This window comes from Misgurnus anguillicaudatus, chromosome 22 (genome assembly GCF_027580225.2).
Source record: "Misgurnus anguillicaudatus chromosome 22, ASM2758022v2, whole genome shotgun sequence".
NCBI classification, from domain to species: domain Eukaryota; kingdom Metazoa; phylum Chordata; class Actinopteri; order Cypriniformes; family Cobitidae; genus Misgurnus; species Misgurnus anguillicaudatus.
Window position 1 is genome coordinate 15,507,746 of NC_073358.2, and position 144,179 is coordinate 15,651,924.

The 144,179-nt window shown below is 36.9% G+C and overlaps 4 protein-coding genes and 4 long non-coding RNA genes across 13 annotated transcripts; 4 read left to right on the plus strand and 4 right to left on the minus strand.

Annotated features, from left to right (window-relative positions):
* The first annotated feature begins 7,459 nt into the window (after positions 1-7,459).
* LOC129415447 (uncharacterized) lies at positions 7,460-87,021 on the plus strand. 3 transcript variants are annotated; one of them, XM_073860582.1, is made up of 13 exons: positions 7,463-7,771; positions 66,002-66,050; positions 66,173-66,247; positions 66,586-66,618; positions 66,750-66,847; positions 66,948-67,419; positions 67,539-67,570; positions 67,686-67,836; positions 84,426-84,572; positions 85,033-85,225; positions 85,350-85,482; positions 85,861-85,968; positions 86,398-87,021. In XM_073860582.1, exons 7-13 carry the CDS (start codon positions 67,568-67,570, stop codon positions 86,839-86,841), a joined length of 1,179 nt encoding a protein of 392 aa, XP_073716683.1. In that variant the 5' UTR covers positions 7,463-7,771; positions 66,002-66,050; positions 66,173-66,247; positions 66,586-66,618; positions 66,750-66,847; positions 66,948-67,419; positions 67,539-67,567; the 3' UTR covers positions 86,842-87,021. The 3 variants fall into 3 exon arrangements, with proteins under 3 accessions (XP_073716681.1, XP_073716683.1, XP_073716682.1); XM_073860580.1 differs by lacking the exon at positions 67,539-67,570 and having other exon boundaries at positions 7,460-7,771; XM_073860581.1 differs by having other exon boundaries at positions 66,948-67,570.
* LOC129440726 (uncharacterized) lies at positions 8,633-24,344 on the minus strand. Its single transcript, XR_012365279.1, has 4 exons — positions 24,221-24,344; positions 24,086-24,121; positions 22,018-22,062; positions 8,633-8,776 (listed from the first exon to the last, which is right to left on the minus strand). It is a non-coding gene; the product is annotated as an uncharacterized lncRNA (long non-coding RNA).
* LOC129440717 (uncharacterized) lies at positions 24,464-36,192 on the plus strand. 3 transcript variants are annotated; one of them, XM_073860586.1, is made up of 17 exons: positions 24,464-24,581; positions 24,700-24,747; positions 27,633-27,719; positions 27,802-27,942; positions 30,096-30,217; positions 30,304-30,440; positions 30,516-30,609; positions 30,691-30,861; positions 30,953-31,080; positions 31,160-32,389; positions 32,601-32,621; positions 32,851-32,917; positions 33,136-33,205; positions 33,490-33,559; positions 34,428-34,590; positions 35,085-35,281; positions 35,455-36,192. In XM_073860586.1, the coding sequence occupies exons 3-9, from the start codon at positions 27,710-27,712 to the stop codon at positions 31,037-31,039; spliced, it is 762 nt and encodes a 253-aa protein (XP_073716687.1). In that variant the 5' UTR covers positions 24,464-24,581; positions 24,700-24,747; positions 27,633-27,709; the 3' UTR covers positions 31,040-31,080; positions 31,160-32,389; positions 32,601-32,621; positions 32,851-32,917; positions 33,136-33,205; positions 33,490-33,559; positions 34,428-34,590; positions 35,085-35,281; positions 35,455-36,192. The 3 variants fall into 3 exon arrangements, with proteins under 3 accessions (XP_073716687.1, XP_073716686.1, XP_073716684.1); XM_073860585.1 differs by lacking the exons at positions 24,464-24,581; positions 24,700-24,747; positions 35,455-36,192 and adding an exon at positions 24,785-25,583 and having other exon boundaries at positions 35,085-35,137; XM_073860583.1 differs by lacking the exons at positions 24,464-24,581; positions 24,700-24,747; positions 35,455-36,192 and adding an exon at positions 26,110-26,381 and having other exon boundaries at positions 35,085-35,137.
* On the minus strand, positions 87,017-88,698 carry LOC129415450 (uncharacterized). Of its 2 annotated transcripts, none has more exons than XM_073860588.1 (5): positions 88,553-88,698; positions 87,855-87,920; positions 87,721-87,767; positions 87,491-87,639; positions 87,017-87,248 (listed from the first exon to the last, which is right to left on the minus strand). In XM_073860588.1, the coding sequence occupies exons 1-5, from the start codon at positions 88,631-88,633 to the stop codon at positions 87,115-87,117; spliced, it is 477 nt and encodes a 158-aa protein (XP_073716689.1). In that variant the 5' UTR covers positions 88,634-88,698; the 3' UTR covers positions 87,017-87,114. The 2 variants fall into 2 exon arrangements, with proteins under 2 accessions (XP_073716689.1, XP_073716688.1); XM_073860587.1 differs by having other exon boundaries at positions 87,017-87,404.
* A 788-nt stretch (positions 88,699-89,486) lies between these two features.
* LOC141358820 (uncharacterized) lies at positions 89,487-90,623 on the minus strand. Its single transcript, XR_012365278.1, has 3 exons — positions 90,498-90,623; positions 90,151-90,202; positions 89,487-90,004 (listed from the first exon to the last, which is right to left on the minus strand). It is a non-coding gene; the product is annotated as an uncharacterized lncRNA (long non-coding RNA).
* Positions 90,624-90,847: 224 nt separating this feature from the next.
* On the minus strand, positions 90,848-99,610 carry LOC141349247 (uncharacterized). Its single transcript, XR_012365272.1, has 5 exons — positions 94,947-99,610; positions 94,742-94,758; positions 91,286-91,370; positions 91,051-91,141; positions 90,848-90,946 (listed from the first exon to the last, which is right to left on the minus strand). It is a non-coding gene; the product is annotated as an uncharacterized lncRNA (long non-coding RNA).
* A 10,699-nt stretch (positions 99,611-110,309) lies between these two features.
* On the plus strand, positions 110,310-116,048 carry nr2f1a (nuclear receptor subfamily 2, group F, member 1a). The gene is made up of 3 exons (XM_055200205.2): positions 110,310-112,013; positions 112,751-113,278; positions 115,608-116,048. Exons 1-3 carry the CDS (start codon positions 111,581-111,583, stop codon positions 115,880-115,882), a joined length of 1,236 nt encoding a protein of 411 aa, XP_055056180.1. The 5' UTR covers positions 110,310-111,580; the 3' UTR covers positions 115,883-116,048.
* On the plus strand, positions 113,293-115,598 carry LOC129440731 (uncharacterized). The gene is made up of 3 exons (XR_008643242.2): positions 113,293-113,948; positions 114,221-114,304; positions 114,399-115,598. It is a non-coding gene; the product is annotated as an uncharacterized lncRNA (long non-coding RNA).
* Positions 116,049-144,179: the final 28,131 nt, after the last annotated feature.

Here is a 144,179-nt window from a genome sequence, read left to right on the forward strand (position 1 = left end):
GCCCTATGCTGAAGAGGACATGCCCTTGAAATGGTTGTTTCAACAAGACAATGACCCAAAACACACTAGTAAACGGGCAAAGTCTTGGTTCCAAACCAACAAAATTAATGTTATGTAGTGGCCAGCCCAATCTCCAGACCTTAATCCAACTGAGAACTTGTGGGGTGATATCAAAAATGCTGTTTCTGAAGCAAAACCAAGAAATGTGAATGAATTGTGGAATGTTGTTAAAGAATCATGGAGTGGAATAACAGCTGAGAGGTGCCACAAGTTGGTTGACTCCATGCCACACAGATGTCAAGCAGTTTTAAAAAACTGTGGTCATACAACTAAATATTATTTTAGTGATTCACAGGATTGCTAAATCCCAGAAAAAAAAAATGTTTGTACAAAATAGTTTTGAGTTTGTACAGTCAAAGGTAGACACTGCTATTTTTTGAACACACCCCTTTCAACTAATTGCCCAATTGCACAGCCTTAAGAGCGTGCATATCATGAATGCTGGGTCTTGTTTGTTTTCTGAGAATCTACTGAACCTACTGGTAACTTGTTTGCCACGTAGCAATAAAAAATATACTAAAAACCTTGATTATTCTGGTTAGTCACATTGTACTGCTATTATTTTGAACAATACTGTATGTAACGTTACTAGTATGTAAGCGCAACCTCACAAGCACAATATAAATATAAAAAGTTATTGAAAAGGACTTATCTGCCGCAGTTTAGATTCTGATGTGTTGTATACGTTAATTTAGTCACGTCGACTTTAAAGTTTTGTTTATACTTTACGTATTTTTACGTATTTTACATTTTACATTGTCATTTATGTGTATCATCTTTAGCACCCAGAATCTTTTGTGGCTCAAACATATATATGTTCGGCTGCTATTTTTACATATTAATGTTTTTAAAACATTTCCCCACATGTAATGACGAGGAATGAAGCTGTCCAATCATAGCAGTGGGCGTTTACGTGTAGGTCTTCAATGCGGCCCGCCCCTTCAGACGAACCATTTCTCCAGACAGCCACTAATCCATGTTACAAAATAGCGTATTAATTATTGCTTTTGATGTTTTTGAATGTAAAAAGTAGACATCAGACAACAGTATAAAACAATAAAATCGACAAATTCACAGCCCCTTTAAAAGAACAATCCCAGCAAACATTGGTCCGATGGCAACGTGTCCCTGGCCAAAAAAGTTGCGGTATGACGGCATAAATCTGTGAAAATATGTTACACAGAACATTTCATAAAAATGCATTCAGATATGGTTGTACATGTCTATAGTTCTGTGGGGTTGTATGTATAATTGTTACTTTGACTTTTAGCTACATGTACTTCAATATATATACATTATACACTGTTGTGAATCGGCTGTAAAAGGACGTCACTAGGTGACGTCTTTTACACGTGCATTTATAGTCAACCATGACCCACTATAAAAAAGCATAAACCCTCTATGTAGTAATTGGGTCATTCTATGAAAATGGTGGCTTTTTGAACAGACAACTTTTTAAAAATGTAATTCTTTTTTTTATACCAAAACTTATAGTCAGATAATAGTTAAACTCTTTGCATTATAAATCAACTTAAATGACAGCTTAATGTATTTTTATATTTTTACTACATTACATTACATTACATTAAAAAATGCTTGTGCTGCTTTTTTGCCGCTAATGTTACCTATATTTTAGATGACAATTCAGGCTTCCCAGAATGTATTTTGACAATTTAATTTGCATACATAATCAAAGACAGAAAAAGTTAATGTAATATTAAGAAATTGTCTTGATTAGTAATAATTTACTTTAAACCGGCATGCGTTAAGTTCTATTGTGTGACCTTTTTCTATTTCTACCATTGTGTTTTTTGTTGTAACATTAGACATAATTAAGGTTTAGTGATCAAAATTGAATGATGATATCCTAAAAATGCTTACTTATGAAAGCAGCAACAGTAACACCAGTGATAATAATACCAGTGGCAAATCTGCAGACACAATGGCATATCTAAGATTGCGGCCACAGTAGCTCAAACCACACTTTTTAAATTGTAAATGAATCACTTAATCATGCAATTTGAAATTATATTAATAAAATTTCCTTTCCCCCTACTAGTAACTGTAGAACACCAGTGATACATCTTAAGTCCTTGCATGAAATTATCAAATTATTTATCAAATTGCTAAAAGATGAGGAGAGACTGCACACTCACCATGTGCTTTTCAAAACAGCCATGCCTACAATGAATGTTTGACCCAGGAAGAAGTTGGCAAGGATGTGGATTTTTTTTAAAGTGGTGGTTTTTATCAATTGTAACACCAGTGACATGAAATTGAGGGACAGGTATTCCCTGTAAATTATTTATAATATTTAGTTGATATTTTAGTTTTTTAAGTAGTACACTAAATAACTGTACTACTTCCCTTGGTATTATGACATTTAAAGGGGGAGAATAATATATATTTTAACTCAAAATATGTCACTAAACCACGACTCCTGACCCGAGGGACAAGCCAATTTCATGGTACTGACCGTGTTCTACAATATATATAAAAAATGGTTTGCAATATAACTGTCTTACATATGTTTTATTAATAATAAAACACTTCATAACACTTCAATTAAAACAAAAAAACATATATTTTGTGTCATTATCTGAAACTTTTAAGTGTTTTTCCTGGTGGTTGGGGCCGGGACAGGAAAGCCACCATTTTCATAGAATGACCCCATTGTGAAATATGCAAATGCTGTGCTTACACCTTACTGCAATAATTAATTTAAGTGCACAAAGTAGTTTTTAAGAGGTTGTGAATAGACGTCTCACTGACAGCTTTTACATGTCTAGACTAGACTAGTAGGAAAAAAACATAATTATCTTAATGAAATACACGATTTGTATACAAAGTAAATATATTATCTTTACCTTGTTTAATTAAATTATAATCACAAAGTGTCCAATGTGATTGCAAAGCCACAATTTTAATCATTATTTCAATTGTTTTATTATTGAATGTATGCATATTAATGTAAAGCAGATATATATTCGGTCACCATCTAGGTCTGAGTTGGATGTAATTTCAAAAACTGTGCTGCAAGATTATATTAACAAAAATAATAATAAATCTTGGGATATTACAAAATCGTCCGATATGATAGATTATTTCGCGACATCACGTGTTCTCCAGGAAGTTCCATGACATGCAACCACGAGGAGAGGGGGAAGTTTTGTCTATATATTATATAAAACCTACTGTTGGGTAAGTACATTTTGTATTATTTGATTAACGTGCTTAAGTTTTACTTGTTTGACATGACGGAACCGAAATAAACGTTGCCAGATTGTCCACACTGAGTATGGCTAAAATTAGCTAATTTAGTAGTCTTAAAGTTACTTTTGAACTTATACATGGTATACTTTTGAGAGTTTCTTTCAGAAAGTAAATTATCTGAAAGAGAAAAGTTATTTGGCATGATGGAATTGTAATGATTTGATTGATTGCCTAAACATTGCACATGTAAAATGTTAAATACTGTTCTGTATTAAAAGCTCACCATAAGTGTTTGATTAACTTCCATTGCTTTTGTTTTTTACAAAGGAAAAGCAGAACCTAATCCAAATAAAAATAAACAAGCTGTTAAAAGGACTGTGTCCTACACAGATCCTCCTCCAAAATATAACCATTCAAAATCCAAGCCAGGTAAATGCCATGGCGTGAAAATACACTTAAACAAATGGGAGATTGGCATAATTTTTAAAATTTTCTAGAGGTTTGATCCACACAATCCTTCCCAGCAGAAGCGACCAATGGCACATCCATAGTTTGAACAATTACAGCTCCCTCTCCACAAATGCCTTAAGCATGTTTACAAGACAGACTCTAGTCTTATGATGACGATCAAGGGTCTGAATGACATAGTCAGTCTCACTAAGTTTTTGCTATATGGTGTATTGTCCAGAAAATTGAGCATGTAAAGCAGCACAGGCAAAAGTGCAAGAACAGAATCACCAACATGAAAATTACTTCTAATGCTATTTTTGATCAAACTGCCGTTGCATGTTCGACTGGGCAACAGACAAATAAGCTTTTGCCACATCACATGCATTATGGAGTCTCACTCTAAAATAACTAACGTAATCTAGGAGAGACTCACAAGACTGCTTTTTCTCCAGCAAATGTTCATACAACAGCTTTAACAGACCCCGTATACAGTGTGACTAAACACTAGTTCAGCTAAACCCCAAAGACACCTTCCGACCTGTCTTTACCTGTCTGTAAGCAGTATGCATGGACTATAGTTTTAAGAGTTTGATGGAACCTTTCCAAAGCACCTCACAACTCAGGATGATAAGGACTAGACATTTGGTGTTCAATTCCTAATTCCTTTAAAACTTGTGCAAAAATTAGTACCTTGGTCACTCTGTATTTCCCATGGCAGTCCGAATAGTAATAATTTAACCAAGTCTTTAATCACTGTCTGTGCTTTTAGCGAACGCAAAGGTATGGCCTCAGGGAACCTAGTTGCTGCACACATAACTGTCAACACACTGATGTCCCCACTTAGATTTGGGCAGCGGGCCCACACAATCAACAATAAGTTGCTCAAAAGGTTCTCCTTAAACCCAAATGGGAAATAGAGGAGCAACAGCTACCTTTTGATTAGGTTTCCCGACATGCTGACACACCTCACAGGACCGACGAAATTTAGCCATGGGCGATGGAAGGCCAGGCCAGCGGAAAGTTTTTGTCATACCAAGATGCCCGCCATTGGGTTTTCATGTGCTAATTTCAAAACTGGGACCGATAACTAGCAGGCAGGTATCGAAGTAAAACAGTGCCACTGGATTTTGAATTCTAATTCTTAGCACTGAATTTTTTTACATCAAATTTTTAACACTGAATTCTATTTTGCATCTAAATCAGACTTTGAATTTTAAAAGCCATCGAATTTCTAGCACTGTTTTTTTGCCTATGCCTTTTTTCAATGTTTTAAAAAAATTCAGTGTAAAAAAAAATTCAATGTCTAAAAAAATTCAATGAAAAAAAATTCAATGTGTTTTAAAAGATTCAGTGTAAAAACATTCAATGTTTCAAAAGATTTGGTGTAAAAAATTCAATGTCTCAAAAAATTCAGTACAAAATAATTCAACGTCTCAAAAAATTCAGTGTAAAAATATTCAGAGACAGAGTCAACATCCGGGGAAGCAAGGAGAAGCAATCGATCCCTGTATCAAATCATTCAACATCCAGCCAATCATTTACGCTCCATTGGTCATGTGACACCGAAACGGGAAGTCGGTGAAGTTTAGGCAAAGGGTTTATTTGCATTACATACGAACACATTTTTCACATCTGGCAGATCGTGGGCCCGTTTCAATAAGGAGGTTTAAGCAACTCTGAGTTTAAACTTGAACTCTGAGTTGATTTACTCTGAGATAGTAAACTCTGAGTTTTCGGTTACAGAAAAGCTGATCTGAGTTAGTTCAATCGACTCTGAGTAGGTTGACTCTGAGTTAAGCTCGTGCACAGCCACAATGAAAAGCCATCATCAATGGAGCTCAGATATTACGATTTACCATGGCAACAGCACGTGACAAAGAGGTCTTAATCATTTTTACTACTAAACCTGAAAGTGTTACTGCAAGTGTACAGCAACTACGAGCATATATGAAGAGTTTGGTTCCAAAACGCAATAAATCCATTTTGACAAATTTCGGTAAAAACGTGTTTTCTATACCAAGAAAGTGACAAGATAAAAAAACAGTATTTTCTGTTACAAACTTTCACATAGCATCTTTAGGTTATAAAAACATAAAAAATTCAAATCCATAACTTGATTTTCAAAGATTTATTATAAAAACGAATTCTTTTTTCCACAAAATGCAATAAATCCATGACAGTTTTTTATTTCAAAATGCTATAAATCTATTAAATCAATGTATAAATGTGCATTCATCTTTACCATTTTATATTTATTTAGTTGACTAGTGGTATACAATGATTAAAAAATAAACATTAATGGCATTAACCAAAACACTTACTTTGTTATATTAAGAACACAATGTTTTAGCATGAGAAGCTTGATGCTGTCTGGGAGAACAAGCAACCGAGTGCCTCTCGCGGAAATTATTAGCTGTTGATGGATTACGATTCTTTCCCGTCACAGAAAACCATAACAGGTTTGGCAATGATATTAAAGTATTATTTTGTTTTGTTTGTTGATCACGAAGTACAAAGTAGATGAGGAAAACTAGGACTCCGTGTACTCAGTGCGCCGCCATGTTTGTTTACATTGCGTGAATGGTCCGCTGTAATATCAGAAATGGATTTATTGCATTCTGTACAAAAGGAGCAGTGGCGTTTGTCGCATTTTGGGAAAAAAGGGAGAAAAGATGACAGAATATCACGGCGGGTATTGGATTTTGCGTAAAATTAATTATTTACTTTTAACTACTGACCTGATATAATACTGATTTTGGCAGTAACTCATTTTTTTCAAAAATGGCGTTTATTGCGTTTTGGAACCAAACTCTTCATATTTTAAAGAAAAGAGTTGTTTTTGTAAATTGCTACTCTAGTAAATGCGTACATTTAATTTTTCATCACAGTTAAAATATCCGAAGTAAATAAACTGAGGACTGTACGTTATTATATTCATTTACATGCACATGCAATCCCATGGACAAAAATATGACAGCAGCTCAGCTAAAATAAAATTAAGCATAATACTTTGTCATATAAGGCTACGAACTTTACAAATGTTTGTCATGAATAAAACAAAAATTTACCCAGCCGGGATTCGAACTCCGATCTCCGATGGTACGTCTGGCCCAACTATTACACACAGCACTAACCACTAGACCAGCGATAATGACAAGTGGATATGTAAGAAATGTCAAGGCAACTGTATAAATGTAAGAGCACAACAAAGACTGATATTAGTCATATAATGATATTTATATATCTAAAATGACTGCAAAAAATAATAATTTCACTCACATAAATGTAAGCGGATATGACAAAAAAACACTCGGGGTCACATAAATTTAACTTTCTACAAATGAATGGAACATCATCATCTACAAGATTCTCTATAAAAGTACATGACATTTTAGTCACTAAGACGATCTATGCACCTAAGTATATCATATTAGCTTTACAAGTCATTTCAATTTACTGTTTTAATTTTTTTTAGTTGAAAGTTTAGTGTAATATATAAAAATATAAAGTCGTAAGTTAAAATGGTTTGCACTGGCAATATAATTATAACTTAAAGACAGCTAAACATTTTTTTACAGTGTACATGACAAAAATGTGCACAATGAATGAATGTACTAAAGCAACTAACAAGATTAAACACCGCTACTCCTTTAAAAATGGGGAGGAGACCACAAGAAACTCAGAGTTTACAGGATAAAACCTGCTCCCGACCAGGTTAGGTTCAGAGAGTATGTTACTCTGGAAACAGACTCTGAGTATAAGTTACCTCTCCTTCTGAAACAGGCTTGACTTACCCCGCTATCTCAGGTTTAACCTACCTCCCTTTTTGAAACGGAAAACTCAGAGTTTCCCTTATTTCAGGGTTAACAAACTCAGAGTTTGCACTTAACCACCTTTCTGAAACAGGCCCCAGGTATCAGACGAAACGGCCTCAGGCAGAAAGGCTTCAGATGATTTTCCGCGTAACCCCGTCCCTTAGCGTGACGTCACTTCCGTAAACTTCTGGCCAGCACTTATTACAGCACACGGAGACTGCTAAAGATGTAAGGTAAGGCTTCTTTGATATCGTTTTTTTTTTACTGTTATATTGATCGTTACAGTCCATTAAATGTGGAAGACATTGCCTCAACTATTAGCAAATTTAATTGTTACGTTTAAGCCGTTAGATTGTTAACTTAACACCACCTTGCAAACCATCATCTAACGTTAGCGTGCACGCTGGTGAGCAATTGTTATTAAAACATGATTGGAGTTTGTCTTAAAAGTTAAAAATGTTGTATTGCTTAAAATGTTAATGATGCGTCATTGCATTCTATATATGAACTTCTTGATAAACTTTTTACAAAAAAAATGATATCGTAGTACACGTCAAAAACGCATACATAAATACATACATACATCCCACTGAGCAAAAGTATGTCCAAAAGACGTCTTTTCAACGTCTTGTCGGACGTTGAAAAGACGTCCCCATCAGGGTGCAGAATGAAAGGTTTTCCGACGTCTTTTTCTGACGTCTTTTGGGCGTCCAATAAAGACGTTGAAAAGACGTCCCCATCAGGGTGCAGAATGAAAGGTTTTCCGACGTCTTTTTCTGACGTCTTTTGGACGTCCATAGGACGTCTTTTTAAGGTCCAAATTTAGTTGAAATGTGGTCATTGTGGACATATTTTAAACATCTTATAACGTCAACTGCAGACTCATTTTAGACATCATTTAGCTAAAAAAAGACTCACACTTTGCACTCCATTAAACGTATTTATTCAAAACTTATTTTGTATAAATGTGGTTGTGTGTGTGTGTGTGTTTGTGTGTGTACAAATGCATAAAAGCTAAATACAACAAATAAAAACAATACAATTATAACATTTAAAAACAATATAAATAAACAATATATATACTTTAAAAAAAATTAAAAAGTGCATCTATTCAAAAAGTAATGTTAAAAAAAATGTTTATTGTGTACCCCTCCCTTTCTTGATGGTGCACGTTTAAGACGGTCTTAAGCATGTTTTCTTATCAGCTGCTAAGTTGCATCTTTACTCCATTACTACACCTGTAAAAATGGAAAGACAAAAATATAAATATGCAAAAGCAGCCTGTAGTCATACACCAAGTACACATACATGTTATAAGAAAACAGCAAGGTTTAAATCCTGTACAACCTTACTTCATAGCTTTTGCCGCACTGTACCAACTGTCCTCTAGGTGTAAATTTTCACCTCATGATTTATCATCTGTTAACAATTTCCCTGTATTTTTACAGTACTGGCAGCACGTCTATTTCTTGTTTATTTTTAGTGTATTTTACTGTAATACCTATATTGACAGATTAATTTTTTATTTATTACAGTAATTAAAAATAATATTACATACTATATAGCTAATTTAGATATAAATCTATAGTTATTAATATTATAAAAATACTATTCTTGACATGACATTATGAATTATGGTGAATTACGTCAGAGGATTACGTCAGAGTGAGAGTCAGAGTGAGCGTCGTGCATCAGAGCTCCGTCGAGTTTATCATCCAAATCCTATTTTCTGACTACCTTGTTCCTATTTATATAATATAACATATTAGTTTATCTCAAGAATACTTTACCGTGACGACTATTGAGCAGTACTACCACGTGAAACGATTTATCACTGCTAAACACCCAGTGTTAGCATATAGCCCGCTAGCATCAACAAACAGCCGATCTAATGGCGGACTCATCCACTGTATGCTATTCAGACCTGTCCTCACCTGAGCGGGAAGCTGTGGAGCAGTTGATACCCGGTTATCGCAGATCCTACGCGAAGTACAGCGCCCAGTTCACCCAGGCTCCAGACATCCACAAGCGACCGAGAAGTGCAAAAAGCGAACACCCTACGCGGTGCAGCTTCACGGACTGCGCTCGAGGGAACGGAGACGCCATCGCCCAGAATGAAAGCGATCGGGAAGCCGTGGAGGAGCCGCTGCCCGGCCGTCGCAGATTCAGCTTGCCTCACATCACACTGGCTACAGACGTCCGCAGGCGATCGGGGCGTGCTGCGAGTGAGCTTCCCTCGCGATGTAGCTTCACGGACCGCGTCCAGGTGACCGAAGACGCCATCACCCAACATGAAAGCGGTAAGACTCCGCTTGTTATTGTAACCTGCATTACTTGCCACATGTACAGTTTAGCTTCTTCCATCAGCACAGAGGGGTTTACTTGTGCTAAGTGTATTGAAGTAGTAAGGCTGACGGAGAAGATTGCAGAACTAGAAGCGCGCATCCAAACGCTAGTTGATGACAGCAATACCGCTAATGCTACAAACTCTAATACCGCTAATGCTACAAACGCTAATACCGCTAATGCTACAAACGCTAATACCGCTAATGCTACAAACGCTAATACCGCTAATGCTACAAACGCTAATACCGCTAATGCTACAAACACTGTTTCGGGTGCGCCTAGTGTTAAACGTAATACACATAGCTCGGTTCCATCATCTGAGTCAAGGGGGCCGACTAACTGGGTGACTGTCACCCCACCTTCAGACAGACAACGACAACCAGTAGCAGAGCGACGCGATCTCATTCAATTCAAAGGAAACCATGCGACTTACGGCGAACCAACCGACACAGACCCTTTGCGACCGGATGGGCGTGTACAACGACGCGAGAAAGTTAAGAAAACTTTTACTTTATGCAAATGTCGAGCGACTTTCGGGAGCGACTACCAATGAGAACGCAGCAGTGGAGTTCACGTCATCCTTCTCTCGTCAGTTATTGGCGTGGATGGTACTCATTTGTTTATGACAAGCAGATTTAGAAACACCTCATTGAAAGAGTCAAGCGACACACAGCGATAACGTCGCTGGCTGTCTGAACGAGGGGTCAGGCGGCAAAGTCGTTTCCGGTGCCCACCCAAGACCCCCCTGATAATTTCAAACAGGTTCGATATTCTAAGCAACACACCGACTGAGACGTCTGTTAAAAGTGCCTTGGTCATTGGAGATTCGATACTTAGGAACGCAAACATTGAGGCACCAGCCACCATAGTCGATTGTATACCGGGAGCCAGGTCTTCAGACATTAGATCAAAACTTAAAGTGCTGGCTAATGCTAAGCTTAAGTTTTCTAAAATTGTTATTCACGCCGGCACGAATGACATCAGACTCCGCCAGTCGGAGATCACCAAAGATAATATTAAAGAGATATGTGAAATTGCTAAAACAATGTCAGACAATGTAATATGCTCTGGTCCCCGCCCCGCCTACCGGGAGGATGAAACTTACAGTAGATTATTGTCTCTTCACGACTGGATGTCAAAATGGTGCCCTCAGCATAACGTAGGGTTTATAGACAATTGGAAGCATTTTCGGGGGAGACCTGACCTGCTAAAGAGAGATGGCCTCCATCCATCTCAGGAAGGAAGGGCGATTCTCTCTATAAATCTGACCAATAGTCTTACTTCGAATACAGTCTGACTATCCAGGGTACAAGTCAGGCAACAGACGGATCGGCTTAACCGTCCATCTGTTAGCTGCCGTGATATGTCAAGATCACTTATAGCCCAGCACTTCGAGTCAATCTTACCAGAATATCAACACATTTCAACTGTATCTGTTCCCCGAACAAATAAATACAGAGCACCGCTTGCCACATCTGGTACAAATCTGATTAATATAAAATTAGACAACAATACTTTAACAGATGAACCTCGAATATTAAAATTCGGCCTTCTTAACATTAGATCGCTTACCAATAAAGAACCTATTGTCAATGAAATAGTTACAGACCAAAACTTAGATGCACTCTGTTTAACAGAAACCTGGCTTAAAGCAGACGACTACATTAGTTTAAACGAATCCACCCCACAAGACTATTATTATAAACACGAACCTCGATTAAAGGGGAGAGGGGGTGGTGTAGCTACAATATACAAATTTTTTTTTAAAGTAAACCAAAAATCTGAAGTAAAATTTAAATCATTCGAACTAATGTTGTTAAATATGGAAATAACCGATCGTAACCACAAACAGCTCTCTTTTGCCTTAGCTACAATATATAGACCTCCGGGCCACCATGCAGATTTCCTTAAAGAAATAGCAGATTTCCTGTCTGAGCTTGTAGTAACTGTAGATAAAGCTCTTATCGTTGGTGATTTTAATATTCATGTGGATAACCCAAAAGATGCACTAGGACGTGCATTTATGGATGTTCTAAATTCTCTCAATATTAGACAAAACGTGACAGGGCCAACGCATACTCGTAAGCACACATTAGACTTAATTCTGTCACTCGGGCTCAATATTAATGACATCAAAATATCACCTCAGAGTGATGCAGTTTCTGACTATTACCTTGTGTCATACACTGTACCTCTAGATAGGATCACTCAATCCACAACATGCTACAGATTAGCCAGAACAATAATTTCCAGCACTAAAGATAGATTTATTAGCACTCTTCCAGACCTGTCCCAAATTAAACATGTAGCAGATAACTCTGATGATCTAGATATTGTAATAGAAAACCTAAACAATGTCTGTTCTAACACATTGGATGCCGTTGCTCCCATTCGAAAAAAGAGAATCAAAGAAAAACCGTCAGCTCCATGGTATGATCATCACACCGCAGCACTCAAAAAGGCAACTAGGAAAATGGAAAGAAATTATAGAAGCACAAAGTTAGAGGTATGGCGTGCAGCATGGAAAGAGAGTGTTAAACAATACAGACAGGCTATTAAAACCGCCAGATCTACCTATCTTAGCAGGCTTATAAATGAGAATCATAATAACCCTCGTTTCCTCTTCAGCACGGTTGCAAAACTGACTAGAAATAAAGAACAAACAGAAACCAATAGTAAACTTCAACACAATAGTAACGACTTCATGAACTTCTTTTCTAACAAAATTACGTCTATAAGGGAAAACATCGTAGCTACCCAGGCAGCCACCACTCAACCCGTTAGTTCACTTAACACTAGACTACCATACGAACATCTTGATTCATTTAAACCTACTACAATAGATGAGCTCTCTAGACTAGTTACATCATCCAAATCATCATCCTGTATATTAGACCCCGTTCCCACAAAACTGCTTAAAAAGGTATTCCCTGTAGTGTCAACCCCGGTTCTAAATATCTTTAACTCATCGCTAGAAATAGGATATGTTCCAACAGCTTTCAAACTAGCAGTTATTAAACCGCTGATTAAAAAACCGCAGCTTGATCAGGGAGAGCTTAATAACTTTAGACCAATCTCAAATCTACCTTTTCTTTCGAAAATATTAGAAAAGGTAGTGGCAAGCCAGTTACGCACATTCTTGACAAATAATAGTACATATGAAAAGTTCCAATCAGGATTCAGGCCCCACCATAGCACAGAGACAGCGTTGCTTAGAGTTACAAATGACCTCCTATTAACATTCGATCGTGGTGAAATCTCAATTCTTATATTATTAGACCTTAGTGCAGCCTTTGACACAATAGATCATACAATCTTACTCAATAGACTAGAAAACTATGTTGGTATCAGTGGTCAGGCGCTAGCCTGGTTTAGGTCGTATCTAACCAATCGCTATCACTTTGTTTATGTAAACGAGGAAGAGTCATATCACTCCCTGGTTAAATACGGTGTACCGCAGGGATCGGTTTTAGGTCCTATCCTGTTCTCGTTATACATGTTACCTCTAGGAGACATTATCAGGAAACATAACATAAGTTTTCACTGCTATGCGGATGATACCCAGCTTTACATCTCCTCACATCCCAGCGAAACACACACGTTTTCTAAGCTAACAGACTGCCTTAGCGATGTTAGTGACTGGATGGCACATAACTTTCTTAAGCTGAACTCCAATCAGACAGAGATACTTATTATTGAACCGAATCGCTACAAACATAATATGTCAGATTACAAGTTGCACATAGATGGCTGCACTGTGGTGCCATCTTCCACGGTTAGGAATTTAGGTGTGATGTTCGACAGCAACTTATCCTTCGATAGTCATATCGCCAACGTCTGCCGCACAGCATTCTTCCATCTTAGAAATATCTCGAAAATACGCCATATACTGTCTACATCTGACGCAGAGAAGCTTATCCATGCTTTTATGACCTCTAGAATAGACTATTGTAACTCGCTACTCGGGGGATGCCATGCAAATCAAGTAAACAAGCTTCAGCTAGTTCAAAACGCTTCCGCAAGGGTACTTACTCGATCTAAAAAATATGACCACATAAGCCCAATTCTGGCATCTCTACACTGGCTACCAGTTAAATATCGCATACAATTTAAAATATCACTAATCACCTACAAAGCTTTAAATGGCCTAGCACCCTCATATCTTAGAGAATTACTATCAGAATACAATCCATCACGCACACTACGGTCGCAAAATTCTGGTCTCTTGATTATCCCTAGACTATCAAAAGTGTCTAAAAGTGGAAGGTCATTTTCCTACTTAGCCCCTAAGCTCTGGAATGATTTACCAACCGATGTCCGAGAATCAGACACAGTCGATAATTTTAAATCTAGACTTAAAACTTTTCTCTTCAACAAAGCATTCGCATAATTTGTCTAGTAAAAGTACTTAAGTTCTGAACTGATATGGCTGGTGTAAAAATGAAAATTAATGTCAAAATTAAGACTCAGGGTCTGACAAAAACTCTCAATGCTTTGAAACATTTTTAATTCTTCTGACTCTAAGAAATGTTAATTATAACAATCATATTAATAATAACAAAAAAGAGCAGGAATCACCAATAAACTATATATACATAAAAATTTATTATATTAATTATTTTCTGATGATTTTATCATTGCATACAAAAGCAGAACTATTTAGTTAATCATGTTGCACATCAATGGATGAACTATCATATGTAGAGATGCTCCGATCAATTGTCCAACAATGGCATTTAATGACTCGAGTTTTGAGCGTTTAAACGTTCATTTTCCTCACAGCTGCTCTTGTCTGCGTTCAGCCGCCGCACGCACACACACCAGCCTGTCATCAGTGCACGTGAACAGAGCGATCTCTCTCACGTCTTAAAGCTACAGTATCATAATTCATCTCTCAATACAATCACTCTCTGCTCTTGACTAAGGAACTATTATACTTCATACGAATGTGTGTATATTTAATACATACAGTAAAGACTGTGAAGTGTTTTATTTTCAGTACTCTTAGGAGACAAACGTTTTTAAAGAGATATTAAATATTTAAAGAGTGCTAATTTATTTGATTCTCTATTAAAACAATAATATACCCAATTACTAACAAAGGCAACATCTGTGGCAGGGCCGGAGTGGGACTCATTTTCAGCCCTGGAGTTTCATGGCTTAGACCGGCCCACTTTAGTTCACGACTGACTATTAAAATAATATCTTTAAACCCTCAGTAGTATAAGTCTGCAGTAGTGCACTGTTCTCTGCAGCCTTGCAATTCACTGTATTTTTCAAATATATAATTTCATATTCCGTGCAAATGCAGTAAACAATTATAATTTTTGCCATAATCATGCAGCCCTATCATAAGACCATAATATTACTAAAGTAAACTTATTCAACAGGGTCCCCGCGGGTCCTTAAAAAGTCTTAAAACGTCTTAAATAAAATTTTCGATTTTTAAGGTCTTAAAATGTCTTAAAATCTGGAATTTCCACTAAGAAGGTCTTAAATTTCATGTCAGACTCTTCATCCAGTGTTTCCCATACATTGTTATATTTCATAGATTTTCTATATGTATTTGTAGTATTATAATTGTAATATTTTAGTATTAAAACGGCTTAATTCATTGTTTCGAGCGCTCAGCGGCGCCTCTCTCATGATGTGCGCGTGCTTCTCTCTCTCTCATGCTGCGTCGTGTAGCACCTCACACATGGCACGTGGGGGAAGGAATTAAAATTTGGCAGTGTTTATTCTCTCATTTTTTATATATATACGCGATCTACAATAATACTTTTACTTTTAAAAGCGCTTATAACACAACAAGACGAGAAGAGCAACGGTAAAGGTCTGCACTGCATGAGACACACAGGTAATTAGCCAAAATCACCTCGTAATGTTATATCAGCTCTTAAATGTAAATATATGGTGATATTGTCAGAAGCGTTTAGCTATAAATCAGGATTTAAGCAGTAAGTAACGTAGTTGGATTAAACACGAGGGTCATGTCCTTGACCGTGAGACACTAGCATTTCAGTCAGTTCAGACACTCACAGGCCACACCTTGTATTTATCACGCTGAGAAGTAAGAGATAAATTGTCCTGCTATATTCAATAAATGGACGAGGCGCATGGCAGTTCTGTCGAGTTTAGCTGCTTCCTTCGAGCGCCACAAAACCGACACGCAGATGACATCAGGGTACCGCGAGAAATCTTGCGAAGGAGGCTGATTTCAAATCGCTCTCGCGTTACTCTGATGTCATCCACTTGTTTTTTTTGCAGCGCCTAATGAAGTCGTGCACACAATGCATCCTATCAGGCAATCAAACATAAAACGAGAAGTTAGGTGTGTTCGACTTCATGCGGCGCTGCGCAGACCGATCGGTGGCTGACTTGAAGCAGTGCATTCCGGTTAGTTTTTTTGTCCGACTTCAGCTGGCGCTGCATGCACGTGATTGTGTCATATGGTTTTTAAGTACCGCGAGAGCGGTTCGAGATCAGCCGCCTGAGTAAGCCAGCGCAGTTCGCGAAGAGGAGCTGCACGGGCTGTAATGACGACACAGCTGTTTCACGATTGGTCGGATTCACCACATGACAACAATCACGTGCATTTCGTGTTTATTTTCACGCCCTCAGTTCCACAAATGCTCACAAATCTGTATTTTTATAACAGTTAAAGCTATTTTCATGTAGTCGCGATGTTATATTGTGTCATCTTCATCAAAATAAAATGGATAAAAAACGTAGACCCCACTACATTGGTATTTAAATAATATATGCTTATGTTGAACTCTTTATTCTTGTAAAACACTGCTGTAAGCCTCTTCAGTTCCACTCATGCTCATACACGGACATTCAAAACAGTATAATTCACTTTTTATGTAGTTTACATCTTACAAATCATGTTTAATGTGATTAAGCAAGCAAACGGCACGTGATCAGCCATGCCTGACGTAAATGCAGCAAGCTACGGGAACCACAGCGCGTCCGACTTCACAGCCGTTTCTCAATGTCAAGGATACTTCCTTGGCAGGACTAGTCCTTACAAGTCACTTCCTTCAAATGCGAGGCGAGGCTCCTTTTAAGCATTCGGAGAACACGTTAAATGGAACAGGCTAACAAGTGCACGTCATTACGTCATTGCGGGGTTGAGAGGTGTGCTTTCGGTGCTGCGCGCATAGGATTGTGGGTGATTTCAGCGCGTGAAGAGAGCGAAGGATACAAATTTGCATCCTTTCCTGTATATGGGATATTTCTCGAACGAAGGACTCAGTCCTTGGCTGGGATTTCGGGGATCCTCGACGTTGGAGCAGTCCTTCGGCGGACGTCGATGACGTGGCATCCTCGGGGTTCTGGCTTCCGAGGATCCTTCCTTGACATTGGGAAACGGCTCACGTCTCCGTTTTCAGCTCCTCCCCACCTGCACGCGGCTAATCTCGCCGATCGGTTACATCCAGCCACAGCCGATGTCGAACACACCTGTTGTTTCTGGTGATGTTATCCCGCTGCTAGCACGTTCATTACTAACATGGATTTAACGGAGTGGAAGTTGGATGAGCAAGATCCGATGAATGCGGTAGATATAACCCACTTTTTAAGCATTTTGATTTTACGATTCCTGGACGAAATCCTTGCCTTTGATCAAAGACAATGAAAGCTAATATTGGGGAATAAAGCCAAATTCGTGCTAAATTATTATTGATTCAGTCAAAAACTCCAACAGCTTTGCAACCAGAAGCTTTAGTTACCTGAAATTAAGAAAAGTACTAGAGGCTTCCTGAAATATATAAAATGTAATAGAGATGCATTTCATTATTATTGCCCTTTCATCATTAAATGTTCTGCAATACTGTATGTATACAGTAAGCTCAAGTTAAAAGAGTACAATTCTATAATCCACTTAAAGTGCTCTATTTTCAATGTTGTACTTAATATAGCCTACATTTTTTTGTTCTTTAGTACATTAATATGAAATATGATAAAATGACATTTAAAAATGTATTTAGGTACCACTTGAAATAATTTTGAACCCATCTTTGTATGAAAGATGAGTACACGTTAACTTCAAATGGTACATTTTTGTAATACGAGATATGTTAAATGCATTTCAGTTCATATTAATGTAATCTCAAAATAACACTGATAACGACACTTAGATGTTTTTAAGATTATCTTAAGTACTAAAGTAGAAACTTTTTATTATGTACAAAACTATTTTGTGAAAATAGGGCACTTTAAAGGGACGGTTCAACCAAAAATAACAATACTGTCATAATTTTCTCACTCTCACATTTTTACAAACTTATAAATTTTTTTTGTTCTAAAAAACACAAAGGAAGATATTTTTAGGAATGTTTGTAATCAAACCTTTAATGAGCCCCATTCACTTCCATAGTAGGATAAAGTATAATATGAAATTCAATGGGGCCCATTAACGGTTTGTTTACTAAACATTAGGTAAAATTAAACAGCTAGCAAAAACTTGAGAATTGGGTGGGGCCGAGGGGTCACAAATACCCCTCTCCTGAAATCTCACTCCAAACTTTTGGTAAAACTTGAGAGCCCTAATATCCATGTCCGACAACAAAACAGATTATATGTAAAAATATAATTAAGTTGTGTTAAAATACAATATAACTCAATTAACCTACTTAAGTCTGTGTCATTAATGTTAATCAAACAACATAAGACAAAGAGAAAATCCTTTTCTGTAGCTCTAAAAACCCCTTTATTTTATTCTGATCTGAACCATGAGTTTTGTCATCCGTCACACCCCTATTTTGTAATGTTCTGGGCTGTCCTCCATGTCTTTTTTAAAATGCTAAGAGGGGCCAGAATTTATAAATTAACTGAAGTACCTTAAAGGCAGATTTTTACATACACAGTCAACCATGTCAGAATTGTTAGGCGAATTAGCACTTAGTATAAAAGTTGTTGTTTCCCTGTGATGTGTCTTTAGTGTGGCTCAGGCGAGCTGTGCCGTGCTATGCTTCAACACAAAATTCTGTGTCGTGTCGCGCTGAACATTTTCCTGTTTTTTATGATAAAGTCTTAAATTTTTATTTTCGAGGACTTAAAAAGGTCTTAAAAGTCATTAAATTTGCTGTTAAAAAATGTGCAGATACCCTGTTCAAAAACTAAAGGAAACAAATGTGTTTGTGTTTTCCTCTATATTTCTATTTCTAAAAAATGGTGAGTCTTGAGATTAACTGTTGATAACGTTTGGAAACCCCTGATATACAATACACAAGCAAGATTTATTGCATTGAAGTATGCATTGGAAACAAATGGAAAAAATCTGTTTTTTTTAGTACTTAGATCATGTCTATTGCTAAATAACGTAGGCCTACATTGTGTTAAAAAAAAGAAAACATCATGGATACACTTTTGAAATTACTTTTTTCAAATAAACTAATGAGTTTTGCATCAAATAGATTTTTGTTCCTCTTGCAATAAACGATGAATAATGACTATTCATAGAGACTTCATCTATGGCTTGGATAAAAAAATACGTTTTGTAAATTCTTTTCCTTTTAGAGGCAAGCCCGTTTGTATTAAGACGCGCTCAAGTTTATTTAAAATATAATAGACGCGCGGCCGGCAAGCGCACGCAAAAGACGCGCTCAAGTTTATTGAAAATATAGACGCGCGGCCGGCAAGCGCACTCAAAAGACGTCCTCAAGTTTATTTAAAATATAATAGACGCGTGGCTGGCAAGCGCACTCAAAAGACGCCCTCCAGTTTATTTTAAATATAGACGTGCGGCCGGCAAGCGCACTCAATATAGACGCGTCTGAAACAAAACTCGTGTTCAAGTAAGCGCTTTGAAAACCAGATGACAGCGGCACGTCCTGCGTTTCACATGCGTTTTATGTCAATGAACCCTAATGCAAGAATTCTTCCAATAAGTGGTCGGGACTCGGGACACAATCAACTTGTGCATAAAGCTGCGGGGACATCTCACCCGCAAATACGCGTCATCGTGGCATGACAACACCGGCCCTCAAGGCCAAAAAAAACAGACCGGCCCACCGGGAATCCTCCCGGTTCTCCCTATGGCCAATCCGGGCCTGATCTGTGGTATTACTTTATCTAGAAAAAATGTAACAGTTACAGTCATCAAATAGCTTGCATATCAGCTAAAAAAATTGGAATTGGTATCGGGCGATCGCGAAGATAACAGATCGGTAATTTGTATCGGCTGCAAAAATCCTGATCGGAGCATCCCTAATCATATGGATACAATGATTAACTAAAGAATTTGTATTATGTAATAGGTGTAATTAATGTAATTGCCTTCCTAGCTTCATACTGTATGTTTTTAAAAAGACTACAAATGTTTTCATAAAACTATAACATTAATACCATATCATAGGCACAATTAGTTGGTTCAACAGCCTATTCCTTAAGTATATATGTCCTCAAGACAGGCATTTAAGCATACCCATGTGTATATGAAAATTTCTATGTAAAAAATTAGTCGCAAAAAATAACTTGATCTGTTACTTGTTGCAAGCAGGCGGTTGTGTGCACATTCATAAGAGCACACTGAGTGAAGACCGAAGTGCTCAAATTCTTTATGCTTTAAAATGGCTTGTATTTTTTAAAAAACATGACTTACAAGGACGTGCAAATGCCAGCTTGGTCAACTACCTGAAACGCATGCTAAACTCTTGTATTGCAGTGTCAACTCACAGAGCGAAATCATTGCAAAGCTGATTGGCCGGACTCACGACTCCCAACAAATCAGATGGGCGGTAGGCGGGCATTGCTGTAGGCAACTGAATAGAGTGCCCTGTTCCGTGTTCCGACGGCTCTCACTAAATCCATGGCTGCGTCAGAGCCGAAATAGGGCATTTCAAAATCAAATAATATTATCGGCAAATAGGCTTTTAAAGCAACACTAAAGAACTCTAGCTCTTTGCTCCCCCTACAGGTTAGAAGCGTAATTGTTCACTACCACTGTCGTAAATACTGCAGCATAGCTGGCTCTGATTGGATTGTAGGTCTGCCGTAAAGCAAGTTTTTATAGTTTTCACTCGAACTACAGGACCGCTACCCGACGGTTGAAAACTTCCTTGGTGCGGTTTTGGCCGATAGAGGGCTGCAAAGCGAATGTGAAAGTGCCATTCACCCTGTTTTGTGTGGATGAACCACTGAAACTTTTTTGGAAACGTTATTTTAAGGTAAAAAAAACTCTTTGGTGTTGCTTTAAAATGTCCGATGTCGATAGTCTGCAAAATGCTTAATATCGACGTCTATAATCGGCCAGATTAATAATCGGTCGACCCCTAATTTTAACCACAGGTTCTTCACAGCCAAACATTTAGTATACCCTCCTTGAAAATGTCTCCTTTGGTAGTGAAAACAGCACAAACTGAAAACACAGCATGATGTTTTACACACTAACTAGCTGTGGGCAGGTCATAGTTTTAGTTTCTCCCGCAGGCAAGGCTGTAGGCGGAGATTAGTATCTCGTGTGACATGGAAGTGTTCATGTGACGTGGAAAATGTCAGGCAGGAGAATCAGTCCATATAACGACTCGTTTCAGTGAGTCAGAGTCGACTCCCTACTTTAGAAGCCAATAACTTTATTAATCGTGCACTTTTTGGTTCAACTACTTTGCACATTGTTTACATTGATGGACAGCTACATGACACACTGCCATACAGGTCAGTTTCGATTTTGGATCTGTGTGGCTCTTCAATAATAACTGAATGATGACTATGTATATCAGGGTTCCCCAAATCTTATCCTGGAGGTAAGGAACACTACAGAGTTTACATTCAACCCTAATCAAACTTACCCACCTGTGATTTTCTAGTGATCATGAAGACCTTGATTAGCTTGCTCAGGTGTGTTTGATCAGCGTTGGAGCTAAACTCTGCAGTGCTCCGGCCCTCCAGGGTAAGATTTGGATTTACTTAATATAATATTACAATCACACTTGTGTGTTTGTGTGTGCTTAAGAAAGGATGTACGTTTGTTCTCTAGAACCGGGGATTTGTACATGTACATTATTTTCACATTAATTTAAACACCTTCAGACAAACCAAATCAAGCCCAGATTTTTGTATTCAAATTTAGACTATTTAGGAAGTCAGGGTTGAGACGAATGGCACTGAAAACTAAAAAAAAATGACTAACCTTAAAACCAGGAATTACTGGAGGCAGTGGAGGACGATGTAAAATCTAATAAACATTAATATGTTATTTGCAATTGTTGACACACAATATTACAGTACAGCCATTACCAAATGTTGAGAATTATGTTATTATTAAAGTCAAACTCCAAGAATGTGCCAGGCAGTTATAAAATATCTATGCCAATAATCAAGACAAGCAAATAGGTGAAAGTTATTACATGCGTGTGTATAGATATGCAGTCTTAAACATGGGACATTATGGGGTGGTTTCCCAGACAGAGACTAGCTTAAACTAAGATTAGGCCCTAGTTCAACCAGGAAACACAACCAGCCTCAACAAACATTCCTTACTAAAAACATCATGGGGCGGTTTCCCGGACAGGGATTAGATTAGTCCTAGACTAAAATAAATGTAAGAGCTGTCCAAACTGAAAACAACTTGCACTGACATATTTTAAAATACATTAGTGTCCTTTGTTTAGCCTCAAAATGGACACCAGTAATGTTTTTAGTAAAGCATGTTTGTTAAAACTAGTTATAATTCCTAATTATACTAAGGCCTAATCCCGGAATAAAATAATACCCGTTCGGGAAACCACCCCTACTTGTGTGCATTTTGAACCAAAACAAAAAGCACTGATGTGTTTTAAGATGTCACTGCAAGTTGTTTTCAGTTTGGACAGCTCTGTCTAATCCCTGTTCGGGAAACCGCCCCTATAAATAACAAAGAATAAACCAATCAAAATGATTCATAGGCTACATAGTTCTGAAAGGTTCAGATGTTCATAGTGCTTTTCAGCATCCTTGCATGTTAACATACAGCCAATTATTGTTGTGCATTTAACGTTAAAAGTTAGCCTATACGATCTCAAGCTCTCACTCACACACCTGTTTATAAAGAGTAAAATACAGGTATATTATTATTAATAATATAAATAGATAAAATCAGACATTGTTGAATTTATTTATAACGAATTAGATATTTGTATTATCCCAAAACAATTTAAATATACACTGTAAATGTGCATTTTGCATGTGGTGAGGGGCATAGCTGTATACTGTATGTAAACGAGTTATGTTGTCATTTTACTATTGTGATTCTGTAGCTGCTGGTGTTTAATTGCTAGCTATATATAGTATAGTGCATTAACTGTTGTAGTTAAATAACTAAATGCTGATCAAATTGAATCAAAATGTTGATTAAATGTTTTGGGCATTTTTTGTGCCTTTGGGCGGGTTTTGGACAGTTTTTGGGGTAGAAACCATAGATATGTATAAAGGCTAGATGGCTCAAGGCGGAGTCCCTAACGGCATCACTTGGCGGCCACCCCACGACAGGGCGCCCGCTCACCCGCAGCACCGAGTTAAATGGTGCAGGTACTTTTAAATTACCATAACTGCTCAATTTTCTACGGATTTTCAAATGGTTTGGTTTTTTACAAACGTTATTAATGTGGCTATAAATCTGGATGCTTTAACATGTTTCATGAATTTATTTTTTATTTTTAGTATAGGTATGCAGTGTCATAGGTACATCTTTGACGTTTATAACAAACCAAACCGCTTGAAAATCGGTAAAAAACTAAGCAAGTCATGGTCATCCAAAAGCACCTGCATCACTAAAACTCAATGCCACGAGCGAGCGAGCGCCCCGTGGCAAGATGGCCGCCAAAATGCGGACGTTGCACTTCATTGGCCAGCAGCGCGGACGAGCCATCTAGCCTTTATACATATCTATGGTAGAAACCACCAACTCTATCTGGCAACACTGCATTTGAGCTTAGCTGGCGACTGATATATATTCCTGTGGGTGGAGGTTAGGAAAAAACACCTCTTATATTGACATCATTCAACCAGGAAGTAGGGGGCTGTAGTACAAACCGGCAGGTCACTGAAGGCTTTGAAAGGTGAATTGTATTAGAGAAAATATACCTTTATCATTTTGCAAGTATTATTTATGCTCTAACAGCAACATTACATGCTAACTACAGTTTGGAATATGGGATCCGGAAAACGGGACCTTTGCATGAAATTGAACAAAATGGTTAATTAAAAAGATCTTAAATTACCTCAGGAAAACTGGCACTACTGAAGGAAAACCGGCACTACTGAAACATAATTGAAAAAGAGCAAAATATTACAAACGTCAGCATATATTAAAATTTATTTTGTTTTCTTTGAGGTTAATCAAAACAAATACTTACTGTACAAAGATGCTTGGTAAAATGGCTCTGAATTAAGAGCCTTTGGGGTGTATGTAGGTCCTGTTTACAAAAACAGAAAGGAGAAAAAGAAGTCAAATATATTGCATTCAGTTTTCATTGATCTTTATTGACTAAACAGTACACAGCAAATTTTCTGGTGTTAAATTTCTGGTGTTATTTTTTTGGTGTTGCCCAGTGTTAAAACCGGAGTACATTTTTATCTGCAAGTGTAAAACTGCATCTAGAAAAGGAGTTCCTTTTCAGTGTTAAACTTTTAACTCCATAAGCAGCGCAATTCCCAGAATCCTTTACAGCTATTTTCAGTTGGGAAGCCAGGAGGAGATGAGCGCGCTGTTCAACGGTAAGTGTTGTCTTTTAATGAGTTGTGTGGTTAAAAATTAAATAATTTTTTAACATACAATTGTTTATATATGATTATATGCAAACAATCTGAATTTGTTTTACATATTTTACTAAAGTGGCTGCTGATTCTGAGTTCGCTTGATGAATCACCACGTGCATCTCAGGTAAGCACGTGAATTACCTTCAAACATTACATTATACATAAGTCATTATCTTTTAAATAATTGTTGTGGATGTATTAGCACTTATTTGTGATATGTTAGACATTGGTTGCAAGCATTTGGGGAAGATAGTTTTTGTAAATCACGGTATATTTGTTTAATCCAGCAGCATTTTCCCTTAATAGTTTTAATTTTATAGTTTCAGTCTCTCAGTGGGAGTTTTGTAAATGTGTTTAAACTAGGGCTGTCAAAATTAACGCGTTAATAACGCGTTAACGCAAATTCATTTTAACGCCACTAATTTTATTAACGGAGATTAACGCAACGCGCAATTTCTGTTTGACCCTTGGTCCAGCCCATAGTTGAATGAACAGAGACGCAGACAAAATGTGACTCTCTCTAAATGAGTAAAAGGTTTTCATAGAAATAAGAACATTAAGCAAATTGTCTACCAAATCCAATGCTCTAAATGCTCGTTGGACATCTGATATGATCTTTATTTATACGTCTGAGAGGTGTAACGTTACCGTCCTCCTAATGCTTAATCTAATACAAAAATGCGTCTCAATTCATTTTGGTTTCGCTTTTATGCATGACTTAGAAAATAGACTGCAGGACTTGCTTGATGTTAAAAGAGTCATTAAGAGAGATAAAGTTCGGTACCTGATTAATGTTAAAGAGTTATTAAGAGCGACAAGACTCAAAAGCGATCCCCTCACGCTGACTGACTGATATCTGAAGCGCGTGCACACAGACGCGCGAGTGCGCGACCCGGATATATAGACATCTACACAAAATTACAGTTTTACAAATATCTGTTTTGATAAGAATTCACGCAGGTAGGCTCTATAATCTGTTATGTTTTAAGTAAATGTTTGGTTAACTGTTGGGTAAAACTATCTGATGTGTAACATTATATTAGATCACTTAGATTTTAAGCAGTCTGTCTCAATGTCAATCAAACAAAAGGGAAAAAAGTTGAACATACATTGATGATGTTTTTGCTTTGTGTGTGCTAAATCTATTAGTTTTACCACTGATTTTAAGGTATTGATGTGTTAATATAATGTATGGATGTGGAAATGTTTGTGGTAATTTGACTCTTTCAACTTCAAACACGTGTAGTTCTGTCATATTTTGTTATTTCAACAAATCATGCATTGTTCTATGTTTTTATAGAGAATGTCAAAATATGAACAACAATTTTTTTTAAATTTGTTAATTCCGACTCAACTTGCCACCACAGGTCACAAATGATGTAGCAGCAAATAAAAATGGAGAAAGAAAATTCTTCTGAAAGGAAAATTCATATACAAAACAATGGTTGATGATTCTGTTAAAAATGTAAACAGGCTGTTGTTAACATACATTTGCAGAAAGCATCTATATATGTATATATGATTAGAATATTAAAAACCTGAAAAGTGTTAAATTAGGGTAAATTTAGAATGGATAAAAATGTGCGATTAATTTGCGATTAATCGCAGTTAACTCATGAAATCATGCGATTAATCTAGATTAATTTTTTTAATCTATTGACAGCCCTAGTTTAAACGTATCGTGGGTGACATGGCGGGGTTTTGTTCGAACAAGCCGCGTAGTGAAATTACGTTGTTCAAACAGAAAATCATTAACCTGTAAGTACTATGTTTAAAAGTCTGTCAAATCGCGTTAACGGCACAACAGACTTTGTTTGTATTTGCCGTGATATTTATCCGCAGTAGTTACATTTTTCGTGCATATAAAACACAGTGTTTACCTCTTGAGTTTACTGGTGACCGCGTATCATATGCACGCCACAACTGCGTATCATGTGCATGTAAAAGGAGAGCTCTTTATTTAGATCGGTTCACCACACTAATCCTGAGGAAAACGCGTATTATTAATGTATTTATATACACGAACTTGTTTGTGTGACCACCACATGCGCAAGGTAAACCTAAATGAATTGGCACGTGGATTAGTTTAAAATATTACATTATATTTATACACGTTTATACACGCATCAGTACTCAAATGAAACACAGGTTGCAAACATTTGCAAAGGATTGGAGTAAAGGAGTATAAGGAGTAAAGTAACTAAACCCTAAACCAACTTTTTTTTAGTTATTGATCTGTAAGAATGGGGCTTTTTATTGATTTTAGTAAGTTTTTTGACATTTGGATATAATGTGTTTTCAATAACTACTGTGTAAAACCGTCTGAGTGCTGCCCTCTTCAGGTTGAACGGTGGCTACTGCAGTTGAATTTTCCTATTGTTGGGTCCAAAAAATAACTCGTGATGTAAGCAGGTTCAAGCTCACCACGACCTTGTTACGATCTCACCACACACTTGGCACGAGCTTAGTTTGTCCCCTCTATCTCCGTTGGAATCTGCTCACTTTTCTTGCATTTTTCAGATATTGCCAGTGGGTGGAGTCAGGCTCTGACAAGGGGTTTAGTTATGTGTTTGATCAAACTATATTACCCGTTGATACAGTTTTACTTTTACAGTTTTAGTATCATAACGGGAGTTTTGTAAACGTATTTAAATACATTGAGGTATAGTATCATGCAGCCATTTTCAGTCTTTGGCTAAAATTACGCGCCTTCTCTGAGGTGAACAGACGTTGTTCTCACTGAAAACCTTTGCGTCTTGTAAGCATATGAATAGCTTATGGAATACATGTCAGCTTTTGTATCAAACGTTAACACTTGCTAGCCATTTTTTCCTGCAAAACATGCTGGGGCTGGCAACTTTTTTTAATAACGCTGGCGTAGAAATAGTTAACAAAAAGTAGGCCTATTGCTTCATCAAACAAACCTTAGGAAACCATGTGTAATATATTATTTGAACCTTAAACTTTCAAATATGTTATTTTAATTTACTTTTTTGTTTTTGTTTTCAGTAAAAATGCTCTTCAAAGTTTTATATGAAGGAAAGAAGAAATAGATTAAAGTGGATGGGGCAGATTACACCAGTGTAATGACTGAAGGTATTCATTTTAAATTAATTTAAATATTTTATTCTCATGGTTGTTTTGTTGCTCATTTGTCTCTCTCCTCTTATCCATAAAGCCAAGAGGAAATTTTCAATCAGTGACAAAGATCTGATACTACAAGATGATACTGGCGTGGAGGTGGATGAGGATGTATTCACTGACCTGCTGGAGGAGAGATCAAATAATATACTATGGAAAGTTGTTGACAAGGATTCAGGTAAGTGTGTCTGATATACAAACACATCCCTTAGCCATTTGATTTAATTGAGAAAAATGTTAGTTCATGGTGCATTAACTAATGTTAACAGTTTAAACGTTTGATTTTAATAATATTAGTAAATTCTTAAATTAACATGAACAAAAATTAATAAATGCTGTAAAAGTATTGATCGTTGTTAGTTTATGTTAGCTTTAGCATTAGCTAATGATAACACATACAATCCTATTGAGTGCTGCCGCGAATAGTCGACGTAGTCGACGTAATCGACGATGAAAATTTGTAGACGGCAATTTTTTTAGTCGAGGAGTCGCATATTTATTTTTTTCCGTCTCAAACGGCCCACTGTAATTCTGTCTCATGTCTCAAATGGCTCAATGTAATTCACCTCCACACCAGTCTGTGCGCTGTGCGCGCCCTGCTGGTTAATCTGCTACGCTATCATCTTTCTTCCCTCTCCCCCTGCCTTCACTGCTTTAATTTTGAAAAATTGGCGGTGGCAGGTGAGTCTATGGATTTATGAGTCGGAAAGCTTCCGAAGTATGAAAGTATTTTAAGCCAAGTTGTGATAAAAGAGTGGTCTGTTACACCGTGCCAAACGTGGCTGGCTTATCACGGGAGCACAACGACAATGCACGAGCATCTCAAACGAAAACACTCGGGAGTTATTGACGATACACCCACAGAGAATAGGACAACGTAAGTAACTGTTATATGATTATTAATGAAACGGCGAGCTAGTCAGTACTGTTTTATTAACTCTTTTGAGAAGTACAATGACTTTGTCTTTGGATGTTAAAGGCTATAAGTGTTTGCTCGTGATTCCGCCACGGAATCAACACTGGACGCAACAAATAGATTTTTCATGATTCCCATTTACATTTTTATTTTACCATTTTAAACGGCTCAATTCATTGTTGCAAGTGTTCAGCGCGTCTCTCTCTCTCTATCACTCATGTTGCTTGCAGCGCCTCGACTGCGCGCGCCTCTCTCTTACGTGACAGTGAAAAGGTGGCAGTGTTTTTAATGTACTTTCTTTTTTGCGTAAACGTCAACATTCACAGATGTCTCTGACAAAGACGACTGATCGAGTTAACATGACTTGAAGAAAGATTAGCAGTAGTGTGAGTCTGTGTGCGAGCTTTCTCCCTCCCTATGATGCTGTATGCCGTGTTCTGTAGTCTATGTAACAACAACAGTGTATTCTCTTATATTTCTGAATTTGCAACGAATTGTCTGCGCTATATCACTCGCATTTAAAATCAAGAAATGGCTCAAAACACAACAACAATTATGAGAAGAGCAACAGCAGTAAAGCTACAATGTAAATGTATGGTGATTTTTGCATATCTAAATCAGGATTTTAGCAGCAGTTAAAGGAACAGCTGGTTGGATAAAAAACGAGGTGATGGGTCATGTTTAGTCACTATTTTATAGGCTACAACAGAACAGATAATATGTAAAATAGCATTCAGTTGTGTTAAAATGCAATATAAGATCAAAGAGTAGAAGTGAACCATTTCATATTTCTGTTAAGCATCTACTTTGCACTGGAAGTTTTTATTATTATTTATATTGTTTACATTGTAATTTTTTATTTGGTAACATTTAAGTTATTCATATTGTTTATGACACCGGTGGGTTCAAAATAAAATGGACACAATGAAATAACAAACACTTGAGTTTTTTTTAATTAGTCGTTTAGAATAGTCGACTATTCGAAAAATTAGTCAAAAGATTAGTCGTTAGAAAATTAGTCGTTAGTGGCAGCACTATAAAGTACGGTAAATATAGTTTTGTTGTTATTAAAGGCGGAGTCCATGATGTTTGAAAGCCAATGTTGATATTTGAAATCACCTAAACAAAAACGCCCCTACCCCAATAGAATCTGGACCTTCTGTTGATAGACCCGCCCCACATATACGCAAACCGGCATTTGATTTGATTTGATTGGCTATAAGTGTGTTTTGGTAGTCGGCCCGTCTCCTTTTCCAACGCGTTTTTCAAACATCGTGGACTCCGCCTTTAAACACAATTTAATTAACCAAACATTTTAAAATGGCTCATTAAATGTATTTAAAACTAGCATTTCATTAACTTAATGTAATTATTTTGTATATTTTTGTTGAAGTGTCAATTTATTTTGCTTCCAGAATGCCAAGTCCTTGATTCGTCCTCACAAACTGACACACTTTCACTGTCATCTGAGACTGACGACAGCGCCGGACCAAGCTCCAAGAGACCTCGTTTTGATGAGGCTTTTGAGGCAAAACAGGTAAAATTTACTAGCTAGATTGTTTAGCTTTTTTTGCATTTTTATATTATGAACACATTACAGCAAAAGTTTTTTGTTTTTTTTAGTTTATTAGAGGCATTTTAGAAGAAAATGCAGGAGGACCTGCCATTTTGGCTCAATATTCAGAACAAGGAAAATTCACAGACTCAACTCGACGGCACTTAGTCAACGTTGTGGTTGCACACATTACAGGCAAAGAAGGGTAAGTCATAATTTAAACTTTAGTGAAAAGACTGGTTTAGTAGATTGTTCAACATTTTTATTGTTTTTTTCCAAGACGTGTCCCATCCAAAGAAACAAAAACCCGCTGTGCTTTAGGAATTGTAACACTGTTCCCATCACTAAAGGATCCATACTCAAGAACTGGATATGTAAGTACTTAAAAATCTCATGATAAAACTGTGGTGTCTAGGATCTCTCTTGTTTATAGGTTTTACTTCAATTTGTTTCAGATACTTCAAGATTTTGATATCAAATTTGGAACAGAAACTGCTTCCAGACTTCTTGAACAATGGGATAGTCTAAAGCCCAAGATTATAGCTGAAGCAAAAACGCTTACTTCGACCTTGCATCTGAACAGCCTGATTTCAGCTGCGAAGGACAAGATGATTCCGAATGCCAAGGTAAGTTTTTTTTTGTAAAGATGATGACAAAACTTTGTCTGCTACTTGCATTTTGTTAATTTCTGTTAATTCCCAAAAAATTTTTTTGCAGGATGGGACAATGACATGTCCTCTGTTTTACTCCTGGCCTACCTTTTGCCACCTTCTGCTGGTGGTAGGAACAAATCCACAAAGATAAGCACCAGAGAGGCAATGGACCATATTTCGCAGTTCCACAAAGTTGGCATGGACAGGCTTGTGAACTGTTATGGATCATATGTTGTGTTATGTGTGTTCTGATTTTTTTCTCTCATTTCAGTCTTGCCGCAGTCTAACTGAACACATTAAGAAGGCTGAAGGCCTCCAACCAAATCTCCTTGCAGTTGGCTCAGCAAAGAATATCATCCATGATTGCTACATCGTTCTGGATGGAAAACTTCTTCCATGTCAGGCAAAGTCTTCCCTTTCTGCTTTTGATGAACTTTTTAAAGCCTACTTTGTCTTTGGTGTGTCATATCCCCACACTGTTAACGATTTCTGTAAATTACACTGTATTTTACTGTAATATGAACTGTATTTTACCGTAGGGCATGTTATACAGTATGTTGCTGTATTTTGATGTTGCATTGTGGGAAATGTAATCTTTGTGCCAGTAAAATACTGTATTTTCTATTTACTGTAAAATTTACAGTTAATCAAAAATACTGTATTTTAATAGCAGGTGGTGCTAATATGTTTTTTGGGGATTAACTCTCTGATTAAGCTATCTTATACAAATAATGTAATATTATTGTATTTATATATTGATTTAAAATGTAAAGTAAAATTCAGAAGACTTAAACAAAGTCCTAAAAACAATCAAACAACTAAATTAGTGCAAGTAGAGCTGATTTATTTATCAAAACACAATATAATCATCTTCATTAAAGTATTTTGTATATTCGAATTAATTTATAAATGTAAGTGTTTAAAAATTAGAGATAGGTTTTGCCGGTTGTTGATGAGTGATGAATACCAGCTGTGAATTTTCTCAACGCGTGTAAGCAGCCACGACACAGGAAACCGAAATAGTGTTCCAATATAAAGTGAGGGTCCTTGACAGTGGCCGAACCCGCATACTACACGATATAATGATTCCCCACCTCGGGAGCTATAGGGAACGAATTGAGACACAGCCCTGGATGTAATCACGTCTGTGCTGATCACGTGCCTGTACACAAACCCGCCGCAGCTCACTTGCAAAAGATTATCCGGTTATTTATTACACGTATAGTAAACGTTTTTAATGTTATCATGAATCAATGTTATAGTTTTGTATGTCACATTATTTTTTGAGAAGAGTCATGACTCAACGCGGACCTTACACGCTGTTAATTTGTGTGTGCATATGGCGGTACAGGCTCTTTTGCACTCTATGACCAGCCATCATTAAATCGAAATACAGTAAAAAAAAATGAGCGCGAAACCCTGACACTTTACAGAAAGGCACGGATATCCCCGCCCGAAGAAAAAAAAGAGCACAGGACAATGGTTGCAAGTTAAACAGCTGGTAAGTAAAATGAGTAATCCTGTGATTTCTTAAAATATTTAATTTTTTATTTGGTTAAATAATTTGAAACAACACGCAGTTAACGGTAATTTACCTCACACGTTAGGACTGTTGTGACTAGATAGGGAAAGCGCTTTGTGGTGAAAACTCTTTTTAAGACTCAACAACACTTTCGGTGCACGTTATCATATATATTTATTTTCCTTTTTAGAACATTTCACCATCTGCAAAGGTAAGTAATCTTGTGATTTCTTACCATATTTAATATTTTTGGTTTAGTTCATTAATTTGAAACACTTTTTTTAAACACTTAACAACACGCAGTTGACGGTAATTTACCTCACACGACTGTTGTGAACAAGATAGTTAGAGAGCTTTGAGGTAGAAACTCGTTTAAGACTGAACAAAACGCAACTTTCTGTGCAAGTAATCATATTTAATTATTTTCTTCCCCTTTTTAGAACATTTCACCATCGACATATCAAAATAAACGGTCCTCTTTTTCGAGTTTGACTGCGTTTGGTACAGGTGAGTGTTCATCTGAAATGCTAGGCGACAAACTTAGCTTTTAACGCTATTTTGAAGTCAGTCTCTCAGTTTCTCTCTAACATTATGTAAGGAATAATTGACAATGGGTCGTTGAATTAAATTGATATAAGAAAAAGTGTGTGTGTGTGTGTGTGTGTGTGTGTGTGTGTGTGTGTGTGTGTGTGTGTGTGTGTGTGTGTGTGTGTGTGTGTGTGCAGGTCACAACAACAACGGCAGATGTAGAGACCACACTTTCCCTTGCTTCCACTCCACGGCTGATCATGCTTGGTAAGATTCTTTAACACATACTTTGGGAACATTAAAAAGATTAAAGGGATAGTTCGGCCAAAAAAATGACATTAATCCCATGATTTACTTACCCCCAAGCTGTCCGAGATGCATATGTCCATCGTTTTTCAGACAAACACATTTTCAGATATTTAAGAAAATGTTTTAGATCTTTCAGTTAATTAAATGTGAAGTTACAGGGTCCACGTCCACGTCGTTGAATTAAATTGATATAACTGCCAGTAAGAAAAAGTGTGTGTGTGTGTGTGTGTGTGTGTGTGCAGGTCACAACAACAACGGCAGATGTAGAGACCACGCTTTCCCTTGCTTCCATTCCACGGCTGATCATGCTTGGTAAGATTCTTTAACACATACTTTGGGAACATTAAAAAGATTAAAGGGATAGTTGGGCCAAAAAATTATATTAATCCCATGATTTACTTACCCCCAAGCTGTCCGAGATGCATATGTCCATCGTTTTTCAGACAAACACATTTTCAGATATTTTAGAATATGTTTTAGAACTTTCAGTTAATTAAATGTGAAGTTACGGGGTCCACGTCCTTCAAGTCCAAAAAATGTGCGTCCATCCTTCACAAAATAAATCCAAGTGGCTCCAGGATGATAAACAAAGGTCTTCTGAGGGTAATTTGTGTGGTGCTGTTGGGATTAATATCATTTTTTGGCCGAACTATCCCTTTAATGCTTGGTTAATGTTAGGCATTATGCTTAAATTTTGGCATTCTTCTTGAGTTTTGAATATCAAGAGTAATGAAATGATGATTGGCCTTTTTAGGTACCCCCCCCCAAATTGTATTCTGTACTCATTTACTTATTCTTGTGTTGTTCTTAACCTGCATGAGTTAAATTTCTTGAGCGAAGATAATATTTCGATAAATGATGGCAATCTAATAGTTGACAATACCCCCCGACCCCCACAGCATTTGTTTTTCTTACTATGGAAGTCAGTGGGTACCATCAACTGTGCTTACCATCAATCATTAAAATATCTTCTTTTGTGTACTAATAAATACAACAGAATCAACTCATACAGGCTTAGAACAATACAAGGGTAAGTAAATGATGACAGAATTTTGGGGACATATCAACTATCACTTTAAAATGATAGATTTCAAATTATTGAGAAAAGCTCTAACATCTAAATATTGTTACTTACACCAAAATCAAATAACAAACACTATTATTAAATAATTATTTTCAGAGGATCCAGATCTACAAAACAAAAAATGGATGCTGCCGATTGAAGGCTAAGCCTGCGATTGACCTACCATTTCTTCAGCATTTGCTGTTCACTTTGGTTGCTACTACGTGCTCAACATCGAGTACCAAGTGGAAGCAGCCACTACTTTGGAGTTTATTCAGAGGTAAGTACATCTTTCGGTATGCTATAACATTTGGTAAATATTGAAGAAAGACTCATCATTTACTTACTTTTATGTCCTTCCTCCTAACCTGTATGCTCTTTCTTCAGAGGAACACAAAAGAAGATATTTTGAAAAATGTTGTTTACCAAACATGTTTAGTTCCTTGACTTTCATTGGTTTGTTGACTCTCATCAACAAAGCTGTTTGGTAACAAACATTCTTCAAAATATCTTCTTTTGTTTTCCACTAAAGAAAGTGCATACAGGTTAGGAAGGACATAAGGGCTTTTATATATGATTTTAGATTTCAGGAAGTGGCAAAGTCTTGTCATCTATTAGAAACTGCTGGTCCTTTGTGGTAATTACAGTGGGCCTGAGCAATATGAGGATATTATCGTATAGCAACGATTAGGAATGGCACTATTTAAAAAAAAAAAGTGGAGTGTCCCTCTCTTACACATCAAATGATCTAATTAATTCTTTTTTTATGTAAAGATTTATTGTGAGGATCAGCCCCGACAACAGCAAGTGCTCCTCTAACTTCCAGGTGAGCAAAAGAAGTGGGAAGATGGTGCAAAGGAGGAACTCTGGCCTGAACCATCATGTATATATCCACCTTTATTAAGGACTTTATGAATTAAGCAAAACTATTAAGCAACTAAAGCAAATACATTCTACTCAACTCACCAGAGGTTTGTGAAGTTCTTTTTTTATCTTAAAGGTTTCTTGTAGTTAATTTGTCCATGCACTGATTTATAATATTGTAATATGAAACTCCAGTGTATACATGTTACTACTGTTGCTTCTAATAAGTCTATGCAGGAGAGGTTTTGTTACGTTTTTTTTTTTTTTTTTATTCTTATAGACGGTTTCATCGGACGCACATGACACACTTCTGGATCCGAACCTTACTTCCGGTTTCGCTTTTTTAATGGTCTGACTAGTTGGTAAACTGATTTCTTGAACAAAAGCCTCGTCGAAAATAACAAATGTTTTGGTTTCCGAGCTAATCTATGTGTTGTTTTTTGCTTGTTATATAAATAAAATGCGTTTAAAGAACTTTGTTGTTTTTTATTCTTAGCGGAGTTTATCGGAAGTTCATGCGGACCGCGACAGCCGCTTGTTTATGTTGTTACTGATGAAACCGTCTATAGTTATAACTGAATTTGTACTAGTATTATTTGATAATACTGTGAAATGAAACAGTGAGTAAATGTTACATTGGCTTTGAAAAAGCTGTTGCTGCAAGAAATTACAATTTACTCAGAATAATATTTTGAATGTATAAGTTTTTGACATTGCTTATGACTACATTTGAATGTATTGTTCATGAATTGATGCTGTGATATGTGTGTGTAAATGTTTTGTGTGTTACAGGATAAAAGATTTTATTTTACTCAGGAAAGTATTTTGTATTTGAACATTGTTATTATGACTGAGTTAGTTCATGACTTGATTTAAAATTCTGTAATATGATATCTATGAGTAAATGTTATTGCAGGTTTAAGAAAAACAGTTTGTGATGCAAGCTGAAAGTTCAGTGTGCAAAAATATGAAAATCTGATTTCATGTTTTTGAAAAACTAAATTAAATTTTAAAAACATGTTGTCATTGCTTATTTTTGTGATTTACTTAGAGTTGTTTTAACACCTCCATTTAAATTTTGTGCAGTTTTGTAGTAAATAGAAATGGGAAAATGAATCACAGGAAATTTTACGGTAAAATACACATTGTAATATATACATTGTAGTAAAAAATTATTGTATATTTTACAGTAGAAAATATAAAATACTGTAAATACAGTTACAGCATGTTAAACAATACTGTAAAATGTTTACAGTATTTTAAATAGTACTGTAAATTTGTATACAGTATTTTAAATAGTACTGTAAAACTGTATACAGTATTTTAAATAGTACTGTAAAACGGTATACGGTATTTTAAATAGTACTGTAAAAATGCATACAGTACTTTAAATAGTACTGTAAAATTGTATACAGTATTTTTACTGTATGTTAATTTACAGTAAGTTGCTGGCAACCAGCTGCCAGTAAGTTACTGTAAATTCTACAGGAAATTTTTTTACAGTGCGCTGCTTGAATGCAATGTACACATTCATCCAGACAACAATCTACAAGATAGATGTTGGTACAGTTCGTGAAACCCCTAGAGTTAAGGACCTACGAGCTAAACTTTTGAACTAGTTTCTAGTTGCAAAAATGTTTCGCTGCTTTTTTTGCAAACTGGTACTGTCAAAGTCAATGACCTAATTCGTCACTTGAAATCTATTCATGCTTACTATACAGGGAAAAAACTGAACTTAAAATGTGCACAAAGCAATTGTAAATATAGCTTTATGACCTATGCTGGTTTTAGAAAACACTTCAGTAGTGTACATAGAAATGACTTTATAGACCAAATTGTTACTGAAAATTAAAGTGACAGAGATGATGAACAAATGGAGATAATGCCAGTTTTACATATTGTTTTATGTTCTTGCACTTATTGTTGATTATTCTGAAAAGGAAGTTATTTTTGCATTCAATACTTGTCTTAAATGTATTCAATACATGTCTCTGAAATGATTCCTGTTCTTTTAACAACGACAAAAACACAGAAACTTTCAGAAATAAAAAATAATTTTATATATGTTTGTTTCATCATTGTGTGCTAATCACGTAAAATGAGTACAGTAAAAGTAATCAATCACTTAATTAACACAAACAATTAATATTACTGCATGAGTAATTAATATTGCTGGTGTGTGTTTAATCTTACAAGGGTGTACATTTTAACACTAGTGGGAGAAGAAAACACTTTAATGGGATATAAATACACTACTTTTGGATGCAGAAATATCACTATTGGTGTGTATTTAATCTTACAATGGTGTACATTTTAACACTAGTCAGAGAAGATAACACCGACGGGATATACATACACTACTTTTGGGTGAAAGAACTCTCACTGTTGGTGTGTATTTAATCTTAAATGGGTGTACATTTTAACACTACTCGGAGAAGATAACACTTTAAAGGGTTATCAACAGAATGCTGTTAGATGTATAAATAAACACTCTCGGTGTACAAATTTACTCTTGGAGTAGTGTACATATTTAACACTTTCAAAAGTGTTATTTTAACTCCAAAATGGAGGGAGTCATATATACATTTTTGAAGTGTTAAATTTGACTCAATTTGAGTAAAATGTACACCGGCGTTTTTGCTGTGTATGTTAAGAACATGACAGAAAAGACAATTATTCTATTTTGTTTAAATTCCAAAGGTTAATAAAGGCTCTTAATTTTATGAATAGATTGCTAGGCAAAGGGGGTCATTATCAAGTTATCATCATGTTAGTTTCCTTACTTAATCACTTCTTTGTCTGACTGTCTCCTACAGACTGCGGTAAAGTTGGTTTGATATTCAGACATTCTGACTTTTAGGTTCAATAACTTTGTTAATATGCATTTAATAGTGATAATTTCATCAGATTACACTTACCAATCGAAATGTGCATATGTTACAAGCCGTATTTTAGTAAAAGTCGCGGTTTTTAAGAGTCTTTTAAACACGTTTAATGCTGCGTCCGAAACCGCCTACTACATACTATATAGTACGCGAAAAGCAGTAGGCGAGGCGAGTAGTATGTCCGAATACATAGTATTCGAAAAACAGTATGCGAAAAGTACCCGGATGACCTACTACTTCCGGTTAGATTTTGCAGTGTGCATACGATGGACGCTTCACTATCCCATGATGCCCCGGACGAGGAGTTATCCAACGAAGAAGAAGAGGCACGCTGCTGTTTTGGCGCTGAAATGACACGACGTGATGACGACGTATGTCACGTGATGTAACAACATGGCGGATGTAGTACGTCCGAATCTCATTCATACTACCAGGATTCATACTATACAGTACCTACTGTTTTAACGCCAAGTAAGTAGGTACTTCATCTAATTCAGTACCTACTATACAGTATGCGGTTTCGGACGCAGCCAATGTCTATGGAATGGTGTGACGTCATCAGTCTCTGAGGGACCGTCTACAAATTACATGATACTTTTACAACAACCTGCTAAAATTATTGTGAACTGAAAATTTCTGCTTGTATTGATTAAAAACGTTTCAGATGATGTCCTGTGAAGTTTTCATTGTATAGCTATTTGCCTTAGATGAAGATTTTTTTCTGCCACTGTGTTGTGTTGATTTATTAATGTCATAAAGAAGTTCAATAGGTTTGGAAAAGATGGACTGAGTGCTCCAATGAAATCCTATTTTGGACCATACAGAACAAGTTACACCCCAGTTTTTCGAGTTCTTATCTGTTTTTGTTAAGTGTAATAAAGAGTTGAGATCATTATAATAAAACGTATCAGTGTTCTTCAAGTGTTAAATGTTGAATGACAGGGTATACCATCTTTTATATTTTCCTGTTGTATGAGATTTTCTTTATTTATTACATTAAACTCTCACAGTATTAACTGTTGTGTTGTGCATTACTTTATGATTTGATTATTTGATATTTACAGTGTTTCACTGTCCATGGTACTGAACTCATCATGTTATTGACTACACAGAAAGCATGTCATCAAACAGAATGTTTATTTAATTATCATTCAATTCTAACTAATTAAAAATAAAATGTTGAAATGTTTTGTAAACAATTTATGTCTCAGATCATTTGGTCTTCGAGCACTGTGTTCTATTCACTTCAGTGAGATATGATCTATGGCTTTTGGAAGGAGGCACCTACTCCTCCAAAGCAAGTTGGAAAATGTGTATAATTATTTGCTTCAGGGCCGGCCCTGGGCATAGGCGGAATAGGCAAATGCTAAGGGCGCCGCCGACCCCTTGGAGCATCCGTGCGCCCAAATTATAATTTTTTTAATATATGTATATAAACATTTAACTATAAATATTTATATATTTTATAATATAAATATTTTGCACAAGAAAACAGCAGTTATTAATGAATTATTAGTAGCATCCCAGCTAACAATTTTTGGTTCCCAAAACGTTCCCCTAATGTTAGTTTTTGGTTCTCAAAACGTTCCCCTAACACGTTAGAAAAACGTTACAATAACGTTAGGAAAACGTTACAATAACGTTAGGAAAACGTTAAAATAACCTAAAAATAACGTTCTATTTCTGTAAAGAAAACTTTCCTGGCTAACCAAAAACAAACCTTGGAAAATAACGTTATGGGAACCAAAAACTAACGTTAGGAAAACGTTAAAATAACCTTAAAATAACGTTCTATTTCTGTAAAGAAAACTTTTCTGGCTAACAAAAAACAAACCTTGGAAAATGCACAGTTGACATGGAGTGAAAAATGATCTCACCAGGGCGCGAGGGTGCGTTGTCGCGGCTACGTGCACGCACTGACAGAGCGCGCAGAGCTCAAGACTCCAGCCTCAGTGAAGAAGTGAAGGCTTACAAAAGTATGGCACGTCTATTAGTACATCCCATGCTGTGTTTTTATCTATCATATCTATCTAAAATAAGTAAAACACATTTCCATATAAGGAGGAATAAAATAATTTATTTAATACAAAATCTATAATAATTAAATTATGCTATTACTGGAAAAAATGTCTATTAAAATATTATACCATTATATAACACAGGTTATTTTATATAAAAATACCTCAACACATCACATATTATATATTTAGATAACATTCTATTTTAACAAATATATAAATAACCAGTGACTTCAACACAATAAAGAAGACTTAAAACAGATATTTATTGAAAATATATAAACATTTAATTCACTTTAGTTTAACAGACCTTACAGCAGCCGCCTCTCCATTATTAAGTAACAACAATCAGCATCTCTCTCTCAGTTTTTACAATAATCAAAAGCTTCTAACTTCATATTCTCTTCATGGAAATAATTAAAATATATTTTCGTTTTCACATATTTAAGCTACTAATGAAGAAACAAAAAAGAAATCGCTAGAATGTTATACTCTGAAGTAAAAACGCAATGACAAATAAATCAGTCACTTTAGGTTAAAAGATCTTACCACAGTTAGTCGGCTATCCGTTTTTACAACAATAAAAAGTTTCTAACATCATTGTCTTCTCAAATTCTCCTCAAATCGATTTGGAAATCACTCGTATATATATTTCTTCTCACATATTTAAGTTACTAAAACAAGAAAGAGACAAAAGAACCGCTAAAATAATGTTAGTCTCTGAGGTAAAAACGAAAGGACCGTTATTTTTTAAATTAACGACTTTTCCTGAGCACAAGATAAAGCGGGTATTCGTGAAGAAGGCGGTAAGCTCGTGCAGACAAGCACGCGCACATTAGACGTGCACACTAAAGGAATAATGGGTTTAATTATGCATTCACTTCATTTCCTAAAAAAAAACATAACCAAAAAAATAACCATTAGAGAACGTTATGTATAAGTTATTTTTAGGTTAATTTATGGTTCCAGAAAATAACCAAAAAATAACCAAAAAATAACGTTCTGTATAAGTTATTTTTAGGTTATTTAAAAATAACCACCCTGCAACGTTATGAGAACGTTATTGTATGGTTCCAAAAATAACCAAAAAATAACGTTCTGTATAAGTTATTTTTAGGTTATTTTAAAAATAACCACCCTGCAACGTTATGGGAACGTTATTTTATGGTTCCAAAAAAATAACCAAAAAATAACGTTCTGTATAAGTTATTTTTAGGTTATTTTAAAAATAACCACCCTGCAACGCTATGGGAACGTTATTTTATGGTTCCAAAAAATAACCAAAAAATAACGTTCTGTATAAGTTATTTTTAAGTTATTTAAAAATAACCACCCTACAACGTTATGGGAACGTTATGTTATGGTTGCAAAAAATAAAACCTAAAAATAACGTTCCCAGAACGTTATTTTTTGGTTTCCAAAAAAATAACCAAAATATAACCAAAAACTAACGTTAGGGGAACGTTCTGTGTTTGCTGGGATAGTATCTCGGAAGATCGGGCTTGTTAAATAGCTCTGTGGCTATACTGCACTGAAGCGGCAGTTTAAAATATAAACCCAGTTTTCACCGAACGTCAAGAACAAGAAAACGGAAACAACAATCAGACAGAGACGCGGAATTTACATAATGTTACACAGACCATGTTTAAATTCCAATGTTTCTGCACAGAAATACCAACTTGTTCACTTTGTTTGGTATTAATAAGCTGCGCATTGGAGTGCTGGCCGCGGTGCTGAAGACGCGCTCAGACGGAGTACTGGTGGCAGCACAGATATTTACGTGCAACCTATTGGAAACTATTATTCGTTATTATATAATTATTATTCGTTATTTTACTTTATTACTTCCACTTAAGAAGAGTTCTGCACTTTTTATTTCAATATTTCTCTTTATATAAATACTATTTTGTACTTAAATCTATAATTTCATTATTTTACTAACCCAACTAACTCATCTGCGCTTTCCGATAGGTTGCACGTAAGGGGAAAATTATAGCTTTCTTCCCCTTGAGAAGAGTTCTGCACTTTTAAACTTTAAAAAAATATCTCTTTACAAAACAACTTTTTTCTTCTATTTAAAAGCTGTAATTTCGTTATTTTACTAACCCAACTAATGACTCCTCCGCTTTCCAATATATTGCACGTAGATATCTGTGTATATGTGCCATCACGCGTCCCCAGCACCGCGGGGAGCAGCCAGCACTCCAATGCGCAGCCCACCAACACCAGACAAAGTTGGCACCTCTGTCCAGAAACATTCAAAATTTATACATGGTCCGTGTAACGTAATTTAAATCCCGCGTCTTGGCCTTATTGTTTTTTTCTTGTTCTTGACATTCGCTAAATTCAGTGCAGTATAGCCACAAAGCTATTTAACAATGAGCACAATCTCCCGAGACACTACAACATGCTACTAATAATTAATTAATAAGAGCTGTTTTCTTGTACACAATTAAATATTTTAAGTTAAATGTACAGTGTTAAAACATGTAAAAAAGATCTATATAAGATTTTAACAATGTCAAGATCAAATGCCTGAGTAACAGGGTATTGTGTGTATGTTTTCGTGTGCGTGTGTTTGTGGGTGGGTGTTTCCAAAATATTTTTAAAATAAAGAAAAACAAGACAAAGCTGTGCAGTTTGTTTCTGTGTAAGTTTATGAACAAAATGATTGGAACACAATTGTGATTCTGTGATTCTAAGGGGCACCAGGTGAAATCTTGCCTAGGGCAGCAAATTGGCCAGGGCCGGCCCTGATTTGCTTAATATGTCCAATTTATAATAACACAGTTTTCTGTAGGAATTCTGTATGCAACTCAATTTTTTCCTATAGCTTTAGAAACAGTATGGTCACTGCTCAAAAACATGATGGGAAATCAGCATTGTACTCCAAAGAACATATTACAACTTTTAAAAATAAAATTATTTGCTTAAATTGATTATTTATGACAGCACATTTCTTCATGGGAATTCTCTATGCAACTCTATTTTTCCAATAACTTTAAAAACAATGGGTTCACTGGTCAAAAGCATGAAAGGAAATCAGCATTGTACTTCAAAGAACATACAACTCTCAAATGTACAATTATTTGCTTAGAATTGATTATTTATCACAGCACATTTTATCTATGGGAATTCTATATACAACTATTTATTTAATAGCTTTGGAAACAAGGGGCTTACTGTACTCCAAAGAACACATTACAAGTTTAAAAAGACCAATTATTTGCCTAATATGTCCAATTTATTCTTCAATGCAAAATCATTTTGCTCGAAAGCTCTTAAGAACAAGAACCTGCTACTCTAAAACAAGATGGAAAATATGTATTGGACCCTCAAGAATATTTTACAAGGGTTAAATATAAAGTTTTGGCCCTTATATGTCAAATTAAGAATAACCTGCTACTCTAAAACAAGATGGAAATGTGTATTGAACCCTCAAGAACATTTTACAAGGGTGAAATGCAAAGTTTTGGCTTAATATGTCCAATTTAGAATAACACAGTTCTCTGTGGGATTCTTCAATGCAAAATCCTTTTGTTCAATAGCTTTCAAGAACAAGATCCTGCTTCCCTAAAAGTTTACAAGTTTGAAATTTACAATTATTTGTTTAATATTTCCAATTTATAAAAGAATGCTTCTTTATGGGATTATTCAATGAAAAACATTTTAAATAAACAAGGTATCAAAAATATATTGTATTATATTGTCTCAGATGTTTAATTTCTAATACAAATCAAAGGACTTAAACACAGTCTTAATGCAGGCCAAGACAATGTGAAGATTTACACACCCAGAAAAAAAGGTCCCATGTACCATTTTATTAGAGATGTGTACCTTTAAGGTACCAGTTGTGAACAAAAATATTACCCCCCTTGGTAAATATGAGCAAAGAAAGCTGTGAAAATAAACCCACAATGTTTCTCATTTTGAGTTTGAATAAATATATGATAAAAAATATGATGTTAAACAATTGTGGGAAAAAGTGTGGGGGGGAATTACACTAAGAAATAAATGGTTTTCTCTAATACACACTGGATACAATTACCCCCCCCCCCCCCCAGAAATTTTTATCAGTAAAATATTTCTGAAGTATATTCCCATTGATACAAACATTTTCTTAGCACATCAAGGTGACTAGAAACATGATGTTGCCCAACAGTCATATCTTCCAGTTACACAGGAGAATAAATATGATGTAACAAACTCATTTATCACAATGGGTAAAACCAAAGACTGTCAGCAAAAGATTGTTGAGCTACACAAAATAGAAAGTGGCTTTAAGGAAATAGGTAAACAATAGAAACAAACAAAAAACAAAACGCATTACATCAGTCTTATTCAATAAAGTGTCATTTATAGAGTATCTACTTTATATGCTTTATTCTTCTTTTCTCATTTCATGTTTAAAGGGCCTGACATGAAAATCTGACTTTTTCCATGTTTAACCCTTTAACTGTCAACTGTCAACTGGGTGAAAATGTGATATGCACTTTCAAATTCCTAAAACTCTGGAATTCTTTGTTCTGGAAGCTAAATCTTGATCTTGTTTTAGTGCTATAATTGGGTTCCCAGTGCTTCTATCAACTTAGAAAATGTTAAAAAGATCAACCCAGTAACAGTTTTGGTAAACCATTCTCTGCAAATACATGAAAAATTAGAAAATTGAAATTTGGTTCTCCTTATGATGTCATAAGGACATCTTATTATAATAATACCGCCCCGTTAAACTGCACTATCCAACCACAGCACAGTAGTGATGGGCGATTTCGAAGCACGCTTCACGAGGCTTTGAAACATTTACGAATCTTTTGATTCGAATCATTGGTTCGGAGCTTGCTTCAAACTGGCCAGTCACGTGATTTTAGCAAACTAGGCTTCATTACGTCATAACTGTTTCGAAACGTTTTGAAAATCCGACAATTCACCAATAGGGGGAGTTGATCACTAATGAACAGTGTAGGTGAACTCGGGTCCGTTTTGTTATAAAAGTTCATAAACATTCATCCTTCTGACTAATAACACTACCATTTGTCTACTTTTTGTTTATAGACAGATTTAATGACAAAAGTGTGCATAATTAAAAAGGGAGTTTGTTTTAATGGTTTGTTTGCCATAGATAAAACTAAAAACAAAGTAAATTCTTAAGTAAAGTCTTAAGTAAATTAAATAATTTATTTTTCTTAAAAACATATTTTTAGAACAATCTTGCTATTATTTTGTAAAAAGTGTAAAATGTTTGGACAGATCTTGCTGCTTTCACACTATTTTGACCAGCAGGTGTCACCAGTATGCATGGTGTTTGGAATGCTTCGAAAAACTGAATCAATTTGCGAAGCAAAAAGAATGGTTTACAAAAACTAATTTACTGGGTTGATCTTTTTCGTATTTTCTAGATTGAGAAAAGTACTTGGATCCAAATTATAACACTTAACAGGAAAAAAAATCAGATTTTCATGCCATGGCCTTTTGAATAATGTACAACATTTTTTTCCTCCACCAGCTAGCAAGCGGTCTTAATAATACACTGTTGCAATTACTGAAAGAGAAGAATGAGTTCAGTAAGAGTCAAGGGACAAATGCCTAACTAAAGGAAACAGTAATCGCGATAATGGTGACTTCAAATGAATCTAAAACAAACACAAACTGTTGATTTAATGAAACAAAATTGGTGGAAAAATAATATCTTTCTACTAAATAACGTGTGTGAATGCTAAAATAGTTGAGCACTTGTATCTTGTTCTCACAGCAGTTTAGAAGTTTGAAATTTATCATCCATGTTTAGAAAATAACTTTGCAAACAAGTTGTAATTTTAGGTTTCAAACAGAGATGGCGATAGAGTGGCAAAAGTGAAAGAGTGCAGCAGGGGTTATTGCACCCACAATGCAATGAATTGTAAAAACTGGCAAAACGCCGGTAAAACATTTTATTAGGGCCCGAGCACACCGGGGTGTGAGGACCCTATTGTTCTTCAAGGAGTTATTAGGGCCCGAGGAGCAGGCCAGAATGGCCTGCACCGAAAGGTGCGAAGCCCTATTGTTTTTGCTCGAATTTATTAGGGCCCGAGCACCGAGGAGCAGGCCAGAATGGCCTGCACCGAAAGGTGCGAAGCCCTATTGTTTTTGCTCGGATTATTATTTTTATTATTATTAGGGCCCGAGCACCGAGGAGCAGGCCAGAATGGCCTGCACCGTAGGTGCGAAGCCCTATTGTTTTTGCTCGGATTTATTTATTTATTTTTTTTTTTTTTTTTTTTTACGTTTCGGGGCAATTTGGGGGCCTTAACATACTCAAAAACTCTTGAGAATTGGCAGAGATGTCAGAGTCGTCGGCCATTAGGACCCGGCAAAGGCTGGAACTCGGGCGTGGCAAGGGAGCTCTGTAGCGCCCCCTGTAATGCAAAAACAAACATTGGGGCACAGATCGGGCAAAAATGTACGCACATGTACGAGAGTTGGTACGCATATAGATCTCATCGACCCGAACAACTTTCGCCCTCTAACATTTAAGCTCCGCCCAACAGGAAGTCAGCTATTTTGGATTGTTTAAAAAATGCATGCGTTGAACTTTTGAATACTCCTCCTAGTGGATTAATGGGATTGACACCAAAAGTGGTGAACATGATGTCGAGACATTGGACTTGCTAAATTGCGAAGGGATTTTTGATATCTCGAACGGTTCTGCCGTGGCGAGCCGACAAAGTTGTGGCGAAATCAGAGAAACAGGAAGTGTCTAATATCTAAGGCAAAAAATGTCTTATTGTAATGACACGCGGGGTGTTTGTTCATCTGAAGATTCCGATCGCATCGATGTGCCTATTGTGACTCCCGGGTATAGCGCCACCAGCAGGCGCCAGGAAGTGTGTCAGTCACAAAGCTGGATTTTTTTGACAGTTCCATGCAATGTTCTTTTAAATACTCCTTCTAGGATTTTCATACGATTGACACCAAAAGTGGTCACCATGATGCCGAGACATTGTAGATGATAAATTGCGAAGGGATTTTTGATATCTCAAACGCTGTTCCCATGGCAACCTGTGAAACTTTACTTTCATTTTAAAGGCATATTTAAGCCTTTCAGTTGCATACAGTTAACTTTTAAATACTCCTTCTAGGATTTTCATGCGATTGACACGAGAAGTGGTCGACATGATGCCGAGACATTGTAGATGATAAATTGCGAAGGGATTTTTGATATCTCAAACGCTGTTCCCATGGCAATGCATCAAACTTTACTTTCATTTTTACACATATTTAAGGCTGACAGTTACATGCTGTGAACCTTTAAATACTCCTCGTATGGGATTTGTGCGATTGACACCAGAAGTGGTCAACATGATGCCGAGACATTGTAGATGATAAATTGCGAAGGAATTTTAGACATCTCGAACGCTGTTCCCATGGCAACGCGTCAAACTTTACTTTAATTTCAGGCATGATTAAGGCTCTTGGCGTGCTTAGTTGAACTTTAAATTTGGCACACAAATGAGAGTTTTCGGCTGTTAGGTGTTGACAAAAAGGTCAGACATAGGCGTGTCTCTTAAGTGGCTCACCAGTGCACCTGTTTGTCTAAAATGTGGGGTTTCTTTTACCTACAGTCCCCAAATGGCTCAGAAACAACATTAAATAGCCCACTGATATTTTACGCACTTGATCCCCTTACCCACCGTGCATCGTTTTCTCGGACGCACCGTGTAGCGGTAAAAAAACGTGCGAGGGCCCGCCATTGCTGCTTGCAGCTATATTTATTTTTTATTTTTTTATTTTTTTCAACACTTTTGGGCATTTTGGGGGCCTTAAAATACTCGAAAACTCTTGAAATTTGGCACAGACATCAGAGTCGTCCGTGATCGCCGAAAGCCAAAGGCTGAAACACGGGCGTGGCACGGGGGCTCTGTAGCGCCCCCTGTAATTCAAGAACAAACATTGGGGCACAGATCGTGCAAACATGTACGCACATGTACGAGAGTTGGTACGCATATAGATCTCATTGACCCGAACAACTTTCGCCCTCTAATATTTAAGCTCCGCCCAACAGGAAGTCAGCTATTTTGGATTGTTTAAAAAATGCATGCGTTGAAGTTTTGAATACTCCTCCTAGAGGATGCATGCGATTGACACCAAAAGTGGTGAACATGATGTCGAGACATTGGACTTGCTAAATTGCGAAGGGATTTTTGATATCTCGAACGGTTCTGCCATGGCGAGCCGACAAAGTTATGGCGAAATCAGAGAAACAGGAAGTGTCTAATATCTAAGGCAAAAAATGTCTTATTGTAATGACACGCGGGGTGTTTGTTCATCTGAAGATTCCGATCGCATCGATGTGCCTATTGTGACTCCCGGGTATAGCGCCACCACCAGGCGCCAGGAAGTGTGTCAGTCACAAAGCTGGATTTTTTTGAAAGTTCCATGCAATGTTCTTTTAAATACTCCTTCTAGGATTTTCATGCGATTGACACGAGAAGTGGTCAACATGATGCCGAGACATTGTAGATGATAAATTGCGAAGGGATTTTTGACATCTCGAACGCTGTTCCCATGGCAACATGTCAAACTTTACTTTAATTTCAGGCATGTTTAAGGCTCTTGGCGTGCTTAGTTGAACTTTAAATTTGGCACCCACATCAGAGTTTTCGGCTGTTAAGTGGTGACAAAAAGGTCAGATAAAGGCGTGTCTATTTAGTGGCTCACTAGTGCCCCTGTTTGTCTAAAATGTGGGGTTTCTTTTACCTACAGTCCCCAAATGGCTCAGAAACAACATTAAATAGCCCACTGATATTTTATCCACTTGATGCCCTTGCCCACCGTGCATCGTTTTCTCGGACGCACCGTGTAGCGGTAAAAAAACGTGCGAGGGCCCGCCATTGCTGCTTGCAGCTATATTTATTTTTAGGGCCCGAGCACCGAGGAGCAGGCCAGAATGGCCTGCACCGAAAGGTGCGAAGCCCTATTGTTTTTGCTCGGAATATTATTTTTATTTTTTTTATTTTTTTTAACACTTTTGGACTTTTTGGGTGCCTTAACATACTCGAAAACTCTTGAAATTTGGCACAGACGTCAGAGTCGTCCGTCATCGGAGAAATCCAAAGGCTGGAACACGGGCGTGGCACGGGGGCTCTGTAGCGCCCCCTGTAATGCAAAAAAAAACATTGATGCACAGATCGTGCAAACATGTACGCACATGTACGAGAGTTGGTACGCATATAGATCTCATCGACCCGAACAACTTTCGCCCTCTAACATTTAAGCTCCGCCCAACAGGAAGTCAGCTATTTTGGATCGTTTAAAAAATGCATGCGTTGAACTTTTGAATACTCCTCCTAGAGGAATCATGCGATTGACACCAAAAGTGGTGAACATGATGTTGAGACATTGGACTTGCTAAATTGCGAAGGGATTTTTGATATCTCGAACGGTTCTGCCATGGCGAGCCGACAAAGTTGTGGCGAAATCAGAGAAACAGGAAGTGTCTAATATCTAAGGCAAAAAATGTCTTATTGTAATGACACGCGGGGTGTTTGTTCATCTGAAGATTCCGATCGCATCGATGTGCCTATTGTAACTCCCGGGTATAGCGCCACCAGCAGGCGCCAGGAAGTGTGTCAGTCACAAAGCCTGATTTTTTTTAAAGTTCCATGCAATGTTCTTTTAAATACTCCTTCTAGGATTTTCATATGATTGACACGAGAAGTGGTCAACATGATGCCGAGACATTGTAGATGATAAATTGCGAAGGGATTTTTGATATCTCAAACGGTATTCCCATGGCAACGCGTCAAACTTTACTTTCATTTTGAAGGCATATTTAAGCCTTTCAGTTTTATACAGTTAACTTTTAAATACTCCTTTTAGGATTTTCATGCGATTGACACAAGAAGTGGTCAACATGATGCCGAGACATTGTAGATGATAAATTGCGAAGGGATTTTTGATATCTCAAACGCTGTTCCCATGGCAACCTGTCAAACTTTACTTTCATTTTAAAGGCATATTTAAGCCTTTCAGTTGCATACAGTTAACTTTTAAATACTCCTTCTAGGATTTTCATGCGATTGACATGAGAAGTGGTCAACATGATGCCGAGACATTGTAGATGATAAATTGCGAAGGGATTTTTGATATCTCGAACGCTGTTCCCATGGCAATGCATCAAACTTTACTTTCATTTTTACACATATTTAAGGCTGACAGTTACATGCTGTGAACCTTTAAATACTCCTCGTATGGGATTCATGTGATTGACACCAAAAGTGGTCAACATGATGCCGAGACATTGTAGATGATAAATTGCGAAGGAATTTTTGACATCTCGAACGCTGTTTCCATGGCAACGCGTCAAACTTTACTTTAATTTCAGGCATGTTTAAGGCTCTTGGCGTGCTTAGTTGAACTTTAAATTTGGCACACACATCAGAGTTTTCGGCTGTTAAGTGTTGACAAAAAGGTCAGACATAGGCGTGTCTCTTAAGTGGCTCACTAGTGCCCCTGTTTGTCTAAAATGTGGGGTTTCTTTTACCTACAGTCCCCAAATGGCTCAGAAACAACATTAAATAGCCCACTGATATTTTACCCACTTGATGCCCTTGCCCACCGTGCATCGTTTTCTCGGACGCACCGTGTAGCGGTAAAAAAATGTGCGAGGGCCCGCCATTGCTGCTTGCAGCTATATTTTTATTATTTATTCTTCTTCTTCTCCAAAGTGAATCGCATTTTTGAGGGGCGAAACATGCTCGAAAACTCATGAAATTTTGCGAACATGTCAGAAGTGGCGAAAATTTACATGTGGCATAGGCGCCAGAAGTGGGCGTGTAGAAATGGCTTGATAGCGCCACCTGCAAAATTTCAAGAGAACAGCCCCCCCGCTACAAAAAACGTACAGATACGAAACTTGGTAGGATCATCTATCACCCCAAGACCTACAAAAAAGTCTCTTGGAGCTAAGCTCTAAACCTCACAGGAAGTCGGCCATTTTTAATTTTCACTGTGATTTCTGAACAAATTTTGGCATTTCCAGGCTTCGTACTTTAACGAACTCCTCCTACAGGTTTAATCCGATCATAATCATATTTGGTCAGTCTTATCTAAAGGCCTTTGCAATGTTAAATTGCGGAGATCTTGACTTTTCGTTGGAGGGTGTGTCCGTGGCAGCCTGCCAAATTTCGTCGTTTTCGCCATGAAACAGGAAGTGGCTCTAACTCAGTCATACAATGTCCAATCTGCCCCACGCTTCACACGTTTGATACGTGTCCTGGCCTGAACACATTTCAATGCCAATATTCACCTTCAGTCACAGCGCCACCTAGAGGTAGCAGGAAATACCATGTTTTACGCTGTGAATTACTGCTCTTAGAGATTTGATCAAATCATCATCATATTTGGTCAGACTGATGTTAAGCCCTTTGCGGTGATAAATTGCAAAGATCTCGACTTTTCGTTAAAGGGCGTGTCCGTGGCGGCCTGGCAAAGTGTGATGTTTTGACATGAAACAGGAAGCTGTTGTCATTCAGGCATACATTGTTCGATCTGCCCCAGACTTCACACGTTTGTTAAGGGTCCTGGGCTGAACACGTCAATACAACAATAATCAGGTACAGTCATAGCGCCACCTACTGCACACAGGCGTTGTGGCACATCAATTTTCCTTTGAATATCCACCTATATTTACCCACTTTAATTCATATCCCCCTGGTTCACTGCTTTTCTAATGCCATAGGGTGGCGGTGCACATGCGTGCGAGGGCCCTTCCATCGCTGCTTGCAGCTTTAATTATTTTTTTTTTTTTTTTTTTTTTTTTTTTTTTTTAACACTTTTGGGCATTTTGGGTGCCTTAACATACTCGAAAACTCTTGAAATTTGGCACAGACGTTAGAGTCGTCCGTCATTGCGAACAGACAAAGGCTGGAACACGGGCGTGGCACGGGGGCTCTGTAGCGCCCCCTGTAATGCAAAAACAAATAGTAGTGCGCAGATCGGGCAAACATGTACGCACATTTACGAAAGTTGGTACACATATAGATCTCATCGACCCGAACAACTTTCGCCCTCTAACATTTTAGCTCCACCCAACAGGAAGTCCGCCATTTTGGATTGTTTAAAAAATGCATGCGGTGAACTTTTGAATACTCCTCCTAGGGGATTCAAGCAAATGACACCAAACGTGGTGATCATGATGTCAAGACATTGGACTTGCTAAATTGCGAAGGGATTTTTGATATCTCGAACGGTTCTGCCATGGCGAGCCGACAAAGTTGTGGCGAAATCAGAGAAACAGGAAGTGTCTAATATCTAAGGCAAAAAATGTCTTATAGTGATGACACGCGGGGTGTTTGTTCATCTGAAGATTCCGATCGCATCGATGTGCCTATTGTGACTCCCGGGTATAGCGCCACCAGCAGGCGCCAGGAAGTGTGTCAGTCACAAAGCTGGATTTTTTTGAAAGTTCCATGCAATGTTCTCTTAAATACTCCTTCTAGGATTTTCATGCGATTGACACCAAAAGTGGTCACCATGATGCCGAGACATTGTAGATGATAAATTGCGAAGGGATTTTTGATATCTCAAATGCTGTTTCCATGGCAACCTGTCAAACTTTACTTTCATTTTAAAGGCATATTTAAGCCTTTCAGTTGCATACAGTTAACTTTTAAATACTCCTTCTAGGATTTTCATGCGATTGACACGAGAAGTGGTCATCATGATGCCGAGACATTGTAGATGATAAATTGCGAAGGGATTTTTGATATCTCGAACGCTGTTCCCATGGCAATGCCTCAAACTTTACTTTCATTTTTACACATATTTAAGGCTGACAGTTACATGCTGTGAACCTTTAAATACTCCTCGTATGGGATTCATGCGATTGACACCAGAAGTGGTCAACATGATGCCGAGACATTGTAGATGATAAATTGCGAAGGAATTTTTGACTTCTCGAACGCTGTTTCCATGGCAACGCGTCAAACTTTACTTTAATTTCAGGCATATTTAAGGCTCTTGGCGTGCTTAGTTGAACTTTAAATTTGGCACACACATCAGAGTTTTCAGCTGTTAAGTGTTGACAAAAAGGTCAGACATAGGCGTGTGGCTCACTAGTGCCCCTGTTTGTCTAAAATGTGGGGTTTCTTTTACCTACAGTCCCCAAATGGCTCAGAAACAATATTAAATAGCCCACTGATATTTTACCCACTTGATGCCCTTGCCCACCGTGCATCGTTTTCTCGGACGCACCATGTAGCGGTAAAAAAACGTGCGAGGGCCCGCCATTGCTGCTTGCAGCTATATTTATTATTATTATTTTTTTTCTTTTTCTTCTCCGACTTCAGCGGGACTTTAGAGGGCCTAAACATACTCGAAAACTCATGAAATTTTGCACAGATATCAAGAGTGATGAAAATTTACATGTGGTGTAGGCTTTAGAATTAGGCGTGGGAAAATGGCTCTATAGCGCCACCTACAAATTTTCAACGAAGCAGCCCACAGACTGTGTTTGACGTACAATTACGAAATTTGGTACGCTTCTGTAGCATGACAAGACCTACAAAAAAGTCTCTTGGAGCGAAGCCGTAAACCAAACAGGAAGTCAGCTATTCTGAGTTATTTTTGTGATTTGGGCGCAGTTTTTGTCATTTCCAGGCGTCATACTTTAACTAACTCCTCCTACAGTTTTCGTCGGATCGTCTTCATATTTGGTGAGTGTCATCTTAAGGCCTTTGTGATGCTAAATTGCGAAGGATTTGACTCTACGTAAAAATTTGTGTCGGTTCTGGCCCGACAAATTTAATGTTTTCCAATGAAACAGGAAGTTGCTGGAACTCATGCATACAGTGTCCGATCTGTCCCAAATTTCACATGATTGCTAAGAGTCCTGACCTGAACACATCTACATAACAATTTTCATTTATAGCCATAGCACCACCAGCTGGCAACCTGAAGGAACATGTTTTAGCCCCACTTTCAAATATTGAATGAAGCAGCCCTTGGACTGTGTTTAACTTACATGTACGAATTTCGGTATGCTCATGTATTATTACAAGCCCTACAAAAAAGTCTCTTGGAGCAACGCCCTACACCAAACAGGAAGTCAGCTATTTTGAATTATTTCTCAGATTTTGGCTCAGTTTTTCTCATTTCCAGCAGTCATACTTTAACTAACTCCTCCTACAGTTTTCGTTGGATCATCATCATATTTGGCGAGTCTCATCTTAAGGCCTTCGTGATGCTAAATTGCAAAGGATTTGATTCTATATTAAAATTTGTGTCTGTTTCGGCCAGCCAAAGTTTGATGTTTCGCTATGAAACGGGTTGCTGGAACTCAGGCATACAGTGTCCGATCTGTCCCAAACTTCACATGATTGCTAAGAGTCCTGACCTGAACACATCTACATGTCAATAGTCACTTATGGTTATAGCGCCACCAGCTGGCAACAGGAAGTGACATGTTTACAATGATTATGCAATGTCTGATCTGTCCCAAACTTCACATGATTAATAAGAGTCCTGGACTGAACACATCTACATGTCAATAGTCACTTATGGTTATAGCGCCACCAGCTGGCAACAGGAAGTGACATGTTTACAATGATTATGCAATGTCTGATCTGTCCCAAACTTCACATGATTAATAAGAGTCCTGGACTGAACACATCTACATGTCAATAGTCACTTATGGTTATAGCGCCACCAGCTGGCAACAGGAAGTGACATGTTTACACTGATTATGCACTGTCCGATCTTTCCCTAACTTCACATGATTAATAAGAGTCCTGGACTGAACACATCTACATGTCAATAGTCACTTATGGTTATAGCGCCACCAGCTGGCAACAGGAAGTGACATGTTTACAATGATTATGCAATGTCTGATCTGTCCCAAACTTCACATGATTAATAAGAGTCCTGGACTGAACACATCTACATGTCAATAGTCACTTATGGTTATAGCGCCACCAGCTGGCAACAGGAAGTGACATGTTTACAATGATTATGCAATGTCTGATCTGTCCCAAACTTCACATGATTAATAAGAGTCCTGGACTGAACACATCTACATTTCAATAGTCACTTATGTTTATAGCGCCACCAGCTGGCAACAGGAAGTGACATGTTTACACTGATTATGCAATGTCTGATTTTTCCTAACTTCACATGATTAATATAGTCCTGGACTGAACACATCTACATGTCAATAGTCACCAGTGTTGGGCAAGTTACTGAAAATTAGTAATTAGTTACAGTTACTAGTTACTTCTTTTAAAAGTAACTGAATTACTGTACCAGTTACTGTATATCAAAAGTAATTAGTTACTTAGAAAAGTAACTTTTAAGTTACTTTTATGTCTGCTTTTTAAATGTAAATATGAACAGTACTGAACAGTCAAACAATAAAATGATATGGATGGGCTATTTTACACGTAAGACTCTAATATATCACATACTGTAGGAGCCTATTTTGCTTTAGATTCAACCTTTGAATATTTTTGTTAGAAATTATCTTAATATGTAAACTTAGTTTATTTATGTATATCATTTAGACCATTTAGACAAATATTCTGCATGTTTACAAAAATATATAATGTATTAAAATTGTGTAGTGTCTCTTTAAAAACTTGGAGACAATTGTGTCAGCATGTCATATTTTCTAAAATAAATTATAATTTTTCTGATTTCATATTTATTTTAATAAGTTAGAAACGTCTCCGCTGTGTCCTGCTGACAGGCGCGATTTCAGTTCTCTTCGCAAAATTCTGAGCGCCTTGAAAGGCAGAGTGTTCACCTTTTATCGCATGCTTAGTAGGGTGCAGCCCTTGCATTGGAACACAGGGACTGCGCTCTTTGGTCATATATTGTTTGTTTTCTGTTGGATTTAAATGATACACAGGATTAAAGGAAGATATTTAATCAGAAAACGGAGTAGGCTACGTGGATTGTTTTGTCGGACGGACACAGAGCGAGTGGATTGTTTTGTCAGACAGACACAGAGCGAGTGGATTGATTGTTTGTTCGGATACAGAGAGACTGAAACTAAAACTAAAAGCGAGCTCACACATACTATGGAGTTTTAACACGGGTGTACAGCGCAGTGTGAATATTTTAGTGGAAACAACAATCGCGGATCGTTCTCTTCCATGAAGCCGATGTAAACATCTAAGAATATATGAACATTTCTTAGATTTATTACCTTTGTGGACTACAAATGCAAGTTGATGTCATACTGCGATTGCTTGGTGAAGATAATTTACAAACATGAGAACGGATGGATTATGACTTTTTTTAAACAAAGGTATGTTGTCCCGTTTAGATTTTTCATGTTCATTCTATATGCACTGTCAGCTATGATGAAGTGTAATTAATCATTGTGCCGCCAACTACGGTCCTGCGACGTCAGATATGTCTTGTCTATTTTTTACAAAATAGAGTAACGCGAGTAACGAACTCATTTAAATTTCAGTAATTGTAATTGCGTTACTTGATTAAAAAAAAATACTTCGTTACATGCTCGTTACTGCTAAAAGTAGTGGAGTTACAGTTACAGTTACTTTGTAACGCGTTACTCCCATCACTGATAGTCACTTATGATGCCAATAGTCAGTTATGGTCATAGCGCCACCAGCTGGTAACAGGGAGTAACATGTTTACAATGATAATGCAATGTCGGATTTGTCCCAAACTTCACATGATTGATAAGAGTCCTGACACATCTACGTGCCAATATTTACATGTAGTCACTCATACTCACACACACTCGCTCACTCTCTCTCTCTCTCTCATGCTATCTTACATGATGCTACCTCGCTGTCAATTGTAATTGGCAACAGGAAATGTGGCACATTATACTCCACTTTATGGTTCACCTATGTTTATATGCTTAAATGCCTTTTTACTACTGTTCCCTTTAATTCTTATGCCATGGTGTGGCGGTGGCAGGTGTGCGAGGGCCCTTCCATCACTGCTTGCAGTTTTAATATTTATAATATATCTTAATTTAATCTAGTCCATCCAACTTTTTTGTGTGTCTTGTCAGCTTTACTTTGAAATTATTTGTTTAGCCAACATAACATTGTAACAGATTAAGTTAAGTAACCAATACATCCCATTGGCTGAGGATTTTGCAGTATATTGTGGGTAATTGTTGTTCTGGCACCATCTTGCAGAAGTGTAGCACCATTAGATAGGTATGTGAGTAATAAATAGCCATATATTAGGCAATAAATTTGTTCTAGGATGTTTGTTGAACAAACAAACAAACAAACAAACAAACAAACAAACAAACGGTTTGAAATATAATTTTTCATTTCAAATTAGTTTTGATGTGTTTGACAAACTGTAATTAATGATGGGAGAAATGAAGCTTTGAATCAATTGAACCTAGTGATGGGAGAAATGAAGCTTTTCGAAGCTTTTAATCAATTGAACCAATTGCTTCAAAATTGATTCAGTTTTTCAAAGCAGTTTGAAACACCACACATGCTGGCGACCCCTGCTGGTCAAAATAGTGTAAAAGCAGATATATCCAAACTTTTTACACTTTTTTAACAAAATAATAGCAAGATTTGTATTAAAATATGTTAAAAATATATTTAACTTAATTAAGACATAGTTAAATGTCTATTATGTGTTTTTAGTTTTATTTAGGGCAAACAAATCATTAAAACTAACTACCCTTTAAATTATGCACATTTTTGTCATTAAATCTGTCTATAAACAAAAAGCAGACAAAATGGCAGTGTTATTAGTCAGAAGGATAAATGTTTTATGAACTTTCATAATAAAACTGACCCGAGTTCACCTAAACATATTAGACACTGGTCATGTGATCAACTCCCCCTAGTGGTGAACTATCGGATTTTCGAAACGTTTCGAAACCGTTATGACGTAATGAAGCCAAATCACGTGACTTGGGCCAGTTTGAAACAAGCTCCGAACCACTGATTCGAAACAAAAGATTCGTAAATGTTTCGAAGCCTCATGAAGCAGTGCTTCGAAAAACGACCATCAATAACTGTAATTAAAATAGGTTTATTTGATGAGTAGTTTTGAGCAGCTGCATTCTGATGGATTGATGTTATGGACTTATTAAACCCTAATGAAAGAGGATGGAGTTTATTAAATGGCTAGTAATGGGAGAAATTAAGCTTTTTGAAGCTTCAAATCAATTGAATCCATTGGTTCCCAAATTGATTCAGTTTTTCGAAGCCTTCAAAACACCATACACGCTGACGACACCTGCTGGTCAAAATATGCAAAATGTAAAAGCAGCAAGATCTGTCCAAACATTTTGCACTTTTTACAAAATAATAGCGAGATTGTTCTAAAAAATGTTTTTAAGAAAAATAAATTATTTAATTTAAATAAGACATAATTAAAAGTGTATTCTGTGTTTTTCGTTTTATTTATGGCAAACAAATCGTTAAAACGTATGAACTCCCTTTTTAATTATGCACATTTTTGTCATTAAATCTGCGTAGTTTATAAACAAAAAAGTAGACAAAATGATAGTGTTATTAGTCAGAAGGATGAATGTTTATGAACTTTTATAAAAATCTGACCCCAGTTCACCTACTGGTCATTTGTGATCAACTCCCCGTAGTGGTGAATTGTCGGATTTTCGAAACGTTTCGAAACAGTTATGACGTAATGAAGCCTCGTTTGCTAAAATCACGTGACTTTTGCCAGTTTGAAACAAGCTCCGAAGATTTGTAAATGTTTCGAAGCCTTATGAAGCGTGCTTCGAAATCGCCCATCACTAAAAATGGCATTATTAAAAAAATTGTGATCAATTGCATTTTTCATGTACAAATAAATACATTTTTGTTTGTTGACTCTACTAAGGTTTGTTCAGTTTACTTATATATCTTTTGTAAAATTAACAAAAAATTTTTTTAGATTACTTAAACAAATTGCGTGGAACCTGTTGACATAATATTTTTAATTAAACCCAACATTTTATTTTTTTGAGTGAATTTTGATTTAGTTTGATGTGGGTTTCCCTGCATTAAGTACATCCATTTGCAAATCTACAAAATAGAAGCAGAATAGAAATGTGTAATGCTGCAAATTGTTTTCTTAGTGTTTAATAAGGGAAACATTACTTCTTATGTGGACCAGTGTTGGGCAGTAATAAGTTACTAGTAACGAGTTTCAGTAATAATATTATTTTCCATGGTAACCAGTATTGTAACTAATTACGGTTGGCTGCAGTAATAAGTAATCATTTTATTTTTGAAAGTAGTAACTAGTAATGGGTAAAATATTATATTTTCTGCCCAACACTGATCTGTACAAAGAATATAATTTGCTGGAAAATAATATATATAGAAAATAATATATTTACAGGCAATACACTGTACTGCAGCTCTGCTCAACTCATATCAGGCAATTCCAATGCCAATCCCTGCTGTGTGAACTGTCCTGTTGATTAACCATAATATAAAAAGTGTCCAAGTATGCATTTATGTGAATGCCTCATTTGAAAAACCAAAGGCGAATCACTTAAAAGCAAGTTAAAGGTTATTGACAGCATTTTTCTTCAGCTGTTTGAAGAGATCCTGGAACGACAGTCATACAAGCCAATGTCAAGTGAAAACAATCTGTACCTTTGTCCAGAAATTCTAAACTTACTTTTGACACCTACATTGCACCCTTTCCCTTTTGAAGTAGTATAATAAAGAAATGTAACTAAATCTGAAGAGGTATGCCTCATATTATAATAACAAAGATCAAGTCCGAGAAGTCATGGAAAACAAACTGCCATGGGAAAAGGTGTTTGACATTGTAAATAAATATTGCAAAATACAGTGGTGACCACCATGACTTGGTGGCCTAAAGCACCAGTCAGCTAATTCCTCATGTTATCTTGGACTGCATTAAGACTGTGTTGAGGTCCTTTGATTTGTATAAGAAATGAAACAACTGAGGCAAATAATTGTACATTTAAAAGTTGTAATATATTCTTCAGGGTCCAAAACACATCTTGCTTTGGAAAAGCATGTTCCTGTTCTTAAGAACTAGTAAAGAAAATGATGTTGCATAGAGAAATGTGCTGTCATAAATAATGAATTCTAAGGAAATAAATGTACATTTTAAACTTGTAATATGTTATTGATGGTCTAATCAACATTTCCCAACTAGTTTAAGAAAAGCAGATTATTGTTCTTAAGAGCTATTGAGCAAAATTATTTTGCAATGAAGAATCCCATAGAGAACTGTGTTATTAAAAATTGGATATGTTAAACAAATAATTGTACATTTTAAACTTGTAATATGTTATTGATGGTCTAATCAACATTTCCCAACTAGTTTAAGAAAAGCAGATTATTGTTCTTAAGAGCTATTGAGCAAAATGATTTTGCAATGAAGAATCCCATAGAGAACTGTGTTATTAAAAATTTGACATATAATTGTGCATTTTTGAGTTGTAATATTTTCTTTGGAGTACAATGATAATTTTCAGATCATGCTTCTGAACAGTAAGCCCCTTGTTTCCAAAGCTATTGGAAAAAACGAGTTGCATAGGGACTTCCCATAGAGAAATATGTTGTGATAAATATTCAGTTGTGAGCAAATAAGTGAACATCTGAGAGTTGTAATATGTTCCCTGGAGCACATTGATGAATTCCCATCTTGTTTTTAAGCGGTGAACCCCTTATCTGTACAGTTATTGAAAAGAATGTATTTGCATAGGGATTTCCCATAGATAAATGTTCTGTGATGAATATTCAGTTGTGAGCAAATAAGTGAACATCTGAGAGTTGTAATATGTTCCCTGGAGTACATTGATGAATTCCCATCTTGTTTTTAGGCGGTGAACCCCTTATCTGTAAAGTTATTGAAAATAATGTATTTGCATAGGGATTTCCCATAGAGAAATGTTCTGTGATGAATATTCATTTGTGAGCAAATAAGTGAACATCTGAGAGTTGTAATATGTTCCCTGGAGTACATTGATTAATTCCCATGTTGTTTTTTAGCGGTGAACTCCTTATCTGTAAAGTTATTGAAAATAATGTATTTGCATAGGGATTTCCCATAGAGAAATGTTCTGTGATGAATATTCAGTTGTGAGCAAAAACTTGAACATCTGAGAGTTGTAATATGTTCCCTGGAGCACATTGATGAATTCACATACTTGTATTGAGTGGTGAACCCCTTATCTGTAAAGTTATTGAAAATAATGTATTTGCATAGGGATTTCCCATAGAGAAATGTTCTGTGATGAATATTCATTTGTGAGCAAAAAAGTGAACATCTGAGAGTTGTAATATGTTCCCTGGAGTACATTGATGAATTCCCATCCTTGTATTGAGTGGTGAACCCCTTATCTGTAAAGTTATTGAAAATAATGTATTTGCATAGGGATTTCCCATAGAGAAATGTTCTGTGATGAATATTCATTTGTGAGCAAAAAAGTGAACATCTGAGAGTTGTAATATGTTCCCTGGAGTACATTGATGAATTCCCATCCTTGTATTGAGTGGTGAACCCCTTATCTGTAAAGTTATTGAAAATAATGTATTTGCATAGGGATTTCCCATAGAGAAATGTTCTGTGATGAATATTCATTTGTGAGCAAATAAGTGAACATCTGAAAGTTGTAATATGTTCCCTGGAGTACATTGATTAATTCCCATGTTGTTTTTTAGCGGTGAACTCCTTATCTGTAAAGTTATTGAAAATAATGTATTTGCATAGGGATTTCCCATAGAGAAATGTTCTGTGATGAATATTCAGTTGTGAGCAAATAAGTGAACATCTGAGAGTTGTAATATGTTCCCTGGAGTACATTGATTAATTCCCATGTTGTTTTTTAGCGGTGAACTCCTTATCTGTAAAGTTATTGAAAATAATGTATTTGCATAGGGATTTCCCATAGAGAAATGTTCTGTGATGAATATTCATTTGTGAGCAAAAACTTGAACATCTGAGAGTTGTAATATGTTCCCTGGAGCACATTGATGAATTCCCATCCTTGTATTGAGTGGTGAACCCCTTATCTGTAAAGTTATTGAAAATAATGTATTTGCATAGGGATTTCCCATAGAGAAATGTTCTGTGATGAAAATCCATTTGTGAGCACATAAGTGAACATCTGAGAGTTGTAATATGTTCCCTGGAGCACATTGATTAATTCCCATGTTGTTTTTTAGCGGTGAACTCCTTATCTGTAAAGTTATTGAAAATAATGTATTTGCATAGGGATTTCCTATAGAGAAATGTTCTGTGATGAATATTCAGTTGTGAGCAAATAAGTGAACATCTGAGAGTTGTAATATGTTCCTTGGAGCACATTGATGAATTCCCATCCTTGTATTGAGGGGTGAACCCCTTATCTGTAAAGTTATTGAAAAGAATGTATTTGCATAGGGATTTCCCATAGAGAAATGTTCTGTGATGAATATTAATTTGTGAGCAAATAAGTGAACATCTGAGAGTTGTAATATGTTCCCTGGAGTACATTGATTAATTCCCATGTTGTTTTTTAGCGGTGAACTCCTTATCTGTAAAGTTATTGAAAATAATGTATTTGCATAGAGATTTCCCATAGAGAAATGAACTGTGATGAATATTCATTTGTGAGCAAATAAGTGAACATCTGAGAGTTGTAATATGTTCCCTGGAGTACATTGATTAATTCCCATGTTGTTTTTTAGCGGTGAACCCCTTACCTGTAAAGTTATTGAAAATAATGTATTTGCATAGGGATTTCCCATAGAGAAATGTTCTGTGATGAATATTCATTTGTGAGCAAAAACTTGAACATCTGAGAAGTGTAATATGTTCCCTGGAGCACATTGATGAATTCCCATCCTTGTATTGAGTGGTGAACCCCTTATCTGTAAAGTTATTGAAAATAATGTATTTGCATAGGGATTTCCTATAGAGAAATGTTCTGTGATGAATATTCAGTTGTGAGCAAATAAGTGAACATCTGAGAGTTGTAATATGTTCCTTGGAGCACATTGATGAATTCCCATCCTTGTATTGAGGGGTGAACCCCTTATCTGTAAAGTTATTGAAAAGAATGTATTTGCATAGGGATTTCCCATAGAGAAATGTTCTGTGATGAATATTAATTTGTGAGCAAATAAGTGAACATCTGAGAGTTGTAATATGTTCCCTGGAGTACATTGATTAATTCCCATGTTGTTTTTTAGCGGTGAACTCCTTATCTGTAAAGTTATTGAAAATAATGTATTTGCATAGAGATTTCCCATAGAGAAATGAACTGTGATGAATATTCATTTGTGAGCAAATAAGTGAACATCTGAGAGTTGTAATATGTTCCCTGGAGTACATTGATTAATTCCCATGTTGTTTTTTAGCGGTGAACCCCTTACCTGTAAAGTTATTGAAAATAATGTATTTGCATAGGGATTTCCCATAGAGAAATGTTCTGTGATGAATATTCAGTTGTGAGCAAATAAGTGAACATCTGAGAGTTATAATATGTTCCTTGGAGCACATTGATGAATTCCCATCCTTGTATTGAGTGGTGAACCCCTTATCTGTAAAAGTATTGAAAAGAATGTTGTTGCATAGGGATTTCCCATAGAGAAATGTGCTGTTATAAATTGTACTATAAATAATTGTACATAGAAGAGATATAGTATGTTCTTTAGAGTTCAATAAAGATCATGCATCCCACGTTTGAAAAGCTATTGAACCGTATCATGTGTCATTAAATAAATGCATACTGCATTTCTAGTCAAACTTTACTACAAATAATTCTCAACTACACATCTTAAACATGTTGAAAACTAGTTTGGGTATCATTCACTTCAAATAAACATACAGGTTGATGCCACACGTTTTGCTTGTCTACAATTTTAAGTGTGAACAACATGATGTTCAGTACCATGGACGGGGACTGTTTTGCAAAATGTTAAAAATCAATACATGCACAAAAATTATGAAACTGTGACAATTTCTTTTTTTTAGAAATACAAGTAATAAAACAAATACACCCAAAAATCATAAACAGTAAATTCATAAGTTCATTTATTGAGAACACCGTTACATGCTTTAATAATATAACTGCTCTTTACCACACTCACAACCGCAAATTTAGAACTTAATAAAACATCAAAATGTGGCCTGAAGTATTTTCTTGAGGGTCCAGTGAAAATTTCAGGGTAATCAGGCTTCTTCTTTCAAACCTATTGAACAGAAACATATGATTAAGAAAACCAACACAGTGCCTCTTTATTTTGAGACAAACAGAAACATATAAAGAGTTGTAAAATGCAGAGATTATCTTTGTTCTTGATGTAACACTTGACTTTCCGTCTGGACTGCTTACAAATAACTACTCTTCTACATTTTTATATCTTCCATTCTCTAGGCATTCGACATATCATTGTAATGTAAATGTTCTTGCTAAAAATGTCATTAAACATCATTAGCAGACATAGCAAATCAAGCTGATAGTTTCTGATAGGTCTATATAGGTAATTAAAACGGCTTCAATCATTAAGTGGTCGCACTTAATGAAGAAAAATATCACTTTGTAGACGGTCCCTAGGCTTCTCTCAGCACCCAGTTGGATATTCAACAGACATTCGCAACAAGGTAGGACATTACAACGATACTAGGATATTTTAAGCGATTGTGAAAAATGTAGGTTATAGGCAAGACACTTGGTAATTAGAAATTGCTAAGATTAAACTTCTGCCATGTCTACTAAGAAAGTTATTGACCCCGGAAGTCCGAATGTCTGAATATCAAACCAACTTTACCGCAGTCTCCTACAGTGCCTGTGCGCTTGTATTGAACTGAGCTCTTTGATTGACAGGTGAACTTTTACCATAGAAGCCCACTTTTAAGCATGTCACTTAGACAAAATCATTAAAAATGCATTCAAATGGTTAATATTATAAAAGGACGGATGTCATTTTTTTGTGTGGGAAGGAAAAGTCAATTTTACGACCGTGTATTTAATTTCACATGGCTGTTATTAAGAAACGAGTTCCCCTCGGACTAAAAGACGAGTTCCCCAAGACGGTCTAAAATAACTCACTGAAAAATATTTAATACGCGAACATATTAACAGTCAGTTAATAACTAACCAAGGCTGAAAATAGCCTACGGAACGTTATCCTCCGCGGTGTCAAATTCTGTCATCCGTTTATCGAAAACAATTCTCGAAAAACTTGACGTTTTCTAACAAAAACATTTTTGATAATAAAATAAGTACACAAAACAAAATAAACACACACTGTTTGGAATGGATAAACATAACTTACCTGTTCACAGCAGGTTGAGTCCGTTGAGTCCGTTTACGTCTGGGGCTCGCTTAATTACGTCTGTTGATCACGTGCAAAAAAAGATCACGCGCCACCTCGCCTTGTGGTTAAACTTAAAATTGCAATGTTGATTATTTTTGTAAATCACACTTTAATTTGGTTTAATTTGCAAATTACACAAAAGAAATGCAGTAGATTTTGGCACGCGTTGTGAACATTCATTCATAAAAAGATAACATATTTTATCACCTAAAAGAATTTTCACACAAAAAAACGTAATGTTACATTGTTTTGAATCAGAACTCATTTGTCAACTCATTTGTCGTTTTTATTGCATAAGTTTTTATATATTTTTTTCTGAACCTGTTTTGAACGTCTACATGATGTCCAAGAACGGACCCTCAAATATTGAACTACATATCAACGTCCAAAAGACGTCGTAGTCAGACGTCCAAATACTGTACTGGATCTGCACGTCGTTTAGACAGATTGTTCTGGACCGACGGACCCGATATGGACATAATCTGAACGTCCTTTGGACGTCTCATGTGATACATACATACATACATACATATATAAAGAAGTTAGTAAAAGACAGAATGTCAATAACGTTACAGGATTTAGGGTTTTGCTAATCAATCTAAAGTAATGTACAAATGTCTTACATTTGTTTTTTTTAAAAGGATGGATAAGATAAAAGAATACAAGATTTAAAAAAACAACTTGAACGTGGTATGTAATGGGGAAACATTACATTGAATTACATTGTATTAGCTTTCTGTGTACATTGAATGCATACTTCTGTAATATTTACATCTGCTTGTAGTTAATCCATCACCAAATTTGACTTTTAGATGAACTTACTCAAAAGGGCTTTGATGCCAGAGTGAAACATTTGCTGAGTGAAGAGGAGTCGCACAGTGGAAGAGGTAAAGAGCATCTGATATCCCTTTTTATGTACCTATGTACTGTGTATAATAGTTCATGTTTAAGAAATAATTTACATGTGTATATAAATTTTTATATAATTTATATTACAGGCCTTTATATAAATGCTTAATATATTGCTTTCTTGAAGTTTTACATGCATGTGTGCGTATGTGTATTTATATACATAATTATTATTCACAGTATAGTACACATACAAACATGACGTAAATAAAACCTATTATTCTGTAAACGAATAGTTGCTATTAATTGTTATACAACCCTAATATTTTTTACTTGTTTTCATCTATATTTAAAATATCTCTACCTAATATTTTAGAGACAAAAGAAAAAAACGAGAAGGCATTTATGGGTAAGGAGACACATTTAAAATTTATATCAATGGCATTATAAAAAAAAACTTAATTTGTTTGGTTGCCAGTTCTTTTATTTTAGAGTGTTGTTACTGTTTATTGCAAATCTTAACTGATTTCTATATCACAGATGCAGCACAAATATTTACAAAGGCAAAACAATTCATCAAACCACAGGTGAAAAAATGTCAGTTTCCCCTTCGCCAAAAAGAAAAGTCCTTATTAAAGGTTAGTTTTTGCAATTATTATGGCATTGTTGTATGTATGTAATTTGATTTGTGTAGGCCTAAAGAATGTTACCAACCATACATTTTTGTTTTACTGCAAGATAAAACTGAGTCCCATGGAGTGGAAACCACGAACATCCAAAAAACCTGGGAGGTACCAAAAACTAATTCTTGAGGAGGCCCCACCAAGGATCTTAGTCACAGGCAACGAGGGTTATGATGAACTCATCAATATTGCTCAGGAGGCGTTCTGGATGGCAGAAGAAAGAGAGGGAAGTACACTTACTCTCTGTCATGCAGATGGCACGAGGTGGACAAAGGAGCAGTTTAACCAAGAATATGGATCTGTTTCGGAGATCCCAACCCTTTGGAAGAGGACATTTTTTATTGGACGTAGAGAAATGGGTATAGTAGAAAATGTTTTCTCTACCAGGGCAGATGGTGTTTGTGGTCACGGCGCAGTATGTGAGTTCCAATGGGATCATAATGTCTAATTTGTGGTCTTGTTGGAACTTGCATATTGTGTTGTGTCTGCGGATGTTGTCTGCCTTGGTGAAACCAGTTCACCATCAGGTATGTACCAAAATGTTTGTGGTAGTCCATTGACAAAATTATGTTTTTATTGTTGTTATTATTTTTTAATGTGTAAATTAATATTTTTAAATTAATTATTAATTGCTTCTTTTTTCAAGAAATTAGCAAAGTTGAAGTGGACTCTGATATGGTAAGACAACATTGATTGATTCATTTTGTTTGTGTAATCAGTGTCTTTAGAAGCTAGTTTAAGATGTTTAACTAGGCCCTGCTGCTTATTTATTTTGCTTTTTAAATAACTGTAGGATTTCCAGCCTAAGAGATCCAGGTGTACAGGGAAATCCTTAGGTTCAGGTAAAAGTGCTGATGGTGGTCCAGATCCAGGTTCAGAGAGATCTTTGAATGGAGGCATAGAAACAAGCACACACACTGATCCGAAATCAGATCCACCTACAGGTAAATACTTAAACGAACACTTTACCTATAAATGATAAAGTAGTTCTTGTCCTAATGCTGTTTAAAGTGGATTGGTGTCATTAGTCTCTTTAACAATTAACTGATATTACGCTATAATTTTATTACATGGCTACCTACAAAATAAATAAATAGACATGAAATACTGATTTAAATTCAAAATAAAGCAATTTTAGTTCCTTATTGAACTACGAATGAAACAGAGCTTCAGATAAAAGGAAGATACTAAGTGAATAACTTACATTTCTGTATGTTTTTCAGACACAGATATCATAGGAATAAAATGTATTAGTTGTATATATTGCTTTTTTGTATTTTAGGAGTTTGACAGACATTGCCCTACGAACTGTACACAGATAATTATGTTGGCTTTGAAAAAGCCAACATATTGTTATTATGTTGGCTTTGAAAAAGCCAATATATTGTTATTGCTATTAAACTTATATCTTATTATTATTATTAGTGGTGCTTGCATTTATGCAAGGCATCACTATTACTATTCCTCAGGGATATTATTATTATTATGTTGGCTTGACAAAGCCAACATACTGTTCTTCGATCTAAGCTTATTATTAGTGGTGCTTGCATTTATGCAAGGCATCACTATTATTATTCCCCATACTTATTATTATTATTTTTATATCTGGACAAAATTTCGGCGCGTAACTCGTCCCGCACGGTTTGCCGTAGTCCCATGAAAGCGGGCTCAAATCGACCGGTTTATTGAGGAGAGGTGTGCTATGACTTTTATAGGGGATCGGGTGCAGGATTTCCGAAAGTGGGGCAAAAAATCACCCAAAAAATCCCATTGACTTAACATTGCGCCGAACTTTGACGGGTCATAGCTCCGCTCGAGGATTTTGTAGAAACATGTGGGTTACTAAATTTGAAGAGGGTGGTAGGCTCTGTAAGAACATACATGACATTGGGGTGTAAGTTGTACCCCTGGGGTGTAGGAGAAGCCCGAAAATTCCCATTGACTTATAATGGGGCAGGAAACATGCCCATATAAGGGAATAAAACAGTTCCAGATGGGATATCTTTGCTTTACAGTGTCGTAGAGATAAGTGGGTGGGCTCATTTTACTCGGGCATCCAATCAGTCTCTCAGGATCATCCCAGAGCTATTAAGCCACGCCCCTAGCAACAATTTTGGGCACCCTAGCAACATCTCCCATAGACTGCCATTATAAAATGCCCAGATGGATATCTTTGCACCACAGTGTCATAGAGACAAGGGGGTGGGCTCATTTTATTCAGACATCCAATCAGTCTCTCGGGATCCTTACATAGGTATTAAGCCACGCCCCTAGCAACCACTTTTGAGCACCCTAGCAACATAAAATTCAAACAGTTATATCTCGGCATCCGAACATCGTAGAGACACGGGGGTTGGACCCTTTGACTCGTGACTCAGAGTGTAATCATTATGGGATGCCAATTTTTTCCCTAGCAACCAAATACAGTACCCTAGCAACAGAGTAAACAAAGCCTTATATCTCAGCATCAGAACATCGTAGAGATACGGGGGTTGGACCGTTTGACTCGTGACTCAGAGTGTAATCACTATGGGATGTCAATTTTTTCCCTAGCAACCAAATACAGTACCCTAGCAACAGAGTAAACAAAGCCTTATATCTCCGCATCAGAACATCGTAGAGACACGGGGGTTGGACCGTTTGACTCGTGACTCAGAGTGTAATCATTATGGGATGCCAATTTTTTCCCTAGCAACCAAATACAGTACCCTAGCAACAGAGTAAACAAAGCCTTATATCTCAGCATCAGAACATCGTAGAGATACGGGGGTTGGACCGTTTGACTCGTGACTCAGAGTGTAATCATTATGGGATGTCACATTTTTCCCTAGCAACCAAATATAGTACCCTAGCAACCGAATAAACAAAGCCTTATATCTGCGCATCAGAACATCGTAGAGACACGGGGTTTTGATCGTTTTACTCGTGACTGGAAGTATAATTAAATACTGTCCCCAGAAATTTGCCAAGGCAAGCACCACTTCACATTTTCTTCAGGAAATGTACCTATCTAGTTATTATTATTAGTGGTGCTTGCATTTATGCAAGGCATCACTATTATTATCTTGCATACTTATTATTATAATTATTATTATTCTTCTTTTTCTGGACACTTTTTTCGGCGCGTAACTCGTCCCGCACGCTTTGTCGTAGACCCATGAAATAGGGCTCAAATCGACCGGCTTATTGAGGAGAGGTGTGCTATGACTTTTATAAGCGATCGGGTGCAGGATTTCCGAAAGGGGGGCGAAAAACCACCCGAAAAATCCCATTGACTTAACATTGCGCCCAACTTTGACGAGTCATAGCTCCGCTCGAGAATTTTGTAGAAACATGTGGGTTACAACATTTGAAGAGGGTGTTAGGCTCTGTAAGAACATGGATCACAATGGGGTGTAAGTTGTACCCCTGGGGTGTAAGAGGTGCCCAAAAGTGCCCCATTGACTTATAATGGGGCAGGAAACACGCCCATATAAGGGAATAAAACCGTTCCAGATGGGATATCTTTGCTTTACAGTGTCGTAGAGATACGTGGGTGGGCTCATTTTACTCGGGCATCCAATCAGTCTCTCAGAATCATCCCACAGCTATTAAGCCACGCCCCTAGCAACAATTTTGGGCACCCTAGCAACATCTCCCATAGACTGCCATTATAAAATGCCAGGATGGATATCTTTGCAGCACAGTGTCATAGAGCCTTGGGGGTGGGCTCATTTTACCCAGACATCCAATCAGTCTCTCAGGATCCTAATTGAGGTATTAAGCCACGCCCCTAGCAACCACTTTTGAGCACCCTAGCAACATAACATTTAAACAGTTATATCTCGACATCAGAACATCGTAGAGACACGGGGGTTGGACCGTTTTACTTGTGACTCGGAGTGTAATAACTGGCCACATCATTGGCCACTCCCAAGCCACGCCCCTAGCAACCAAATATGAGCACCCTAGCAACCGAATAAACAAAGCCTTATATCTCTGGATCCGAACATCATAGAGACATGGGGTTTGGGTCTTTGGGTCATGTTAGCTTCATGCTAGCTTAATGCTAAGTCATACTAGCTTCATGCTAGTTTCATGCTAGCTTAATGCTAATTTCATAATAAATCTTGCTAACTTCACGTTAAATCATGCTAGCTTCATGCTAACTTCATGTTAACTTCTTGCTAATCATGCTAACATCATGCTAGCTTCATGTTAATCATGCTAACATCATGCTATCTTTATGCTAATCATTCTAACATCATGCTAACTTCATGCTAATCATGCTAAAATCATGCTAACATCATGCTAGCTTCATGCTAATCATGCTAGCTTCATGCTAATCATGTTAGCTTCATGCTAGCTTCATGCTAATCATGCTAACTTCATGTTAATCATGCTAACATCATGCTAACATCATGCTAGCTTCATGCTAATCATGCTAGCTTCATGCTAATCATGTTAGCTTCATGCTAGCTTCATGCTAATCATGCTAGCTTCATGCTAATCATGTTAGCTTCATGCTAGCTTCATGCTAATCATGCTAGCTTCATGTTAGCTTCATGCTAGCTTCATGCTAACATAATGCTAATCATGCTAACATCATGCTAATCATGCTAGCTTCATGCTAATCATGTTAGCTTCATGCTAGCTTCATGCTAATCATGCTAGCTTCATGTTAGCTTCATGCTAACTTCATGCTAACATAATGCTAATCATGCTAACATCATGCTAATCATGCTAGCTTCATGCTAATCATGCTAGCTTCATGCTAATCATGTTAGCTTCATGCTAGCTTCATGCTAATCATGCTAGCTTCATGCTAGCTTCATGCTAATCATGTTAGCTTCATGCTAGCTTCATGCTAATCATGTTAGCTTCATGCTAGCTTCATGCTAATCATGCTAACTTCATGCTAATCATGTTAGCTTCATGCTAATCATGCTAGCTTCATGCTAGCTTCATGCTAACTTCATGCTAATCATGCTAACTTCATGCTAATCATGCTAACATAATGCTAATCATGCTAACATCATGCTAATCATGCTAGCTTCATGATAATCATGCTAGCTTCATGCTAATCATGTTAGCTTCATGCTAGCTTCATGTTAACTTCATGCTAATCATGCTAACATCATGCCAACTTCCTGATAATCATGCTAACATCATGCTAATCATATTAACATCATGTTAGCTTCATGATAATGATGTTCGCTTTATGCTAGCTTCATGCTAATCATGTTAACATCATACTACCTTCACGTTAATTATGCTAACATCATGCTAACTTCATTGTAATCATACTACCTTCAATAAACAAAGCCTTATATCTCCACATCAGAACATCGTAGAGACACGGGGGTTGGACCGTTTGACTCGTGACTCGGAGTATAATCATACATTGCCCCCAGAATTTTGCCACGGCAAGCACCACTTCACATTTTCTTCAGGAAATGTACCTATCTAGTTATTATTATTCTTCTGGTCCACACTTTTTCTCACAGTAACTCCTCCTAGAGCTTTCAAGCTACACCCACAAAACTTTACAAAATTTTTAAGACTGGTACGTAGATTGGTGCTATGACTTTTCTAACTGATGGGACCTACCGAATTCCTAAACGGGGCGCTCAAACACCCCAAATTTTCCATTGACTTAACATTGTGACAAACTTTGACGGTTCATAGCTGCAAGCGAGAAATTTGTAGAAACTTGTGGGTTATCACAGTTGAAGAGGCTGGCAGGCTCTGTAAGAACATACATCACATTGGGGTGTAAGTTTCACCCCTGGGGTGTAAGAGGCCCCCAAATTTCCCCATTGACTTATAATGGGGCAGGAAACATGCCCATATAAGGGAATAAAAGCGTCCCAGATGGAATATCTTTACTTTAGAGTGTCGTAGAGATATGTGGGTGGGCTCATTTTACTCAGGCATCCAATCAGTCTCTCTGGATCGTCCCATAGCTATTAAGCCACGCCCCTAGCAACCATTTGTGTGCACCCTAGCAACATCTCCCATAGACTGCCATTATAAAATGCCCAGATGGATATCTTTGCAGCACAGTGTCACAGAGACATGGGGGTGGGCTCATTTTACTCAGGCATCCAATCAGTCTCTAAGGATTCTTATTGAGGTATTAAGCCACGCCCCTAGCAGCCAAATATGAGCACCCTAGCAACATAATAAACAAAGCCTTATATCTCTGGATCCGAACATCATAGAGACATGGGGGTTGGGTCTTTTGGTCATGTTAGCTTCATGCTAGCTTCATGCTAAGTCATACTAGCTTCATGCTAGTTTCATGCTAGCTTTATGCTAATTACATAAAAAATCTTGCTAACTTCATGCTTATTCATGTTAGAATCATGATAGCTTCATGCTAATTCATGTTAGCATCATGCTAGCTTCATGCTAATTCATGTTAGCATCATGCTAGCTTCATGTTAATTCATGTTAGCATCATGCTAGCTTCATGCTAATTCATGTTAGCATCATGCTAGCTTCATGCTAATTCATGTTAGCATCATGCTAGCTTCATGCTAATTCATGTTAGCATCATGCTAGCTTCATGCTAATTCATGTTAGCATCATGCTAGCTTCATGCTAATTCATGTTAGCATCATGCTAGCTTCATGCTTATTCATGTTAGCTTCATGCTAACTTCATGCTAACTTCATGCTAATTCATGTTAGCATCATGCTAACTTCATGCTAATTCATGTTAGCATCATGCTAGCTTCATGCTAATTCATGTTAGCATCATGCTAGCTTCATGCTAACTTCATGCTGATTCATGTTAGCATCATGCTAGCTTCATGTTAATTCATGTTAGCATCATGTTAATTCATGTTAGCATCATGCTAGCCTCATGCTAATTCATGTTAGCTTCATGCTAGCTTCATGCTTATTCATGTTAGCTTCATGCTAACTTCATGCTAACTTCATGCTAATTCATGTTAGCATCATGCTAACTTCATGCTAATTCATGTTAGCATCATGCTAGCTTCATGCTAATTCATGTTAGCATCATGCTAGTTTCATGCTAATTCATGTTTGCATCATGCTAGCTTCATGCTAATTCATTTTAGCATCATGCTAACTTCATGCTAACTTAATGCTAATTCATATTAGCATCATGCTAGCTTCATGCTAATTCATGTTAGCATCATGCTAGCTTCATGCTAACTTCATTCTAATTCATGTTAGCATCATGTTAGCTTCATGCTAATTCATGTTAGCATCATGCTAGCTTCATGCTAATTCATGTTAGCATCATGCTAGTTTCATGCTAATTCATCTTAGCATCATGCTAGCTTCATGCTAATTCATGTTAACATCATGCTAGCTTCATGTTAATTCATGTTAGCATCATGCTAGCTTCATGCTAAATTATGCTAGCATCATGCTAGCTTCATGCTAATTCATGTTAGCATCATGCTAGCTTCATGCTAATCATGCTAACTTGATGCTAGCTTCATGCTAATCATGTTAGCTTCCTGCTAGCTTCAGGCTAATCATGCTAGCTTCATGCTAAATCAGGCTAGCTTCATACTTAAACATACTAACAGCCAGATAGCCTACTAAACTAAACTTCTGTCAAACCGTTTTAAACGTTCAGGCCAGGCTTTGTCAAGCCAACATAAAGTTTGTCAACAAACTTTTCTATCTAGTTATATTTTATTCTTACATCTGCACGTTTTTTCGGCACCTAACTCGTCCCGCACGGTTTGTCGTAGACCCATGAAAGAGGGCTCAAATCAACGGGCTTATTAAGGACACGACTGCTATGACTTTTATAAGCGATCGGGTGCAGGATTTTCGAAAGGGGGGCGAAAAACCACCCGAAAAATCCCATTGACTTAACATTGAGCCCAACTTTGACGAGTCATAGCTCCACTCGAGGATTTTGTAGAAACATGTAGGTTACAACATTTGGAGAGGGTGGTAGACTCTGTAAGAACATATATCACAATGGGGTGTAAGTTGTACCCCTGGGGTGTAAGAGGCGCCCAAAAGTGCCCCAATGAAAAGTCAATGGGGGAAAATCCCATAGACTTAACATTGCAAAAACTTTGACGGGTCATAGGTACGAGCGAGGATTTTGTAGAAACATGTGGGTTACATTATTTGAAGAGGGTGGTAGACTCTGTAAGAACATAGATCACATTGGGGTGTAAGTTGTACCCCTGGGATGTAAGAGGCACCCGAAATTTCCCATTGACTTATAATGGGGCAGGAAACATGCCCATATAAGGGAATAAAAAAGTTCCAGATGGGATATCTTTGCTTTACAATGTCGTAAAGACAAGGGGGTGGGCTCATTTTACTCAGACATCCAATCAGTCTATCAGGATATTCCCAAAGCTTTTAAGCCACGCCCCTAGCAACCACTTTTGAGCACCCTAGCAACATAAAATTCAAACAGTTATATCTCTGCATCAGAACATCATAGAGACACGGGGGTTGGACCGTTTGACTCGTGACTCAGAGTGTAATCATTATGGGATGCCATTTTTTTCCCTAGCAACCAAATACAGTACCCTAGCAACAGAGTAAACAAAGCCTTATATCTCCGCACCAGAACATCGTAGAGACACGGGGGTTGGACCGTTTGACTCGTGACTCGGAGTGTAATCATTATGGGATGCCAATTTTTTCCCTAGCAACCAAATACAGTACCCTAGCAACAGAGTAAACAAAGCCTTATATCTCCGCACCAGAACATCGTAGAGACACGGGGGTTGGACCGTTTGACTCGTGACCCGGAGTGTAATCATTATGGGATGCCAATTTTTTCCCTAGCAACCAAATACAGTACCCTAGCAACAGAGTAAACAAAGCCTTATATCTCCGCATCAGAACATCGTAGAGACACGGGGGTTGGACCGTTTGAGTCGTAACTCGGAGTGTAATCATTATGGGATGCCAATTTTTTCCCTAGCAACCAAATACAGTACCCTAGCAACAGAGTAAACAAAGCCTTATATCTCCGCATCAGAACATCGTAGAGACACGGGGGTTGGACCGTTTGACTCGTGACTAGGCGTGTAATCACTATGGGATGCCATTTTTTCCCATAGCAACCAAATACAGTACCCTAGCAACAGAGTAAACAAAGCCTTATATCTCCGCCTCAGAACATCGTAGAGACACGGGGGTTGGACCGTTTGACTTGTGACTCGGAGTGTAATCATTATTGGATGCCAATTTTTTCCCTAGCAACCAAATACAGTACCCTAGCAACAGAGTAAACAAAGCCTTATATCTCCGTATCAGAACATCGTAGAGACACGGAGGTTGGACCGTTTGACTCGTGACTCGGCGTGTAATCACTATGGGATGCCAAATTTTTCCCTAGCAACCAAATACAGTACCCTAGCAACAGAGTAAACAAAGCCTTATATCTCAGCATCAGAACATCGTAGAGACATGGGGGTTGGACCGTTTGACTCGTGACTCAGAGTGTAATCACTATGGGATGCCAATTATTTCCCTAGCAACCAAATACAGTACCCTAGCAACAGAGTAAACCAGGCCTTATATCTCCGCATCAGAACATCGTAGAGACACAGGAGTTGGACCTTTTGACTCGTGACTCGGAGTGTAATCACTATTGGATGTCAAATTTTTCCCTAGCAACCAAATACAGTACCCTAGCAACCGAATAAACAAAGCCTTATATCTCCGCATCAGAACATCGTAGAGACACGGGGGTTGGATTGTTTTACTGGTAACTGGGAGTATAATCATTCTTAGAAGATTTTGTCCCCGAAATTTGCCACGGCAAGCACCACTTCACATTTTCTTCAGGAAATGTACCTATCTAGTTATTATTATTATTCTACCCCAAATTTCTGACACTAACTCGTCCTAGGGCTTTCAAACTACATGCACCAAATTTTCCACAGACCTTCAGACTGGTCTGACTTAGTGTGCTATATCTTTTCTAACTGATGGGACCTTCCGAATTCCTAAACGGGGGGCTCGAACACCCCAAAATTTCCATTGACTTAACATTGAGACAAACTTTGACGGGTCATAGCTGTGAGTGAGAAACTTGTAGAAACTTGTGGCTTACCACATTTAAGGAGGCTGACAGGCTGTGTAAGAACATACCTCACAATGGGGTGTAAGCTGTACCCCTGGGGTGTAAGAGGCCCCCAAAATTTCCCATTGACTTATAATGGGGTAGGAAACATGCACATAAAAGGGAATAAAAACGTCCCAGATGGAATATCTTCACTTTAGAGTGTCGTAGAGACATGGGGGTGGGCTCATTTTACTCAGGCAACCAATCAGTCTCTTAGGATCACCACAGATCTATTAAGCCACGCCCCTAGCAACAATTTTGGGTACCCTAGCAACATCTCCCATAGACTACCATTATAAAAAGCCCAGATGGATATCTTTGCACCAGAGTGTCATAGAGACATAGGGGTGGGCTCATATTACTCAGGCATCCAATCAGTCTCAATGGGATTCTTATTGAGGTATTAAGCCACGCCCCTAGAAACCAAATATGAGCACCCTAGCAACATAATAAACAAAGCCTTATATCTCTTGGTCTGAACATCATAGAGACATGGGGGTTGGGTCTTTGGGTCATGCTAGCTTCATGCTAGCTTCATGCTAAGTCATACTAGCTTCATGCTAGTTTCATGCTAGCCTTATGCTAATTTCATGCTAGCCTTATGCTAATTTCATGATATAGCTTGCTAACTTCATGCTAAATCATGTTAGCTTCATGTTAAATCTTGTTAGCTTCATGTTAATTAGTGCTAGCTTCATGCTAATCATGCTAACTTCACGTTAAAGCATGTTAGCTTCATGCTAATCATGCTAACCTCATGCTTACTTCATGCTAATCATGCTAGCCTCATGCTAGCTTCATGCTAATCATGCTAGCATCATGCTAGCTTCATGCTAATCATGCTAACCTCATGCTTACTTCATGCTAATTATGCTAGCCTCATGCTAACTTCATGCTAATCATGCTAGCTTCATGTTAATCATGCTAGCATCATGTTAGCTTCACGCTAATCATGCTAGCATCATGCTAGCTTCATGCTAATCATGTTAACATCATGCTAGCTTCATGCTAATCATGTTAGCATCATGCTAGCCTAATACTTATCATGCTAGCTTCATGCTAATCATGCTAGCTTTATGCTAATCATGCTAGCATCATGTTAGCTTCATGCTAATCATGCTAGCATCATGCTAGCTTCATGCTAATCATGCTAGCTTCATGCTAATCATGCTAGCTTCATGCTAATCATGTTAGCTGCATGCTAATCATAATAGCTTCAAGTTAGCTTCATGCTAGCTTTATGCTAATCATGCTAACATCATGCTAACTTCATGCTAATCATGTTAACATCATGCTAGCTTTATGCTAATCATGTTAGCATCATGCTAGCTTCATGCTAATCATGCTAGCATCATGCTAGCTTCATGCTAATCATGCTAACATCATGCTAGCTTAATGCTAATCATGTTAGCATCATGCTAGCTTCATGCTAATCATACTAGCTTCATGCTAATCATGCTAGCATCATGCTAGCTTCATGCTAATCATGCTAGCATCATGCTAGCTTCATGCTAATCATGCTAGCATCATGCTAGCTTCATGCTAATCATGCTAGCATCATGCTAGCTTCATGCTAATCATGCTAGCATCATGCTAGCTTCATGCTAATCATGCTAGCATCATGCTAGCTTCATGCTTATCATGCTAATCATGCTAGCATCATGCTAGCTTCATGCTAATCATGCTAGCATCATGCTAGCTTCATGCTAATCATGCTAGCATCATGCTAGCTTCATGCTAATCATGCTAGCATCATGCTAGCTTCATGCTAATCATGCTAGCATCATGCTAATCATGATAGCTTCATGCTAATCATGCTAGCTTCATGCTAATCATGTTAGCTGCATGCTAATCATGATAGTTTCAAGTTAGCTTTATGTTAGCTTTATGCTAATCATGCTAGTTTAATGCTAATCATGTTAGCATCATGCTAGCTTCATGCTAATCATGCTAGCATCATCTTAGCTTCATGCTAATCATGCTAGCATCATGTTAGCTTCATGTTAATCATGCTAGCATCATGCTAGCTTCATGCTAATCATGCTAGCATCATGCTAGCTTCATGCTAATCATGCTAACATCAGGCTAACTTCATGCTAATCATGCTACCTTCATACTTAAACATTCTAACAGCCAGATAGCCTACTAAACTAAACTTCTGTCAAACCGTTTTAAACGTTCAAGCTACGCTTTTTCAAGCCAACATAAAGTTTGTCTTCAAACTTTAATATCTAGTTGCTTTTAAACTTATTATTATTATTATTATTAGTGGTGCTTGCATTTATGCAAGGCATCACTATTATTATCTTGCATACTTAAAGCCTTATATCTCCGCATCAGAACATCGTAGAGACACGGGGGTTGGACCGTTTGACTCATGACTCGGAGTGTAATCATTATGGGATGCCATTTTTTTCCCTAGCAACCAAATACACTACCCTAGCAACCGAATAAACAAAGCCTTATATCTCAGCATCAGAACATCGTAGAGACATGGGAGTTGGACCGTTTGACTCATGACCCGGCGTGTAATCACTTTTGGATGTCAAATTTTCCATAGCAACCAAATACAGCACCCTAGCAACCGAATAAACAAAGCCTTATATCTGTGCATCAGAAAATCGTAGAGACACGGGGTTTGGATCGTTTTACTCGTGACTGGAAGTATAATCATATACTGTCCCCCGAAATTTGCCACGGCAAGCACCACTTCACATTTTCTTCAGGAAATGTACCTATCTAGTTATTCTTCTTTTTCTGGACACTTTTTCGGCGCGTAACTCGTCCCGCACTGTTTAACGTAGTCCCATGAAAGAGGGCTCAAATCGACCGGATTATTGAGGAGAGGTGTGCTATGACTTTTATAAGCGATCGGGTGCAGGATTTCTGAAAGGGGGGTGAAAAACCACCCGAAAAATCCTATTGACTTAACATTGCGCCCAACTTTGACGAGTCATAGCTCCGCTCGAGGATTTTATAGAAACATGTGGGTTACAACATTTGAAGAGAGTGGTAGGCTCTGTAAGAACATGGATCACAATAAGGTGTAAGTTGTACCCCTGGGGTGTAAGAGGTGCCCAAAAATGCCCAATGAAAAGTCAATGGGGCAAAATCCCATAGACTAACATTGCGGAAAACTTTGTCAGGTCATAGGTCCGAGCGAGGATTTCGTAGAAACATGTGGGTTACAATATTTGAAGAGGGTCGTAGGCTATGTAAGAACATACATGACATTGGGGTGTAAGTTGTACCCCTGGGGTGTAAGAGGCACCCGAATATTCCCATTGACTTATAATGGGGCAGGAAACATGCCCATATAAGGGAATAAAACAGTTCCAGATGGGATATCTTTGCTTTACAGTGTCGTAGAGATAAGTGGGTGGGCTCATTTTACTCGGGCATCCAATCGGTATCTCAGGATCATCCCAGAGCTATTAAGCCACGCCCCTAGCAACAATTTTGGGCAGCCTAGCAACATCTCCCATAGACTGCCATTATAAAATGCCCAGATGGATATCTTTGCACCACAGTCTCATAGAGACATGGGGGTGGGCTCATTTTACTCATTTTACATCCAATCAGTCTCTCAGGATCCTTACATAAGGTATTAAGCCACGCCCCTAGCAACCACTTTTGAGCACCCTAGCAACATAAAATTCAAACAGTTATATCTCAGCATCAAAACATCGTAGAGACACGGGGGTTAGACCGTTTGACTCGTGACTCGGCGTGTAATCATTATGGGATGCCAATTTTTTCCCTAGCAACCAAATACAGTACCCTAGCAACAGAGTAAACAAAGCCTTATATCTCCGCATCAGAACATCGTAGAGACACGGGGGTTGGACCGTTTGACTTGTGACTCGGACTGTAATCATTATGGGATGCCAATTTTTTCCCTAGCAACCAAATACAGTACCCTAGCAACAGAGTAAACGAAGCCTTATATCTCCGCATCAGAACATCGTAGAGACACGGGGGTTGGACCGTTTGACTCGTGACTCGGAGTGTAATCATTATGGGATGCCATTTTTTTCCCTAGCAACCAAATACAGTACCCTAGCAACAGAGTAAACAAAGCCTTATATCTCAGCATCAGAACATCGTAGAGACACGGGGGTTGGACCGTTTGACTCGTGACTCAGAGTGTAATCACTATGGGATGCCATTTTTCCCCTAGCAACCAAATACAGTACCCTAGCAACAGAGTAAACAAAGCCTTATATCTCCGCATCAGAACATCGTAGAGACACGGGGGTTGGACCGTTTGACTCGTGACTCGGCGTGTAATCACTATGGGATGCCAAATTTTTCCCTAGCAACCAAATACAGTACCCTAGCAACAGAGTAAACCAAGCCTTATATCTCAGCATTAGAACATCGTAGAGACACGGGGGTTGGACCGTTTGACTCGTGACTCGGAAGGTAATCACTAGTGGATGCCGTTTTTTTCCCTAGCAACCAAATACAGTACCCTAGCAACAGTGTAAACAAAGCCTTACATCTCCGCATCAGAACATCATAGATACACGGGGGTTGGACCGTTTGACTTGTGACTCGGCGCGTAATCACTAGTGCAGTGTTTCCCAACCCTGGTCCTCGGGCACCCCCTCCCAGAAAGTTTTAGATGTCTCCTTATTTAAAACACCTGATTCGACTCATCAGCCTCCTTCTAAAATGGTAAACATGTCTCCCTAACAAGCTGATGATTTAAATCAGGTGTGTTAAATAAGGAGACATCTAAAACTTTCTGGGAGGGGGTGCCCGAGGACCAGGGTTGGGAAACACTGCACTAGTGGATGCCGTTTTTTTCCCTAGCAACCAATTACAGTACCCTAGCAACAGCGTAAACAAAGCCTTATATCTCCGCATCAGAACATCGTAGAGACACGGGGGTTGGACCATTTGACTTGTGACTCGGAGGGTAATCACTAGTGGATGCCATTTTTTCCCCTAGCAACCAAATACAGTACCCTAGCAACAGAGTAAACAAAGCCTTATATCTCCGCATCAGAATATCATAGAGACACGGGAGTTGGATCTTTTTACTTTTGATTTGGAGCATAATCATATACTGTAGCCGGAAATTTGCCACGGCAAGCACCACTTCACATTTTCTTCAGGAAATGTACCTATCTAGTTATTCTTTCTTATCCCCCAAAATTTCTGACACTAACTCGTCCTAGAGCTTTCAAGCTACATGCACCAAATTTTCCACAGACCTTCAGACTGGTCTGACTTAGTGTGCTATATCTTTTCTAACTGATGGGACCTTCCGAATTCCTAAACGGGGGGCTTGAACACCCCAAAATTTCCATTGACTTAACATTGAGACAAACTTTGACGGGTCATAGCTGTGAGTGAGAAACTTGTAGAAACTTGTGTCTTACCACATTTAAGGTGGCTGACAGGCTCTGTAAGAACATACATCACAATGGGGTGTAAGCTGTACCCCTGGGGTGTAAGAGACCCCCAAAATTTCCCATTGACTTATAATGGGGCAGGAAACATGCCCATATAAGGGAATAAAAGCGTCCCAGATGGAATATCTTTACTTTGGAGTGTCGTAGAGACATGGGGGTGGGCTCATTTTACTCAGTCATCCAATCAGTCTCTTAGGATTGCCCCAAAGCTATTTAGCCACGCCCCTAGCAACAATTTTGGGTACCCTAGCAACATCTCCCATAGACTACCATTATAAAAAGCACAGATGCATATCTTTGCACCAGAGTGTCATAGAGACATAGGGGTGGGCTCATATTACTCAGGCATCCAATCAGTCTCAATGGGATTCTTATTGAGGTATTAAGCCACGCCCCTAGCAACCAAATATGAGCACCCTAGCAACATAATAAACAAAGCCTTATATCTCTTGGTCTGAACATCATAGAGACATGGGGGTTGGGTCTTTGGGTCATGTTAGCTTCATGCTAGCTCCATGCTAAGTCATACTAGCTTCATGCTAGTTTCATGCTAGCTTTATGCTAATTTCATAATAAATATTGCTAACTTCATGCTAAATCATGTTAGCTTCATGTTAAATCTTGTTAGCTGCACGCCAAATAGTCCTACCGTCATGCTAATCATGTTAGCATCATGCTAATCATGCTAGCTTCACGTTAAATCATGCTAGCTTCATGCTAATCATGCTAACCTTATGCTTACTTCATGCTAATCATGCTAGCTTCATGCTAATCATGCTAGAATCATGCTAGCTTCATGCTAATCATGCTAGAATCATGCTAGTTTCATGCTAACATCATGCTAGCTTCATGTTAATCATATTACCATCATGCTAGCTTCATGCTAATCATGTTAGCATCATGCTAGCTTCATGCTAATCATGCTAGCATCATGCTAGCTTCATGCTAATCATGCTAGCATCATGCTAGCTTCATGCTAATCATGCTAGCATCATGCTAGCTTCATGCTAATCTTGTTAGCATCATGTTAGCTTCAAGCTAATCATGCTAGCTTCATGCTAGCTTCATGCTAATCATGCTAGCTTCATGCTAATCATGCTAGCATCATGCTAGCTTCATGCTAATCATGCTAACATCATGCTAGCTTCATGCTAATCATGCTAACATCATGTTAGCTTCATGTTAATCATGCTAGCATCATGCTAGCTTCATGCTAACATCATGCTAGCTTCATGCTAATCATGCTAGCATCATGCTAGCTTCATGCTAATCATGCTAACATCATGTTAATCATGCAAACATCATGTTAGCTTCATGCTAATCATGCTAACATCATGCTAGCTTCATGCTAATCATGCTAGCATCATGGTAGCTTCATGCTAATCATGTTAGCATCATGCTAGCTTCATGCTAATCATGCTAGCATCATGCTAGCTTCATGCTAACATCATGCTAATCATGCTACCATCATGCTAGCTTCATGCTAATCATGCTAACATCATGCTAGCTTCATGCTAATCATGCTAGCATCATGCTAGCTTCATGCTAATCATGCTAGCATCATGCTAGCTTCATGCTAATCATGCTATCATCATGCTAGCTTCATGCTAATCATGCTATCATCATGCTAGCTTCATGCTAACATCAGGCTAACTTCATGCTAATCATGCTACCTTCATACTTAAACATTCTAACAGTCAGATAGCCTACTAAACTAAACTTCTGTCAAACCGTTTTAAACGTTCAAGCTATGCTTTTTCAAGCCAACATAAAGTTTGTCTTCAAACTTTAATATCTAGTTATTCTTGTTATTCTTCTTTTGAGTTTCAAGAAATAGTAGAATATGTCATTAAGTGTTCCTCTAGCTCAATTGGTAGATCATTAAGTTAGCAGTTCAAAAGGTTTTATTCCCAGGGAACACACATGCTGACATACTTATATAAAAATGAATAGCTTAAATGCACTGTAAGTTTATTTTGATTAGTGTCTGTCCAATAGTACATAATGATGACAGTTTAATTTATGTTGAATAATTTTAGATCAGAGTGCAAAGGAGTCTACAAAACCAGAACATGAAGCAGAGAGGTGTGTGGAAGGAGAAATAGCAGGATCTGTAGTCAAAGGTGTTTGCCCACAGAATGAGGTGTTTTATGTATCATCTAATGTTGTCACCATCTTACCATCATGTAAGTAATTCAACTAAATTTTTATTAATTTAAGTTCATTTTATGTTTCTTAAAATGCTACTATTGGAATAACGTCTTGCTGTTAAAGGTAGGGTAAGCGATTTTTGAAAAATGCTTCTTTGGTAAAACACACTTGTAGCCTTGCTTGACACTTGTTCTACTGCAAGTCTTTGAGCTTCCAGCATGATCTATGTCTATGTAAACTGAGCCAAACTATTCACACATTAAAACACACAGTACTATAAAAACACATTCGACCTGGTTTTATAGTAATGCACATTGCACATGCACTCATTTATGACATTGTTACCTGGTACATGTGGGGCGGGTCTATCAAAAGTGGCTCCAGATCTTTTTGGGGTGGGGACAGCAGTTACCAGAAATGGCTTGCCCTGCCTTTAAAGATATATTAAGAGTAAAAGGTGACATTGTGTATCTTTGTTATTTGATATCTCAATAGTGTATGTTCCACGCCTGCCATTTGTGGATGAGTCACTTATCAATTACAATGAACGGGACCTCTTGGGTGAAGGATCTTTTGGAAAGGTGTATAGAGGTTCTTTTCAGGGAACACCAGCTGCCATAAAGAGGATTCCATATGGCATAGCAGGACTTGAAGATCGGGACATACAGCATGAGATTCTCGTCTCACTGTAAGATGTTTGTTAAAAAAGAAGATTGTTTTGGGAGAAAGACATTGTTTTTATTAGATTATATATTGTTAATTGCTTGGGTTTTGTTGATAGCCTGGTGAATGCCTGCTATTTGTATTCCCAGACGACTGAGCCATCCCAATATTGTTCGACTCATGGCAGCAGCCCGCACTGACAACACCTTTTTGCTGGCCAATGAATACATTCATGGCACAACCCTGGATCATGTGATACACAATGGCAATGCTTGTGTTAAGGTGAGAGTGTGTTTTTTTGTCATGATGTATACAATGTAATAGTTTTTCCTTTAAAGCTGCAATCTTTATTTTGTTTAAAAATAAACAAAAATTATTATTGAGCAAGATAAAGACAGTGTTCAAAACTGTGACCTTACTATATCCTTATTCACATTGGTAAGCTCAAAATAATAATTTTAAATTTGAGCTGTCAGGTATGATTTCACTGAAAATGTATGATGTCATTCAACCTCAACTTTGTTTTAGATGGCAATGGAGGCAGTGATGGTTATGAATTGCAGCTTTTTATTTTTTGAAGTAGCATAAGATTTGTGATGTGCATTCAAATCTCTCTACTGTTTTTATTCTATTTTAAAAACTATTTTAATTCCCTCATAGTTTGAAGGAAACGACAGTCATTTTGTTGCCCTTGACATATCCTTGGCCGTTGAATACATTCACTCAAAAAATGTCATTCATCAGGATCTAAAGCCTGAAAATATTTTGGTAAGTTATCGGTTTACTAGAGAAAGTAAAAAACAAACAGTAACAGCTTGGCACAAGGATGTTAAAACAAAGCTTTATAACATTTGAAGCATATGTAGAAAATATAATTTGTGGAAATACTTTACAGTAAGGTTGAATCCGTTAACCATTATATAAGCAATACTTCTATCTAGAGCATTTATTAATCTTAGTTCATGTTAATTTTGACATACTGTACTAATACATTTAAAATCAAGTGTTGTAACTGTTAACATTAATTAATGCACAATTAACTAACATTAACAAGAATAAATAAATGCTGAAAAACTATACTGTTCATTTTAGTTAATGCATTTACTAATGTTAACTAATACAACCTTTTTGTAAAGCGTTATCTTTTTATATTATAAATCTGTATATTTGAACTCTTTTCTTTTTAATTGTCAACAGATTGACAGATTCTCTAAAAAAGCTGTACTTACTGACTGGGGACTAGCCAACATAAGGGACACTGTTGTACTACGACAAGGAAGCAGAATTACCGAAGGCAGGTTAGGACCAATGGGTGGAACTTTTCTTTACATGGCTCCAGAGTGTCTTATTGAGTTTGAAGAGGCTTCTAGAAGCTCTGACATCTGGTCTTTGGGAGCAACATACCTTGAACTTTTCACAAAGTTAAAGCCCTGGACAGTAAAAAACCAAAAGCAGTTGTCTGGCCTAATGACCAAAAATGCACAGCCACATGCTCTTGAACATCTGTGTGAAAAATACAGTTTCATTGCCATGATGCTACACTATGACCCAGCATCAAGACCTGAAGCTTCATCAGTTGTTCTCTCTCTAAAAAAAGTTGAAGGGCCAGATTATCTGAGTCGTTATGGTTACACGTGGTGAATGTAACTAACTGTTGTGACCTTGGAACTGTATTAGAAGTTCAGTTTTTGGCCTACTGCTGTGTTATTTATACATCTGTCAGAATGTTCCATATTGCTACTGACATGTTTGAATATTTGCTGCGTTTTGCAGTTGTAAAGAGCAAGTAGCTCAGATCAGTAAAGATAAGTCTTGATGGAATTCTTGTTTGGACATTTTTATTCAATAAGCACTACTACACATTTTAAGTACTTAAACTTGAAATCGCTATAAAACACTTAATAATTGAAACAGCTAGAAGGTCTCATTAGCCAGTAGCTCATATATTTCATTTGCTTCTGCAAATGTGGATGGTATGTGAATGTCTCTTCTTTCAATGCATGCAACGAATTTCTCCACCAGCATAAGGTAAGCTGCTAGAGACCCATCTGAAGATAATGGGAAGTTTGCGTCTCTAAGAATGGCCTCTGCAATTGTTCTGAATGTTTCATTCGCCACCAACAAAGGCTCATCTGTAGCACACACAAGTTGTTCTGCATATTGCAGAAGGTCATCATACACTTTGCAGAGCATATCAGCAAAACCTACATTGAAGAGAGTAAGATGCATTTAGAAATAGGCTACTGCTTTCTAACCATTTGAATTTATATACATTTGAGACTAACTGTACCTTGAGGAGGTAAAGTGAACAGAACGTCCGGCTTTCCGAATGGACCTGCAACATTGCGCTGCTTGCGAATGTCATGAGTGTTCCATAGTCTTTGTTCTGTGGTCAGCTCTTTCTGGAGAAGGGGAAGGTGTGTGTATTGCAGGCAATTTCTGTTGGTCAACATCATCTGTTTATTTTATTTGACTCTACAAGTTCATTTAATTTGCAGTAAACAACCAGCCTTAACTTACATATGTACTGAATTGTCCAAATCAAGGATCCCTGATTCCATCATAGTCTAAAATAAAAGTGCATAAAATTGCCATCAATAATCAACATTTATTTGCAATTTGGAACGTCTGACTAAAGAAAATAAAATCCTGACCTCAAATGTCACCTGCCATTTTTTGATCCAGGTTTTCTTCAAGATGCTGTTGAAGAATTCAGCTCTCTAATGAGGAAAAAAAAGAATACAATAATACACCAACCACTCTAAACATTTATACAAGACTAATTGGATTACATTATGACAATAAGTAAGGGATAATTTACAGTCAACAGGTTGTTAGTGCACAATAAAATCCAACAGGGTAATCAAGACCCTAAATTAATGATATCATTTATTGCTTTAAATCAATGGTTCTAAATTCCAGTCCTCTGCCCCCCCCCTCCAAGAACATTTTAGATGTCTCCTGATATGAAACACCTGATTCATGTCATCAGCTTGTTAGTGTGTTAAGGATCCTAATGAGTGAAATCAGGTGTTTTATATAAGGAGACATCTAAAACATTCTGGGAGGGCAGTCCCAAGGACTGGAATTGAGAACCACTGCTTTAAATGACTACTTTCTACATAAGTAAATAATTGGACACAAAATATTAATATTTAAAATAGATGATATTTAGAATAACAAAAGAAATGCAAAAGCAATTGGGTTACTTTTAATTAAATCATATGTTGGCTATTTTTGTTTTAAACTTTCTTGTATAATACAGGTTTGTCTGCACAGCACATACTCCAAAAACATTTTAAACGAATGTTTAATTAAATTATGCAGTGATTAAGCAACAACGATTACATGCCTGATTGTGGACTGATTTGCCCACTCTGAAAGAATCTCGTCCATGATCACTAGCCTGCCTGAAGTGAAATGCCACTTGCATCTGTCCGACAATAAGGTTTTCCTTTCCTCTGTCTGCCCGAATAAATGGATGGATAGGCTAGTATAGAGAGATAGGCAGACAGCCAGATAGCATAAGGTTAGCATATCTTCGTGTAGAAACTAAGTAAACAAACAATTAACATACTGGTGCATGCTGGCTTGAGGGGGTCCATGATCCTGCCTGAAATGGGTGTAACTTTATGCGATCTTCAGCACAAACGGTTTTGGCAGCATGTCTCTAATCCTGGAAGGTGAGTGAAGCACGTCACGTCTGTTCGCGGGGACCAGCGACCCAAACGCACTCACTTTCTTACAGCCAGTAGCAGAATGGCAATCGAGAGAGTCGGGACTTTCCCGGTGGGCCGACCTGATAATAGCTATACATTTCGAGTTATATTAGCAACACCGTCTGGCGGCGTGATGTGCGCCGGTTCCCGCAGCCCGCTGGTCAAACTGTGCAGGCAGCCTCTGCTCAATAAAGTATATAAAAGTGCTCAACCTGTTCGGCAGGTCCAAACATGTACAGGATTTATAAAAATACGGTGATCAATGAGCGGTTCCTCCTCAAATGGCTTAGCCTGTCGTGATGTAAAAAGCCGCCGAACGCCTGTTTATTACAGTATGTATGCGGTCGGATCCGAGTGTGCTGCAGCTGCTGACTGCTACTGCGTATAAAATGATCGTGTGATTCGTTATAATCGCATAAACAATATAACAAAGCATCCTTTTATTTCACAAAACAATATATTTGAGATATTATTTGATAGACTAGTAAGTGTGGATTAAGGATGTTTAAAAATCTCTAGCCTGGTGGTCAGGACATGAATGGATCAAATCAGCAGATTTGCGAAGTTTTATTTATCTCCACATATATCATAAATAATAATTAGCAAGATAACTTTGCAGTATAACACATTATATATTTCCTACGATGTATATATGATTTCCAAATTATATACGTAAGTATTAAACAGCATAAATGTCTCATCTATCTCTATGGCTCTGGCTGAGTCTTTCTCCACTTCTCCCCAACGTGACGTCATCGCAGAATTGCGTTAAAAAAACCGTTAATACCAAAAACGTAAAAAAAGTGGTCTTTAAGACCATTTTTGAGACATTTTAAAAATTATACACATATCTTGAGTGATTTATGTACCCATTAATCGACAGTGGTGGTTAACCTGCAACATACACTTTAACTTTTTCACATGACTGTATAAAGTGTATATACACAATTTTGTCATTAAGAGTTGCAAGCAGCCAAAAATACATACCGTTGTGTTCCCAAACAGCATCATAGAAGTACCTTGCAATGAAGCTCTGCTGTCGGTTAGAGGTGCCAACCTTAAGCCAAAGAATTTTCCTAGAAAATCTATTAAGACATGCAACTTCAAAGCATAAAATTACTTAAACAATACAACACTGCAAAACAATAAATCAAATGTTTAGATCTCAGTGCAAAAAATTGAGAATAAAAGCCAAATTAATTCTAATGTATGTACTGTACAAGTTACATACCCATCAATACCAAGATGCACCCATATTCCAAAGAATTTCAATTTGTCATTTCCTGCAACCAATTATAAAAGATGTGTCACCATAGATGTATAATACAAAAATCTATTTTTGAGACAAAACATCAAGATTCAAAAACATTATAGTTCTGTCAAAAAACGAAAATTCTGGCATTTTTTTACTTTGTTTACTATGTCTTTGAAATGTCTTAGCAACTTTTTGTGTTCCACAATAGAATATTTTTCATACAATGAAGTGAATGGTGACCAAGCAGGTTTTATATGAGGCTTACAACAAAAGGATGGATAAATAATGATTTTTTTAAAGGTTACCCTGTTAATAGTACTTACCATCAATGTGCCAAGTATAATTTGGTCCACGACTAAAGTAGTTCCTTCGTTCAATTTTTTTTTTTCCCAGGACATCTTCTAATAATAACAATGGCATAAAGATCTCCCATTATTACAACTACATCGTTCCTAGAAATAAACAGACAAAGGAACACAATAACTATTGGCAATAAAAACCTTAATTATTGGACAAACTGATTAATTCAGGTGTGTCTGACCTCAGGAGTCACAACAACAATAATCAGACACACCTGGATTAATCATTTAGTCCAATAATGGCAGACAGGAAACAAGGAGCTGGCTGAAGTTCAGGAAGTAGTGCAGCTGGGCATAAAGCCTTTTGAATGAGTGTTAAAGTACCTGTAGCAAGGCTGGATTCCTCCGACACCACGTACCCGTTTGTGCATGGCACGGATGCCCTGCCAAGGTGACCAGTGTTTCAACTCACTCTGTAAATGATTACAATTTTGCATTAGACACATTCATATAATATAATGGAATTGTAATAGATGTAAAATTTTATTTTTATAAGCAAAGTTATTTCATAACAAACCATTATAGCTTGACATATTTCATCAAGGGGCCTGTCATAACTCCTCCGCCTCAAACCAAGGGTTTTAATTAATCTTCTTAAATGCCTTTCACTGATAAAAGATGAAAATGTAAATTGCAGTTAACATGTTTGCTTTTGCCTAGCTTCTGTGGTACTTTAAACGAAGTTTTATTGTATTTTTTACATTATGAACAATATTATCAGTAACAGTAGCATACAACAATTTAAAAATCACCTGATTTTGAATCCAGAGGCACAAAGAATAGAGCATATTTCTCTCTGTTTACAGCCATTGGCAAAAAGCAATTTTATCATTTCATCTACTTAAGTCAAATCAGGGTATCTTCCGTCCATTCCATGTCCGTTTTACAGTCAGGGGCGAAGAACGAGAATGTACAGGTCGAATTTTCATTTGTCGTTTCCATTTATAGAATGAAAAAAGAAAAATAGGAATTGATACATTTTTCTAGTTAGCTTCTCAGTTTTACTAAGAAAATTCTTGAGGGCCGTTCTCACGAATAAATTAATAAAAAAATTTGTTACTATAACACGACTTGCCTTGAGACTGTGTTGACTATAACGTTAATTATATTCACATTGTAACAGACGTTAATTTTAACAATAAATATATTAGCGTCCACCACCGGACGATAACGACAAATTAAAGGTGGAGTCCACGATGTTTGAAAGCCAATGTTGATATTTGAAATCACCCAAACAAACACGCCCCTACCCCAAAAGAATCTGGACCTTCTGTTGATAGACCCGCCCCACACATACGCAACCCGGCATTTAATTTGATTTGATTGGCTATAAGTGTGTTTTGGTAGTCGGCCCGTCTCCTTTTCCAACGCGTTTTTCAAACATCGTGGACTCCGCCTTTAATGCAAATCACTAACCTTCAAAGGCATATTGCATATTTAGTGTAATAAAAACTTTTGCAATTGTTTACATGTCATTGAATGTGTATAGCTACTGTTCTTGTTGCGTTTACACATCGAGTAACCAGCAGATGCCCTCCACACGCTGCGTTTTACGTAACAGTAAATAGTAGTTTGATTAATCTAATATCTTACATTTTGGCGTAGTCAATGTAGTAAAGTAAAAAGCATTAGGTAGTCAATTTCACAGTAACTGCATCAGTGCTGGATACCTGATGTAATTTTATGTAATGGACCTTAGCTTCTGCATAGTGGCATCTGTCATTCAAATGCGCGTGCACTTGAAGTTCAAATAGATATAATTGGCTGTCAATGGATTATCGTTTAATCAGTTGGAGGAAAATCGTTCAGAAAGTGATCCCAACGATATCGTTCATTGTAACTTTGTCGTTATAGTTGTGGTGTGAACTCTGCTATTCTCTTTAATATAAAATATTTTTTAAACAATATTTTTATAGTTATAATGTGAATGGCCATTTATTGAGACGAGGGAAGCGAAGACTTCCAATGACTATTAGCATGGCACGCAGATTTAATCATTAACATGATTAATAATCCTATGACTAATAAACTTTTACAATTATGCATTTGGTAGACGCCTCAAAGTGCATTATAAGGCATTTTATCAATATTTGTGTTCCCTGGGTTCATGACTCATGACATTTGCAATGCTCCACCAAGCAATGCTTTAACATGAGCAATTTGGGACCAACTGGGAATTATATTTTTTCTGCACACCTTTCCCACATGGGCGTACAAAAATGCTCTGCAATGTTTTGGAGATTTTGTGAAATGTTGCTGCCACTCCAATCATAGATATCTATAAATTAGATAAGTTTGTGGACAGAGGCGTCATGCCCATTCAAACTGAGGGGGCACCTGCCCCCTTGGTTTTTTTGAGCCAGTGGATTTTGCATCCAACCTCAAAATCAAATAAGCGTCCATTAATCTGTTATTTGACTTTTAATCTCTTTAATATGCACAATATTATACATTCTGTGCTGCATCCTTGTCACTTTTCGGAGATTTTCGCCGTTTTGATAGTGTTTTGATCATGTTACATTACTTTTATTCTGGCGGCAGCTGGCGCTGCAGTCAGCGTAGTCGCAGACGTCATCAGCGTCTGGGCGCGCTCACGAGCTCTCTGCTGTTGCTGGCTTGCTGTTGCATTTGGCTATCTGAGGAATTAAAACGTGTTAGAAACGCTCACAACATTTCCAAACCCCATACGGTAATATGCAGTTAACCTCCACTGTGTAGAAAATGTATCGTTTTAAATGTGACCGTCTCAACGTTATATTAGTAGAGATTCATCTTCTTGGCACAACGCCAAAGTTCGCCAGAGTTCGTTCACACGGGCGCGGAATCTCACATGCTCACATGAGGTAAAAATCCGTTCCTCTAATAATTTTATCTAAAAATATTATTTTGAATCACTATTGAACATTAAACTCAATCACGTGGCTATAGCTTATGTCATTTTCGTTGTTTATATACTTTATGGATTTAAAATTACATAAATTTTATATGATAATGTAGTTGTTGTGCAAAATGCATTAATGACACAATTAAACAAGCCATTAAGACTTAAATAAAACATGCCGTTTTAGATGTAAATATGATGCAAATGTGTCATTATTCCGATTGAATAGTATTTGATATTAAAGTTAGTCATCACTCTTATTTTGGAGGTTTTTGCATGAAAGCAGGGGTTTTCAGATTGTTAGAAATGTAAGTGCCATGGAAAGGACTGAAAGCTCTATAATATTTCGTTTGATGTCTGTGTATGCACAAATTTCTGTGAGCTGTTGACACTGTGCCCCCTTAAAAAAAATGGTGCATGACGCCCCTGTTTGTGGACTATTTTTTAAGCTCATTATTGTTTGTTCATGTTATGTAAGGGGAGATTTATTATGAATGCAGTACATAGAAACTCATTCAACCGGCAAAAGCAAATTGTTATTACTGATGATGATTGTGTCCATGGCTGGATCTTGGGGGGTGATGAGGTGGGTTATCTTTTATACTGATCATGAATTCCAAGCCACTGGCACATTATATGTCATAATTTATGTGGCAGTGACTTTTCATGCTGTGTTCTCTGCAAAACCTACAAACATTCATTGCAGAGCATTTTTGTACGCCCATTAAAAGGTGTGCAAACAATTATAATTCATATGATCATTAAAAATTTTAATGATTACATCTGCGTGCCCTGCTAAAGGTGCAACTTTCGTGTATTTGCTCCCCCCAGCGGTAACGTTTGTAAATGCTGGGGAGAAAAGGTAGCTCCTTGGTTGAAAATTGGAAAATAAAGCATTTTAATATTTTCTTTATTAAATTTTTTTACAATTTAGTTTTAAGAAGTAAGACTGAAAAACTAAATATAGAAAAATGTATCAATTCATTCTTTTTAAAGCAGCTTTCAATATTTTTCATTTTATTAAAGGAAACGATAAATGTAAATACGATTTGTTTATTTCGTTTTCCGTTTTTGATTTTAAAACGGATATGGAATAGACGGAAGATACCCTGATTAAGTCAAGGCCCTTTAAGTGAATTTGTATTCGTTTTATAAACTGACACATTACAATCATTAATGTTTACGTTTAATGTAAAATGTAAATAAATCAATGTTCTAGATAGCTGCGTTAACAGAAAACCACAGTAAAAGTTACTAAGATTAAAAACAGCAATATGTGTATTTGTAATAGTGTTCTAGCCAGCTTAAAACGTCAATTGCAGGATACTTCTGTGTGAATCCATTCTTCGTTAACACACACACAGAGAGAGAGAGAGAGAAATAGAGAGATGTTAAGCACAGCAAGCATTAACACATGCTAATTACATTAAATTCAGCTATTTGTGTTATAAATGTTTCGTCATACAACACGTTCTACACTGCAAAGATCAATAAAAACACTAAAAAAATAAACGATATCAAAGAAGCCTTACCTTACATCTTTAGCAGTCTCCGTGTGCTGTAATAAGTGCTGGCCGGAAGTTTACAAAAGTGACGTCACGCTAAGGGGCGGGGTTACGCGGAAAATCATCTGAAGCCTTTCTGCCTGAGGCCGTTTCGTCTGATACCTGATTTAGTAAGACCTGATGCTTTTAAGTCTGATGCCGTTTCATCTGATGCCTTGTTGTGCGAGACCTGATGCCGTTTCACCTGATGCCGTTTCACCTGAGGACTTTTAGTCCGAGACCTGATGCCGTTTCACCTGAGGACTTTTAGTCCGAGACCTGATGCCGTTTCACCTGAGGACTTTTAGTCCGAGGCCGTATGGCCCGATGTCTAATGTACGAGACCATCTGTGTGTCTCAATCAGCTCCCTTGTTCAGTAGTCAGGGCACTGATCAGGGAGTCGGCCATTTTAAGGGCTGTCTCAATCGCAAAATCCGTTCAGTGCACTGGAACGTTCGTTCCCTAAAAATTCCCACAATGCAACGCAAAAACCAGTGAGCATCGATGGTCCCTATGTTCCCTAACCGGAAATCACGTGACCCTTTCTGCTCGCCAACCGAACATGACGTGATCCAACTCAATAAACTTTATGAAATGTTACAGAACTTTTATAAAGACAAACGCTTGTTTTAGTTGTAAATATAAACACACATTGCTACACAGTAAGGGACCACAATCTACTCAATATTTAAAATAATAATATTTATTTAAAATTCTAAATATATTTATTACATTTAAAATGTAATTATGCCTCCAATTTTATGCACATATATGTAAGAGAATAATGACAGCATTTTTCACAATGTACTGTTTTTTAAAATTAAGTCAGAGAGATGTTGGTTTTGCCGGTTGTTGATGAGTAACAGCTGTGAGTGATTACAACGCGCTAAAGCAGCCACGTGACAGAAATAAGTGAACATTGTCCCAATGTGAAGTGAGCTAGGTTCCTTACCAGTGCCCGAACCTGTGTACACGATATACTGATTCACGACCTCGGGAGCTAGGGAACGAATTGAGACACACGGCATGTTTTCCTGAGAACTGATGCTTTTAAGTCTGAAGCGCGATGCTGTTTTATCCGATGCCTGAGTACTGACGCTGAGGTCTGAGGATGTCCTAAAATGCACACCGTAGTTGAGGAAACGGCTGATGACTTGTGTCGTTGTGGGAAACAGTCCGTGTGTCTCAATCAGCTCCCTTGTTCAGTAGTCAGGGCACTGATCAGGGAGTCAGCCATTTTAAGGGCTGTCTCAATCGCAAAATCCGTTTAGTGCACTGGAACGTTCGTTCCCTAAAAATTCCCACAATGCACCGCAAAAACCAGTGAGCATCGATGTTCCCTATGTTCCCTAACCGGAAATCACGTGACCTTTTCTGAAGCTCGCCAACCGAACATCACGTGATCCAACTCAATAAACTGTATGAAATGTTACAGAACTTTTATAAAGACAAACGTTTGTTTTAGTTGTAAATATAAACACACATTGCTACACAGTAAGGAACCACAGTCTACTCAATATTTAAAATAATAATATTTATTTAAAATTGTAAATATATTTATTACATTTAAAATGTAATTATATGCCTCCAATTTTATGCACAGATATGTAAGAGAATAATGACAGCATTTTTCACAATGTACTGTTTTTAAAATTAAGTCAGAGAGATGTTAGGTGTGTTCGACTTCATGCGGCGCTGCGCAGACCGATCGGCGGCTGACTTGAAGCAGTGCATTTTGGTTAGTACTTTTGTCCGACTTAAGCTGGCGCTGCAGGCACGTGACTGTGTCATATGGTTTTTAAGTACCGCGAGAGCGATTCGAGACCAGCTGCCTGAGTTAGCCAGCGCAGTTCGCGAAGAGGAGCTGCACGGGCTGTAATGACGACACAGCTGTTTCACGATTGGTCGGATTCACCACATGACAACACTCACGTGTGTTTTGTGTGTATTTTTACGCCCTTAGTTCCACAAATGCTCACAAATCTGTATTTTTATAACAGTTAAAGCTCTTTTCATGTAGTCGCGATGTTATATTGTATCATCTTCATCAAAATAAAATGGATAAAAAATGTAGACCCCACTACATTGGTATTTAAATAATATATGCTTATGTTAAACTTTATTCTTGTAAAAACAGATGCTGTAATCCTCTTCAGTTCCACTCATGCATACACGGACATTCAAAACAGTATAATTCACTTTTTATGTAGTTTACATCTTACAAATCATGTTTATTGCGATAAAGCAAGCAAACGGCACGTGATCAGCCATGCTTGACTTAAAAGCCGCAAACTACGGGGAGCACAGCGCGTCCGACTTCACGTCTCCGTTTTCAGCTCCTCCCCACCTGCACGCGGCTAATCTCGCCGATCGGTTACATCCAGCCACAGCCGATGTCGAACACACCTGGGGCACGTTCAATCTCACACCGGTGCGGAACGTTTTGCTACGGTTTCCGGGTTGAACGACATGTTTCCTGGAAACGGTGTGCAACGGAATGCAACAGGTTTTAGAAGCGTTTTCTCTTGTTTGGTGGGTGTGTCAGAAATGTCGGCCCAATCAGCGGCAAGATGTATAAAACCACACGGTAGTAAAGAGACAGCTCGCTCAATGGGTTCAAGTTGGAATGTTGTCTTTCATTCTGGACAGCAAGGTCAGTGACTGTAACATTGAGGGTCTTTTACAGTATTAAACACACATTTAGAATGATTTCATCAGGCTTCAGAAACGTTTAAAAAAGAACACAAAGAATGGCCTCTCAGCTACCGTAGTTGCAACTCTTGCGTCATCACAACAGGGCGTTCAACACATCGCCGTTTCTGTTTAATAAACGTTGTGCAACGTTTTGTCGGGGCTGAACGCAGCCCTGTTGGTTTTGCCGGTTGTTGATGAGTAACAGCTGTGAGTGATTACAACGCGCTTATAGCCACGTGACCGAAAAATAAGTGAACATTGTCCCAATGTGAAGTGAGCTAGGGTCCTTACCAGTGCCCAAACCTGTGTACACGATATACTGATTCACGACCTCGGGAGCTAGGGAACGAATTGAGACACATGGAGTGAGTGATTCCGGCTGTTACATGCGGAATGATCTCAGATTAAATGACCTGTGATTCATATCCTTCCGAGTTAAGTTAAGACATTTTAAATTAAAAACTCACGCACATACTGTATATACACACGCGCGCGCGAGCGGGTCGCGCCCACGCGCGCACACGGGTACACACATGGGCATATTTAGAAGTTTTATTTAAGATTGTTATGATATTGGGACTATTTCTCCACCCGCTCCTTCAGCTCTGAAGTTCAAATTCGCATGCAGTCCGGTCATAACAAATGTAAAAGATATGAAACATCACTCAACAGCAATATCAATTAAGTGCAATCCTAAAATATGATTTAAAACATAACCCTTTCATTAGGTATGATGACAAAATTTTCAAAAACCCCAAAACTCTAAATTTATCAAATGACTAGGCAGAGCAGACATTCCCATTTGCAAAGAAACAATGATTGTAAAAATCTGTTGAGTATTGAGAAAGTTATGATATTTTTAATATTAGAAATCAGGGGAAAAAGTTATATATGGCTGTCTATGGAATGTGTGTGACCGAAATGCTGCTTATTCACAAGTTTTTGCTTATAACTTTCTCATTTTATCAGATATTTGCATGAAATTTTAACAGAAGGTAGAATTTTGTTAGTACTTTCAAAATCAATTATAAACATTTACTGTTTTAGTTGGAATGGGCATCAAACTTTAGTTGGAATGTGCATCAGACCCATGGTAACCATGGTTTTTAGAACGATACCTGCAGTGGACATTCTGACAGAACGTTCACTGTAGTCTATTAATAGATACGTGACTACCAAATTTCCGCGGTTTATTTAAATACCTTCTCCACCATAGACTCAGAGTACAATGTTTCAGGACCAAGATAAAAGATATTTATTTGGGTCCATCTACCTTTCATTAGAGACCAGTGCCCGGTTGCATGAAACTCCTTAAGTGAGGGTTTCCCTGAGGGAGAAAAAATCCCTGAGGTAAGGGATTTATTTAAGAGCGTTGCAACAAAGGTCTTAACTGTCACCCTTACCTAAGTGTTTATACTAAGTATTTTACGGTAGTCTCTGCCAAAACACGGCAGCGGAGACGCGGTTGCTATGGTTACAAAATCTCACAGCGGTAACAAATCAACGCACGCAGCGGATGTGGTTTGTGTACAATGAAACATCGCAAATAACAGACTGTAAAGTGCCGCGTGTATAAAACCTCAAAGTAATTCAAAATGGAAACACTTTAGATTGACGGACGATCAAACCGCTATTCTCCTAATAAATGCGGATCTTTTGCTCTAGGGATTATTTCGATGGTTAGAAATGCACGTTGGTACTTCATTTTCTTAAATAACCATAAAATCAGCCATCGCGTGTGACGTTAAGGGACCTGTTATAGTCCCTTAAGTTTTTAAGGGAAAATGTGACTTAAGGACTTTGTTGCAACGCATAGCAGAACTTAAGGTAATACTTTAGCATTTAAGGGTAAATACTTATTGATAGCCTTAAGGTTCACTTAAGGGTTTTTCTTGCAACCCACCTTTTATTAAGGGCACCCTTAACCTTATATTTAAGGGATTTCTTAGCTTAAGGACTTTCATGCAACCGGGCACAGAGCTTAGTGGAAGCACACCGCCCGGTTGAAACTGACACAAATGTTTAAACAGTTGCTGTGAATTAAAAACACCTCCGAGTTGAAAGTTAAAAATATCAAACGCTTCCGGTGGTCGGACTTGACCTATTTATGGTCGTGGCGGCGGGGTGTGAGCGCTTAAGTGTCTGTGATTTTCTGGAGCTCATATGGAGCTCATCTATGTCCGAAAGTGTCCGAGCACATTTTTAAATAGACGCTATCTTTATTTACCGACCGCATATTTAAACTTTAAGCACATACATTCACGCATGAACAACTCTTACAATTACATTTTGTGACCAAATAACAGTAATATTATGAGCATTTTGTTGTCAGGAAACATAGCTGTCATAAGTCCACATATTTACCTGATTTGTCTTAATTAGTTCAGTCAACACTAGCCATTCTGAATTTTGACTGGATTTGAAAATAACCATTCATTTAATATTTTAAACACAGATCTTCTCAACTAGCTCAAACAAAAAAATTGGTTTAACTTATATATTTTTGCCCGTCCAACATTTCATTAGTTGGATTTTTTACAGTGTACACTAAATATTAGTAGCCTATTTGTTGACTCTCTCTTTATTTGACCACAACCTATTGACACAAAAAGGTTTGTGATTGAGTTGTGTAGGTTTGTAAATGAGTTGTGTAGGTCTGAAATTATTGTGTAATCTTTAGTTTACACTTCAGTCACAAAACGTGAATTATAGAACCATTTTAATAAAAATGGTTCTTTGCCTTCCAAGGGTTCTATATGGAACCCGTTTTTTGGTAAAATGTTCTATTGGCCAAGTATAGAACCCCACGGTACCTCAAGGAACCTTTTTTTTAGAGTGTAGGCAAAAAACAGTGCTAGAAATTCGATGGCTTCTAAAATTCAAAGTCTGATTTAGATGCAAAATAAAATTCAGTGTTAAAAATTTGCTGTAAAAAAATTCAGTGCTAAGAATTAGAATTCAAAACCCAACGGCACAGATTTACTTCCATAGGCAGGACTTTTTGACAGCTTTCATGCAAGTCCTCTTCATCATAACGCAGTTTCCACTTTCGCATTATTTTCTTACAGAGTCCTGCACAGGTACATTTTTTGGAGACCCGCTTGTTCCACAGGTTCCACAAGGAACCCGTGTCCTTCAAAATAGTTATAGGTATAAACTGAGAATTGCTGCCTGCCCTTTTAAAATGAACGGTTCATAACCAGAGACATCAGTTTCTCACAAACCTGGCAACATATGCGTTAATAATACCTTTTGCCTTTGCCGCCGCATTTTTATCATTTAACTTCTTACAATCCGAAATTAAATGTCCAGGATCCAGGCAGTAAAAACACACCCTCCTAGAACCCTAGCGAGCAGAATTTCGACTATTCACTTTAGGAGTAGCTCTATTGCACGATCACAACGAATTTTGAAAAGAAGACTCATCCTTCACATTTTTTCAGCGGACGATGAAAAATAAGGAGTTGTTATCTCTTGCGAAAAGAACTCTACGATGAGTAAGCACAAACTCATCGGCTAGTACCGCTGCCTCCACAAGTACTGTTACTTTCTGCTCATTCAAGTGTTGCACGACTTTTTCCGGTACACTTCTCTTAAAGTCTTCAAGCAAGACTAATTTGCAAAGTTGTTCAAAAGTATCAGTCTTATTGGACAAACACTATTTTTCAAACAAAGTTATTTTCTCTCTCCCAAACACGTTTGTTTGGATGTCTTTGCATGTGAACAAAAATTCTGGCGATATGCCTCTGGGACCAATTCATATGCACGAAGCACCGTTAACTTCACAACATCATAATCAAGTGAATCTTCAAGGCTTTACGCTAAACTAACCCCTTGTGCTTTACCCACCAGACTACATTAGCTGTGTTTGCACTATCGGGCTTCAAGCGGGCGTGCCAGTGCCTGCCGAGGCCTGTGGCGTTTGCATTGTCACTTCCAGGGCATGATCGTGCTTCACTGGTGCTTCGTTGGGGCTTAAGGCCCGGCTTTTCTGGCCCGCCTAATTCCTTGGGCCAGAGCGGGCTTCTCGGGGCTAGGGGAGTGGTAAAGGTCAAAGGCGGAGTTTATCTGAGTCTCTGGCAAGATGCGCATCCATCTGTCTGCAGATTTAAAACTTTAAAAATAATCGGGATCACCAGTAATTTACTGTTTAACGGAAGATGCCTGCTATGTTTGTACTTCGGACTGAAGAAAATTATCTGCATATGTAAAAAACAAAGACGCGTTACAACGCCGAACTCGCCACGCTAAGGATCGAGTCACGATGGTATCTACAGTCGGTGAGTTTACATGCTACATAACGTTTGCATACAAAACACTTAAAATACTATACAAATAACGACTGCATAAGTGTCTTACATGGGTGTTTATTGTGTTTTTTGTGTTATATTGTGTTATATTACATCTCTGTTGAATTTTTTAGTCAGCCCTTAGAAAAGTAACCATGGTTTTATTATATTAGTCATAGCATGCTTTCTGGTATTTTGGAGATTAATTTAACTCTTATATGAATGTAGCAAACTTTATATGTCGGTATACTCTATGTGTATTTACAAACCCTTTATACAAAACATCACATGTGCTGCTTTATTCTTTTGTGTCCGTTTTACAGAAAAAATGCCAACGTAAAGCTTTCAGTTTGTCATCCAGGAGTTTTTATATTGTATATGAGAGATGACACAGCAACAAATGCAAGAGCAGGAGATGAAACGAAGATGATGATGATGAGACGACAGGAGCCATGGATGTTGAAATTTGTCCGGAGGAGATGTCTTTAAATACACTGTTTGTGCACTGATATAAACTTCATATGTAAATAAAGTACCGCGCTATTATTACTACGGCTGCTTGTCAGTTTATTGAAAATGATTGCTTAATAAGGATCACATCTGAAACACAGAAATGGTAAGATGCAACAAAATGGTAAATATAACCATCATTAACTTGACCACTGTAACATAGCTTTTTAAATACTTGTGTATATTCAGAGTTGATTTTTAACGAGTAAATTTTCTAATGATTTCTCAAACGTTTTGATTTTTGAGATGCAAGTAAAGTGATTTTCAGTCCTATTCAGCTATTCGAGGCAGTTCTTTATAGACAAAAGTATTTATTGATTGACACATTATTGAAATAGCTATTAGACAGTTACCTTGTGTTTCATGTGATGCTCAACTATTAACGTTTTCATGACTAAAGATATCACACCTCTTATAATGTGTAAGTATGTTTACATCGCCATAGAACTATAATTACAAACTTAACGTTACATATTTAGACACACGTGCATACCTGTATTTTAAAATAAGATTATTTTACATAAATGTAAAACTAGGACTCGTTATATTCTTTAAAATATTGTGTATAATGGGACATTAGGTAGATGAACGCTTTATTTGTAATTATCCTACTTCATAAAGTTTACTATTGCTTATTGATCTGATATTGTCTCGTTGTGAAATCGCTAGTGTGCAGCCAACATAAACTTCAAGAGCAAACATCTTCTCATCTTGGCTTTCACCGTGCAAACAGCCGCCTCAGTTATGTTCTTTATGTTTGTTGTATGATGATGCGATCTCACTCCCGTCTCCTGTCAGATTGAAGTGACTTCCTCACGGTAAAACAGGCGGAGTTGTGTGAAGTTACATCCAGGTAGGCGTATTAAGGGCGGGGTTTTCTGAAGCGCTGCGGCGCTATTGGCTTGACAATGCAAACGCGTTGTGATTTTGGCTACACAGCTGGAGGTCTGAGGCTATTGGCTCCGTGAGGCCCGTTTGAAGCCCTGGCTCGCACAGGCCCGATAGTGCAAAAGCGGCTATTGAAGTAATGAAGCCCACATATCCTTCGGCCAATTAAGCTTACCAGCTATACGCTCAAAAGCTACAAAATAACATCCACTTCAGCTTCATGGAAAGGAGGCACAAGTTTAACATACTTACTAATGTCAAATGCAGAAACCTTAGAAACGGGCGAATCTGAAGGCATTGACTTATTCAATAATGCATGGGCTTCATCTAACCCATGCAGTTCACAATCATGGGCTCTCTCCGCTTTTACTACACGCAGCCTAATCATCTGAGCCTCACATTCTTGTTCAGTGGCAGCCTTTGTCACCTGCATATCAAAAAAAATTGCAAATGAATAACAAATCCTTTTTCCTACTACAATCAAAAACCTCCATAGTAGGAAAAAGCATAAACGCGGTCATATCAAATTCCATCTCTTTCAACACAGAGAATTATGGGAGCCGTCCCTCCACCCTAACTACGAACACATTGCATTTCTTCACATAAGAAATACAATTTTCAACTACTCCATACTAAACAGCATCAAATTGTTACGCATGAACGAGACCCCAATTAATTTAAATGTAATTCTGTTTAATATATTCGGGTGTGGTTGAAGACTTTTATTTTGGTAGCCCCTCTATTCTACACAACAGATATAAATGGCGCACAGGTAATGAGAACAATAAACAAATATTAATCATCAGTGAAAGAGTCAACCACTTTATTAGCCAGGATGCTACAGTCTGATTGTTCTAAACGGAATAGTGTTTTATTTCCCATGCCTACTTTATTATTTTTCAAGCACTTGAAAAGGCTAATACCAAATTCAGCATTAGAGCATCCCCGTCAGGCTGAATTACGAAAGGACATTAGACCTCTGTTCAGTGTTCTGCATGCTTTCAGCTATTTAAATGTAAAACTTATACCAATAGCAGTTAAAGTTAGTCATATAGCCTACTATATGACCCAGAATCTACCCCACCTAAAAATATAATAAGAAGCTGCTACTGCTTTTCTTTATCAATTATTTTTACCATTGTCTCTTAGGATTGGGGTTAGAACAGCTTTCTGTTACATTTCGGACATCCTACACCAAAACCCGAATCTAACCTCAACCCCAAGCAACAATGGTTTAAAAATAGAAAAATTGATAAACCAATACATAAAATGGCACGAAAAATGTGTGGTATTTCAGCCTGATCTCATAAAAATTTGTACATATTTTATGAGTTGGTTAATTTGTATGAACTCATCTGATGTTAATCATGCAAAAGCGTACTAGCGTCACAGGGGTCAAGGCAAATCTTACAAAAATGTAAAATGTGGTTATTAATTAATTCATCACATTCACCAATTAAAGCTGCCGTCGGCAACTCTGGAGGATTTAGCAGTTTCCAAAAGTTTCAAATTTCATGTCCCTCCCCCACTACCTCCGAGCAACCGCCCACGAGCTTGTTCTAGTCAGCGCGTGTGCACCAGTATTATTGTGAACGCATAGTTAGCAAGAACACTTAGATTACTTACATAACACTCCGAAACACAATCAATGGTTGATAAAGCACAATTACCTGTTGAGAAGAAATGTGGCAAGCTCTGCATCTAGCTTGAACCCTTGAAAATCTCGTAGATTCCTTCACCTTTCAAATGCTGGTCCGATATTGATCCTAGTTTTATTACGGTCACGGTCGCTTTCTATCTTTGTTTTCTTCTTTTCATTTGTTGTTTTCCTAGCTCTGGTTGTTAACCGAGGAATCGGAAGTTTGTTAGTGAATGTTCTCTCCGCCATCACGCTGCATTCAAACCAAAACACCTATAAACTTCAGGCGGATGCACGTGATATTGTAACGCGCGCGAGTGGGAGGGGGATCTGTGGCGCGTGCAGGTACTGTGATTGACAGGCAGATTTTAAACAGCCCTGCGCTGATTGGAACAAATGAACCGGGAGCGGTGGATTTTTGCAAAACAGGTTCCAGGTGGAGCTAGAAGCGCGGGTTTTTTTCTTAAACAGTCTAATTTATGTTGTTCTATCGGAGAATAGTGTTGGTTTCAGTGAATATGATCAAAAAACATGATCAAATAAGTTACCGACCGCAGCTTTAACAGTGGTGGCCGTTGCCTCCTCTTCAAAGGGGGCAAAGAAAGCAAAAAATATGTTTGGGGTGTCATGTATGTGGCTTGTCATGTAAAAATATGTGTTTGGTGTGTAATGGGAACCTTTGTGCCTTGCATGTCAAGTCAAAATATGTGCCTGCTGCATACATGTCCAAAGGGTTTATGATAAAAGAGATGCTCATGTCTTGCTAGACACTTACTTCTGATTAAACATGAGATAAAGTGAGCATATAGAAAATCCGAGCGTCTCTTTATATAGAACCCTTTCGAAGTGTCTATAGCAGGCATGCATTTTGACATAACGCGCAATGCACATAGGTTCAGATGATGCACGGAACACATATTTTAACATGACAGTCCACAGACATATTAAGTTTCGCATTTATGCCTCTTTGGAAAAGAAGTCACTAGCCACCACTGCCACTTACAAATTAGCCACCTGATAAAATACTTTAGAATTACCATGAGATAGCATTGGGGATATGCACGTAAAATTAGACATTTTACAAGACTTTTGTAAAATAAATCTTTGGTGTCCCCAGAGTAAGTGACTGTGTAAAGTTCTAGCTCAAAATACCATATAGATAATTTATTAGAATGTTAAAATTGAACTTTGTAGGTATGAGCAAAAATGTGCAGTTATTTCCTTTCAAATGCAAATGAGCTGGGCCGGGTTTCCCAAAAGCATCGTAAGGCTAAGTAGATCGTAAAAACGATCGTACGAATCATCTTAAAATTACGGGCCGTTTCCCAAAAGCTTCGTAACTTAAGTAGCACTTGAAAATCATTCATAAGTGCATCGTAAGACATCAGAGTTACAAGGTCACCTGCAGGACAACCAGCAAATTGCACTCCTGCAATGACGATAATGTAATGTTTTTAATGTATATTTATTTATTGGGTTCTTCTTTGTTTATTTGTTTAAATTACTTTAATATAATATATTTAAAATTAAAATGAGAAATTTAAACTACTAAACATAAATTAATAAAGAAGGAAAACATATTTGGTACAATTTTGGTAAAAGTTGGTACTAGCAAACTGATAATTGTTCTTACCAATTTCTGCTATAATTCATCTGGCTACAGTAAAAAATATTTTTTTGAAGGTTGGCATCTGATTAAAGAAACCAAATAAATATTTACGGTACAATGCAATACTCCATAATAATAAATAAACATAGATAATAAACAACAAATAATAATATTAATCTAAACTATAATATAAAATGCAGAAAGCATTTTGCAGTGGGACAAGTCCTAACTAAATACGGAAAAGAATATTTCATTATGAACAATTTTAAAACATTTAAAAAGTCATTGAACAATAATAAAAAATATTATAAAAAAATATTAGTGCACATCGGCTAAAGATCATTAGCCTAAACAAGCTTCTGCTATAAATTCGAGACATTCCATAGGTGACATTTCAGCACTTGACAAACGGATAGCGACTCGCAAGTAGCACTTAAAACCCAGCTGCAAGCGATCGTTTCACGTGCATCTTTGGGAAACGCACGTAAATGAACAACGAATGTTCGTTAAGTATAGCTCGTAGAAAGCGCTCTTAAGTGCTAAGTTCAATCGAAACCCGGCCCTGATCTCTTCTCTAAATGGCAGTGCTATGGTTGGATAGTGCCTTCTGACATCACAAGGGGAGCCAAATTTCAATGACCCAATTTTTCACATGCTTGTAGAAAATGGTTTACCAGAACTAAGTTACTGGGTTGTTCTTTTACAAATTTTCTATGTTTTTATGTTGATAGAAGCACTGGGGACCCAATTATAGCACTTAAACATGGAAAAAGTCAGATTCTCATGATATATTCCCTTTAAGAGATGGCTATTTGTATTAATTCATACGACCTCATTTGAACACTTGTACTATTTGCTTTTGCCCATGTGACATTGGTGTTTCTTTATTGTTTTTTATGATAATCAAATGTTTTTTGTAAGATATACTTGAATTTGTAAGAATTCATACAAAATAGCCGTAACTCGTATAACTCATAAAACATTCGTTATAATCTTCAAGTGCCCGGAGGCCTAATTATTGTGAGTCTTGTGTTGTGAACTTGTCTGTTGTCTATTGTGAACTGGTTTTACAATAGCTTAAATATTAAATCTAAATGTTTAAGTCAGCCTGTTTCAGTACAAAATACTACGAAATATTTCAAATATTTACATGTCTCCTGCTAGTAGTTTGCTGGTAACTTATTTTGGAATCGTGGTGAGAAAGTGATTGTTTTAATAATTGCGACATTTTTCAAATTGCCTAACTAATATTATATACCGCAGTTTAGAATAATTTCACATCTATCATTTTCACTGAGAGCGATTAGATGATGACCATTGAAAGTTGCTGATCCATAGAGAAAATAGGAGTGGATAAAAGCCGATTTCAAGTGAACGTTTCGTCTCTTCACACCTGTCGGAGCCCTTAAACAGTTAGGGATCAAATTGAACAAAAGCCCCCTCCTCTTCCCTTTCAACTCAGTACTACGGAGAAAACACCATTGTATTAAAGTGGCGCAAACCTTGTTAAAAATGTATATATATATATAGACTTTGCGCTAGTTTCTGTATTTTCCATATTTTTTGCAAACCCTATTTATATACATAGTTCCTGCTTAGATTGTAATAAGTAGTTCTATAATAACTAGGCATAAAATGTCTTACATTTGCTCATCCTGGTGTGAAGCAATGAAGATACAATTCACCCATTTCTATACATAAGAATTTAGTCTATGTAATTAATAAATAAGCTCCAATTCAGCTCACAAAACTACTCATAGAACAATCCTTCAATTGTCGGATTAGTAAAACGAAAAAACTCTATTTAGTGGCACTATTGCGGTTGTTTTCACACCGGAAATTAAAAACTTTTTAAAGGCAACAGTTGAACAGTTGATTTTTCATTTTATCCGTGCTGTTATAGACTTTTTACTATCTACCCTGAGCATATTTACATTTGTGCTCTACACATGAAAGGTCCACAATTCCTGCTATTTTATAACTTGAGTAGTTCTTATGGAGCATGCATTAGACCAAATTGTACATGGATGTTGTTCACTGCTATATTACATGAGGTTATACGTTCATTAACAAACATAACACTATATTACAAATTGCACGATTAATTGTAAATAATAACTATTATTTTTCTTAATATTGGGATTATCACATACAAAAATATCTAGCAAAAAGACTAATATCTGTTAAGTAGATAGACAGCTAGACAGGTAAGAACAATATCAAGAATGGCTGAGCTTTTCATTTATTTATAATTACTCTTTAATGGTAACTGTCACTTATTGTCATGTTAAAACATTGTATATCACTTTTGGAAGATGTTTGGACTTTATTGGACTTTGTACTTTTTTAAGGCTTGCTTTTGGTAAGATGTTTATTACAATATTCACAATAAATTTGCTAAATATCCTTATATGACCAAATACGTTTTTTTGAGTCGTTTAAATTAAACATATTCGCACGTTAAATAGATACTTTTTATATACTTTAATTTCGTCATCGTCAAAAATTCTTAATGTTTCTATTGCGATTTTATAAAAGCAGAAAACCGCAGATAAATGCGTTCTTAAAGTCAAACAACCAGTCATGTTCAGCTTCATTGCAATTTTTCATTATTTCCAAAGGCGTTTCAGATTTTACGTGCAGATCAAGATTTTCTATGAATTGCAACTACTGTCGCTACTGTATAAGCAATAATACTTGCCTTTCAAATAATGACGAAATAGAAAAAGCGCTGGTCCCAAGTGATAACCACCAGTAGCTGGGCGCTCTTTAAATGTCCAAGTGTACACTTGGTTGTACCGTTCTTCAGTGCTGTTTCATACGTGCGTTGTTTTTTCATTTGCTGACCCTCTCCTTTCCCTTTAGTTTTCTTCCATGCCTTTCTGTTGAGTAAACTGATGGTACACTTACCAAGGTGTCATTTTGTTCCGTTTAATCTTATTCGTTTTACATTTTCTTAAAACAGAAGAGAGCAGCGTGAGTGTCTTAGGATTGGTGTGAGACAAGATGGAGAGAAGCTCCGTGATAGCTTTTAACAAGGGGGTTTCGTGGACGTTTGGATGCCGATGTTTTGCGTCTACTAACATATCGCACACACTTTTGGACATTTAATGCAGAGTTTCCGTTTAGGAAAGTTCTGAGGACAACCATTTTTTGTTATACTTTTAGCTTTATTGTATGCCTATTGTACGTTATTCTTTAACCATTTTGGTTTGAATGTACTAAACTGTACTAAAATACAGTGTAGTGCAGAAGCCTGCTATATAAACTACAGTAATAGTTTAACACATCTTCATTTTAAACATACCTACTGTTGTATAAGTTATACCATATCATGATCAAAGTGAGATTTTGAAGTCATATATGTTGTAAATTATAAATAAATATTCTAAAAACACTCCGAAATAGCAACAATATAAATAGTTAATAAGCTGTATTTGGTAACATGCTTGATAATAAATTTTTATGTCTCTGTAATTGTCTTCTGTACGCTAGAGGGCAGACCGATCCCGACATTATTAGCCTGTTAAGCGCAGCATTCGGCATTCATGCACAAACAAATAGGTTGGCTTTGCATATTTTACCTAAAACTTCCCTCTGTAATAAATCTATTAAAAACAATCTTCATAAATATGCCCTTGCTGGCTCCTTGATTCTTGTTCAATATTAACGGATATGGCATTCCGATATAATGATGTTTCAACAGGCAAACTAGTGGTTCTTCTCGCCTGTTCCAGTACTTAATTTTACAGTATTCACTGTTAACTGACAACTGAATATATAACTGAAAGGTGCACAATATGTTTATGGATAGAGCGGCGATTCCGTGTCCTTGTTGTTCAATAAATTACATTTAAACTTTACAGAACTCATAGTTAAAATATGGAGGGTGAGTAGTTTTATAATTAGGACAAAGTATTTTGAACTTGCGCCAATCATTCCACTTCACGCGCATTTATACACTTATAGTTCGGTCATTGATTTGAACTTGTATTTTTAGTTACTTCTTACAAGGGTTTCTTCGTCTTTTGTGACAATTCTAATCGTGTTTCAAAATAAATAGCAGCGCATGGGTGAGAACAATGTAAATTGTGCTCAGACCCCTCAGTTGTAGGTAGCGAGGAGCGAGGACTAACCAATGGAGTGAAGGAGGTTTGGCTAACCTTAGCCTCCCATTTTCTCTCTCCCCCCTCGAAGCAGGGGTCTGACCAGTCAGTCGCCTTTGATTATCAGTTGCAAGCAGCCCCTCTCTTGGCTCCTTGACATGAACACCATATAAGGCTCAGCGATCTCCATAGAAACGTGTCAGTTTCAATAGCAGTGTCAAAGTTCACTATATACCGACATTTGCACAGATCTCCGTTTCGGAAACATAGCTTCACTGGTACTCCAGTTAAAGCGCATTCTTTTTGGGTCTTTGCTTCTTACATATTTCATAAGATGTTTTTCTGCTCTGTTCTCACTGGAGAGGTGAAACTACATAGGCACTCGGTCGACGCTGTTTTTATTTTTTATTTTGCAGTACCAGATGAGCTATATTCGTGAACATTGATAGAGAAATTCCTTCTTCGGTGTTTCCTCTTTTCCAGTCGCGAAGACGGAGAGAGTAGCAAGGAAGATAAAGGATGAGAATTTATTTTGCACAACACTTAGGATCTTCGGTCCACCAAAAAGCTATTATTTTTGCTTCAGTATCAATTTGATTTTTATTGCGGCATTTTTAATAAAAGTGTTTTACGCGTGGGATCGCTTTCCGAATGGCTGGCTGCAATTTACCGTGGAACTGGCCTCCCGGCAATTGCATATACTGATCGGGTGCCATTCTGTCGACTTTTGTATTTTGAATGTATTGATTGTTTTCTGCTACTTCTTCTTCTATGAAATGTAGTGTTTCGATTCGACTTCGCGCTGCCGTTCGCCTTAGACTTCCGTTTTCCCTGGTCCTATATCCGAGCGACCAGTTCGCTTGAAACCACTTTTCGGGCCCGAGATATGGCAATGGTAGTTAGCGTTTGGCGAGATCCGCAGGAAGACGTTGCCGGAGGACCTCCGAGGAGCCCCAATCCAGCAGCTCAGCCGGCGAAGGAGCAACAGCAGGCGGGGTCTGCAGCACCACACACTCCGCAGACCCCTAGTCAACCAGGACCCCCGTCCACACCGGGAACGGCTGGTGACAAGGGTAGTCAGAATTCTGGACAGAGTCAGCAGCATATAGAATGTGTTGTTTGCGGGGACAAATCGAGTGGCAAGCACTATGGACAATTCACCTGCGAAGGATGCAAAAGTTTTTTCAAAAGGAGTGTCCGAAGGAACTTAACATATACATGTCGTGCCAACAGGAACTGTCCTATTGACCAGCACCATCGTAATCAATGCCAGTATTGTCGGCTTAAAAAGTGTTTAAAAGTCGGCATGCGGCGGGAAGGTGAATATATTTTTCTAAACTCAACACTGTTGCTGTTTATAGGTTAGTGTGTGTGTGTGTGTGTGTGTGTGTGCGTGCGTGCGTGCGTGTGTGTGTGTGTGTGTGTGTGTGTGTGTGTGTGTGCGTGCGTGTGTGCGTGTGTGTCTAGTGTGACTACGCTGCATTGCCGGACGAAACAGCAGTTTTACTTATATAAATTAAGTGTTATGTAAGAAATTGACAAAAATTTACCAACATAAATGTATTTTATCTGAAAGGAAAACAGTACCCCATTTGTCCATCTATTTCTCTCTCTCTCTCTCTCTCCCTCTCTCTCTCCATATATATATGTGGGTATGTGCGTGGGAAAATAAAATTACAAACAATGTATAATATGTAGCTGGTAGTCGACAACGGTTTATACGTTTATAATAAACACAATAAAATATATCTAAATCTCAATGTATACGTGTGTATGGGCGTAAAGACGTAAACACGTGAAAGAGTATTGTCCTCTAAGTGCAGACAGAAAGGTAAACATTGCCGTATAATAACCGATGTAGTTAATAGAAAATATCCTATGATAAGACAAGACAAGACGCGATTAAATGCGCCTTTATTAACATTTTGAAGGTGCGTGTATTTGTAGTTTATAAAGAGTGGTCTAGATTTCTCATTAATCCGAAATTAGGCTTCTGCATCAATTATGTTCTCAGTTCTGGATGTACATTTCCTCTCCTTTTCTTTCTTTTTGTCAGCGGTTCAGCGAGGAAGAATGCCTCCAACCCAACCGAACCCGGGCCAGTATGCGCTAACAAATGGGGATCCTTTGAACGGTCATTGCTATCTCTCAGGATACATCTCGTTACTACTTCGGGCCGAGCCTTATCCTACGTCTCGCTATGGCAGCCAATGCATGCAGCCGAATAATATTATGGGGATCGAGAACATATGTGAGCTTGCAGCTCGCCTCCTCTTCAGTGCTGTAGAATGGGCCAGGAACATCCCTTTCTTTCCCGACCTGCAGATAACCGACCAGGTTTCCCTGCTCAGACTGACATGGAGCGAGCTATTTGTGTTAAACGCGGCACAGTGTTCAATGCCCCTACATGTGGCCCCATTGCTCGCCGCTGCCGGCCTGCATGCTTCGCCTATGTCGGCCGACCGTGTCGTGGCCTTCATGGATCACATTCGTATCTTCCAGGAACAGGTCGAGAAGCTTAAAGCTCTGCACGTCGATTCTGCAGAATACAGCTGCATTAAGGCAATAGTCCTCTTCACATCAGGTTAGTGTGTACGATGGGGCCTATTTAAAGGATCAGGGTTGGTGCAGCACGGGGAGGTTAAGCATCGGCATCAAAACTATTGTTGACTAGTAGTGTGTTTCGTGCACACATAGCAATTAGACTTCTATGGCTGTCGATTAAAGACGACTTAATTTACGTAATAAAATATAAAAATTATTACAAAAAATAGAACAAGCCAATTCATAACCATTTTGTATAGCATTATACCAATTCTGACAAAAATCGTTTTTGCCACGTCATGGTCTGCATGGGAGGATCTTTGGTTTAGCAGTCTAAATAGAGCTATATGGTTTGACGTGCTGTTTGACGTGCATTTTGATGAAACTGATTGGCCATTCAATGCCAAACTATCAAAGCAAATTTAGCAGAGTTAAAATTACGTTGTTAATGGAAATATAAAGAGTTCGGAGTTAATTTAACACTGGATTGAGTTAAAACTATTTTATTTAGCTCTATAAAAATAAAGAGTTGGTGTCAAAAGAGTGTTACCACTTTTTAAAAAAATCAACTCCCACAGTGTTTTGTAAGTGGAGTTTGTTAACTCCTAGGGTGTTAAATAGAGAAGACCTCCCACTTTTTACAGCACACACTGAACCGTGTTTTTGGATGATGCAGTTCAAGCAGAAGGTCATCTCTTTTACTGTAAATGGTAAGTACATGTTCAATAAATAACATTTTGATCAATAATATTTGTGAGTTGTGAGGTGTTATGTTTTATATTGCTGTTAGTATCAAGTTTAACATTAAGAGTCATGTGTTATTGTCATTATATGAATCCGGCAGTTCAGTTCAGGTCTTAGCCTCAGATGGAGCAATTCATACTCGTATAATGTTTTTGGGAGTTTTTTTGTTGTTGTTGTTTTTTGCTTTATATGCTGTTTAAGTTTAATATATATTTTTTTAATCCATTAATGTGTGCAGGAGATTTGCTTTGGGGACTTTAGAGGAGCACAGAAATAGGCCTACATGAAAATTTCTTCAGACGAAGAGCAATTTTATAACAAAGTAAGTATTTTGTGCAAAACATAAATTGTTTTTTTGCATTTTGTATTGTTTTTTTAATACTGAATTTTTCCCTTTATTTTTGTTTTATTAACAGAAAAGTTCAATATCTAGTCTGAAGGTCTGACCATCGGATCATATCACCTCCTTACAGCTACTGGTTCATCATATTCTGCTGTTAATATGTGAAGACCAACATGGATTTTGGATTGAAATGAAGTCAAACTTGTTTGTATGAACTGAAGCATCCCATAAACTGTGTTTACTGTTGTTATACATTGGGAATGTGCTTTTTAGTTGTCTCGGATGTAAATATGTTAATTTAATGAACACTTAAATGCATGATACATTGAGGACAATTATTCTGTCATAAATAAATGTTGATCAGATGACATTTAAAAAAAATCATTAATAGTTTTAAAATAAGAATGATAGATTATACTGCTATATTGTTACATTAAAAAACTGTTTAAAATAAAGTTTTTTGTCCCAAAATTACCTTAATATGTTTCTGTCTTTACATTTTCCATATTAACACCATATTAAAAAATATAACACTACATTGGAGTTAACAAATTACACAGAGGGAGTTAATTTTTAACAAATAAAAAATATTTAACACTGGTTAGTGTAAATTTATAGTTAGACTTTTAACTCTGTATAGTGTCAATTGCTAACACTTTAAAAGAGTCAATGTGCCAACATTTTCAAAAGTGTTAAAATAACTCTATTGGGAGTGGACCCCATGAGGCACTTTTAAAGTGTTGAAATTAACTCTTATAGAGTTATTTTGAGGTTCCAGATTTTGCTGTGATACAGGATTTGATTTGTAGAGTATGTGTCTTGTACAATACCTGCCATTTTGTAAAATCTGAGTTATAAATAAACCCACGGCCATTCTGACTTAAAGTAGAGGTAAATGCTGGGACGGGGAATCAGGGGAAAGTATTTGGACGCATCTGTGAAGAAATTAGGTAATCTCTTTATTACCATTACCAATTCTCTTTTAAATATGCAGTTTTCTATACTTCATTATATTACACAAGACATGACTGTCTTCATCATCCTCCCCAGTCGATATTACTGTGTTGGGTTCGTTATGTCCCCTACGATGCAGGGAATACGTTCTGTTGCTCTTGAGGGATTGCACAGTTGTATTGTTTATTTATATTACAGGCAGTCTCATACGCTGCATGATGCATGATGTTGGGCTGGTGTTTGTTCATCTCACTTTGTCAACAACAAGTAATGCTGATGCTGAATGATAACCTGGGCCTCTTTTCTGTACTGTGTTTTGTTTACTCAGATGCTTGCGGGCTGTCAGATGCTGCACACATTGAGAGCCTACAGGAGAAATCTCAGTGCGCCCTTGAGGAGTACGTTAGGAGCCAGTACCCAAACCAGCCCAGTCGCTTTGGCAAGCTTTTACTGCGGCTGCCTTCTCTTCGCACCGTATCTTCTTCTGTAATTGAACAGCTGTTCTTCGTTCGCTTGGTAGGTAAAACTCCCATTGAAACCCTCATCAGGGATATGTTATTATCCGGGAGCAGCTTCAACTGGCCCTACATGTCCATTCAATGATCCGAATGAGCAAATGAAACAAAAAGACTAAAGGACCAACATTCTGCGACCCCCTTCAAGACGACTATATATAGGACCTAATTTTTGACCACCCAGGAAAGCACTTTTCTGTCTTCTGAGACCGAAATGGAATATGTAATGTACAGAGATAAAAGAACTGGACTTTCTCCTGTGTAAACACTCTCCCTTTTGTGAACTACTAGCTATCACTCTCTTTTTTGTTTTCTAAAAAGGAACAAATACAAATTAAGAGCAACATATGCGCATTATGAAGAAGACGTAGCGGGAAAGAAATTTTCAAGCAATTTTAAGAAATGTCAGGTTGTCTGTGTATCTCTGCTTTGTATTTTTTTGGTTCTAAACAAGTTTTTCTTTGATTCTACACTAAGGAATTTTGATATAACCTTTTGCTTCTTTTAATGAGTGCGATATATATTGTTCAAGCCATGTTCTCCGAGAATTAAAACTGAAGTTAGAATTTTAAAAAAATTAAGAAACCCATACAATAAGTCACAGTCTAATAGCAATGGCAATATCATTGATGGTTGAGCCTTCGCCCACTTGATGGTATGGACATGAAACATCCCAGCTAACAGAAAAAAGTTCTAAGAACGTTCCCTGAAAGATCCCAACGTTCCCAAAAACGTTCTGCCAACATAAAAAGTGTCCGGTTTTCTTGACGTTCTGGGAACGTTTTTGTGTTGTCTCAGCGTTGGAGGAATGTTACATTTTACCATTTTTGGATGGAGTGATAATGTCATGTTTTGATGTTCACACAATGTTTAGAGAAGCAGATGTTTGTTGTATTTACTTGTTTGGTTGTTATGTAAATGATAGAGAAACATTACATTTTATTATATTTATTTTTAATATTTATATTATTTTATTATATTTATTATATATTTTATAAAACGTTATTTCTGAATGTTCAGTAGGTGGATTGCTGTAGAGGACACAATTCACTTGTTGGGTTTGGATGTCGATGTTTTGTTTCATTTTGAGTCGCCGTTATTGTGATTAGGGTTTGATTTTGTTGGGCTCTTGACCCTTGACTTTTGCTTGCTGGTTTTTTCCCCTGGTTGTGTGAACTTTGTGTTGCTGCACCACATTTGTTATGAACATGAAAAGTTTGTAGTGTAATTATGTGTAGTGGTTGGTACATAATTGTAAAAAATCATCACCTAATTAATTTACTAATCAAAAGTTTATTTTCTGTCAATAATGTAAATGAGATCCAGCACTTTCACAGCAGTTTGTCATTAAGGAGTTTTAGAAACTTTGGTCAAGAAGTGTCTGCTGTATAGTTGGGACGCATAGACATCAAGAGTCGGACTATGAATCTCAACCATGGTGACAAAGAAAATTGTAAAAAATCATTATTTATCCATGCTGCAGTGCATGCTGGGAGTCCTGAATGAGGTTTGTAATTTGTTGATACCCAGCATGCATTGCAGCATGAAGTTTTTCATTTATTTGTTCCCATGCTTGAGATTTGTGGTCTGATTCTTGATGTTTTTGCGTCCCGGTTGTACAAGCGGATATTTTTTGTCCAAAGTTTCTAAAACACTATTAAGTTTACATGTTCATAACAGGTGTGGTGTATTGACACGGAGTTAGCACAGCCGGGGTAAAGAACTAGCGGGCAAGGGGTCAAGGGTCAAGAGTCCAACTAAAACAAACACTAATCACAATAACGGTGACTTAAAATTAAACAAAACATTAACATCTAAACCTAATAAGTGAATTGTGTTTTCTACAGCAATTTATTTACTGAATATTCAGAAATAATGTTTTATAAAATATATAATAAATATAATAAAATAAAATAATATAAATATAAAAATAAATATAATAAAATGCAATGTTTCTCTATCATTTACATAATAATAAAACAAGTCAATATAATAAACAGTTGTTGTTTTGAACATTGTGTGAACATTGGGACGTGACATTGTCGTGACGTTTGAAAATGGTAAAATGTGGCATTACTCTAGCGTTGGGACAGCACAGGGGCGTTCTTGGAGCGTCAAGAAAACTGGACACTTTTTGTGTTGGCGGAGCGTTTTTGGGAACGTTGGGAGCTTTCAGGGAAAGTTCATAGAACTTTTTTCTGTTAGCTGGAATATGGACAGTTTAAAGAAATGCCAAATGGTGAAACATTGTTGAGTTCATCTGAAAAACATGATCTAAAAACATGTAAAATTAAAAGCACTTTTAATATATCATTTTCAAATACATTTGATTTGTTTCGCCTTGATATGTTCACTTTCTTCATTTGATTGGATGTTTACTTTAATAGTTGCTAAATCCATAATATGCCTGCTCAAAAGGGTCGCGTGAAGTTGTGTGACAGTTAATACTAGTATATTAAAAAGGAAATAGGCAACTGTTCTGCTCTCAGGAAATGTGATGTTGTTTATGCTATAAGATTGCGTGTCTGTGGGGTGTGGTTTACATGGATTTAGTGGTGCAAATGCAAAACTTTTTTATTTCTATTTGCTAAAGAGTGCCAACAAAATACATAGGTTTGTAGAATTACAACGTTGTTCTGTGTTGACCCCAGCACCCTTGTTTAAATGAAATTATAGGACCAGCGAGAACTTAAAGGGAAAGGTTTGAAATACTGTAAAACGCCTTTATTAATACAATACCATCTGGGCGGCATACGTACCTATAGTCAAGTGTTTTTTTTTTTATTCTTTTTCGTGATACTGTCACGAATTTCCGCGGTTTTCTTTGATCGTATCACGAATTTCTGTTAATGTGTCATTGTCACGTATTGGTTACTCAACTGTTTTGTCATATTATCTTACAATTTTTGCTTCGGTTTAGGGTTAGATTTACATAAAATGACATCCTTCCCAAACCCAACTCTAACCCTAACGCCAGGCGACAATGTTTTACAATTTAGAACATATAAAAAATAAATCAGAAAAAATAGTATAAACCAATACTTAAAGTGACACGCTTTGCTCGTGTCCTAATTATCCGCGATTCAGATATATATTAATGAAATATATGTATAGTATTTATTTACGTTCGTGAAGGGAAAAATTTTTAGCATTAATTACATTACACTTTTTTTTGTTGAATTTATTTAAGGGTTTTAAGCTTTTTGGTGATTAACGTTTATATGCATATGTTGTTGCTTTTGTTTGGCTTGCCTTACTATAAACATTACCAATGTGACAAGAAATTCAGTAAAGTTTAACGCAAGCAAATATCTTAAACCTTTGTGCTGGTTACCTCAAACCTTAGTCCCTATTGTGAATAATGCGTGAAGAAAGTTACAGTATTTTTAAATCAGCAAATTTGATTACATTTTAAATGTTTATCATTTTATAAAGCAAATTTAGTAGGACTTAAAATATAGGAAATTATAGATTTTCTTCAATTATATGACTAAAATGTCGACCATCGCATTGAATAGAAATGTAAAAAACTTTAATGTTCCACTGAAATGATATGAAAATACCTGAAGACGTTTACCTCTGTTTTATGGGAAATATCACAATGAGATAATTTTTAATAGAAAATGTCATTTATATAAAGCAATGGTTGCTAAGAACCAAATAAATTCATGGCATGTGTAACTAATTAGCAAACCCAATGTAGTCCATCAATATTGAATGATGTCTTTTTATTTGTTTTCTAATATATACATTTTAAATATACTCATAATCTCATGAATTAAATTCGAATTGTGTAAGGGTATTATTAAGTCATGAAGCTTTTCTACAGAAAGTAAATCGTGACTGTGGACTTGAAATGTAACTTCTGTTAGCTTAGTCACGCTTGATTAAGGTATAAGTGTTTATCTGACACATTTAGGTTGTTATAACATTATTTATGGTTTCTGATGCTGTCTGCTTGGAGGAAATTAACAGATGCTTAAGCTATTGGTTAGGCGTCTGTTACTTGTTAATGCTTTGGCTCATCAAAGTGGTCTTATTTAAATTATTCATCTCTCTGTCAGTTTGTCCAGACACAGTTTGTGATTCTATATGTAACCTATACTCAAAAGCCTATGCCAAATTCAAGTAAAACGATAATGTGGGGAAAATATGATATGAAAAATTTTAATATTCACTCTCGCCCATCGTGCCGTCTTTACTTTTCTCTGTTGTTGTTATGAAGATTATGTAATTATGAAATGTATATATTTTTTGTGCATTTTCCTCTTTAATTACATAAAATGTGTTTCCACATTGGTCATGCGGGCAACCCGGATGATGTAACATTTTTGTTAACATTCTAAATAATATCACTGCGTAGCCTAATTCCCAGTAAATAAAGCTCCCAAGCAAATCTAACAAAACAGCATATAATATATCCCGAGTTGTGAGCATACACGTGTGTGTGTGTGTGTGTGTGTGTGTGTGTGTGTGTGTGTGTGTGTGTGTGTGTGTGTGTGTGTGGCGTCGTTCAACAATAGCTTTGTTCAACGTCGTGTGTGTGTGTGTGTGTGTGTGTGTGTGTGTGTGTGTGTGTGTGTGTGTGTGTGTGTCTGTGTGTGTGTGTGTGTGTGTGTGGTCGGGCCTGGTGTGACATATAGGGACGCATAGATCGCTGTGTAAGCGGTCCCTTTGTGTTGATTTAGGAAGACGTTAGCGGCTGTATAACGTTCAAGGCCGATAATATAATTGCCTCGGCAGATAAATAAAACATTGGCCAAACCGTCGGGTCAGCTATCGATCCCTGTTTGCAGAGAAAAGGAAATGAGACTGAACAGAGAAGGAGTTGTCTCTTATTAGCATCCATACCGATGATCTACCAAAAGAGTAAAAAAAATCTTAACATCACACATCTCCTGCTCTTTGTTATTCTCATTACAATGAAAAATAAGCAGTTAATTAGTCTACAGAACTCAAAAATAGAAATGAACGAAATAGAAAATAAACAAAATATCATATTAAATCCACACCTATTTTGAGACGTGTTAAAATGTTAAGTATGAATGCAAATAGGTTTTGACTTGCTAAACGTGCCTTACATTACAATATTTCAAATTAAACGAACTTAAGTGCAAATAAGTGCCAGGTCTGCACACAATTAAACAAATTGTTTCCATAATCAAATTTTAAAAACATTTGTTGCAAATAAGCACAATTGAAAACTCCCTCGATATCTAGCAAAGAAAGTTTGTCAGTTTTAGTTGGAGTTCTCCACGAACGTTTAATTACTCCCGCCCGTTGTGCCGTCTTTATCTTTCTTTGTTGTTTTAAAATATGCACGTCTCTCTTGAATGTCAGTCACGGGTACAAACTTTGCGTGCAACCTCTCACACGAAATGACCCCCCTGAAAGAGGGCTCAATATGTATCAATCTGCACTTCAGTTCATAGAATTATTGACAATGAAAGGAGACAGCGACAACAGAACTCGTGAGTACTGCGTGGATGTCCATCTCAAATGCGTTCATAGAATTATTGACAATGAAAGGAGACAGCGACAACAGAACTCGTGAGTACTGCGTGGATGTCCATCTCAAATCCGTGTCCATACGTGAAATAGTCACGTATTTGCGTGATATTGGGTTGGTGTATAGGGTGCGTGTGGAAGAGTTTTCGTGCACGTGGCTTTGTCGTAGAAACGTTGCACAGAGATAGAGAGTGGTGGAGGGAGCTCTGTGAAAAAGCAAGAAACTAGATGATATCTCGATGTGTCGACGTGATGACTGCGAATGTCATTAACGACATATCAATCAACATTCGGATTTAAACATGAGTGACCGTTTTCTGCGTTTGTCTGCGTTGAATAACCAACATGAAATAACAGAAAAGAACTGTGAGGAACGGAAATTTACCTTTGAAAGGAAATCGCTAAAACAATGGTAAAGGAGTGGAAGCGATGCAAACTTAGGTGCGTGTGGAAGAGTTTTCGTGCACGTGGCTTTGTCGTAGAAACGTTGCAAAGAGATAGAGAGTGGTGGAGGGAGCTCTGTGAAAAAGCAAGAAACTAGATGATATCTCGATGTGTCGACGTGATGTATGACTACGAATGTCATTAACGACATATCAATCAACATTCGGATTTAAACATGAGTGACCGTTTTCTGCGTTTGTCTGCGTTGAATAACAGAAAAGAACTGTGAGGAACGGAAATTTACCTTTGAAAGGAAATCGCTAAAACAATGGTAAAGGAGTGGAAGCGATGCAAACTTAGTCTTAATCGAACATTCCGAATTTGTTATACTTTACAACATTCAGACAATTTGTTATACTTTACAAATAAAAATATAAATTTGAAGAATATTACCGATACATTTTCGATAGAATTTGTAAAAGTAATGTTACTGTTTCTATGCACTTGTCCCTTCAAAAACAGAAAACGTGAAGATTATCGTGAGATCTTCAACACAAAATGCATGCAATACGTGCATTCATTCAGTAGGTTTCCGTGCACATTGGGATTACATTTTCTGATCACTACCAAATGGTAAGTATAGAAATGCAATTTATACATGCCTGACCACACCCTGGATTCCAGCAATATTTATTGCCCGCTAATAAAATACACAAAAGATGATTTGCGTCTGTGCTAGTGCAGCCGGCAGCATTCCCAGTTTAACTCAGAAAGATTTTGTTGCAGGTTTAACTACATGCTGACAACATACAATAAATCTATCTGTCTGTCTGTCTGTCTGTCTGTCTGTCTGTCTGTCTGTCTATCTATCTATCTATCTATCTATCTATCTATCTATCTATCTATCTATCTATCCATCCCTGTCTTCCCTTCAAATAGGCATAACATAAAACCGATAAACAGGCATTTTACCGAATGATTCATGGCAGGCGGCCTGACAGGCCTGGTAAATTACGTTGTTAACATCGCTCTAATTTCGTTTTTATTTGACTAATTTCTCAGCACGACTTCTATTTTCTTTCATAACAAATTACTGAAGCATTTTGTCGAGGGATATTTTTCATCCCCGTTAAATAGACCCGGTCTTGACATAGGCATTATCTCTCTTTCTCCAGTGTTGAGCTCTGCCGTGGCGCTCTGATTCCTCCTTTATTATGCCTGTTGTGCCTATAGTAGTCGCAATTAGTGCATTGGATAAATATATATACCCTCTGTCATGTAAAAGCGTCCCTCGTATTTCCACAGAGTCATATGATAAAATGTAAAACGTTTAAAGAGACAGAGAATACAATATTAAACTAAATAAGTAAATCGTGCACACATTATATCACAATTTAGTATTTCTTTTAGTAGGCCTATAGACGCTTTCATTTGAAACATGTCACCATCTGTCTAGAAAAGATCAGGTTGTCAGCTCTATGTTTGTTTAATGGTCTGGCTAGTGGCTAAACTGACTTCTAGAACAAGTGTCTTGTAGAAAACAAAAAATTCAGTTTCTCGAAGACGAGGGGAGACGGATCAGAGGTTTGACAGCCGATCTGTTCTTAACATTGTATACTGAATTAAGGTCATTTACTTGTTATTAATTTAGGTTGTTATCAGAAATAATCGTCTCTAAAATGGTGTTGTTATTGATTCTATGCAGAAGTTTTAAAGGAAGTTAAGTTTGGTCTATACAACTGCTTTTTGTTTATGTTGTTGCAGCTAAAACCATCTATATTTGCCTATTTAAATAATTGTTGCTTATGTTTGTGTTGGAGGATGTTACTAGCTGTAGTAGTATGACAGTTTAAGTGCTCACAGACAGAGAAAACTAAACGAATTAACTGTCAATATAGACAAAATGATGTACTGCCTTACAGCGTTTGGTGGATGTTCCTTTTTCCCTGACGTAAACATTAAATGTAGCGTTATTTGATAGTAAAAATACTTGACCTGTTTAAAAAGCCACACCCGTAAAAATAAGAAGCCACCAGTTTACTCATGCACAGTGTAAGAAAATAAAAAGGACTGTCAGCCATAGCTGACGGGAGCAATACGATAACGTAATTATGTTTCCTAATACCTTACTACTCTCCGTTTTCCGTGGCATCTGAACTATGGAACTATTATGCATCCTCAAATGTATCATCCACTATTGAGCTATCTTGGTTCGTGTTTATCATTGAAATTTAAGCCCCCCTGCCCCCACACCCAAATTCATTTGCATTTGTTGATGATATCAATAAAGAATAGCAGGGACTCTGGTTGTGGTAGGTCCGGGGGGAAGGTGGCTTATTTGGTCAAAACTGGACAGAGTGGACAAAGACCCTGAGGTCAGCTTACCATTCAGCACAAGGTGGCTGTAGGCGGAGGGATCTGGAGAGGCTTGGGAGCGGGTGTGTTTTTGGCTAGGCAATGAAAAGGAGTCAACCACAAAGCTCGTCACACTTAAACCCCATCACGTCTTTCCTACCACTCAAATCAAAAGAGGGAAAACTAGTCTCTACAACACGCAGTTTATGGAAGTTTGCACCATAAACACACGCATAACTTCCAAAAATTAAAATAGGCTTTTTGAAGAAATATGAGGATTTTATTTGTGTAAACGATACACAAAAATTACTTCAAAACATCAAAAATGTTTATGATGTATAATGTACATGGGCGAAACACAACTGTGTCTCGAGCTTTATTTTTCTAACCCTCCTAAAAAACAAATAACAAAAATGGCACGTGAGATGTGTGTGTCTAAACTACCCAGTCTCACAAAATTATGTACCTATAGTGATACTGTCAATGTTATATGAGGCCTGTCGTCAAACGGCTCATTGGACAAGCTACGACCAGTCGGCATATGGACAATTTAATCATTTTAAGCTGTAGGACATGGCCAAAGTTTTAACTCATCAAGAATATCAATAATTACTCCGAGTCCTTTACAAAACACCGTAAAGCTAATTTAGCTACGTAATTGTCCAAGTTTGATTTGTAGTTTTATTTATGTATATCAACCGGAACAGTTATGGTTTTTAACTTTTAATTTCTTCATATATTAGAAAGGCTTAACAATAAACTTTCCAAATAAATTTCCGCTTTCTTACTGTTATGACAGCTTTACAACGCGTGCTATATGAACACCTTGAATCTTAACATGAATTAATCTTTGTCGGTATTTACTGTCTGTAACAGCATCCAAAGGCTGTTTTTTATTTATTTGACGACTTCAAATGGCTGATTAATAACAACAATAATCATACTTTTTATTGTTTTTGTTGCTTGTTAGTTTCAATTAGTTGCATAAATGCATATACTGTAGCGCTGCAGTAATTGTTTTGGGTAAAAAGTGTTAACTGTTCAGATTTTGTGGTCCACATCTTTGACCCTAATTTACTTTTGTCAAACCTTTTTTCATCTTAAAGCTCATAGACTGCTTTCATATTTGGCCCGAAATATCAACTTTTAGATGCATAAATGGGTGGCTGTTTTCCGTTTAATTTCTAGTGACTACCATGTACATATTTTCTTTAGTTCCAAATTATACCATATTCTATAGGTATACTATTCTTTGTATACTAAGAATATATCTTTCTTAAATAGTGGTTGAATGTAATGCATATTTTTCTCTATTTTAAATTGTTACATTGATTAACTTTATTATTGCCAGGAGATGACATTACATCAGTATGGAACCAGAGTTCATCCTTTGATTTCTGCCCAGTGTGGAATTTAGGGAATTATATAAGGCTGACGACATTTTTGAGTGTGTTCTACCTTGCAAAGGGGACTGTCTGGATATGGTTCTTTCTTTCTTTCTTTGTTTGCTAGATGGCGCTCTATGTTTTTCAGCAACAAACGGTCCACAGTCCTCTAGTTTGTTTTATTTCTGTTTGCCATTGCCCAGTCTCACATAACTGTATTATCTTTTTCGGCTTGTTCTTTCATTTTGATTCACGAACACTTATATTCTAAATGTGCATGAAAAACTGTTTCAAAACTATATAGTTCATTTTAGATTTATTTAGATTATTTGGTGTTGTTGGATATGTTCGAGTGCTTAACGTTCCTTCTAAACAACCAAACATTATTATGCTTTTAAAAATTTAAAAGTTATACTACTTTGGGACTTTATTTTCTCTAGTCTGTTAACATATTTTAGGAATTAGCGTCTGTGATAATAAATGTAGAAAAGGAAGTATAATGGCAGCCTCTTCAGGTGCTTCAGGACACTTGACTACACAACGATAAATGTCCACGATAAATCAATGGTATTCATGGTGTTTTTTTATAAACATTAATAGAAGATATCTTTTTGTCTTTTGTGTTTCAACAGATACACAAAAAAGGATTTGTTCACCTGCAAATACGCATTGTGTTCTCGGAGTAGTGAGATATACTGCAACACTTGGACTTTTTCTAAATCGTGCTTGTCTCAATTTGACGTTGACGAATGAGCACACAATATGAATAACATGTCGATACGTATCTTAAATGTTATGCTAGACATTCTTAGCGGACATTGAAGAGGATCAGTCGGATTGAAGGATTTATAAAATAATTACAAGTAAAAATATACAATTTAAAAGCACTCTTCAAACTTGATTTATTTTATTTGACAGTAAAGTAGTAAAATGTGCATAAATGTTTAGTTTCTATTTTGTGTTAAATAATTGATGCTGCTGTTACGAAAATGTTTTTTTTGATAATCATTTTTCCATGTATTTTGCATGATATTCACTGAAGTAATTAGTTCATTGCATCTATCTAAATCACACGGCTTGTTATATGATATTTCGCGGAATTTTATTTTAGTTTAACGTTTTTAAAAACGGATTATTTGTACTAATTTCACTAATGTACATTCGTTCACGTCACCCCGTTTAAACCACTATAACTTCACGATTGTCCCTGTCAATCCACCTGAGCCACTCAAACCTCAGCACTGCAGAGCCGGACCAACTTTAAAACCGCACACCCGCCATTTTTTTAAGTTTTTTCTTTTCTTGAAAGTTGGTGGGCAAAATAGAGCTTGAGTAAATTTATATAACACTACATATTATTACTATATGTAGTACAAAGTTATTCTTAAAAATATTAAATAATTGTTTAAAATATAATTTGAACAATTATTGAATCTTTTTAAAAATAACTTTGTACTACATACAGTACTAATCAGTGTTGGTGTAACTAGTTACTAAGTAATTAGTTACTGTAATTAAATTACTTTTCCTTTGAAAAAGTAAAGTAAGTGATTACTCCTATTTTTCTTGTAATCTAATTACAGTTACTTCTGATGTAACTAAATACTGTGTATGGACTCTAAACAATTATATATACTATAATACAATAGTGGATTTAACATGGTTTAAGTTTACAATTCTCACTATTAACTGGTTAATTATGCAACACATCCTCATGGATTATTAGCATTAATATTAATGAGATGCTGGCTGTTTATTAATACTTAATATCACATATTAATGCCTGATTCTGCAAAACCTTATTCTACATCCTTAACCCTCCCCATTTCTACCAATACTTAAAATGTATAACTTCTTTAGTATTAGTTGTTGGAGTATATTGAGGCAAAAGTAGTTAATAGTTAGTTAATAGAGAGAATTGGACCCTAAAGTGGGACCATAATAATTGATGTACTTTTATATATTATTTATTCGAGCCATTTCAAGCCTATCCTTGTATCATGTACTAAATAGAATTTAGAAAGTAATTAGTAATAAGTAATTAAATACTTTTTGGAGAGAGTAATTTGTAAAGTAATCTAATTACATGATTGAAGATGTAATTAGTAACTAGTAATTCATTACTTTTTTGAGTAACTTACCCAACACTGGTACTAATATATGTAGGTTTAATCTATATGTATCAATATAGTTTAAAATGTGTATACCTATTTCTCAGCTGCTGCTTTAGTTAAAAAAGAAAAGGGTCAGATTTTAAAATCCAATTAGATGTTTGCTTTTGTTTTGTTCCATATCAATTTAAAATATTTGCAGTGGCCATATGTCGTCATTTTATGTAAGCACACTAGCATAAAAGTGAAATGGGTAAAAAGCATTTCTTTCTGTTGTGTCAGTGTTCGCTGTCAGGACAGTTAGCAATTTTCTAATGTGGACGGTGGCTCCAGAGGCTCATCTCTTGGGGGTTTAAATTAACAAGCTGTCTCAAAAGCTGTAGAGATCCATCTAACACCCTCTCCCACCTCTCTGACGTTAAGAGTTCTCGGTAACTTCCCATTTATCGTTGTTGCTTGCTTATTGTACTCCCTTATGTCTGACATTAAGTTTGTCTTTGCATGGACTCTAAGTGAGAAAGAATGTGTTTATGCATTTCTGAAGCCGATAGAAAGGAGGAGATTATGTTTATGCAACACTAAAGAAACAATTATGCAACGCAGCTGCAGTTTTTTAACCCGCTTTCTTTCACTCACTTTAACAGTACTGGATGTGAACGTAAATGTCATCTGACAAGGGCGAGTTCAGGGTCAAAATAGAACGTTGTCCATGGTCCTATGGAGAAACTAGGTGCTCTTATCAAATAAAACAGGACATGTTTTAAATCAATGCAATCGCACTTATGAGTAAACTGCCAGTGATTTACAAAATATTACAAGTCACCTTGACAGCCAGTGCTCCAACCGCAAATACACTTCTGTCATGTTGACTGAGCGTTCGTGACCGCTAATGAAGCAAGAAGACAAGGTGAGATAACACATACAATCAAAGGGGGCTTGAGCTTATGGAGTGTTTTATAATAAATGAAAATATATATTTCAGTTTGCGTATAGCTTCCTCGTGAAATAAAATTAATAAAAATAATCGAAATATCACTGATGCTCCTCCCTCCGCGTCTGTGCCTCAGTGCTCAGTGCAGTAGTCAGTGGTGGGCAGCAAGCAAGACACATGGCCAGGCAGCAGTCCCTCCCAGCTTTTAGTCCAGTTGTGTTTTACTTTGACTTGTGAAGTTGTGATGAACTAAAGACTAACAAGTTACCAGAGTCTTGACTTTACAGCTAATTTGTCAAAAGTTAAATATAGGTAATTTGTGTTATAGCTAACTTAGAATGGGTAGGTAGAACTCGTAAGCACTAGTTCATGTAATAAGTAAGTTAAAGTTTAATTTAGGCAAAATAATGACCATATAGGCCAGCTTTTCTCAAAGTGTGGGGCGGGCCAGACTGGTGGGGAATAGGAACATTACAAGTGAGGCGTGACAAACTGGAGGAAATTTTGTCATTTTTGTGCTCTCTATTTATTCCTTTATTTATTGACCATACACTCAAAACGACACATTTAAATATAAGCCTAACTTAAAACAACAACATATTGAAAAAGTTAACAATGGATAGGTTTGAAACACATAATGAAAATAACTGGAGATTCGGCACCAGCAGAGAAAACCAAGACAGGCCTAATCAACCTAAAAGCCAGCTGAAAAGAAAGCATGATGACTTTTGTCAGAGACCAAATGCAAACACAGTTGCATTATTATTTACTTTTGAACAAAGTCTTATTTCATGCAAATTGAAAGTAAATTTGCACGTTTATTTTCTCTATGAAATGTGTTAAATGCTGTTATGTGATTAAATAAATTTCAACAGTTAAACTTAAAGCCTAATTGATTACCATTTTGGTGGGGCTCGGAAGCCTTCCCTAAAGTGGGTTGGTGGGGAATGGCAGAAAAATTTTGAAACACTGATATAGGCTAATGTACGGTATTTAACGGTCCATTTATAATGGAGACACTACATGTGAATACAGAAAAATTGGGCTCTATATACGCCAGCCTAATCGACACATTGATAAACAAATTATGCGTTAACATTTAAAATGCGCTAATGTGAACCCATTTGACAAGGCACTGCAAGTGAAAAGGATAAACAAAATAAGTGCAGAATATGTAGAATAACATGTTTTGGTTACTTTAGAATGAATCTACAGATGCAAAAAGATGGAGGGCGGTGGGTTTAAAATAAACACAATCTAACGGTATATTTTGGATGTTTTCTTTTTATTAGAGTAAAAAAGGACATGAAAGCAAAATAGACCAAAATCTCAAAACTGACCACTACATGAAACAGTGTCCTGCCTTAAACAGTAACTTCATAATTATGCAAAATGCCAAAGAAAAGCATGTTCTTTGTGTGAACTTATTATTTTGTAAGAATTTGTGGAATATGAAACAACTGCATGAGTGTGAGGGAATTAAAATACATTGGTAAGGGAGTCAGAATTTTGTTAATATATATAACGCTTTAAAAATGTTTTTAAATAAATAATTACGAGAAGTGCCATTTTCCACTTGATTCCCTGCCCACCATGTCTGTGCACGTCCTAATATTAAGTTTAATATCATAATTTTAATTTTTCCTGTAAACACGACCAAACAATATTTTATTTTTAAACAATGGACATTGTAATACAGCTGGGCGCTATACAGCTGGGCGGATGAACAAATATGATGAATTCAAATAAATACTGTCGTTTTCTGCCTACAGTATTAACTTCGTCCTTCTTTCTTTAACTTGGAAAAATAGAAAAAAGGTGAGTTTTTGCATTAAATAATTTGATGAAAAGCTGAATTCCATTTTATTCGCCTTATGTATTTAAAAAATAAAAATTCTTTATATAACGCCAAAAAATAGTATATTAAAAAGCAAAATCAGTAACTGTTTTTTAAAGATTTTAACTTAAATTTCAATTTAATATTTAATGCAGTAAGTTGCATTAAAATTTGTATCCTCATAGCAGGAACCCTAAAATCCATTTACTGATTTAATGTGAATTTCAATTGTCTAACAGGATACAGCCGTGTTGCTATGAACAGTAATTAACAAAGCTTTTAATTCTAACATTTTTTCATCATATGTTGCCTACTTAATGCCGCTTCAAGCTAAAATCATATCCTTTGTTTTAAAATTCGATTTACCTTACCGTTTATTCAGACTTTCAGTCAAGTGTCACTACCCAGCAAGCAATTTGGGCTAAAAACCAGGCTAAATTTAGGCTGTCAGTGAAAGTCTAATTAGACGTCTGCCATAGCCCAAGAATAGACGTTACGTATACGTTTAAAACAAAAGCAAACACCTTGAACACCTGTTGCCTTTGCCTCCGTGTTGGAATATCATACATCATCAGGTTATTTTGGCAAAATGGCATGTAACCAAATTCAAGGTAATTTAGGGTAGAAGCCGGTCTATATTGGGTCTCAACGTCTTGGATTTTGCTTGCTGGGTATGGACCAATTTTTAACTTCCGCGATATTATTTAAAGTTTTTTTTTAACGTTCCTTACAGTTTCCTTACACATTTATAATAATTCTGGAAGTAGGCTATTGTTTCACAATATTTTTATCAAAGGGACCTCGCCAGCTTATTTATTCTTATTTCTTAAATGTATAATATACAATACACTTCTTGTTATTTGTCGGACTAGTGGGACTTTGTCAGACTTTGCCCAGCTATGATAGACCTCGCCACTTACTTTCTTCTAATTCTCTGCTGATTCAAATAGAGGCATGTAAAACAGGCTGTCAAATGGAAGGACATTGGGTTTGAAGCAGTGACGGTTGTCAGGGAGATGAGAAAGAAAGTGGCTGTTTATTCTGTATGAATAGCTCTTTAACCCCATACTCTAAAGGGTGAGAGACGGTACATCATTGAAGAGATGGAGCTTAATCGTTTAAGTGCAGCAACTAACAGAGTAGAAAAGTGCAGCAACTACACAGCAGGATCCCGGGAGTTAAATTAACACTGCTCAGTGTTTATATTGGTCCACTCTCCAGAGTGTTAAAAAAGTAACACCGGAGAGAGTTAAAAGCTGCAATCTGTGGCTTTCTCCTCCCTGTCGCCGTCTCTGTTTGAAGCCTGGGATTGCGTTGTGCATCTTACTTGTGGAGTTGTTTTCTTTGCTTGGGATTGGATGTTGGCTGTTTCGTTTGGGGTCACCATTGTTGTGATCAGTGGTTGTTTAGTTGGACTTGACTCTTGACAGTTAGCTTGCTAGTTTTTTTAATTGCTATATGTTAGTTATAGCAAAGAAAGCAATTGTGTAATTGAATGTTGATGGTTAGTATGTAATGTCAAACATAAACGTTTAAATGAACAGCTTTATTAATATAGTTTTTCCTCACTCATCAAAAGCATCTTTTTCTGTTAATGGCGAAATGCTGGGGTTTGAGGTCCAGAACTCTCATGGCAGTTTGTTATTCTGAAGGATTTTGATAGTGTGCACAGAAACATTGGCCGCTGAACAATGTGGATGCACAGACGTCGGGAGTCGGAGTATGGATCTCAACATTGGTGACAAAGAAAATGTTAAAAAAAGGTCATTATTTATTCATGTCGCAGTGCATTATGGGAGTTCTGGATGAGATTTGTAATTTGTTGATACCCAGCATGCATTGCAGCATGAAGCTTTTCATTTTATTGTCACCATCATTGTGATTCATACTCTGATTCTTGATGTTTAAGTGTCTACATTATACTGCAATTAATCTGTAAGTGTCAGTGCTTAAAAATGGTTCAGAATGAAAACTGCTATGAAATGGCTGAATCTCATAATACAGTATCATATTATTGACAGAAATTAACACTTCTAGTAAGAAATCACTAAATAAATTATTTGTTAAGAGGGTTATTTGAAAGTATATCCTAACAACCGTTATAATCATAGAAACACATTAGTGTCTCCTCTTTGGCCACAAAAACATGTTTTAAACACATGCAATTACAACAGCCAGAAAGAGCTGAAAAGCTAAAACTAAGACTCAAGAGTCCAATTAAAACAACCACTGATCACAATAATGGTGACTTTAAACGAAACAGCCAACATCTAATCCTAAGTTTAGAAAATAACTCTACAAGTAAGATGTAAAATGCAATTTTAGGTTTTAAACAGAGATGGCGATAGAGAGGATAAAGTCACAGATTGCGGCTTTTGGCTCTCTCCGGTGTTGCTTTTTTGGCTCTCTGGAGAGTGGACCTATGTGGACGCTGAGCGGTGTTGATTTGACTGCCGGGATTTTGCAGTGTAACAGAGTAGAAAAGTGCAGCAACTAACAGAGTAGAAAAGTGCAGCAACTAACATAGTAGAATATGACTATAGTGAACAATTAACGGAAACACCTATATACTTGTTTTAATTAACCCGTATGAGTGCGATATATCTAACACATTCACGCCTGTTTCTCCTCTGCCAACCTTGTTGCCTGTTAGTGTATTTTTAACGGCATCCCGTCAGTCGGGCATCTCTGTGGCACCGCTAATTGGAGTTCATTGGATGGCACTAACTTAATTTAGAGCCTTGTCTTTTGAGGCGTTTTTAATGAGGATATGCAGCAGAGGCGATGATGTCTGTGCGGTGCAATAACTCGCCGGTTATTCAGGTGGGAAAGAGCTCCGCGCACAAATGTGCTTAGCCTTCATGATACTCATCTATTTATTGCGTGATTGAATATTAGCGTGCCCTTTACTATTCTACAAATTTCTGACAGGACACACTCGTGTGCAAATAGGTCTCCTGAATGAAGAGGTTCAGCCGTTACTCCACTGCCACATCACAAATCAAGTGTAGAGTGCGTTGTGCATCAGAGTTTTAAGACACTGTTGTCTTGATGCCTTGAAAAGGCTACTCAATGTTAATAGATGATCAGGTTATATCATGTCCTAAACCTGGGTCACTACTTGGTGACCTGCTTGGCACCCTATGTGAGGCTGCTACCCAGTCTCCTGAGGATGCGTATAAATAGCACGAAGTGTAAAACTCGTGCAATACATACGCCAAATTCCACTTTGGCGTGCATATGATACGCCAGTCCTTCCCATTCACTTAAACGGTGCATCTTTTTTGTCGTTTTATTTATTGGTTTCTCAATTTTTTTCCGTTTTTTAAACCATTTTCGCTTGGGTTTAGGGTTAGATTATTACGGAGCCCGTAAGGGGTCACCTCGGTGTATCCCTTTAGACCACACTTTTGCGTTCCCACGCAATACTTTTGCGTTCCCACGCAATACTTTTGCGTTCCCACGCAATACTTCTGCGTTCCCACGCAACACTTTTGCGCTCCCTCGCAATACCCCTCGCGTTCCCTCGCAATACTTCTGCGCTCCCTCGCAACACCCCCCGCGTTCCCTCGCAAAACTCCCGCGTTCCCCCGAGAAACCTTCCGCGCTCGCTCGCAAAAAGAGAACACTGCCCTCTCAAGAAAGCACAGCGCTTCACAGCGTCACCCGAGGCAGTTCATCAGGCAATGGCATCATTGATGCCCACTGTTTGAAGATATGATATAACTACTGTTATTAAAGAATTATACAGTATTTCTTTGTATTTAAGTCCAAGCCCAAATGAACAGTGGCATGCAAGACCAGTCCCGCACACCTAGTTCACTCCAAAATGGTCCAGCACCGTCACCCAACCCACGCTGCTTGACTTCTCAGCATAAAGATCACCACCAAATTCATACTAAATATTTCAAATTTAGAAATAGGCTACCCCATGCCATCTAATAAAGAAGTGGGTACTCCGTGTGTGCCGTGTACCCAGCACCACACCACATGGCACCACCGACGTCCGCCGTCAATAGACATACAACCACTGTTATTAAATAATTATATTGTATTTCTTTGTACTTAAGTCCAAGTTCAAAATAAAACTCTATAAACCTCTCCATTGTGAAATGGTTTATATACATTTGCAATGGAGCGGTTTATAGAGTTTTATTCCGAACCTGGACATAAATACAAAAAATACAATATAATTATTTAATAACAAAGTTATATATCTAACAGCGTACATCAATGATGCCATATGGCCCGGCGTTGCATTGCCCCTCGGATCTGATTTGTACCCCCTCTGTTTCATTTTTGTATTCATGGTTAAAATGTTCAACCTTTTGATTTAAATAATAATTTAACCCTATCCCCATATGGGATTTAAAATGTTCAGTGACATTACTGTCAGATTCAAACGTCTTTCGCGCTGGGCCGGACGGGCGGGCTCAGCGCTGTCATATAGCAACATGCAGTGTTTTCAAGCTCATAATGTTTATTTTAGATTTCAGACATTTAAATACACATAAGAACTGGTAAAACAATAGCCTACATTTAGTTTGTAAAATACACACTGATGTCTGTGGAAGCAGCAATACAAATCTATTCAAATAAGATAGTAATTTGCAAATAATAAATAAATATTATTTTCAAATAATAATAACAATTTGCCGACGTATCAATTCAATTCAATTCAATTCAATTTTATTTATATAGCGCTTTTCACAATTGGTGATTGTTTCAAAGCAGCTTTACATTAATAGAAGCAGTGGAAAGCACAGAAAAACGACAGATAGCACAACATAATACACGATAGCACAAGCAGCTAAATTTGATGCGGCTATGAATCAACATTATAAGCGTGCGTATTGCTAATGTAACGTAAAGAAGAGGGTGCTAAGTTAAGCCCAAACACGGTGGAAGTATAGAGTTTGCTTTGTTGTTGTAAAGGATGTAATGAAAAGACGGGGATGCGCTTCTCCCTTGCGAAGGGTGGGCGTGCTTAAATGTAATTTTGTAAAGTGTACTTGTTACATAAATGTAATATACTTTGATGCAGTTGAGTGTGAGTTGAATGCAGTCTTTTCGGCGCACTGAATGCACATTAAATGTGATTAGTTTCAAATATATCATATATTAAGTTGAAATAAACTGTAATAAGTTGCCATTAAGAGTTAACTTAATTGTTATTTTATTACAACTTTATATCTTTCATAATTGCTTCTAGTGTTTTTACAATAAAGGCTACTTAAAGTGCACTACACAATATAATGACATGAAATTAATGTGACTTAAAATACACTTTAATGTCGGTTAACAATAAACTTAAGTGTGGATTAAATCCGATGTTTTCAGCAAAATGAATACAAATTAAGTGTAATTAATTTCAAATGTATCACATATTAAGTTGAAAATAAAACCAATAAGTTGCCCATTAAGAGTGCTTTTTTGCAACAACTTATGTGGGTCTTTAATACAACTTTATATTTACTTTCATAATTGCTTCTAGTGTTTTTAAAATATAGTTAAAGTGCACTATTCAATCTGCTGTCAAGCAATTAATGTGAAATTAAAAATAAGTTAAAGTATATAACAGTACATTTAATTATTAATAAAATGTAATGTTTCAAATACAAATTTGCCAAATAAATTCAAAAATATAAAATTAAATTCAATCAGTTGAACTGTGATTTCAGTGCAGTAAAGCGATTTCAATGCATCTTTCTACAGTATGTACTTTAACTACTTGTATGTACTTCTCAAAATACTGAAAAACAAATCTAGTTAATTAAATACGTATTCATTTCAGTTTAATGCATTACAAACAAACAAAAACCACAATGCTTACACTGACAATAAAACAGGGCTGGGTTTCCCGATAACGATTGAACTTAGCACTTAAGAGCGCTTTCTACGAGCTACTTAACAAACATTAGTTGTTCATTTACGTGCGTTTCCCAAAGATGCACGTGAAACGATCGCTCGCAGCTGGGTTTTAAGTGCTACTTACGAGTCGCTATCCATTTGTCAAGTGCTGAAATGTCACCAATAGAATGACTCGAATTCGTAGCAGAAGTTTGTTTAGGCTAATGATCTTCAGCCGATGTGCACTAATATTTTTAATAATATATTTTCATTATTGTTCAATGACTTTTTAAATGTTTTAATAATTTATTAAATATTCTTTTCCGTATTTAGTTAGGACTCGTCCCACTGCGAAATGCCTTCTGCGTTTTAGATTATTAATATTATTTGCTGTTTATTATCTATGTTTATTTATTATTATGGATTATTGCATTGTACCGTAAATATTTATTTGGTTTCTTTAATTAGATGCAATTTCCCTTCAAAACAATGTTTAGATGAATTATAGCAGCAATCGGTATGAACCATTTATCAATTTGGTATACCAACTTTATACAAAATACGTTTTCCTTCTTTATTAATTTATGTTTAGTCATTTAAATTTGATTTCTCATTTGAATTTTAAATATATTATATTATATATTTAATATTAAATAAACAAAGAAGAACCCAATAAATAAATAAACATTTAAAACATTACATTATCGTCATTGCAGGAGTGCAATTTGCTGGTTGTCCTGTAGGTGACATTGTAACTCTGTTGTCTTACGATGCACTTATTAGTGAACGATTACTCCAGAGCACTCGTAGATCTACGATGATTTTCAAGTGCAACTTAAGTTACGAAGCTTTTGGGAAACAGCCCGTAATTCTAAGATGATTCGTACGATCGTTTTTACGATCTACTTAGCCTTACGATGCTTTTGGGAAACCCGGCCCAGTTTGGTAGTCAAATAATTATGAATCGAATTTTTTGTTTTGCAAAAGTACATTTAATAAATGAATAATGAGTTGTATATGTCCAAACAAATACAAAAAATTAAAAAAAATTAAAAAAACTCTTAGTTTAATATTGTAAAATTAGAATCAAACAAGTATCAATATTGAATAATTGCATCCCTTAGAAAAAACAAACAAACTCAAAGTTATTGTTTTTTAACATTTTAACAGACAACAAAAAAGAACTGCATGAACTTTAAATTAACAAATCCTTTGGTAGGTCACTTCAGTCTAATTATCATTTATTAAATGTGTTTAGAAATATTGTCATGATAGTGTACTTTCTTTAAGTTAAACTTAAGAAAAGTGTACTTAAGTGTGTTAATAAATAGTGTCATTAAAGTGTATTCCATTTAAGTACATTAAGTGGTCTTTAATTTTAATTATATTATATTATCAGCAAGTGCACTTCTCAAAAAGTATACTCTTATTGTTTTAAGCACACAAAAGTACGCTTTCAATACACTTAAGCACGCTAATTTTTCACAAGGGCTGTCAAGCAGCTATTACATAACAGAGCGAGGCCGACGAACGTGCTCTTAAACAGGCAACCCTATATCACGAAATTGCGTTACTATTTCACGCATGGACCAGCGTGACAATGTCACGCTTTGCCGCGTTTGAGCGTGTGCATGTCACGCTTTCTGTTTGTGTCGCTGTCGCGTGTTGGTTGCTCAGCTTTTTTGTCCTGTTTTCAAACCATTGTCGCTTCGGTTTAGGGTTGGATTTGGTGCTTGTGTTATATGTCACTTTAAGTATTTGTCACTTTAAGTATTGGTTTATAAAATAAAAAGATAAAATACTTATTCTTTTATATTTTATAAACTTTAACCAATTGTCACCTGACGTTGGGGTTAGAGTTTGTTTAGGTAAGGGTGTCATTTTATGTAAATCTGGCCCTGGACCGAAGCGACAATGGTAAGAAGTTAGGCAAAAAAGTTGAGTAACCAATACGTGACAGCGACACAAACAGAAAGCGTGACATGCTCAAATAATATATGGAATTATTTGTGCATCTTTAAATAATTGTAAGAATACATTTCCTTTAAATATAATTTTTGTCATATAAAGTTTTAAGAGATAATAATGTCTTTTCCACTTTTATTGCTTAGACTTGTTAATGCGGTTAACGTGTTTTGCGCATTTACGAGTTTATTTCAGTAATATTGCTGTGTTTAAGGTAATAATAATACAATTTACATGTCAAGCTTCCTTATCCGTTTATTAATTTCATCATGCTGTTGTGTTAAGTTATATGTAGATATTTATTGCCATATGAGACGTTCATTGCCGTTATATGAATACTCTCGTCTATTATTCAAATCGCAAAATAATGTGTGCATCTTTGAATAACTGTAAGAATACAGTTCCTTTGAATTTTTTTTTTATATAAATAAAAACAAAATAAAGTTTTGATCAATAATAATGTTGTGAGGATATTGCCATTGCCGTGAATACTCTCGTCTACAATATGGATTATTACGCTGTTTAAATTTTGCTAGTGAGTTTCTGGTTACCTGTGCAGTTGCATATGGAGTGTTTTATGGAGCGCTTTCATATAAAAAAAATGTCGTTCCAAAGCGAGATCTCAATGTGTATTATTCATTGATGGTATAAATTAAGCCCCCAACAATTTCAAATGCCCCCTCAGTCATTTCATCCTGCAGCCGGGCCTATAGGCACCTTATTGCATTTTATTTCAACTTAATATGTTTGAAATTGATTGCATTTGGTGTGCATTCGGTGCGCCGGGGATAGTGTATTTAGGTCACATTTAGGTGTATTTAGGTTTGTGGTATTTGTGTAAAAAGTACACTTTATAGAAGTACAGATTTGGGCGCGCTTGTTTTTCGCGGGGGCGGTGCGCGTCCCCGTCTTTCAAACCTGTATCATTGTGGCCTTTGGAACCATGGAGTGGGCTTTATACTTCCACTGTGTTTGTCTGATACGTCGGCAAATTATTATTATTTGAAAATAATATTTATTTATTATTTGAAAATTCTTGTTTGGGTGGATTTGTATTGCTGCTTCCGCGGACATCGGTGTGTGTTTTTCAGACTGAATGTGGGCTGTTGTTTTACAGGTGCTTATGTGTATTTAAATGTCTGATATCTAAAATAAACATTATGAGGTTGAAAACAGTGCATAGTGTTGCTATATGATAGCGCTGAGCTCGTCCGTCTGGCTCAGCGCGAAAGACGTTTGAATCTGACAGTAATGTCACTGAACATTTTAAATCCCATATGGGGATAGGGTTAAATTATTATTTAAATCAAAAGGTTGAACATTTTAACCATGAATACAAAAATGCACAAACCAGATCTGAGGGGGCAATGCAACGCCGGGCCATATGGCATCCTTGATGTCCGCTGTTAGTAGATATATAACTTTGTTATTAAATAATTATATTGTATTTTTTGTATTTATGTCCAAGTTCAAAATAAAACTCTATAAACCGCTCCATTGTGAATGAATAAACCATTTCAATGGAGAGGTTTATATTTTTGTTTTGAACTTGGACTTAAATACAAAGAAATACAATATAATTATTTAATAACAGTAGTTATATATCTACTAACAGCGGACATCAATGATGCCATATGGTGTAGTGCTGGGTACACGGCACGCACGGAGTACCCACTTCTTTATTAGATGGCATGGGGTAGCCTATTTCTAAATTTGAAATAATATTTTATATTAATTTAATAATGATCTTTATGCTGAGAAGTCAAGCAGCATAAGTTAAGTGACAATACTAGACCATTTTGGAGTGAATTAAATATGCAAGACTAGTCTTACATGCCACTGTTCATTTGAACTTGGACTTAAATACAAAGAAATACTGTATAATTCTTTAATAACAGTAGTTATATATCATATCTTCAAACAGTGGGCATCAATGATGCCAATGCCTAATGAACTGCCTCATGTGACGCTGTGAAGCGCGGTGCTTTCTCGCGAAAACAGTATTCTCTTTTTGCGAGCGAACGCAAAAGGTTTCTCGGGGGAACGCAAAAGTTTTGCGAGGGAACGCAAAAAGTATTGCGAGGGAACGCAAAAGTATTGCGAGGGAACGCAAAAGTATTGCGAGGGAACGCAAAAAGTATTGCGAGGGAACGCAAAAAGTATTGCGTGGGAACGCGGAAGTGTTGCGTGGGAGCGCAATAGTGTGGTCTAGGGATGTTCACCGGGGTGTCCCCTTGCGGGCTCCGTAGATTTTAGATTTGCTTAATGAGGTTATTTAATATACAGGTTTCTCCATATTTTTGTCCATATTTAAAGGGGACATATTATGAGATTTTTTTTAAGATGTAAACTAAGTCTTAATCTAGGTCTGAGCAAAAGTGTGCCGTTTTGGGTGTGTCATTTAAAATGCAAATGAGCGGATGAAGTGCAACCACTGATCACAATGATGGTGGTTTGTTGCAATTGAAACTCAATTGTGCTGTGAATGATTTTCTCTCTCTCTCTTTCTCTCCGTACTAAATGGTTGTGCTGTGGTTGGATAGTGCAGATAAAGGGGGCGGTATTACCTTATTCTGACATCACAATAAGGGCCAAATTACAATGATCTATTTTTTCACATGCTTGCAGAGAATGGTTTACCAAAACTAAGTTATTGGGTTGATCTTTTTTACATTTTCTAGGTTGATAGAAACACTGGGGACACAATTATTTCAGTTAAAAAAGTCAGATTTTCATAATATGTCCCCTTTTAAGCCATGGTCGCTTGGAGTTTGGGTTAGAGTTGGGGTTTGGATGTCATTTTTATATAACAACCCTAAACCCAAGCGAAAATGGTAAAAAATAGCAAAAAAAATTGAGAAACCAATTTCACACTTCGTGCTATTTATACGCATCTACATGAGACTGGCTAGAGTACTCCGGTTACTTTGCGACCCTAACCAGGTGATTTAAATCCAGGTTTTCTGACCCTTGCTCTTCAAACCTCCAAATAGTTTATCAGGCTTTGAATCTAACGTGGTTATGTCAATTAATATATTAATATTTTAATAACTGTTACATTTTTGCATGTTTGCAAAAAAGATAATACATATTATAATCCGATTATTATTCATAAACCCATTGTTATTTTAAATGTAATGTTTAAAATGGGCAGTCGTAGCCTAGTGGTTAGAGAGTCCTGCTTGCGACTAATGTGTCCTTGAGCAAGGAATTTGTCCCACATTGCTCCCGGGCGCTAAAGGGATAGCTGCCTTTCACGACTTGCTGTGTGTGTCTTCACTAGTACTCACTGATGGGTTAGTTAACACACATTGGCAAATATGTCACTTTCACATTTATCAATTGATAATTAAAAAAAAAATATATATATAACAATGAGGATTCTTAACATTTTTTTCACTGATTAAAAAATATTTGCACATTTGCTTTGGTGTATACATTTTTAAACGGCTGAATTATAAAAAAGAACATTAAAAAAATATATTTTTAGCAAATGCTAAACAAGCAAATTTGATGCGTTGAGATTTAACACGTTTAATCAAATCGTATTAAAAATGTAGCATTATGGAACAGGCATTACCCTAAAGAGGAACATTTTTGTAAGTCGGGCTTCGCCAATTCTTTCGTTGTCCTGTATAGTAGCATATAGGGGTGGTTTCCTTGACAGAGATTATCTTAAACCTGGACTAGGCCTCAGTTAAATTGCCATTTCTGAATACAAAATACATGTCACATTTAAAACAATCAAATTAACTTATAAAGCATCTTACGTTTTAGATTTAAAGCAACACTATGTAGTTTTTTTACCTTTAAATAATGTCTTCAAAATTATTTCAGTGATAGAACAACTTTTAACTGGACAAATTGTACTGTTGCTGCAACCTGTGTATCACGACTTTTCTCTCTCTCTTTTTTATATAGATATATTTGGTATACAATAAAATGACATATTTACAGGGCTGTATTTGCTGTTTGTTTAAAACATGCCTTAATTAACGTAGGATATTTTATTATTTTCGATCACGCACAGTTGGTCATTCCCCCTCACGTCCATAAGCTGACGTTGAGGGTATCCCCCAATTCGTCGCATGACAACGTAGAAGGGTCGTCCGCGATGCTGGATATTTGAATCCAAATCCCTCATCTTTGGATTTTGGCGAAATGGGGGTATTCATGCCTGCGCTGCAAAGTATGTTTTAGGCGATTGATTTTATGGTTCAAATGTGTATTTTGCAGTAGCGTGCGGCTGTTACATTCATTGGTGCGGTGACTACATTTTCGTGGGGCAGAATCCCTTGTCTAAAGCGGTATCACGACTTTCTCTCTCTTTAAGTTATATGCTCTACATTAAAATGACTGTATATTTGCTGTATGTTTAATTAAGATAGGACCCAGTCTCAAGGCAGTTCGTGTAATTTAATCTATTGATTCGTGTCCATGGACACGATTTTCCCCTTTTTTCGTGCCAGTCAGAACGACTTTCAATCTAATGTATTTCAATAGGAAGTATTTTTCGTGCCTGCATCACGGTTTTTTTCCTATTATTTTTTCGTGTTTATAAGCACGAATTTAATCTAATGTATTGCAATAGTATATACCAGGGAGCTGTGTTGTTTTACTTTATTTGTCATTAATTGATTACACTTTAAACGCTACTTTACTCAACATTTAATCAGGAGATGTTTATCCTTTTTTATTTGTTTAATATTCTGCATGATTGTTGTAAACCATTGTAAACCATCGTCAGCGGTACAAAATTGTTAATTTACGAGAATGCAGTTTTTCTACTGCCATCGTTTACAAATGTTGCCGTTTTTTCTGAGAAATATTGATTTTTCGATCGGTTTCGTGTGTCAAATACAAGAGTAAATACTACAGTACCCATGAGCCTTATCGACATCTACTATGGTGAAGGCACCAGCTAAAACTACATGTGGGCCCGCTGCAGATCACAATATTTTCTCAACACATGAACACTAACGTGTGCTTGATAATTCAACAATACGATGTTATGGCCATCAATTTTGATTGTTTCTACTTTGATTGTAAAAAAAAATAAGTCAGTTTCGAACGCCTGCATTTCCCAGAATCCTCTCTGCCTCCGTTGCTATGGAATCTGAGCCAGTCCTCTTTGCTATTGGGTGATTTCTTCTTCGGTACTCGTGACAGGGATTCTCTCATTACGCGAAAATCACTGCCAGGTGAGTCACGATGCTTTCGTTTAAAGTTCACTATTTGTTTAAATGTTATAATTCACGCCTTTCTTTTGGCATTAGGCTGACATTGCCATACCCGTACGAAAATTAACCATGTTTTTGTGGTAAAAGTGTAGTAACTACGGTTTGTGTATCGATTATTTGCAAAATGGTTTTAGTAAACCAAACATGGTTTAACTTTTTTTTTTCAAATTCATGGTTCTTTCTTAACTGTAGTAAAACAATGGTTAATTTTTGCAAGGGAAGTCTAATTAAAGTCCCATTAATAAGCTAACGTTAACCTAGTTTAAGTTATCAACCTTTAGGTTTAACTTAACGTGGTCATTGCTTTATTGTGTGAGCTTAATATAGTCTAAAGTTTTAATATTTGTCTTATAATATTTGAAAGAAAATAGGAATCCCCACTATTGGGGTACACTATTTAAGCCTTATATTAGAGCTAATTTACACTACATAATAAACATTTTCTGTTCTCCCTGCAGATCCTGTCATTCGAATCACCTGTTACAACTTAGATTTAACGTTGCTTATTTTATAAACCCAAAGGCACTTTTAAGAGCCATCCATCCTCTCTTTCTTTATCATTTTCTGTCTATTTCTTGCAACCTATCTCTATATACTGCATTTGTTGTACCTGTCTGTCCAGCTGTGTGTTTGTCCTTCTGTCTTTGTCTGCTTTGCAATGGCCACCAGATATACCCCTCACAAACAGGATCCCCGCTACCAAGAGGGGAGGCTCATGGCTCTTGAGCTGAACCATGACCACATTCTAGCTGAAGCCAAGGTTAGAGTTTTTATTTACCTGTTAGTTTATACTTAAACATAATGGATGTGGGACAACTT

Bases quoted from the DNA above. Each gene is read 5' to 3' on its own strand.
- LOC129440717 (XM_073860586.1), top strand. The intron at 30,218-30,303 runs GTAAAATTTACT...TGTTTTTTTTAG, and splicing joins AGGCTTTTGAGGCAAAACAG to TTTATTAGAGGCATTTTAGA. The intron at 30,610-30,690 runs GTAAGTACTTAA...AATTTGTTTCAG, and splicing joins CATACTCAAGAACTGGATAT to ATACTTCAAGATTTTGATAT.
- LOC129415447 (XM_073860580.1), top strand. From the start codon at position 67,264: ATGTTTTCTCTACCAGGGCAGATGGTGTTTGTGGTCACGGCGCAGTAT. The intron at 67,420-67,685 runs GTATGTACCAAA...AAATAACTGTAG, and splicing joins TGAAACCAGTTCACCATCAG to GATTTCCAGCCTAAGAGATC. The intron at 67,837-84,425 runs GTAAATACTTAA...GAATAATTTTAG, and splicing joins GAAATCAGATCCACCTACAG to ATCAGAGTGCAAAGGAGTCT.
- LOC129415450 (XM_073860587.1), bottom strand. From the start codon at position 88,633: ATGCAAGTGGCATTTCACTTCAGGCAGGCTAGTGATCATGGACGAGAT. The intron at 87,768-87,854 runs GTCAGGATTTTA...CTTTTATTTTAG, and splicing joins AATGGCAGGTGACATTTGAG to ACTATGATGGAATCAGGGAT. The intron at 87,640-87,720 runs GTAAGTTAAGGC...GTTGACCAACAG, and splicing joins TTGGACAATTCAGTACATAT to AAATTGCCTGCAATACACAC.
- nr2f1a (XM_055200205.2), top strand. From the start codon at position 111,581: ATGGCAATGGTAGTTAGCGTTTGGCGAGATCCGCAGGAAGACGTTGCC. The intron at 112,014-112,750 runs GTGAATATATTT...TCTTTTTGTCAG, and splicing joins AGTCGGCATGCGGCGGGAAG to CGGTTCAGCGAGGAAGAATG. The intron at 113,279-115,607 runs GTTAGTGTGTAC...TTGTTTACTCAG, and splicing joins AATAGTCCTCTTCACATCAG to ATGCTTGCGGGCTGTCAGAT.